The 144179-nt window shown below is 34.2% G+C and overlaps 3 protein-coding genes across 4 annotated transcripts; 2 read left to right on the top strand and 1 right to left on the bottom strand.

The window, feature by feature from the left end:
* Positions 1-2734: 2734 nt before the first annotated feature.
* Positions 2735-20091, top strand: LOC140449455 (myrosinase 1-like). Its single transcript, XM_072542630.1, has 9 exons — positions 2735-2866; positions 4750-4951; positions 5007-5166; positions 10371-10694; positions 13519-13613; positions 13685-13981; positions 15008-15145; positions 18506-18612; positions 19904-20091. Exons 1-9 carry the CDS (start codon positions 2829-2831, stop codon positions 20034-20036), a joined length of 1494 nt encoding a protein of 497 aa, XP_072398731.1. The 5' UTR covers positions 2735-2828; the 3' UTR covers positions 20037-20091.
* Positions 20092-23829: 3738 nt separating this feature from the next.
* Positions 23830-92473, bottom strand: LOC140450118 (uncharacterized). 2 transcript variants are annotated; one of them, XM_072543553.1, is made up of 24 exons: positions 92208-92473; positions 89006-89476; positions 83484-83729; positions 78238-78622; positions 75843-76180; positions 75439-75615; positions 71554-71641; positions 71367-71503; positions 69849-69965; positions 67118-67377; positions 63893-64100; positions 58933-59330; positions 57362-57694; positions 46387-46796; positions 46037-46308; positions 44058-44268; positions 41465-41788; positions 40174-40325; positions 37374-37742; positions 35313-35464; positions 35083-35255; positions 31697-31798; positions 29415-29575; positions 23830-24299 (listed from the first exon to the last, which is right to left on the bottom strand). In XM_072543553.1, exons 1-24 carry the CDS (start codon positions 92343-92345, stop codon positions 23931-23933), a joined length of 5991 nt encoding a protein of 1996 aa, XP_072399654.1. In that variant the 5' UTR covers positions 92346-92473; the 3' UTR covers positions 23830-23930. The 2 variants fall into 2 exon arrangements, with proteins under 2 accessions (XP_072399654.1, XP_072399655.1); XM_072543554.1 differs by lacking the exon at positions 31697-31798.
* Positions 92474-110257: 17784 nt separating this feature from the next.
* Positions 110258-131187, top strand: LOC140450119 (cysteine-rich protein 1-like). The gene is made up of 2 exons (XM_072543555.1): positions 110258-110424; positions 130835-131187. Exons 1-2 carry the CDS (start codon positions 110385-110387, stop codon positions 131029-131031), a joined length of 237 nt encoding a protein of 78 aa, XP_072399656.1. The 5' UTR covers positions 110258-110384; the 3' UTR covers positions 131032-131187.
* The last annotated feature ends 12992 nt before the right edge of the window (positions 131188-144179 follow it).

Consider the following 144179-nt stretch of genomic DNA (forward strand, 5'->3'; position numbering starts at 1 on the left):
GATTCTTGTTATAAACCAATGAAAATCATACTCATAAAAATGACAATATTAAAATTTTTAAAATATGGCATTACTTTTTTCTGAGAAAATATTACTTTAAAAATTCAGCTACTAAAAAAAACAAAAAACCAGGCCAAACCTTTAAAATACTCACGTCCAATAAATTCTTGGTGAATCACAAGGTCGTACCTTTTTTACAAATTGTCTCAAATCAAATATAAAACTAAAAAGTAAGTACAATCAATTAGTAACAAACCAATTCCGCCTTCTGTACAATAACGAATTAAAATATTAGTACGATACTCCTGGTGGGATGATACTATTAGTACCGCCTTTATTATCAATTACTTCTCTTATTACTAAGTTAGAAATATAGAAATGACATGAATTGATGATTTTAAACAACTAGTAATCACACTAATGATTCAACTTATTCCAAAGTTATGTATATTGTGTCTTTATTGTATGTAGTACGTGAGTCTTAATTATTTATTTTAATTTGTGTTTTTGTTTAGTTTTGTGGCTTGTCCAACCTTATCCCAGAACTTCTACTTTGTTCTCAACTCCGATCGATTGTTGCTGTTTCTGTATTACAATTTAGATGGAAAACAGCTTTTCTCACATAATATGGTTAAGTTTTTGCTTTGGTCAAATATGAAGAGATTGTCAGATCGGCCTTTAAGTGGGTGTTTTAGATTTTGTAAAACATCATTTATGGCAATTATAAATGGAGTAGGACTTGTAACAGATCACTGAGGGATCCCAATTTCTAATTCCACTTTTGACGACATGTTACCATTTACTCGAACTTGCATATACCTGTTGTGTAAGAAGTCTTTTAGAAATGCAAAACAGTGTCCATTAATTTTTAAGTCGTACAATAATTTGATTATACGGTGGTACCATGCTGTATCAAAGGCTCTTTCAATATCAAAGAATAATGCAATACATTTTTGAATATGGGAGAGGGCTTCATGTATACTGCTTTTTAGGTCTATAATATTGTCTAGAGTTGATCTATTTTGTCGGAAACCACTTTGTTCTGGAATAATATTTCGATCTTCAAGTGTCCAAAGAAGTCGACGGTTGACCATTTTTTCTAATAGTTTGCATGCAGTACATGTTAGTGCAATTGGTCTGTAAGACTGAGGCTCTGTTTTGGAATATTTTGATGTTATAATTGGTATTATAATAGATTCTCGATGATACAGCCATAGTGGCAGATAACATCGAAGATCTTCAATGCCTTTTAAATGATCTAACTCTTGCAAGTGAAGCTCGGGGTTTGAAAATAAATAAGAAGACAAAAACAATGATTATAAGTAGAAATGATTACCCCAACGCAAAGATATATGTCTCTGGAGAAGAAATCGAACAGGTCAGGCAATTTAAATACTTGGGTTGTTTGCTGAACGAGGGTTGGGACCCCGAGAACGAAATAAAGAGCAGAGTTGAACAAGCCAGAAATGCTTTTTTGAGGCTTCGTAAGTTTCTGACTGATCGCAAATTGGACTTCAACCTCCTATACAAGATGCTTAAGTGTTACGTGTGGCCTGTTCTCTTGTACGGAATGGAAGCATGGACGGTAAAGGCCAGTTCCATTAACAAACTTGAAGTGTTTGAAATGTGGTGCCTGCGTCGAATGCTTAGAATATCATGGACGGACAGGGTCAGAAATGAGGAAGTACTCAGAAGAGCGGGCTTACAGGATAGGTAACTTTTTAGTTATGTAAAAAGTAAGAAGACTGCATACTTGGGACACATATTACGAGGAGAAAGATATACTTTTCAGCAACTGATACTCGAAGGGAAGATAGAGGGTAGGAGAGGTCTGGGACGTAAAAAAATGCCATGGCTGCGCAATATTCGACAATGGACAGGAATCCACAGCTATGAAATGCTTCGCAATGCTGCTAAAAACAGAATTATTTAATACTGACTATTTAACATCTTACCTGACAAGACGATGTACGGTGGACGCATACGCAGAAATGCACGGCACCTTAAGAAGAAGAATAGATTCTCTCCATGTTGTTGGAAATTTCTGTTCTGTCCAAATAATATTAAATATATTATGTAGATGATTGTGTGCATTCTCAGGTAAATGCTTAAGAAAGACTATTGGGGTATTATCTAGACCCTCAATAGTCTCTTTAAATGTGTTTAGAGCATCTTTGTATTCATATATTTTAAATTTACAGTTTAAAGTATCTGTGTCATCTACAAAGGGTATAATTACATTGCGTTCTACTTTCTGTTTAAAATTGATAAAATTGTTATAATTACTTATATTAGATGTATTTTTATAAGTATCTGCAAATTTTTCTGCTATTTCTAGGTCATCTGTGATTTTTCTATTATCCTACCACCAATACATGTCTTTCCGAAAGTTTTCCTTGTAGTATAAGGCTAAGAAAATTGTCCCCTAATTATGTAGGAATTCATTATTTTAAGAACATCTTTATTGGAAGACGTTATTTTCTTTTTATCTTTTTACCTTCGTCTAAATATTAATAAAATATATTAAGAATATATTTGTAAATCTTCATAGTATCCTAATAACTAAACTAAAAAAATTCATAACAAAGCAGTGAAATAAAACTCTTTAAAACAGCTTATAGAAAAAATATTTCTAGTACATTGTCCCAATAACAGATTTTTCTAGGTCAATATTATAAACAGAGCCCTTCAAAATAATAATTTATTATAAACACGATAATCTCCTAAATAACCCTCTCAAGATAAAATGCTTAGTAATTTCTAATAAACAATACCAAATTTCTATATAAACTTGCAAAACTAGTGAAAAATTAAATGAGTTCACCGCAATGAAGGCGTTTATATTTGCGTTGTTAGTAGGCGTTTGGTAAGTAACATTCATGTCATTATGTATTTATTTGATTTAACAAGTAATTATGTGGTTAATTAATACATAACTTTTAAAAGGACCACCGTTTTTGAGTAATCATTGTTTACGTGTTTTTGCTGTTTTGTATCATTGTTACTATAAATTTTCTTCTTCTATTTCTTCTTTCTTGTATGTAGGCTTTAAACCCTGTTTCTTCTTTAATATTAGACTCCTACATTGTTTAAATTATCGCAACAAGTTTTTCTTGGTCTGCCAATACTTCTTCGTTCATTTTGTGACGTATCTCGTGCTATTCTTACTATCCTATCCTCTGCCATTCTCTGCCTTCGACTTGGATGCATTCGAAAGTCTTTGTCAGGTCTATAAAACGTAGATATGCTGGTTTATTGTACTTGATGGCCTTTTCTGTGATTGGACTTAGTACAAATACGGCGTCTAGGCAGGACCTTCCGGATCTGAATCCTTGTTGTTCATCTGATAAAGGTGTTAGTTTATTGATTTTGTTGGTTAGGACTTTTGTTGTAAACTTAAGTTCAGTAGATTTATACCTCTATAACTGTTGGGGTCTTCTTTATCTCCTTTCTTGAACAGTGGTATCATTATGCTGTTTCTTGCAGTGCAATACTAGTTTTTGGATAAGTTTTCAAGGGTTATACTTTCTCCTCCGCGTTTTAGAAGCTCGTTGGTTATTCCGTCTGGACCTGGTGACTTTTTATTATTTACTATAAATTTGATTTTTTTAATTATTCCTATACGTAGCAAGTAATGCGTTGAAAAATATATGCTATTGGGCTATTTTTATTCAGTTTTTAGCCATCGATCTTATTTAGAGATAGTGCAAACACTCCTGACCACGGCGCAGTAGACGAAATTTGGTTTACAATAGAACCTTTCTGCCTTTACGTGAATTTTGACTCAGCCTTCGCGCAGCTCCATGGTCAGGAGTGTTTGTACTATCTCTACTATTAGTGTGTAATCTTTTTCAAATTTTAGACAATTCAGTTATTGTATATTTGATATTAATTGTTGATTTTTTCTTTATTTCCTCAATGTATCTGTCAGGATCTGTAACTTTCTTCTTTCTCACATGAATGACTTACACATTTTGGTCGTTCCTGGAATCCCTCCATTTCTTTTTTTTTCGTTTAAATCTCTATCAGTCTCTTGTTATGTTAAAAGAACTAAGTCGTCTGAGTCTATTCTGTGTGTTTTTAATTATATGTATTTTTTCTTGTTTCTTCCATTAAAACAGCTTTGTCTTTGCCTATTTTATTTTCTATCATATATCTTGGTCTTTGTTCCAGTATCTTAGTGTAACATTTGAATCCGTGACTATTATTATTATACAATGATATTGAGCCAAAGCAGAGATTCATCACTTTCATCAGTATAATCATAAGTGGCTCGACAATCCGTTGTGGATCTTGGCCTGCTCACAAAGAAGTCGCCACTACTGTCGATTCCTGACAAATTCCTTCCATCTTTTTATCGTTAGAATCTGTAAGTCTTCTTCCACATCATCAATCCATCTCCTTCATGAACATGCTCTCGTCAGTTCCCGACCCAATTTTCCACACGGGTTAGATACCGGATCTCCAGTTGGGTCATATATTTTATATAATTTTTTTACAGGTAAAAAACAGGGTTTTTTATAATCCAGAAGTACCAAGTGAAGGCTGTTTTTTGAACTCACTTGGAAATTGTTTCACCTCTCTTCGTATAACTAGAAGAGTCTGCTTTAGTAACACTTAAATCATTCATGGAAAAACTTACATTTAGTACCTTAAAAATTCTATTTGTTATAATTTTATTTCACTTGTATACGAATACTTTTATAACATCTGCTTAAATAATATTATATAATATAATTGGTTTTCTAGCGTTGCTCAAAACGCCGACACCAACCCAAGACGTTTCCCCGCCAGTTTCAAACTTGGAGTGGCCAATGCCGCGGCTCAAATAGAAGGTGCCTGGGAAGAGGACGGCAAAGGAGAACACATTTGGGATAATTGGGCTAAGGTTCGTCCAGAGATGATTTCCGATAGGTCTACGCCTGCTGTAGCTGCTGATTCATATCACAAAGTAGGTTTGGTTAAATCCATGGTTTAAAATGAAGCATAATGTGACTTATTTTTAGTACAAAGAAGATGTACGTCTAATCAAGGAGATGGGTCTTGACGTTTATCGTTTATCCATCTCATGGGCTAGAATCTACCCAACAGGTTACCCAACTGCGGAACCTAATGCAGCTGGTGTACAATACTACAAAAACCTATTAGCCGAATGCAAGCAGAATGGTAAGGATGTCTAGCATATATAAATTATTATATTTTATGAAAAATCCTTTTTTAATTAAGCTGAGAAAAATAGTGCTGTGACCAATAGTCTTTAAGCATGTTTGCTAATCTCTTACAAATTATTTGCCTCATAAGGAACTCAAGTTACAATAAACCAGATGTTATCATTTTTTTCCAGTTGTTTTTTGTGTTAGTTACAAAATATTGGCCTCCAATTTGTATTTTTTTTTGGAGGCCAAGAGCAGACAAACGTAGTAGAGAAAGACCACCTACACGTTGGGCTGACACAAAGAGCACAAAATCGTAAAGAATGGAGGAGTTTAAGGGAGGCATATGCTAAGCAGTGAACGTGATAAATGAAGGCTGAATGATAATGATGATGACAAAATATTTCGTGACAAAAATCGCTACCTCTTCCATTTACCTATTTTGTCTGTCTTACCTGTGTCAAGCTTTATTGTTCAAGCTATATTTTAAATCTGATTCTTCAGCTAATCCTATAGTCCAAATTACATATCTTAGGCATCTTGGCATAGTTGCTGCTTTAAGTTGATAACGCTTTAACATCTTTTTATAGAATCTGAATATAGAATTCTGTTGCATTAGTACAATTTTTGGTATCTTATTGGACCTCTAACTTTGATCCTGCACTTTTTTATGGATGTATATGTTCATGACTTCAACATTCTCTATTTATCTGATAAAATTTATGCAGACTCTGTAGATAATCATTTGTTTTTTATGTGATTTATTTTACGGCTGGCGTTGCCTCTCTCGTCTTAGATTTCAGTGTCTTCTATCCACACAATATTGTTGTGTTAGGCCTCTTCTTGCCATTCCTTCATCGATATCTCATTTCCAGAAGTGTTTCGGCCTTTTTATTTTTCTTCTTTTCGGTGGCGTCCATTCACAAACTTTCTTTGGTCATCTTCCTCTGCTCATTCGCTACAAATATCCAAACTGATTTAGTCGCTTAGCCTCAATTGTCTCGATAATATCTGTATCGATCCCAATCTCTACTAAGATATCCGCATTCCTCACTCTATCCGTCACAGTTCTGATCTGTACCATTAAATGCTTTCGACAATCGTTTCGTTGTGTACTTTTTTCTTTTGTTGTTTTTAGTTATCTTATTGCTCCACAGCAGCCGTTCTCGTTCTCACTATTCCTAGGCTCAAGTTTATTTCATTATTGCTTCCCCCAGCATATCTACATTTTACTTCCAGGTATTTAAAAGTATCTGTTTCTTTTCTTATGTGTATCCTATTACTTCCTTTGTTTTCTTTTTGTGAAGTGTTTCTAGTGAAGCTCCATTTTGTTTATTGATGATTTAGTCTTCGAAGCTTATAATAAAATTACCTGGTCTTTAGGAAAGTGCAGGGTAAACAATCTCTGATCTTCAATGATAATACCCACATTACAGCACTTTTTTCACCAAAAGGTGAAAGTTTCATTGAGTTAAATTTATAACAAAGTATGAACTACGCAGCAGCCTTACTTTAGAGCCTTGTTGGTATTAATTTTTACAATGTTTATATTTGTGGGGCATTGATTTTCCACGGTCCATAGTTTACAAAGCAGAACACTATCATAAGCCTTAGTTAGGTTCTACCATTAGATGTCTTCGTCTTCTTCTTCCTTTTTATAAGCAATTCTGCTTATTCATTGGCGAATTAATACCTCTATGGAAGGTGAACCCCATTAAGAGAGAAGTGAGACAAGGAGACGTAATATCGCCAAAGCTTTTCAACCTAGACCTAGAAGACGTCTTCAAAACTACAAATTGGTCAACCTATGGCATTAACGTTAATGGCAACAAGTTAAACCACCTCAGATTCGCTGACGACATAGTAATTATAGCGAGCACATTCGAGGAACTTCAAATTATGATGGGGGAACTAGCAGCCAGCTCCCAATACGTCGGCCTAAAAATGAATATGAAAAAAAAAAAACAAAAATAATGACAAACACAGATGACCCCAGACGTATAACTATAAATGGCAGTGAGATAGAACAAATCCAGGAATATATCTACCTAGGCCAAATCCTGAGACTTGACAAAGAGAACCAAAGTGCGGAAATTACTAGAAGAGCAAGACTAGCATGGGCAGGATTTGGAACACTTAGTTGGATACTTAAGAACCGCAAAATACCCCAATACTTGAGGAGCAAAGTGTTCAACCAATGCATCCTTCCTAACATGACACATGGATGTCAAACCTGGACCTTAACCAAGGCAAACATGAATAAACTAGCTACAACAGAAAGAATAATGGAAAGAGCAATGTTAGGTATACGACTGTCACATAAAAAGAGGAACGACTGGGTAAGATCCAAAATAAAAGTCGAGGACATAGCAACAAAAATTGTCAAACTTAAATGGAGCTTCTCGGGCCACAATGCTAGACAAAAAGACCAACGTTGGAATACTACAATACAACATTGGAGACCTTACATGAGAAATACCTACCGTGAGAAATACAAGAACAACAAAAAAAGTCAAAAATTCAAAGAACAGTCAAATTTCTCATGAAAATTGGCTGGAGTCATACAATTTGCTGAGGTAGTGAGAAGGAACTTAGATTGCCAATCCAATAAACTGAGATAAACTTAAACTAACTTGGGACTCCCAACAGGATCACCTGAGATTACCTGAGACAACCGAGGACCCTAATTATATGGACAAAATAGAGTCAAACATGCAAAGAAGCAAAAAATATAAATATAACGAAACAAAAGGTATAAAAAATATCTTTCCCTTCAGCAGGAGTCTCGAAACATATTTAAAACTCTCTTACATATTTAAAAGGAAACATACCCTTACTTAGGGTTTTCTGGGTTGTCAGGATATTTTCGGTAAATTCTTTAAACGATTAGGCGAGTTGTTTTAATATTTGTAAACAAAGTGTGACGGGAAGAAATTTATCTAACTAATGTCATATTTTTTGGTAGAACCTATTAAGAGATTAGTGTCTATATTTACAGACAAAAACCAACGGAAATTTAGTCAAAACAGTGAGGTGCTTTGAGGGGATTTTTTCAACTGTTTTTTATGTGAGAAAAGCTTTTTTCCATCTAAATTGTAATATAGAAACACCAACAATCGATCGGAGTTGAGAACAAAGAAGAAGTGCTGGGATAAAGTTGGACAAGCGACAAAACTAAACAAAAACACAAATTAAAATAAATAATTAAGACTCATGTACTACATACAGTAAAGACACAATATACATAACTTTGGAATAAGCTCTGAATTATTAGTGTGATTACTATAATCATCAATTCATGTCATTTCTATATTGCTAACTTAGTAATATTAGAAGTAATCGATAATAAAGGCGGTACTAATAGTATCATCCCACCAGGAGTATCGTACTAATATTTTAATTCGTTATTGTACAGAAGGCGGAACTGTTTTGTTACTAATTGATTTTTAAGTAATTACTTTTTAGTTTTCGATTTGATTTGGCACAAGTTGTAAAAAAGGTACGACCTTGTGATTCACCAAGTATGTATTCATTGGACGTGAGCGTTTGGAAGGTTTGGTCCGTACATTTTTTGTCTTTTGTAGTAGATGCATTTTTAAAGTAAGAAATTCTCAGAAAAAAGTAACGCGATATGTTAAAATTTTTAATATTGTCATTTTTATGAGTACAGTAAGTTATACATGTAGTTATATAAGTAAATATGTGTAGGGTTTTTTTTAAATATTTCAACTCTAGTTCAATATTATAAAAACTAAATAATATTTGTAAAAATGTTCACATTTACTATTTAGATGGTGTAGATTTTTTTTCTAAAATTCATAATAACTGTCATCATCACCCAGTCATTTGCGTCCACTGCTGCACATAGGCCTCCCTCATTTTTGTCCATTGTGCTTTATCTTGAGCATTTTTCATCCAATTTTTTGATATTTTCTTGAGATCGTCAGTCCAATGAGTAGGGGGTCTTCCTCTTCTTCTTCTGTCTAACCTTGGCCTCCACTCAAGCAATCTCTTGGTCCACTTTTCATCACTGATTCGGGCAACGTGTCAGGCCCAGTTCCATTTCAGTGTTGCAATGCGGAAAATTACATCGGTTACTCCTGTTCTTCATCTTAAGTCTTCATTTATAACTCGTTCATGAAGCGATATACTCAGCATTGACCTTTCCATTTTCCTCTGAACTATTTGCAGCGTTTTAGAAGTTGTAGCTGTCAATGTCAAAGTTTCGGCACCATAGGTCATCACAGACAACACACATTGGTCAAATGTTTTACGTTTTAAAGAAATTGGTACATTAATTTAAAGATGTCTTTGAGTTTTCTATAGGCTGCCCATGCTAGGTTTAATCTTCTTCGTAGTTCGCATGTTTGGTTGTCTCTTATGAGCTTTATTTAGTGTCTAAGGTATATGTATTTTTCCACCAGCTCTACTGTATTGTCTTCAATATTGATATTTCCGCTAGGTACTAGGTTTGTCATGAATTTTGTTTTGGAGATGTTTATTCTAATACCCGCACTGGCACACACTAACTGAAGTTCATATACATATCTCCTTGCTTTTTTTTTAGTTTTTTACAAGCATATTCTAGTACTGCGGTAAACAAATTAGGCGATAAGGTATCACCCTGTCGGACTCCTCTGCCGATTGTGATATGATTCCGGGATTTTTGTAGTTTCACAGACATAGTTGTGTTTTTGTATGTATTGTAAGTTAACTTTGTATATCGGTAGTCAATGCGATATGCTTGTAGTGCTTCCAGGATTTTGTCAAATTCTACCGTGTCAAAAGTTTTATGGAAATCTACAAAAGAGAGAACGAGTGGTCGATTGCATTCGATAGTCTTTTCTATTACCGTTTTAATGCTTTGTAGGTGATCATTTGTTCCAAATCCGGTACAAAATCTCGCTTGCTCTATTTGATGGTAGAAATCAAGTTTTTTCTCATGACGATTTTTGTAAGGAGTTTGTATAGGTGACTAAGAAGACCTATAGGTCTGTAGTTTTCTAATTCATGGGGGTCTCCTTTTTGTACAGTAGAATTACCTCAGCATTGTGCCATTTGTTGGGTATATTACTGTCCAAGAGGTACATGTTAAAAAGATTTTATCTTCTTAAGTAGGCAACTACATCAGTAACTACACAATCATTTAATCATCTACAAAATGTAAATTATATAACAAATATATTTATTTATTTAACAACGAATTTATTTATTTAGGAATCCAAGTAATGGCTACCCTTTACCACTGGGACTTGCCCCAACAACTCCAGGAGGACTTCGGCGGTTGGCTCAACGAAACTGTTGTCGATCTATTCGCCGCATTCGCTGATGTTTCCTTCAAACTCTTCGGTGACGACGTCACGTGGTGGATCACCATCAACGAGCCCAAACAAGTTTGCCACGCCGGTTATGGAGACGGATACTTCGCACCCGGTGTCGTTTCCAGCGGCGTTGGAGAATACGTTTGCGCCAGGAACGTGCTCCTAGCTCACGCAAAGGCTTATCACAATTATAATGATAACTACAGAGCTTCACAAGGAGGTACGTAGTTTCTTCCTACTTCTTCCTATCTTCTTTAGTTTCTCCAAACATATCATAGGTGTGCATAAATCTACAGGAGAAGTATCTAATTATAGCTTTAGAACAGATCAAAATACTTTCTAATAATTACCAGAATAGGTACACTTTAATGCAATTAAAACAATATTTCTTCCAATATAACAAAACTACTTTATTAAGATAATAAGAAAATCATTAAAACAATTGATTAATGTAGAAATACCTCAATAAATCAAGATGGCGACCCTATCAACAAATAGTCTACTTGCATGATTTAGAAGTACAAAGTTTCAAACGTCATCTGTCAAAAATGTCAAAAGGTACATTGTAAACGTCACTAACTAGATTAGGTATTATTACATTTCCCAACTTATTGATAAAATTCACAAGGACTTACATAAAATTGACTCAAAATGAAGCACTTTTTGAAAAACTTGATTTTAATTTCATTTTATGGAGTTTTTAGATCGAGTAAATCGTTTTAAACGAAAACAAAAAAAGCATATAACAATATAACAATAAGACTATATTAGCTAAGGAGGAATTTTGCCTAACAGTTATTTTAGCGTCAATTTAAGATAGGTTTAGGTCAGGTATTAGCATAGACATACAGTGTGTAAAAGCCAAATGGAATAAATTCATTATTTAGGTTACTGTACATATTTATAAAAAATCCCGAAACACGTCAAATTTAAATTATAACTTGACATTTTTTAACGTGAAAATGCAACCCCTACCTTCAACCCCCTTAGAATGACATGTACAACCCCCAATTTTTAAAATAGGAAGTATAGGCTTGTGATATATCGTTTGAAAGGTCTTTTTATTCCCCATTCAAAAATGTTGTCGTTTTCAAGTTTATTAAGATTAATTAAGATAAAATAAATTAAAATCATGTGGTTACCGAAATTCGCTACAATACAATCAAAAACTAAAATGTAATGCAAAACGTAATAAAATGTAGAACACGAAAAAGAACTATGAATGTTAATGAAGTAGATGTTCAAAATGTTCACCGCAAACGTCTTGGCAACATCCTAATCTCAAATAAAACTGTCTTCTAACATTATTTAACATAACAGGCGTGATCGACCTAATCGCAAGCGTTATTCGTTCTTTTAAGTCATTTAAATCAAAAGGTTTAGTTTTGTACACATGGCTCTTCACATATCCCCATAAAAAGAAATCTAATAATGTAAGATCAGGTGATCGCGCTGGTCATTCAATCGATCCTCGCCTCCCTATCCACCGATTGGGAAATATTGTATCGAGGTACTGCCGGACATTAAGTTGGTAATGTGGTGAAACCACATCCTGCTGAGGATATAAATTTGCCAATGTTGGAATGACATCATTTTGAAGTAGTGCCAAATAATTGTTGTCATTCAGGTTGCCCTCAATGAAAAAGGGACCAATGTGATTGTTTCCTACAATCCCTGCCCAAACATTAACTTTTTTGAGGGTATTGAGTGTGTTCTTCTCTCATCCAATGAGGATTTTCCGTCGCCCAGTAGCGGCAATTTTGCCGATTAGCAACCGTTAAGTGAAAAAGTACACTCATCAGAAAACATAACGTCTTCTAATTGGATAATATTGTTATTCAACATGTCCATCATTTGCTCACAAAAAAAAGTTCTCCTATCAAAATCGTCTCCCATGAGCTCCTGAGTAGGTATCATCTTATAGGGATGCAATTTATTTTCTTTTAATATGTTTACTATCGATGTATGGCTAGCATTGAATGTAGTGGATGCCTGTCTACTCGATGTATGTGGATTTTCCTGAAACTCAAGCAACACATCTAATTTGAGTTCATCACTCAGTGCATTGGCAGCTGCTTTTTTTATCTGACTTACATGACCAAACTCGCGAAACTGCTTCTCTATTTTACTTATTGTTCCTTGGGATATAGGCGGTAAATTAGGAAATTTCTCATGAAATAGGCGAGTTACTTCCTGTTGTGTTCGGGTGGTATCTCCGTAACCAATCATTTGTAAAACTGTTATTTTATGCATTTCCGTTAATCTAACCATTTTTCAGAATTGAATTGAACGAACTTTTTACTTAAATTAAAATACTGACAACTTAAATAAAACAATTTACTAATGCGTGTTAAAATAACGTTGCCACGGAAATTCATTAAAGTTTTTTAATGGTTACCATCTAAAAACCACATTGCTATGGCTTTTGTTCACTTTCTCATTATCAAGACCTAAACGGGAAATAAGTTTTGAGTATATTTTAGCGAATTTCGGTAACCACATGATTTTAATTTATTTTATCTTAATTAATCTTAATAAACTTGAAAGCGACAACATTTTTGAATGGAGAATGAAAAGACCTTTCAAACGATATATCACAAGCCTATATTTCCTATTGTAAAAATTGAGGGTTGTACCTATCATTCTAAGGGGGTTGAAGGTAGGGGTTGCATTTTCACGTTAAAGAATGTCAAGTTATAATTTAAATTTGATGTGTTTCGGGATTTTTTATAAATATGTACAGTAACCTAAATAATGAATTTATTCCATTTGGCTTTTACACACTGTATAATACAAATATACTGACTGTTGCTATACAGACCCGTTCCCCCAGTGCGACAGAGAAAACTGACGCAAAGCAGTCCCTGCATCTCTTTCTAATGGACCGAGTTTTTCGACTAGGTGACCTTCCCATTGGTCATTTAAGTGCTCTGTATTGCAACAGTCAGTCTATTTGTATTATATGTATATGGGCATTAGTTAGTCCTGAGATTTGTTGAGTGAATAATTAATTTTACTTTTATATCAAATTTTATTTTTTCTAGGAAAAGTTTCTATGGTAATTGATACTCTTTGGTTCGAACCTGGCAGTGATAGTGATGCGGATAAAGATGCAGCCGAAAGATTGTTACAATTTGGGGTAAGTAGACAAAGATAAATGAATTTTCCTTGAAAGAGCATTTTTAATGGATATCTATTAATCTATTGCAGTTTGGTCTATACGGTAACCCCATCTTCAACGGAGATTGGCCCAAACTCGTCAAAGATCGTGTAGCCATGCGCAGCGAGAAGGAAGGATTCAAACAGTCCCGTCTTCCAGCTTGGACCCAAGAGGAAATCGATTACATCAAAGGCACCGGAGACTTTGTTGCTCTAAACCATTATGCCACTCACATGGCTAATGGAACCAGCGAAGCACCCATTGGAAATCCCAGCTTTGGATCCGATATTAGTGCTCTGGAATGGGCTAGACCTGAATGGCCAAAAGGCAATGGAGACTGGTTCTCGGTAAGTATATTTACATTGATAAAGAAGGGTGATACCAGTAATACTGCTTATAGTAGTCGTAGTCATGGCATGGACTGGATAATGAGACTTACAGAAGAAGGAAGAACAACTAGCATTGGACAAGTTAGACAATTTGCTGATGGTTTATAATCTCAATTAGGCAATATATTCAGAACAAAACTTCTAGATTGTATGACATGGAAAAAACAGCCGGATTAAGAAATATATAAAAAAACTAACAAGAGAAAACAAATAGAAGGGGTAGAAAAGTCTGGATACCTGGAAAGCTTGGAAAATTTAATTAGCGGCACAGAGAGCGACGTCTAAAGAAAATTAAGCATAACTTAATTTTTTTGTAATTAACTATGGAAAGTCTGCTCTTTGAATAACATGATAAGAAAAGAAAACTGGATTTCTTCCAAACCAACGTGATTTACTGTATGAAGCATACACATAGAAGTATCATAATTTGTTGTACATTAAAAAACCATTAAGAACTACTGCTAGACAGGTTCTGCATTACAAGGCCTCAGAAAAAAACAAAAATGAACGACCAATACACAAATTAAATATGAAAATAGAAAAGGACAAAAGGCTTAAAATTTAATTTAATAAAAGGGAAAAGTATTATAAGAAAAAAGAAAATATTGTTTTCTATTCTAGTAAAAAAGATCGGAAAGGATTCAATAGTTGATGCATAAAATTAGCAGCCTCGCCATCAATTTTTGCAAGTGAAACACAGCAAGGTGACTTTTCTTTCATTGTGAGCTGCATGGTGTATGATAATATTAAGAAATTTAAAAATGGTTATGATTAAAGTATACATATAGTTACAAGGATTATTGTTAGAGCGGCATCATTTTAATTTAACTTATTCGGAGACCTGAAGATGACCAGAAAATTGTATCGAAATCAGTCATTCTAAGCTAAATAAAAAAGATTGTGGGTAAGTCTAACATTTATTTCCTACAACCTTGTTAGAAATCGACTCATATGCACAACCAATTCATTATTTTTATATTTTAGGTAGTTCCATGGGGATTAAGGAAACTTCTTGTTTGGTTGAAGGATACCTACAATGACCAGGAGATTATTATTACTGAAAATGGTTTATCTGATAGTACTGGAGTTCTAGAAGATGACCATAGAGTTGACTATTTTAGAGTAAGTATTTAATTTAATCCTCCGTAAAATATCAGAGATTGCTACTTTTAATTCTGCTGTGTTGGGTTTTATAATACCAACCATACATGTAACGATACAGATTTCTAGATTTTGCTCTAAAATCTTCTATCACACGTTACTCTATATCGTGTGTTGGTCTAAGCTTGCGCAAGTATATTGTTACGTGTATAACTGATATAGGAACTGGTATATTAAGAAAGGTAGGTCATAGTAGAGAGAGAGAGCATTGTGTGAATGTTCTTCTTCGTCTAGTCCTCTGCACGTCCTGTTCATTGTAGCCAACCGTTCATCTTCATCTCTACGTTAACAATATGAGCGTGTCATTTTCTGTTTGGCTAAATATGCTGCTGCATTGGAAATTTTATACTAGTCTCGGATATTACGTAAACATGAATGTAGATTTCTTCCAGGTCCCCTCTTACCCTAAACTTTAGCTGTAAGTAATATTTGATATGAAATATTTCCAATTTTTCAACAAGTAGCCCAAATATTATAGCCCAATAAGTAGTATATTATTCTGGGTCTCCTCTTCTCGATACTTTTTCGTTGGTAAAATGCTAACTATGAAATTTTTAGCAACCAGAGTTCTGCACCATATAACAGTACGGATCAGTTTAAGGACAAGTTTTTTTGCAGCCTAAACTTGTTATATTGTTTCTTCGTTTAGCTGAAAGATATCAACCACCGTGTATCCATCATATTAATTTTTTTGTCATTTATCGTATTTAACAGTAATAAACTGTATCATTTTTGGCTCGAAAATCCTCTGTGGATCCTGGCCTGTTCTAAGATAAGTTAGACATTGTCATTCTCGTTAATTGGATAAGTTTTTCTGGTATACCAAACTCACGCATTCATTGGTATAGTACTGTTTTCTTGACACTATCGTATGCGGTTTTAAAGTCGATGAATAGGTGATGGATTTCAATGTTAAATTGTGTATATATTTTTTAAAAATTTATTCAATACATATGTTGAATATTATCGGTAATAGGTTGCAACCTGGTCGAACTCCTTTGAAGACGTCAAATGGTTCAGTCGATAGGTCGCTATTGATTTTCACCATTGACAACTGAATCCAGTTGGTATTTGGTACTTTGGAATTTTATAACTATGTGAAAGGTCTTTCTTAGACTGATTTTAGCTTGTTGAATCCATGAAAGTTGTAGTCTTCGTCTTCTTTTCGTTTTAGGATTAAGGCATTTTATTGCTTCTTTCCTGTGACGTTCCTAGATTTTTAGACATTCTTTCATTTTTTCTATGGAAAATTTCTTTGGGAATTCATTCTATCTATGCGACCAAAAAAAAAACAAAGATATTAAGCAACAGCCTAGAAAACATCACGATAGATAACACCAATATAGAAAAGGCAGGACATGCAATTAAAAACGAAAAGGAAAATCAAACCGTAGGAAATTAAAAGAAGGACACAATTGTCATGGGCTGCGTTTGGTAAGTTGAGCTTCATTTTAAAAGACAGAAAAATCCCAATACACTTAAAACGAAAAACCTATAACACTTGTATACTACCAGTTGCAACTTATGGATTGGAAACTATGGCAATAACAAGAAAAATGGCAGAACAATTAAGAGTAACTCAACGGGCCATGGAGAGGGCCATGTTAAATATAAGCTTCAGAGACAAAATTCCTAACACCAAAATACGTCGAAGAACTAAAGTAACCGACATCATGGAAAAAATAGCGACATTGAGATGGCAATGGGTAGCACATGTAGCAAGACAAGACACCAAAAGATGGTCTCATAAAGTGACATTCTGGAGATCTCGAGAAACAAAAAGAAGCGTGGGAAGACTAAAAAAGAGATGGATAGATGATATAACAGCTGTAACTGGAAAGCAGGGGATGAGAATTGCAAAAGATAGAAAAGCGTGGAAGCAATTGGAGGAGGCATATGTCCAACAATGGATAAATGAAGGCTGAAGAAGAAGATGCGACCGACCATTTTAATCTTTTAATTTTAGTAATATCATTATTTTTGGTCATCTATATATTTGCATTAATTTGTTAATGAAAAATTTGATAAAGCACCTTTGGCATCGTATTCTCTTGGGGCTGTACGTACCTGGTGTCTCTAAAAATTTGATCTGCTCGGGTCTTCGTGTTCTATGGTTTCGTCTACTGGGCTAAGTCTTGTAATTCAGTTAAATCTTTAAAGTCTCGGCGGCAAATATAAAGCTTATATTAATTACTATTTAAATGGGAATAAGCCACAATTAAAGGTTAAAGTACGTTTATAAACGTTTCAATTTCCACTTCGGAAATCGTTCTCCTGTTTGTTATATAAAGTTGATATTGTTCTGAAGCTATTTTATTGTGGCATGTTAAAGTAATTACTATTTTAATGGGAATAAGCCTCAATTGAGGCCTATTCCAATTAAAATAGTAATTACTATAAAGCTTATATTCCGCACATATGTCTGTGATATATCTTTTCGCTGACCCGTTTTGCTTCTGCTTTCTATTACTGATTTACTCCTCTATTTGCAGCAAATACTCCCTGGGATAGAAAGCTCTTAAAATATTCGCTGAAGTATGTCCACGTTTTACAATTTTTGCTGTTTCTTGTCTTGTTTGAAATATGTTTTTCTACAGCGTACAGATTCTTGGTAAATATAATGTTTTCCGTTTTTCTTACTACAAAGGGTCTTTTAAGGGGAAGGCATGATTTAGGAGTGGCAAATTTTTTTTCATCTATTTCAGGTCCCAAAATTGACATTTTCAACAAAATTCAACTTTTTGGTATGATTTTTAGAGGTTCAGTGCCATCTTCGTCTCTGATTACCATTTTTGTAAAAATTCAAGATATTCGAATATTCAAAGAGTTTATTTCTATTTATTGTATCATACTCTTCTTGGAAATCGACAAACAACTACACATGTGTTTGCATTACTTTTATTTTTGATATGTTCTTCAGTTTGTAGCGGCGTCAAAATCCTGACAATACCATCTTCAACAGTATCATCATAATCATTCTAGCTTTACAATCCTGCGTGGATCCTAGTCTCCTCAAGAGTTTCTTTCCAGTCGTCCGTATCCATCGCCTCTCTCCGCAAAGCACGTATTTCCATATTTCTCATGTCTTAATCGATGTTATCAAGGAACCTTGTTATGGGTCTTTCTCTTCTTCTCTGACCAATGGGTTTATCAACGAGCGTTTTTCTAGCTGGGTCATTTTGTTCCACCCGAATTACATGCCTTATCTTCCTCAGACGTCCTATTTTAATGTTTTATATCAGGTTCCTGGTATATTCTATAAAGTTCGTATCTCCTTCAACAATATTATATAAAAAAAATTAAACAATTAATTCCTTCTAGGATTACATCAGTAACTGTTTGGATGCTATCTATGAAGATAATGTCAATCTTAGTACTTATATTGCCTGGAGTATCATTGACGACTGGGAATGGGGAGGTGGATACACGTAAGTAGGGAATATTTTTTTTCTTTACAGTCATAACTTTTCGCGGAATTTTACAAGTTAATATACGAAAATAACGTTTGTGGGAGATTGATCGCAAAAATGTTTGCCATGAAGTAGGATCTTGATATATAACCTAAAATTATTTTATTCTTAATTGTTAAACAATCTTTATATATCTTCAGCATATCTCCAAAATCAGGGAGTTTAAAATATCTTCAAAATGTTGAACTCCTTGAACCAAATTCCCAACGTATGGGCGTCATGTTTGAAACACCCTGTATCTTTCTATCCTATTTTTCCAATTATTTAAGCACAATATTCTCAAATCTGCTTCGACTCCTGAACAATTCGACAATTCATAGTTCATGACTCATAGTTGTCTTTGAGATATCGGAAACAAAAAAAAAACATAATTATAAACAGTTCTGGAATTGAAGGAAAAAATGTGATTGGAAGAGAAAATATAGACATTGATGAATATGTTAAAATATTTCATGTAAACGAGGCTAAAATGATTTTATCAGTTGTCTTGTACTTTGAGAATACCAGAAAAGTTTGTTATAGTCAAAAGGAAACTAATTTTTAATGCCAGTACCGAGTGACTCGATGGCTTCAAAAATAAGAATAACATTTAGTTCAAAAATGTTTATAGCGAAAATGAATCCATCGCTATGGTCTTTGTTTATTCGTGATAAAACAACTGTTGAAGATTGTTAATGATAACGATGCTTAAACATTTAGCTTTATTTTTTAAATTTACTTGAAACAGCAGAAGTAACACCGCATTTCCATGTCTAGTTGCCATTTTTGACAGCTTGTCTTGAGCTTCCTTTCTCTTCAAGTAGCTACGCTCCAATGCCTTCCTGATATTTTCACTCCAGTACAATCTTAATCTTTATTTTTTATCCAGCTGGATTTATTCAGCTTACACAATCAAATGCCTTTTGGTAGTCAACGAAGCATATAATCATAGATACTTGAAATTCTGTAGACTTTTCAATGAGTTGTCTCAGGTTCAGGATTTGTTCCCGTGTACCTTTACAAACCCTGCTTGTTCCTGAGGTAGTTGGTAATATAAATAGGTTTTTAGGATAGGATAGGATAGGGTAGGATAGGATAGGCAAAGTCTATATCTAGCCGATAACTGAAAAAATAAAAATAATAATTCAATCTTGTGACAAATCGAATTGTTTTGGTCCTTTCATCTTCACATTATCCACATTGCACGTTATCATCACTTTACACTTTTTATTCTACATATTGTCAAACTAATGCCTTATTCTTTTCACAGATCATTCTTGGGAATGTACAAAGTTGATTTCAACGATCCTGAAAGGCCCAGAATCAAGAGAAAATCCGCCGACTACTTCACACAAATCGTAAAGAACCGTTGTTTGGTTGATGCAGACAAATGTGTGGACTAAATATATTTTCTGTGAAAATTGTGACGTTTATTTTATAAATAAACTTTAAAAACTATGTTTAGCGATCTTTTAAATACAATTTATCCCACAGGGGTGGTTCGTTTCTTATGGCTACAGATGACAAACGTGTCATTAATATAACCGAATTAACTTAACAGGTACTTATCTTCCGTATCCTTGATAAGTGCTGCAGGTAAGTTATTTTCAATTTCATCCTCACATTCTGGTAAATACTCACTGTCTGAATCAAGAAAATTATTAAATTCTTCATCGCTTGCTTCTAATAATCTCAACAGTTCTTCATCTGATAATTTTTTTTTCATATCTAACTTTGTTTTTTTTTTAAATTTTAGCCACTTGGTAAAATATCGTCTTCTTCTTATTCTTCCTACTTTATAAATAGGCAAAATGCCTGTTTTACTTCGGTTTTTAGCCTCAATTGACGTTGCCTGACTATCTTTTCTTCGGTCGTCCCAATGATCTTCTTCCATTTAGCGATTTGTCTCTTGCTATTCGTACTATTCTATTTTCTGTCATTCTTTCGATGCGTTAATTCCATTCCACTTTTCTTCTTTTGGTCCACGCGTTTATTTCCTCTATACCACATCTCGCTCGTATTTCCTCACTTCTTATTCTGTCTCTTAGAGTTTGATTTGTTATTTTTCGTAAGACTTTCATTTCTGTTGTTTCCAGTAGTCTTTGTGTTTTCGCCGTATCTGCTCTTGTTTCCACTGTGTATGTCATTATCGATCTTATTGTTGATTTATATATCCTGGTTTTCGTTTCCGTTGTGAGGTATTTGTTTCTCCAGATTGTGTTGTTGAGATATCCTGCTGCTCTGTTTGCCATGCTCACTTGTTTTTGTACTTCTTCTTCCACTTTTCCGTAGCTTGACAGTTTTATTCCCAAGTATTCAGTTTCCATCCCTTCTTCTATTATTTTGTTATTTACGACTAGTTTACATCTTCTCGGTTCCGCTAATATCACTATGGCTTTAGTTTTCTCTGTTGAGATCTCCATGTTGTACATGAGCGCCGTATCTTCGCATTCTTTAATTAATCTTTGTAGGTCATCTTCATTTTCGGCTGTTATTATGGCGTCGTCGGCGTAGCATATTATCCTTATTTCCTTTTCTCCCATTCTATATCCTCTTCTTTTTTTAACTTTCTTTATGATTTCATCCATTATCAGATTAAATATTAATGGGCTCAGCGAATCTCCTTGTCTAATGCCAGTTTCGTATTTGATAGGTTGCGATAGTTTTCCTTTACATCTTACCATAGCTATGTTATCTTTATATATATTCTCAATGAGTTTTACTAAATCCAGTGATATTCGCTTTTCATACAATAAATGTATCGCGTCCCGAATTCTCACTCTATCAAACGCTTTCTTCAAATCTATCAGACACATATATGCTGGTTTGTTGTATTCCAGAGACTTTTCTTTTATTTGTCTTATTACAAAAACTGCATCCGTGCATGATCTTCCTGTCCGAAATCCTTGCTGTTCCTCTTGCAGAGATATTCGTTCGTTTATTTTTGTCGCTATTATTCTTGTTGTCAATTTGAGTGTTGTATTTAATAGATTTATTGCTCGATAATTATTGGAGTCTTTCTTATCTCCCTTTTTGAAGAACATCACCATGATCGCTCTACTCCATTCATCTGGTATTCTGTTCGTGGTGATTATTTTATTAATAAGGAGTTGCATTTGTTGTACAAGATGATCACCTCCATATTTTAAGAGTTCATTTGGTATTTGATCTTCTGTTTTTTAATTCGTTTATTCCTTTCCTTCTTTCACATGGTTTTGGCAGATTTCGGTCTTTTCCTCAGTTATTTTATTTGGCGTTTCTGGTAAAGGTTCTTCGTTTTGTTTTTTAAACATTTCTGTCAGGAAGGCCACCCATGTATCCTCTTGTATGTGTTCTATTTCAACTAGTTCTTTCATTTCGCTTCTTTGTTCGTAAAATATCGTCATTTATATTATTTTTATTCATTTTTACACTTCAATATGCACACCCTTATGACATAAGTTCTTTAGAAATTTGTACGTTACATAAAAGTTCTTGACTTTCAGTTACACACCGTGAATTATTTTGAATATCTAACACAACAGAAACCCTAACACAACATGGTATAGACCATAACACTGTAGCACTTATTAAAAAACTATATTGGGATCAAATGGCGTCGATCAAAATAGACAATCATCTGACAGCAGAATTGCCAATAAAAAAAGGAGTTCGTCAGGGCTGTGTACTTTCTTCACTGTTATTCAATATATATTCAGAAAAGATCTTTCAAAATGCCATCGAAAATATTGAAGAAGAAATAAAAATCAACGGAGAATACGTAAACAACTTAAGGTACGCAGACGACACCGTCATTATTGCGGACAGTGCTGAGGGTTTACAACGATTTTTGAATGTCATAACCAGAGAGAGAGATAGCTTGGGACTAAATATAAACACAAATAAAACAAAAGTAATGGCTGTTACATGTGCACCAAATATCGACATTAAAATTTGTATCTATATCAAACATATAGAACCAGTACAAAGATTCCAGTATCTTGGCTGCTGGATAACAAACGATCTTCACCACGAGGTCGAAATACGTGCTCGTATAGAATATGCTAGGTCCGCATTTCAACGAATGAAAAAATTACTAATAAACTCTACGTTATCGTTGGATATCCGATACCAATTTGTAAAAACGTTTATTTATTCCATATTGCTATACGGAGTGGAAACATGGACTCTCGGAATTACAAGTATGAGGCGTATAGAAGCCTTTGAGATGTGGGTTTTTCGAAGGATGCTGAAGATCTCTTGGACAGAGCATGTGACCAACAACGAGGTGCTAAGAAAAAATGGTACTGAGAGAGAACTGCTAAATATTGTAAAAAACAGAAAAACGAGTTATCTAGGACATATTTACAGAGGAGAAAAATACAACTTCCTACGACTTATAATGGAAGGGAAAGTGGAAGGAAGAAGAAAATGCTCCTGGTTGAAGAATGTAAGAGACTGGATAGGCATGGACACACATTCGATACTAAGAACAGCTCAAGATAGAAAGCAAGTTGCTGTAGTTATAGCCAACTTTCAGTAATGGAGAAGGCACCTTAAGAAGAAGATCTAACAGAAAGTCTTTTATGGCATCAAAATCATTTGCATAGGAAATTGCTGCTTTAACCCATGTTCCCCATCTCGTAATTATGGGCTCTGAAGGCAAGCTTACATCTCCTAACTTTTCTTTATAGATTTGCACACGTAAAGGTGTGCAAAAATACCTCTTTAACGTTTAAATAATTTATTGACTAAATCAAATTAATTTCTAAGAACTTCTTTGTTTATGCCATGTAGAAGACAAGTGACGTGTACCATACTTGGATAAACTATTTGTCCTACCTAAAATTTTGTCCTACCTTTACCATATACGGAGCTGCATCTGATAAAAATATTACATTTTCACATTTTTTTATTACATTGGTCTTCTGCAGTTGTTTTGCAGCTAATAAATAAGGTTTTCCAGGTTTATCATCTTATAAGGCGCCGATTATAGGATACACCATATATCGACCACATGCATCTGTATGCAGTTGAAATAAGCAAAAATATGCAATATATGCATCTATTTCCTCTATTGATTATAAACGTCAGGGCAAGGCAAATAAGGAGAAGAAAAATGCCAATTCTGGTTTAGCTTGATGGATGTTTTCCATATAAGTTTGCAAAGGTAAAAGCTCTTTTTTGTTTTTACAAACTGTGAATATATTTATTAGAGTCTTATAAAAGGTTATATACAATAAATAAAGTAATAACTAACGAACACTAGCATAACGGAATATAATTATAGTTTCTAGTAATTAAACGAACAATTACATTTAGTAATATTCTTTGGTATGCTTGCCAAAAATCTGCTTTTTATCTCGCGGGAAAAATTCCAGCAAATACTCCCAATCATTAAATTTCAATTCCAGCAACTCAACTACTAAACTAGCGACTCTGTAACAAAAATGATGGTATTCTTCAAGGTTCAATCCTTGAGACACGCCAAACACATCTCTGGATTGAAGCAAGGCGTGTGTCGATTCCAAGTGGTCGGCCTGTTTTGTCAGAACGCAGATGCTACCTTTTTCTATAAAGTACATAGTTGAATTCACTTCGCCTGTTTTTACAATGTAGTCATTTTCGAAGTAGACGGTTTTCTGTAATTTGGTGCATATCTGACGTAACAGATTTTGGTCGATGTCCTAAAAATATATATTTACTTTAAAATATAAGGCATGTTATAATAATAAGGCGTTTTCAAATGCTCGCGGAGCGCATTATCTAGCTCAGTGGTTCCCAACCTTTTTCCCTTGATCGCTCCCTTAGACAGATTTCACCAGTTATGAATACTACCATCGCCCCCCCCCCCCCAATTAAATTGAAACAAATAATGAATCTATACAAAAGGTAAGTATCCATATTTATTTATTTTTATATTTCGTAAAATGATAAATGGTTATATATGTGTAAAAGAATTGTTAATGGCTTCCTTGGGCCTGGTGTCCCTCACATAATTTCTTTATGTCTGGCTCAATGTTGGTTAATAACAACCTCAACTCCCCTCTTTCTATTATGTCGAGCCTATTTCTTGGTCTGTTTTTCAATATACACACAGAACTAAAACCTTTCTCCACTAGATATGTTATGAGAAATGCCAATAATAATACAGTAGACTCCCTCTATAACGAGAACTGGAATGGCAGACTAATTACCTCGTTATAAGCGGATCTCGTTATATCCAACAACAATAATACTGTGCATACATATGAATATGTAGTTTTCTAAAACATTAACTTTCTATAGTGAAGCCATTCGGAGCAATATAAGATGCTAATAAATATTGTTTGAATGGCGTTTTTAAAACAAAGTTGTTTACTTTTATTGTCAATGAAATGCATTAAAACAAAAAAAAGTTGTTTACTTTTACTGTCAATGATATATGTTAAAACAAAAAATCTGTATTCTGTAAATATGTATAAAGCGTATAAAGTTATTTTGTCATTTTTGACTGCTTTAAATTGTCCAGTATTCTATCTATCATATTTTCTAAAGATGTGAAACAGTTTTATGCTTCTTCATTTGCGTTTTGTCCTTGGATAAAGTTTCTGACAACCTTTAAAACACGTGTGAATGGTCAACCCAATACAATGACACTTGTGAATCATAAATTTTACATTTCCGACTAAGAATCATAAATTGTAAGAAGTTTATTGCGGGCGGCCCGCAGTTAAAAAGGGTATTTATTTATAGCTACGACCGGGCCAAAACGTAAAAAACACGTTTTTCAATCTTATTTTTTTTCGTTATAAGCAAATTTACGTCGCTATAAAGGGTTATAGTTCAATAGAAATTTCACGGGACATCTAATGTACCTCGTTATAAGCGAAACCTCGTAATATCCGTGTTCGTTATAAAGGGAATATACTGTAATTTGATTGCATTCCACAAGATTGGATACACTTTTTTTATCTGCAGCCAAAATCTTTCGTACCCACACTCCCAAAAAAAACTTTCAATTTCAACTTCATGTCTTAAATCAATCAGGTTTTCTTGAAGAGGACATACCGTTTGAAACTTCCACGCTGAAAGGATTGATAAACCAAGTTGGCACTTTCAGATTAGTCAAATCTTGGAATCGTGACTGCAGATCTTCTTTCAGTATTTGAAGGTGGAGGCAGTACGTTTGAAGATCCTCAGAATCACCACAAGAAGATTTTAAGTTGGGGAATTTGGTCAGATCTCTTCTCTGCGTATTTTCTTCAAAAATAGATAGTTTGTCAATGAATGTTCCGACTACTCCCTTCGCTTTGGCCATATTTATGTTCTTCCCCTGCAGGTTCATTTCTTTTAATTTTTGAAAAATATCTGATAAGTAAGCGATATCATTTCGCTTCTCTTGTAGTTCTGTACTTAGTGTGGGGTCAGTAGTATTAAGAAATTCAATAGCAGTATCCATCAGACTGAAGAACCGCCTTAAGCAATTGCCTTTAGAAAGCTAGCGGACTTCCGTATGTAGTAGCAATGTATTAAATATCTCATCATTTTCTTCACAAAGTGTACGAAATATTCGATCATTCTTTGGTTTTGCTTTAATTTTATTTACCGCATCTATGACAAGTCGAAGAGAATCGTGCAACCTCCTACTCAAATTCTTGGCAGCCAAATGTTCTCTGTGAATGACGCAGTGAACACACAAAATTCCAGGTACTGCTTGTTTCAGATGTGCAATAAATCCCCAATGGCGCCCTGTCATTGTTGCTGCACCGTCAGTAGTACAGGCGATCATATTTAATAAGGGAATCTCTTTTGCCTCAAAAAATCTCTTAACGACCTCAAATATGGAAGATCCTTTTGTATCAGTAATCAGACTTCTAACAAATAGCATTTCTTCGGCCATTTCTCCATTGTCGTCAATAAATCGGACATATGACAGCAGCAAAGCTGTGCTGTCACGCAGGGTACTCTAGTCAAGTTGCACAGTAAACTCTCTGCTTTTCAATTTGTTGCAGAGAACATCTTCGACATTCGCTACCATTTCATCAATCCTTCTGGAGACAGTAATATTGCTGAAAGGAACTGCATCTGTTACTTGTCTGGCCTGACTGGGTTCCAAGATAGTATCAACTATCTCTTTGACAGCTGGTAGATTCTTATTTCCTGGCAAATCAATGAATCCATATTTTAAATATTCCGTTGAGTACTACCGGCACTTCTTTTTTAGGTGCTGACATTTTGAGAGCATAACAAAAGAGTAATTAATTACACCTTATTGAGAAGGCAAAGAATAAAAACACTATCTCGCAATTCTCAATAAATAATTATATTGCCACGCGTCGACGTCTCTGTCCGAATTCTAACATTGTGACTAATAATGATTCTAATATTGTGACGCCTCGTGTTCGATAAGATAAGTGGTTATGTCCGAATTGAAAGACAGATTTAACAGTTTCACAAATAAATCACAGTATCTTTATTAAAATAACAACTCCCTGAACACAATGACTGTCAGTTGAAACAAAACAACTTTATATACCACAATACAAAACTCGGGAACGAAAGACTCCGCGTTTGAAGCGACGACAACCTCGGCCGTTCGCTTTTTGTTCGAGTCAGATCGGCAGGAGCTGTACCTACTTCCCATCATTCTTATCCCACTTCTCTCTCTTTCTCTTTTGTGAGGATGATCGCACAATACGAAAGCTCGATCAACGGAAAATGAAGAATTCGTTATAATGTATAATTATAATGATAATGTATAGAATTACATTGTATTATGATTCATAGCTCTCTGTGACTAAACGAGATGTTTGTGTTATTATTACCTGCATTGGTATACGTATATTTACTTTTTATTATCCTATAGATATCCGATCGAAAGTATTGTATTTTTTTTCTCTTTTCTTATTTTTCTCAATTATCCATTTCTTGTTCTCCGGATGCTAAACGCCCCCCTTATCGCCCCCTTTTCTCTGTCAACCCCCATACCGCCCCCTTCGCTCTATCGCCCCCCTGAATATCTCAAATTGCCCCCCGGGGGCGATCGCCCCCAGGTTGGGAACCACTGTCTAGCTGATTCGGGCCGTAGGGAAATGCTCCTCAACAAACATCATGTTTGACATTCTTTTAACACTCGAAAGGAAATATTAACTAGTGCTAATTACTATTTAAATGGGAATAAGCCACAATTAAAGGTTAAAGTACGTTTATTGACGTTTCAATTTCCACTTCGGAAATCGTTCTCAGAAATTTTAAGAACGATTTCCGTGTGGCGAAGTAATTGTGGCTTATTCCCATTTAAATAGTAATTACTTTAAAATGCCACAAGAAAATAGCTTCAGAACAATATTAACTAGTGGGTTAATAAGTGGGTACTATGTTACTGTGTTACTTTGTTTGACCGATGTACATCTTGAGAGTTGTTTTGAAAAAACAATTGAATGTAATTTTGATTCTTTAACTAATTCATTGATTGTTTAACTGATTCATTCAAAGAAACATATTCACTTGTAAGAAAAATAAAAAATGATTACTAGGAAAGCTTTTCGAAAAAAATGGAACTTGATTTTTACGGTCTGCAAAAGGAAATATGGCGCTTGATAAAAGGTCAAAGAACGGAGGTAAAGGAACTAATAGAAACAAAATATCTAGAAAAGGATACGTGGATTGACTACCTAAAAAAGCTCTATCCAGAGGATGAACAAACGACGCTAGAGCCAGAAACACCGGAAATTACAACAAATGAAGAACTTAATATAAATGTAAAGGAAGTTCATACTCCATCGCCTAGTCCAGATGTTAATTTGTTCAACAGTTTTGTAACATGGTTGCTGTTTCGTCGTGATTTGTTATGACTGCGGTTCCGACGTGGTTCTTATTATCGAATGTGTGTCCATGCCTGTCCAGTCTCTTACATTCTTCAGCCAGGAGCATTTTCTTTTTCCTGGACCTCTTTTTCCTTCTACTTTTCCTTCCATTATGAGTCGTAGAAAGTTATATTTTTCTCGTCTGTGAATATGTCCTGGATAACTCGTTTTACTGTTGTTTACAATATTTAGAAGTTCCCTCTCAGTCTTCATTCTTCTCAGCACCTCGTTGATGGTCACGTGCTCTGACCACGAAATCTTCAGCATCTTTCAAAAAGCACACAGTTCAAAGGCTTCTATACGCATCATACTTGTAATTCCGAGAGTCCATGTTTCTACTCCGTAAAGCAATAAGGAATAAATGAATGTTTTTACAAATTTATATCGCATATCCAACGATGTTTACACTTACATTGAGTTATTGCATTTAAATTACTTAACTTTAGTTTATACTTATTTATCCTTGATTTGTTCTTGATTTTGTAGCCATATGATAGGTGGGTTTAAATTAATTGTCTTTAAAATACATAGTTTAAATTGACAGTCCTTGATTTTTCAGTATTTATATTTTAATAACTTTCCTTTGGTTTAATAGTCTTTTACATTCGATTTTACTGTCATAGAGTATGTGGGTTTAAATTTTTTGTTTGTTTAAGTTTAAGACCTTTTCATGTTGTACCCTTCTTTGCACCCGCAGAGTATTTGGGTTTTAATAACTTCTCATTGGTTTAATATATCGCTTAAAATAATGGTTCCCTTACATAAGGCACAAATCATATCAATCGTAAAGGTGCAAAAATCTAAATCCTATATCAAAATCACCCTCAAGACCCATGACCCTCCCTGACAAAAATTTCTGGATCCGCCACTGATTATAAATTAATTTCATTTTTAGTGCTAGTGCTAGAAAATTGTAAATAAATAAAATACTTGTTACAATAGGTTTTGAAATACCTTAAATATGTATGATTTTCGTATTTGGGTCTCATATAGAGCACTGGTTAGATCTTGTTGAATAGAGTACGGCATATGTATTAATAGCTTCGACTTTAGTAATCTATCTGAATACATCCACAAATTCTTCAAATATTTATCAGCTTTTAATAAGGGGTAATCTAAAATGCAATACAATCTTTGATATAGTATTTTATATTATAGTTAGCAGTGTAGTATTCTGGCCAGAATGCGCAAAGAATTATTTATTTTGTAGACAAATTATTACATAAATAATAATATTAAACCCTGTTCATTCTACAAATTCCCAATCGTCAATAGAACCACGTGTAAGCCAAACAGGGTCGTACTGATGTACGACCTATGTATCATATGATTTTTAAAAATATTTACTTTTGAAACTGTTAGTGAAAGAATTTCTTGAAATTTAATCATTATATCACAATTAAACTAAACTCTAAAAAATAACACGACCAGTAAATAACTTAACAATAACTATAACATAAATATAACACAATATATTAACTTAAAAATCAACACGATATAATTTGAATTTAAAATGATGGCAAGTTGGGATCTGTAACATGAGAATCTGTCTAATAAATTATATTTAATAGCCTCTTGACGAATGAAACGACGAATATCAACACGTGCTCATGTTTACTGATGGGAATTTGGTAAACGAATAAACTTTAATAAAAATTTGTTATTGATTGAATACTTTACTTTCCTTTTTCGTGTCTGGATCCAACTACAGTTTTTCTGCCCAATATCGGTCTACGTCTACACCCTTTGTATTTGCGAGCCATAAATCATCGAGGGTGCACTGTTATGGGCAAAGTCTGCATACTCTCAGGTGCTCCATATTCTGTATTTCCCCGCATTCACAAAGTGCGTCGCTGTCTGTCTTGATGCACCTGTGCGTATGCGATGGAGTGTCCGCCAGGTTCTCCAGTCCAGGTTCATTCCATTAGCTCGTTCTGGATGTAGGGGGAACAGTTCGGGTGGTTCGACGCTGACATTTCTCATAAACCTTTTCCTTGATTTAAGTCGGCTGATTCCTGGCGGTTCGTCAAACCCGTATAATTGGTACCTTTCATCGAAAGTTTGCCTGAACTTCTCCACATATTGTGAGGCGCATCTACGGTCGTCTGGTGATGCGAATCCAGCTACCCGGTACAATAGGGGTAGAGGGGTAGGCTTCATACAACCGGTAATTATTCTACATGTTTCATTTAACGCCGTGGTGACTTGTTGGGCGTGTCTAGATCTACCCCAGAGAGGACAAGCATATTCCCCTGTTGAGAAACATAAGGCCTCAGCTGTTGTGTTGCACTCCACTTGCTCCCTACAAGTTTCCGGAGACGGTTGTTTCTCGTAGAAACCTTTTGTCTTGTGCTCTGACAGTGAAATGTATACGTTAGTGACCGGTCTAGTATCACTCCAAGATATTTGGGCCTATCAGTATGTTTCAAGCGTTGTCCCTCCCAAGAAACATTCAGTTTTACATGCGCCAGTTGGTTGTTGAGATGGAATGCACATACTTGGGTTTTAGTAGGGTTTGGCTTTAATGAGTTTTGTTTGTAGTAAGTTGACATCATGTTTAAAGCTTCTTCCATCGTCGACTCTACTTGTGTAAGTGTTTTCCCCTTTACGGCTATACCAAGGTCGTCAGCGTAGACAAAAGTCTCAGTCTGAGGGTGCATTGGTTGGTCGTTAGTGTAAATGTTAAATAAGGACGGCGCCAGAACGCTTCCTTGAGGTAGGCCATTTTTTGGGTTCTCCATCTGCTCTTCTTTACATTTAGCACAACGTAGAAACGTCTATTACACAAGAGTGATCTAATGATATTTACCAGGTCATAGTTAAGAACAGTGTTATAGATCTTAGCAAGGTTCTGTGGTTTATCGTATCATAGGCCGCTGTGAAGTCTATCAAGGCTACTCCCACTATCTCTTTCTGCTCAAATCCCTCCTCTATGTATTCTGTTAGCTTCAGCACTTGACCTGTGCATGATTTACCTGGTCTGAAGCCTGCTTGTTGTGGGATTAGTTTTGCATCTAATATTTCCTGGATGCGGTTTGATTAAATAAAATGCGTGACATTATGGAAGTTATCAATCACAATTTTTTTTTAAGAACAAAACTGGTATAATTGCAGCTCAAATATAATAAAAAAATGTGTAGGCGGCAATTATCTGGCAGTATAAAAACAAGATATAATTTTTTTCACTGATTCTTTATTTAAGCTTTTTTTAAAATTGCAGGAATTAGTAATTATACCTGAGATTCCCTTAGATTGGAGATGAGTCTTCAGTGATATATATTTCATATTAAAATCCATGAGATTCTTTTCTGATAGGTATATAATTTTTAATATTGTTCCTAAAAAATGAAAACCTCATCATCCTAACAATTTTTAGGTTTATACGAAGTGAATCAAAAATAATTGTGCACTTGAGAATGCAAAGTCGGTGAAAAGCAACTTCAAAATTTTATAGCAGATAAAACAAATTTTTATTTGTATAAGAATGGCATACTTAAATCCAAATATACATATACATCAAATCAAGTAGAATTGTGTAAGGTTTTTTTTTATATTTTATTCAACAAGGACAACCTTTCTTTACTCCGATCCCTACATTTTTAACCAGTTAACGTTAACCAGTTTCTGTTTTGTTTTGTTCTGATTATTAGACTTATTAGGCAAATATGCAAGAAAGTGAAAAATATGCACTATTCTTCGTTCACAAATTGTTGAGAGCACGAAATATGCCTTAAACTCATAAAACGGTCGTAAATCATAGGCGTTCCTAAGGTGTTTATTCATTAAATAATAATATAATGTTTTAATACTGTTATATATAATATTGATAATATTTTAATACTAATATATTTAGTAGAAAAACAATTAAAACTTTCACGACTAATGTTGGTTATTATATTATATTAATAAAAATAAGAATTTAACCATTAACAATTTTGTAAATAAGAATACCTTATCTCTTTGAATATTTCAATACTAATCTTCGCGTTTAATCACTTTACTAGAAAACCTGGAATTCATATCCGAAGGTACTATTCGTTGCAAAATAATTAAGATGGAATTCCCCAGATTTTTAATAATATAATTATATTCGAAACTTAACTTGAAAGGGTGAAGTTATTAGGAACGAAAACAATTTTTTTGTTTAGTACGTTTTTGATCGCATGTAATTTACGGCTCGTCGGTGTTTCCGCGTCTACGGCAGTAATTAGCGTCTCGAATATTTCTTTTGCGAATTATATGCAGTGCGTGAGTGATTTTTTATTCCATATACCTACGAACATATACGTACCTTTCGCTCGTTCTCGTTTTGTTGGATTGTTTTTGATGGCTTCATCATCAACATCATCAAGTTTTACACCGGTACTGTTGCGTACAGTCAGTAAGTCTGTCTATTCACCAAGAGAGAAGACTATTGTCCTGAATGTTCACGATGCTCTGGTTTCTCAGAATCCCACAAACACTGTTCGCAACATAGTCGAAAGTTGTGCCAACATGACTGGCATAGGAGAGTCAACTTTATGTAGGTTCCTATCAGAAAGAAAAAAACACGGTATAGCTAACCTAAACACAAACGAACACTTAAAGAGAGACAAAAAGCCTATTGAAATTGATGAATTTGCCAAAAATGGTATTCGAAGGAAAATTCATGGATTTTTTTTCAAAAAAGAAATACCAAACCTAAACAAACTTTTACAAGAGGTTAGAGCCAACCCGGATTTGCCTCATATCGGACGAACTAAATTGTGGCAAGTTTTAAAAGAATTAAATTTCCGGTGGGAGAAATCAGACCGAAAATCACTTTTGATTGACCGGGAGGAGAAGATGATGTTGGAGAAGAAATTATCTAAGATTCATACGAAAATTCCGGGCTGAAGAAAGGCCCATCTTCTACCAGGATGAAACGTGGGTAAACTCAGGTCATACTCTAAAAAAAATTTGGTCAGAAAAAATGAATTAAGCTCCAGGCAAGCCTTTATGGAAGGTTGGTCTACTGGTATCTCCCCACCTTCTGGTAAAGGCAGTAGATTAATAATTTCTCACATTGGCAGTGAAAAAGGATTTGTTAAGCATGGTTTGTTGGAATTTCATTCCAAAAGCACAGAAGACTATCACGAGGAGATGACAGCTGATGTTTTCGAAGAGTATTTTGAGCAAATGATTGAACACATACCACCAAATTCAATTATAGTATTAGATAATGCACCTTATCATTCACGACTAGTAGAAAGACTTCTAACGAATGCGTGGAAGAAACAGGATATTCTTGACTGGCTGCGAAATAAGTATCTGCCTTACGAAGATGGAATGGTAAAAGCAAAACTTTTAAAAATTGCCCGGCAACACAAATCTAAGTTCAAGAAATACGTAGTTGACAAAATGGCGGAAAGGCGAAACATCACAGTCTTTAGACTTCCACTCTACCACTGCGAAATAAATCCAATTGAACTCATTTGAGCACAAATGAAAAGTTATGTGGTTAGAAAAAATACGTCATATAAAAGTTGTACGTGAATTGTTATAAGAGTCTTTATAACATATTACAAAACAAAACTGGAAAGATGCAGTAAGACATGTAATAGAAGAAGAACAAAAAATGTGGGATCTTGATAACATAATTGATGCGACCGTAGAGATTATTAACCTAATTATTAACCCTCAAGACGACTCGGATTCCGAAGTTGATCCTATTTATATTGAATTTAAATAGTTTTCTAATCGTAATTATATAAGGTAAGTAATAGTAGTTGTAATCGTAAGGTATTAAAGGGGAAAGGCGCAAAATGTCGCCTGTCAAAATGTTCAATGTGTTTTAAATGTATCCATTTTTTTTTTCAAATCCTGAGAAAACTAAAAAGCATTTTTGAAAAATTTAAAAGCAGAATGAAATATTTTTTAGAATAAATAAAAAGTTTCTTTTGCATGCAATATTTTCAATTAAAAATTATACTATATTTTCTCTTTTATTTTCACCCCTGTTACATAACATATTAAAATAAACACTGTAGAAGTTTTCAGGGACTTTCTGCCCTGAGTAATAATGTAATCTTTCATTCTGCGTTTAAATTTTTCAAAAATATTTATTAGTTTTCTCCGGATTCGAAAATAATGGATACATTAAAAACACATTGGAAATTTTGCCAGGCGACATTTGGCGCCTTTTTCCTTAATTAAATAAATGTATCTTTTACAAATGGCAAGAAACATTTTATTTTTGAATAAAATAAATAAGTTTTATTAAAAAATACAATTTACATAAGTACAATTTAAAAAATATATTTATTTAGTTCAAATAAATGTTTCAATCATAATACTCTACGACACTGGTCGTTCATATCTAACCATTCAAAATACCCCCGTAATAGGGTATTGTATTCTTTCAGATATAAGGTGGGTTAGTCGAAAACGTCTTAAACGGTCAGTTTTAGGTTGGTTTTTACTATTATATCGTATTACTTATCCTCTCTGTATTTCAGTTTTCTAATTAGGGTTAAACTTGTAGTGAGCTATCAACAAATTGTGAACCGGGTATAGTTTACCCAAAAATATGCATTAAATATGCATTTTTTTTTAGAAAATATGCATTAAATATGCATTATTTTAGAAAAGATAGTTTTCTTACCTATAATCATTGCAACAGCAATTTTTCCTAGAAGCATTGTGATTATGGTGAAAATAACTTCCGAATAAGTTACCGGATACGTATCGCCAATTCCTGTTATCGTTAAATTATTCAAAATGCAGTAGTAAGATAACAGAAGTTTATAAGATGTGCTGCTATCTAAAATGGCGTGTCTAGAATAAAAAAATATTGTCTTAAATTGGTAGTACTAAATTTTGTAGGCTATATACCCATAATGCTTTAGCCATGAATCGGAGGAACATTTTAAAAAAGGACAAGCCAGTATGAACCATATGCAGGATAAAATATGAATTAATGAACTGTAGCAGATAAGTAGTCTAGCTAGGTAGTACCACGTACTTTGATGCAATGTTTTTAACTTCTGAAATTAAGAAAATTACCTTGTAATAATTGTAAAAAATGGTATATCCGTTTTGCGCAGATTTTAGACAAGTTAAACAGTGTTATAGCCACATTGCGCAGTATTGAAATTTATATCTATTATAAAAATATCAAATAAATTCAAAAGACCAGAGCAGGGACTCGGCGACTGAGCAAGCACAGCAGTATGAAGATATGTCACTAAAGACAATAGCGAAACTAAGGTGCCTCATCCTGTCATTTATTATTCGATAAAGACATTAAAAATGTGAGAGTTCTTTTTTACCGGGACTCTCTTAAGACGTACATAAGACAATAATAGCCATCCACAGCACATTGTAATATTTCAAACGATGGATAGTGTTTAAAGCACACAAAACGAACGCGACCGCGTTCCTCAAAATCGAAAGAGATGTCTACTTAAAAAAAATAAAAATTTAAAATTTACCTGGGTCATAATTGTATCATGATATGTAGTTTTTCGGTTTTTAAAATCTACGTACAAATTCAGTGTTGTATATAAAAAACAATGATGATAAAACATGCAAAAAATATTACGGTATGTACCCCTTCAAAGAACACTAACACTGCACTGCACTGGGTACATATAGGAAATAAATTTAAATAATGAGATATGTTTTCTTTTCCGTATTGCCCATCAAACAGAAATATTCAGCATAGTTATTGTCTGCTCTTGTAGGATACATATAAAAAATATAAAAACTTACACTGACTTATGGACTTGTTTAACGATACTGTCACTAACAATACTGCCAAAGATAAAAATGGTTTCAAACACAAACAAAACAATCGCCAATATGGTGAAAAGTCGGTACCAACCAGCGGACAAATTCCTTTTCACGATTCTTATTGAAAACAAATACTTAAAGTATATTTTCGCATTTAAAATTTTAAATTGCAATTCTTAAAACGTAATTTGGGCCGAATGAAGTAAAAATTACTGAGATACTTACACTGTTTTTATTCGAAGATTTGTAATACGTAAATTAAAACCTTAACAGATATGTTTGTAATTTGAATTTCATCAGCGTACTGTGGGTGGTGGGAGACCTGGGAAGCATTCGGGCTCAGAGGATTCGTCACTGATTTACTCGAAACAATCATCCTCATCCCAATGAATTATATGCCCGAATATCCTTATTGCCTGCAGTTTTGTTGGTTGGATCGAGTAGCTCGACAGAACTGTTGCCGGTACCAAGCACGGATAAAGGAGGAGGAGTCTACAGCCAGGTTAGCACCCTACTGATAGACTTTAAAACCATATAGCTCATAGAAACAGGATTATGCCTCGGAACAGGAATTATTTCATTACGACGACTAACGCGAGAAAGAGGACAACGAATTTATGGAAAACGAGAAATATACTTCGCATCGGTACTTGGAATGTACTCTAAACACAAGAGAGCAGGAAATTACAAAAGGTCGATCATTCAAATATAGAACTCCACATCTTAATTTGCACAACCGTCAAATGTCCCCAAAATTTTCCATTTCCAGTAGATAATGCATGTTTACTACTTCTTCCCGCAGTTTTTTGTAGTGTCCACAAAAATTTGATTCGAGTGCCTTATTCTCAACCTGACGCTGTATCTTCTCCGTCTTTTTTTCTATCATATTCTCAATCATATTAGGCCAGCTATCTCTCCATTCCCATTCACACCTTACCTCAACACCAATTTTTTTCCCATGCTCATCTATACGAATAGCTTATAAAAAAGAAGTAGAAGAAGAAGAAGAAGAAGAATATCCTTGTGTATGCAAGTCTCTACAGATTTATCTATCTGCGCAGAATGGCTATCATATCATTTCAATATTTTGCAACCGGTTTTAATGCAGTTAATATCTGCGCAATACGGATATACTCTAAAACTCCAACCTCTCCGACTTACCTGATCAAAATATTTAATAATATAATAAAACCGTAACATATGCAATATCCTAAAACAGCTGTAGAAGAAAAACCATTCTTCTCTACGAAAAATGAAGCATAACAAGCCTACAGGTAAGTTTGGTATAAGATCCCAAAATATTTCTCCCGGATTGTTTAGATATTTCTTGCATATTATTGAGTTCACATTTATCGTGCTTCCATACGTGTTGACATACGCTTTATGTAACTTGATAAATACCCTCAAGTAAAATATTGGCTCTAAGCATAGGTAAAGGAATCCAAATGTGGAACTGTCTTGAGTGACAAATACGTAGGGTATGAAGTAAATGTTCAATAAACTTGCTAACAGTGTTATTATATCTACTACCTAAAAATATTTTATGACATGTATAATATTATTAGAGCAGGCAGAAGTATGTAGAGAAATGCAAATATACGACTATAATGCAGTCAAAGACAACATAAAAAATTTAAACAAGCCAAGAACTATAACAAAATTGTAGTATGTCCTTAACACATTTCTATTTTTAGGTCTGTCCAGTCAAACTGATTGTGGTTATACATGAAAGAAACATGCCAAATCCACCATTTTCGGGGAGGAGTATTTTGATTAAACAAGGATTATAAAAAAAATTGTTTTGGATAATGTCACACATGTGTGACACTGGTTTATAGTAATAAAAATTTGAACATAACTCAAGTGTAACAAATATGTTACATAAAAAATTTTAGCTAGGTACTACATTATAAAAAATCATTTATTTCTTTAACATTAACAAAAATAAAAATGACTTCCAATAAAAAATGAAACATAAGTTTAATTGTCTTTTCTGTGCCACTCAGCAAAACAGGGTGTAACACATAACCCAATGGGCTTTCCATCACTCCCCTTACATTTCTGACATGTACCAGGTGTCAGCCCTTTTTTTGCTTGCACTGCACTGTCGACATCTTTTCCGCTTATTTTCTTTTTTCGAGTTGTGTAACAACTTTTTCTCTGGTTGGCCGTTCTGTTTGTCCCAATAAATGTTTGATCACTTCCTCTCTAAACTGAAGGTACGACCTTCTTGTTTTCTTTTGCGTGTTTTTATTTTTATTCAACAACCAGTTGCCATTTCACAAATATCTACTAAGTAAAAGAAAACTTTTATGTATCATCTCAAAGTTTTTTGTCATCTTGTCAATTCTGTCAATTCCCGACATAAAGGAATTGTAGTCACGTATTATTACTGGCTTCAATTTTTTCTGGCCTCTACGATTTTCAACTTCAACCATTTTGGAACCATGCTTGGATGAAATCATTATTACATTTCTCTTATCTTTCCATTTTAATACTCTGATTGGACCTCTTCTTTGCCATACGACTTCTCCTTTCTTTAATTTTTTTGTAATAACACCAGAGCTAGTAATCTCATAAATTTATATTCCATCATTCCAAATATACTGACGGAATATTAACCGCCCTCTCCACAGTAAGAGGGCTTGGTCAAGACTTAAATTCTCTCCTGGATAGTAAACTTTAGAGATATTATTTATGATATGTTTTGTAACGTTTTTAATTTTGTGAAGTCGATCTTGAACATCTACGTCTTCCGGCTTGTAAAAACAAATATTTTTAAGAATAGCTTCAAACTTTGATCTGGGCATAGTTTTTCCAAATATTGAAAAGTGATATACTGGATCTGTGCTCCAGTATAAACGTAAGGAGAGAAGTTTTATATTTCCCATTAATATGAAGAGACCCAATTTTTTTTAAAGTCGTCAATATTTATATCTATCCAGCGTCTTAAAAAGGAATATTTTTTTAAATTAGGGTTCTCTTTACGTGAAGCAGCTCTGTGGTTTGTCCACTCTACGACTTTTATCAAAAGCTCTTAATTAAATAGTTATGAAAAATATTGTATAGGTGTTGCGTTAACAGGAATTTCTACTTTTATATTTTTTCTTTTTCAGTATACTGATGTATCTCAATATCTTTCTCTACATCAAGCCAGTCCGCCTCATCATTTTCTTGTACCACATTTTCATTTGCATCGTTCGCTTCGCCCTTATCATTACTAGACTCACTGCCTTCATTGTTCGACCCACCCCCATCATTGCTAGTATCCTCATTCTCTCTTCCAGAATGAGAAGGAGAATATTCACTTTCACTAGAATAAAATATTTCATCATTATGGTCCTCCTCGAATTCATATTCACTATTTTCGGTATCTCTGTACTCACTAACTTCCCTACTAGCCATCTCGGCCTCTAATTGAAGATCTCGTGTACTTAGATGTCGTTTATTAGATTATATCATCATCATTTTGGCTTTACAACCCTGTGTGGGTCCTAGCCTCCCCAAGAATTTTTCTCCAGTCGTCCCTATCCATCGCCTTCCTCCGCCAAGCACGTATTTCCATATTTCTCATGTCTTCATTATATTATATTAGATTATATTACCTACCTAAATTATACACAATAACGACACTTTTCGTATTTGACGTTTGCATACGTGCTATAAATTTATAGGATATTTCTTCTTTTTTTCAGCCATAGCGTGTGAAAGAAGGATTGTTCAGGCGGACTGTGGCCAAATTTACACCCATTGTGACAAACCGTGGTAAAATTATTTTACATTTCATCACGTAAGTTCGGTGTCACACATGTGTGTCGACAGTTCTTACGAAAACTTCACCGTCACACATGTGTGACGGTTGGTCGTGAATGTGTTAATAATTTTAATAATATATGATAACAGCATTATAAGAAAGTGGGACAGTAAAGCAAAGCTTATAAGACTGTTCTAATTCACTTACGTTAAATAATATATGGTCAGGATTAAGCGAAAATTTGAACCACTTGTTCGGCAAAAAGAAATCTGTAGCACATTTTTCTGTAATCGTTATATCACCAGTTTTAGTCGTTGATTCAGTATCTGATTCTAGATCGTCCAATTCTTTTGAAGAACCTAGAAGAAGAATTTATTATTGAGTCAAAACATACACCATCACCATACAAAGAAAATATTTATCGTTTCAGCGTTGCTTGTTTTGTTTTGTGTTACTCTGAGTGATGATGAAACAATTTTGGATTTTAATAATGATAGTAAATGGAGCACTGCTCAATAATTTGTTTTGATCTTTTTATATTTTGGTAAAGTATTGTTTCACTCAATGTTTCTCCATCTTGCCATTTGCTTTCGGTCCCTCAGGTAACTTTTGTCTAGTTAGACTAGAAGTGTATTACCAGCAAACTCAAGTTTATTAGGGCAAAATTTGATGGTCCACTTCATCAAACACCTTTGTTAAGACTTTTACACCAGATTTATTTATTTCTAGTTTTAATTTGAGTTACTAGTTTATTTAAAGTCATAATATAACTCATTTAGACTCTTCGTGGTAATTTTAGGGTCAGTTATATGAATATTAGTCTGAATTTTGTCCTTGCCAGAATGTCATTCTGTCTCCGGCTTCTGCACATAATGTAGCCTTTCTTAAATAATTTTAAAGTGTTTGTTTGTCCTTTTGTAGTGTAGTGTGATGTACATTTATATGTTTATGACATTTTGTTCTTGTCGGATAGGCCGCAATTGACGAAATGCCCCTGAAGAATGATCTAGGGATCGAAAGTACTTGGGCAAGATTAAATTAAACTGTGCTCGATATATGCCTTTTATCTGATCAAAGTTCATTTATTCGAGCATTCAACCTTATATTTATTTAAACTTTTATAAGTTTATAATAAATAGTTATGGTAGGACCGATGATGTACGAAAGTTGCTATAATTATTGACCTTTACCGCGCGTATTCTGGATTTTATAATCTATTATGTAGGTCATTATTATATAAACATTTTCTGTGTAGTTATTGTAGTTATTTGTATTTTAGGTTCTAATAAATGGCTAATAAAAAGCTTGTGTAGAGAAACTAAAATCAACATAATTTTTTATGATAAAGGGACTTGTTTAAAAACTACTTCTAGTCCTCTTATAAGGAAAATGGTTGCATCCCTTACAGTGCGAAAATTTTTTAATGAAAAACTTAACTCCCATATGTTATCTATAACATCTGAACACCACACCACACTTTGTTGGAATCGATACTCACCAAAAAAATCAAACTGGCTAGTACTTTTAGCAACCAAATAATTGGGATGTTCCTTAAAATGTCGCTCCAGGTCTTTTAACACAATAGGATAGTAACTAACAGTATTGAAAAACGTTTCTGTATCTAGAGCCCATATTTCTACGTTTCTTCGCGCTTTCACACAGAGCGTACTGGAACTGTTGGCGGTTTTTCTAATATTACCAAATACTCCAGCGGGACCTAAAGTGTACATGTGTTCTCCGTTTTTGTTACATATGTCTACTTGGCCAGAAACTACTATGTATATATCGGAAATTACGTCTTTATATCTGATGATGGAATCTTCTAAAATATAGTTAACGTAAAATGAATGATTAAAAAATTAAAAATACTTTAAATATATTATATCCGATATTAAGAACCGAGAGAAACGTATTATACTACAATATATAGTGCAATTAATATCGGTTCATCTGAATTCGTACTCACGAGGACCATAATATACAATATTTGCGACGAAAATAATTATTTTTGGACTGCTATCGGCAAAAAATATTTTTTCATCTGAGTGCCAGAGAAGACTATGGTTATAATTATATTATATAGACTATATCATCATCATCAGTGGCATTACAGCTCGTTATGAGCTAAAGCCTTCTTCAGAACAATCTTCCATTCGCCCCTGTCTCTGGCAACTCTTCTCCATGCTTTAACTCCGATGGATTTTAGATCATCCTCTATGTTATCTTGATACCTAAGTTTTGGTCTTCCTCTGGCTCGTCTTCCCACTGGTCCTCTTCGGTCGAAAATTTTTCTGATCGTTGCATCTTCAGCTCGCCTAATTACATGTCCTATCCATCGAAGGCGTGCTAATTTGATACATTTTACAACGTCAGGTTCCCCAAAACTTCTATATAACTCAAAGTTGTAGCGCCTACGCCATAAACCCTGTTCTTGGATTCCTCCATATATTTTCCTTAGAATTTTTCTCTCGAAACGTTTAAGCAATTCTTGGTCGTTCTGTGTAAGTGACCACGTTTTAGACCCGTATTTTAACACTGGCCTTATTAGTGTTTTATATATGGTAACTTTAATGTGTCCTCAAGCCATAATAGCACTTATTGGCAAGCACTATTCTTCTTTTAATTTCTTCTGAGGTAGACGAAGGTGTCCACACTTTCCAGTTCCAGATCATCAATTAATAGTCTAGGTATCTTGGTCTAGGTATCTATCATATACTTGGTTTTCTGTGCGTTTATTTTTAATCCCATTCTAAGTGCAGACGCCTTTAGTGATCGAAATGCTTCGATCAGAGATTCTGTGGACCTAGCAATAATGTCTATATCATCTGCATATCCAACCACTTGTACAGATTTATTAAAGATGGTGCCATTCGTATTAATATGGCACTCTCGAATTACTTTTTCTAGTGCAAGGTTAAATAAGAGACACGACAGTCCATCTCCCTGTCTCAGTCCATTTTTACAATGGAAGGGTCTGGAAAAGTCGTTTTGGATTCTGACTACACTCTCTACGCCTGTGAGTGTAAGTTCTGTTAGTTGAACAAAATGAAGCGGCATTTGAAATTCCACCATAGCCTGTAGAAGTTTTTGTCTGTTGACTGAGTCGAATGCGGCTTTGAAATCCACGAATATGTTGTGGGTGTCAACTCTGAACTCAAGCGTTTTCTTAAGAATCTGCCTGACTGTGAAGATTTGATCCGTTGTTGATTTATTGGATCGGAAACCGCACTGGTAGTTCCCAACTATTTGTTCAGCATAGGGGATCAATCTTCTGTACAATAAGTTGGACAATACTTTATATGCCACGTTAAGTAGGATGATGCCACTATAATTATCACACACCATCATATCTCCCTTTTTGTGAAGAGGGTGCATTACACCTAATTTCCAGTCCGCGGGCGATTCCTTTCGTTGCCAGATTTTGGTTACTAATTTATACATGTGTTTAAAAAGGATGTCACCACCACTTAAAGAGTTCGGCAGGAAGATTGTCCAAACCGGGAGCTTTGTTATTTTTCAGTTTTAAAATGGCTTCTCTAATTTCTTCTTTGGTGGGGGGCGGCTCTTGAGCGTTTTCATCCATTTCAGGCAAAGTAATTTCTATTTGGTCCTCTTCACGACTATTGCTAAGCAGTTCTTCAAAATGATTCGCCCACCTGTTTAGTATCTGTTCTTTGTCACTAATTATGGAACCATCTCTGTCTTTACATGCTGTTATTCTGGGTTTGAATTCTTTTCTGCAGCTGTTTATCTTCTGGTAGAATTTTCGCGAGTCTTTTTTATTGTGACGGTTAACAATCTCGTTTAGAGTCTATATACGAACTATATAGACTATATACGAATAAAATATTAGTTATTTTTTCTCCGCACATTTTTGACAGTTACAGTTTTCCTAGTTACAGAATCAGAACTGAATATTTTCGCGATCGTCACTCATCGAACAGTAATTATTTTTACCTTAAACTTGAATTGCAATAATAATTTTCGTGAACAGACAATCAGAACTGATTTTGTTGGTCGTAAGCCATTCTTTTTCGCGTGTAGTATGGGAAATTATAGTCTTCGATTAGTGTAAAAACTGTAAATAATACCTTTTTGGAAAAACAAAATTTTCATCTTGCTGAGCAAAATGTTTAAATAATTCGCATCTAGGTTGGGGAATAAAGGAATTGTTTTTAAAAGCATTTCGTTTCTGTGCATCAAAAATTCGGCATTAAAGTAACTGCCGGAAGAAAGATGTTCGTGTGATTTAATGTTGAAGCCTTGAGAACGTGTCCATATTAGCTCAAGATGGTTTAAGACCTAAAAAAAGTTTTAATAATCACGACATGGCTTCTATTGGTGGTATAAAAGAAGAGATAAAGCTACTAGAAATAAATAAATAACTGTTTTGGATTGCTTAATCTATTCACCTACCTTAGCTCGTTCTACTAAAGCGAGAATACAACCAGCTAAAGCTGCTTGCTTATAAGCAAGGACTTAAATTAAATTTCTCTTAAATTACGTCTAGTTAAATGCTACATTTTTCCAACCTTATTATATGGTGAGAAGGCCTGTATGTTGACAGAGACCGACGTATTCTTCGTATAAAGTAGTCCACAGAATCAAAAAAGATAAAGAAATCATGATAAGTACCGTATACTCAAATTGATTACCCAGGAAAAATCTCCACGTGGTAGAAGAAGTATGAGCCGATCTCGCAAGAAGAGGAGTGACAATCGAGGTCACAACCCGCCAATGGACAAGCAAAATTTCTTATATAAAAAAAGAAAAAGAAAAGGGGGAAAACAGATAGCAGACGGCGGAGAGGCAGAAGACACTCGTAGCTCGTAGCTCAAAGATCTGCGGAAGTGTTTCGGGCTCACGTCGGTCGAACTATTTAGAAGTGACGTAAACTATATCAGAATTGTCATGTTAATAGCCAACGTTAGCAGCGGACAGGGCACTTGAAGAAGAAGAAGATTCAGCCACCATAAATTAATATATCGTACACCATATAAAAAAAACGGGTGTGGCAGTCCAGTGGGACTCCCGGTAGAAGTTATACTTCTATACACGCGTTCGCTGTTAAAAATGTATATAAGTCACTCTGCACAATCATTACATATGTAATGCTATAGGTAAGAGAGAGCAGAAAGACAAGAAGAATTAGTTATATAGGTATAATGCAAAAAAAAAATTTACACATACTCTTCAGTAAAATTCATTGTTTATTTTGTTATTAATATAAAAAATACAATACAATAAATACACTGCAACATAATTCAATAATAATACAATATAAATTAAAATGTAATATTCATAAGTATTTAAAACTGCCAATATACATAAACTTACTTTACAAAGATAAAAATAAAAAACCAACAGCTCGGATTATGTTGTAAATTTTCATTTTATTTTAAAATTTATGTTTTTTGCGTATATTACATATATATTTAATAAGAGTACCGTGAGGTTTTTAAATATTTCAAAAATAAAAAAGGAAATTCATAATTGGGATTCGAAACCAAACACGTAAAGGATTTGCCAATTAGACATAACACTAACGGATTTCAAAATTGACAGTTCTCGGTAAAACAGTGATTATTTTGAAATACAAAAGGCTAAAATAATTATAAACGTTTAATTTTAAATAATACAAAACATATCACATAAATAATAATATTAATAAATATTATAATATATTATATTATATACGTATATATACTATATATAATATTAAATATATATACAAAAGGAACATTTTTATTCTCGAGAGAGGAAGAGAGAGAACATATATTTTCTGTCTCTCTCTTACTCATTATCTTAAATATGTAATGGTTTCACAGATTCACTCTCATGCAAATTTCCAACGCCGACCGTGCGTATAGAAGTATAACTTCAAAAATTTAATAAAAAGTTTTTTATAAGAGGTATATTTATTAAAAAAACCTTTCAACGGAACCTTTTGGCAATAAATATTAGTAGCAAGTGAATTATAAATAAAATTTGGAACGTGTGGATAATGAAAAATTTGGCCTAACCTTTCAAATTTTGACTAAAATTTATAGAGGCAAAAATAACATCGTACCTGTTTCCTTAGTGTAGGAGGTATTTGGTTCCTCTTTAAGAATTTTAACATCTCAATGGAATTTTGTCGAAATTCGAACGATTCTTCAGCTTCTGCCAGCATTATAGAACATACAGTCACAGTCAGCATCGCAAAAATAAAATATCCTACTATAATTATTAATACTGTCGCAATTTTCGTAGTAGTTGTCATTGCGATGATGTCACCAATGCCAGTATTGGTTAACAAGCTTAAGATGATATACATACCTGCCGTATAGATTTCATTCATATCTACAATGCAAAAAAATGCACAACATTTTAGTGAAAATATATAGGAAGATATTTGAATAAAATTTAATAAAATCATACCTGGAAATTTTGGCATCCAAGTGTCTAGAAAAAATGCATCTTTACAACGTATTAGATTAATTCTCCTTTCAGCAGCATCATGAACTGACAAATTGTTGGTAAAATTACTTACTGTAACGAATTGACAAAAATAGTTAACCGCAAGACCCGTCAAAAAGTTTGCTATAACAATAATAAACAAAAAACTTTTCAAAATCCTTATAGATACAAATGACTCGAAGGTGCGGTTTTGAAAATAGGAGAGACACTTGTATACTTTTATAAACTGTACAAGTTTCAACAGATTCCAAAAGCAGTGGGTGGAATGGAAAAATATTTTATCGACGTCTTCATCTTCAGCGTGAAACATGAATAAGGGCCACGAAATTGCTGCGATCAAGTCCAGTAAAAATCCATGAGTGAAATAGTACCTAAAATAGAATTAAAATATTTGATAATACTTTGTAAAGTTGCAGTGAAACAAAGCACGCACAGCAAACAAACAAGGCAAGAGAGTGGGCGTGCATGATTTGGACGCTAAATTTAAAATTCGACACTGAAAAATAAAATTACCTATTTCTGCATACATGATTTGGACGCTGGGTGTAAGTAAAATGTAAATGGAAAGTCAGGTAATAAAATTTTAGAGATTAACCTTCGGAGTACCAAGACTGGATCAAGCGTGACCCGAAATTCACTTATTTCTTAATATTTCCTGAAATAATTTTTTTACAAATCCTATTGATCGTAAGTGCTCCTTATCTGTTTCAATCTATTTTTTCGTGTATCATTCGTGAACATGCAAATTACAGTTTTTCCTCTACGTAAAATCTATGATACCGGGTCAGTCCTGACCCGTTCTTGGGATTTCGAAGGATTTTTCAATATGTTTGCAGGTACACGTAAAACGCAGCCGTCTCTGTTTACCAGTGAACGTATTCAAGGCCAAATGATTAGGTTTGTAGAAATATTAGTCGATAGAAGTTAACCTTGGGAGTAAATGTAGTGTCTAATAGGCATATTCTACAAGAAAGTCCGAGACGAGAGGTCCAACTTTGGTGTAAAGCGGTATTTCACGTTTGTTTATAAATTTAAATCAAGCATCGATCTTGAAGTGTGCAGTATTATATTATCAAAATGTGGAAAAAGAATAAACCTTTGAGTGAAGCTGAGTTGTATGCCTTACTCCTATCAGATAGTAAAGAAGATGGCCTTGCAGAGCTTTATGAAAGCAATAGTGAAGCGAGTGATAATGACGGTTGTGAGCCAGAAGCACATGAAGGTAATTTATCAATTACTGAACTCGAGAACGAGGAAGTTTTAGCGACAACTTCTGAAAATATAGATAGTGAAAGATCTAACGTATCTGATGTTTTGTGCGAAGGACGAACATGGCGTTATTTAGCTCCAAAAAAGGGTAAGACATTGGCATGTAATTTATTACAGAAAAACGTAGGTCTAACTAAGAAAAGTCAAAATATTGAGACATGCATGGATGCCTTTAATTTATTTTTTTCTGATAGTATTATGTCAATGATTCTCGAGTATACCAATAAGAGAGTTATTGAGTTCATAGCTGCGTATAACAGTAAGAACGAGGAAAACATGAAGGATTGGATTGAAGTTGATCTAGTCGAACTGCGTGCTTTCTTTGGTATACTTATATTATGTGGAAGGTTCAGAGAGTCCCATGAGAAAGTGCAGAATTTATGGTCCAATACAAATATTGCATTTACGCGTCCTATTTATAAAGCATCTCTAAGCCGGAATAGATTTTTAAGTATTTTGAAGTATATTCGCTTTGATAATTTGGATACGAGAGCAGAAAGAAGAGAACGAGATAAATTAGTTCCTATTCGAGAAATCGCTGATCTATTTGCCCAAAATTGTAGGGAATCATATGAACCATCTGTTTTTGGTACTATCGACGAGCAGCTTATTGATTTTAGGGGACGTTGTCCATTTCGGATTTATATACCAAGTAAACCGAAGAAATATGGTATAAAGGCTTGGACCCTATGTGACGCTGAAAATTTTTATTGCTGTAACTTTGAGAGGCCCAAGAGTTGTCAAAACACTTGCAGAACATTGGTATAGGTCTGGTCGAAATATTACAACTGATAATTTTTTTACCGACATTGCTTTATCTGAAGAACTCTTATCCAAAAATTTAACTCTTTTGGGTACTATCAGAAAAATTAGGAAGAGTTTACCCAAATCATTGCTTGAAATGACAGATCGCTCACTGTATTCTTCAAAATTTTTGTTCACTAAAAACATTACCTTAGTTTCATATGTAACCAAGCCTAACAAGTTTGTTGTATTGTTATCGACCTTACACAATGAACATGAAATTTCTGATGAAAACCAAAAGTTTAAACCAAGGATTATTTTGGATTACAACAAAACCAAAAGTGGAGTCGATATTTTAGATAAATTGATTCGAGAGTACACATGTAAAAGAGCAACAAGAAGATGGCCCTTACGTATATTTTTCAACTTTTTGGATATTGCGTGCTACAATGCTTTCGTTGTATGGAATACGAAAAATCCTGAATGGAATAAGCAAGTAAATATAAAACATCGCAGAAAACTATTTCTGGAGGAGCTTGGAAAACAATTAACCTCACCCAATATAAAACGAAGAGCGGAAGCAATACAAGAAGAACCCACCGGATACCATAAATCCGTAATCGCTGCAATAGAGACCACCGGTGTTAGTGTAAAAAAGCAAATAGAAGTGCCGCAATCTGCAACAAAACGAGGTCGTTGTTATTCTTGTAGGGGTAGTGACAATAAATATTCAAAACGGTGTGACATGTGTAAAAGATTTATTTGTAATACTCATTCAAAACCCGAAAAAGTACATATTGTCAAAATTAAATGCAACTACTGCCAAAAAGACCAGGATGGTGAACCATCTTAAAAATTTAAATACAAAAATTTAGTATTATAATTATTTTGTTTCTTTGTTTTTTGTTAAATTAAAGATACTGTATAACAATACTGACTATTTAAAACATCCTTATAAATAAAATGAGAATGGGTCACGCTTGACCCATCATGGTAATCTAAGTAAGTCAAATAATCTTGGTACTCCGAAGGTTAAGCTTGATAAGGTTTATTTGTCACTTGAAATAAATACGACATACATTTTACGAAATGGAATCGATCGATACAGTTAGTTTGATACTCATGTATCCTATTTCTAACGAACATAATTTTTTTTCTACTCTTTGGATCTGTAAGTCTATTACTTTCACTATTACAGACACTATTAATTTTCAGTTTCAGATATTTCACTGTCTGCCAATTTATATTCCCGAATTAAGCCACAACCACCGATATTACGATACCAAGCTTGCATAAGATGAAAACGGCACCCTTTAATGTGCACATTTTGAAATTCAAAACGCGCAGCATTGTGGATAGCAATTTCAAAATCGGAGAAAATGATTTTTGGATTGAATTTTAGACCAATTACTTCACATTTGCGTTTCAAAACATTAAATAGTTTTATATAGGTTTGTTCCGATTTGTCGGGAAGTAAACAATAACACAATGGTATATAATGTCCATTGATAAGTACATGTGTGGTAAAAAATTGCTTGAAATATTGAGCACAGTAACTAAATGTACCGTCCATATAAATCGTTTCACTGCCGCACAGAAAACGCATGTTAGTGTTACACGAGAAGATGATAATGTTAGAACTTAGTTCAACCGCAAATATAAAATTCTCGTCTTTAAGTGTTTTGATATTCATAATATTTACCGCAGCAATAGTTTCTTCTTTACTTTTGGGAGGTTTCGTATTAAATTAACGTCTTTAACAGACATGTGGCTCAAGCAATCTACATTTTCTTTCAACGCACTATGTATGATTTTGGACGGCCTTTCGGTCAAATTATCCTTAGCCTTCCTTTTGGCACTGCTACGCACAATCTGTCTATTAAGCGTCTTAATATCACACTCGTGATTATGTTCTAGATTACTTCGGATCACTAACTTTTCTGGCCCTTTCGTGAATATCTTCGCTTTACACGACCGTTTTACGCACCTCCAATACGTTTCTGCCGATTTTAGTACTTTATCTTGAGAAAAAGTAAAACTGTTCACTTTGAGCAAAATTTTACCACGATTACTTACTAACGTTGAAATTTCCATGTTCACTTTTCACTATTCTCTGACAAACTAATAACTAGTAACTAAGTAAATTTCAATGACCATCATTAAACCCTAATTATATCTAATATCTGGTACCTGCGATAATCCTTCCGGCAGCGTCCAAAACAAGGGTACTTTTAAGACCCTCAGGTACTTCAGCGTCGAAAACATGCCCGCCCAAGAGAGTACAGGCAAGGAAATTCAAGGCTGATCATTAATGCATTTTGTATTTTACCGCAGAGTAAAATATATACTGAGGCCATCATATATTACAGACGATATTGCATTAATTACAAGATCAAAAGTACTGAACAAAACGTTTAGAAAAACAAAATCAAGTGCCAAACAATTTTTAAATTTACATATATGATGATAGAGGGTATTTCAAATCCATTGGCGAGCATTTCCACTAAATAGTTTATCGCGCAAACAATCTATGATAAGAGCCATGCAGTGGCTTTGCAATATTAAACAATTTGAGAAGATTGTTTTGTGTTTACACTAATTTTACTATATTTACAATAATTTGCACTAATTACAAAATTATTACTCACTTAAATAATAAATTTAATGTAGTTTGATTTTACAGATTGTTTTATTGATATCAAACTTTTTATAGTTTATTCGTCTTCCGGGTTTGGACCGTGTCATTTGTGAGTGACCCAAAAGTGGGTTCATCTCGACGTTTCGCTACAATTGTATGTAGCTTCTTCAGGAGAACAAAAAAGAAAAAGAAAACAAAAGACAGGAAGATGGGTAGTTAGCAACGGTAACTCAGTTACTCAACGCAACCAGAGGCGAATACTAACTACCAAGATGGGCTTTTGGTCACAGTAACTTAACTACTTAACGCAGCCAGAGGTGAAAACCAAATGCCAGGACAGGGATTCACGTCCAACAACTCAGAACACTAACGCGTCGAGAGGCGGGGAGTGAATCCGACGATTACTCCGCTACCGCTCTATTTATAGTCGCGGTGACCTGTCGTGTCGGGACGTATCGGCACACTCCGTGGCGCGAACGTCAAGAAGCGCGCGCTGGCCAATCATGTGGCTGCATCGTGGTAGCGGGACCGGACGGCGGCTCTAGACTGAGATTCCAGATGGGAGACAAGTAGTATCCTTCCTCTCGATTGATATTATGTGGATTTTTTCGGATCTCTAGAGATTCGCGGATTTTCCTGGAATAAAAGAAGGGGCTCTTGACGGAAGGACCGGTTTCTTGGCAGTGTTCTGCAACTGCAGAATGGGAGAAAAGACCTAATCTAATGCATCTTTGATGCTCTTGAATCCGAGTTTTGACGGAACGACCAGTTTCGCCAATATACACTTGTCCACATGAACAAGGAATAGAATAATCATATCTCCCATACATGACTCTCTCCAATGGGTTCTCCCCTTTCCCCTGTCATTGCTGACATTTTCATGGAAGCCTTTGAGTCTTTAGCCCTAGAATCTTACCCCTTAAAACCAAAAGTCTGGTTCCGCTACGTTGATGATACATTTATCATCTGGCCCCATGGTCAACATACCCTTTCTCCCTTCCTAGATCATCTTAACTCACAACATCCGAGTATAAAATTCACAATGGAAGTAGAAAATAATCGGTCCCTTCCCTTTCTCGATGTGTTAGTCACCTCCAAGCCCAATGGCCGATTGGGTCACTCTGTTTATAGAAAAAAGACTCACACGAATCGTTACCTACATGCTTCATCACACCACCATCCTGCCCAAAAGAATTCTGTGATCAACTCTCTCATCCATCGGGCCATTTCGATTTCTGAACCTGACAACCTTAGAGAAGAACTTGGCCATCTGCAAAAAACCCTTGTCGCCAACGGTTACTCCAAGTCCACAATTCAAAATATTACACACCGACATCTACATCCCCCTTTATACCCTAGGACGACAAATTCAGAATCTTCGGGTAATACTCCTGTGGCTTTTCTTCCGTATATTCGAAGTGTCACTGATAGGATTGGCAAAATTCTTCGCAAAGAAGGTATCAGGACTACTTTTCGACCACCCAAGAAAATCTCACAATATCTACCCTCTCCTAAGGACCCATTACGCCCCTATCTTCCTGTGGTGTCTATTTTATTCCTTGTTCATGTGGACAAGTGTATATTGGCGAAACTGGTCGTTCCGTCAAAACTCGGATTCAAGAGCATCAAAGATGCATTCGATCAGGTCTTTTCTCCCCATTCTGCAGTTGCAGAACACTGCCAAGAAACCGGTCATTCCATATTGTTCGAAAAAACTCATATTATTTCTAAGAGCCCCTTCTTTTATTCCAGGAAAATCCGCGAATCTCTAGAGATCCGAAAAAATCCACATAATATCAATCGAGAGGAAGGATACTACTTGTCTCCCATCTGGAATCTCATTCGATCAGGTCTTTTCTCCCATTCTGCAGTTGCAGAACACTGCCAAGAAACCGGTCATTCCATATTGTTCGAAAAAACCCATATTATTTCTAAGAGCCCCTTCTTTTATTCCAGGAAAATCCGCGAATCTCTAGAGATCCGAAAAAATCCACATAATATCAATCGAGAGGAAGGATACTACTTGTCTCCCATCTGGAATCTCAGTCTAGAGCCGCCGTCCGGTCCCGCTACCACGATGCAGCTACATGATTGGCCAGCGCGCGCGTCTTGACGTTTGCGCCACGGAGTGTGCCGCGAGGTTAGGTCACCGCGACTATAAATAGAGCGGTAGCGGAGTAATCGTCGGATTCACTCCCCGCCTCTCGACGCGTTAGTGTTCTGAGCTGTTGGACGTGAATCCCTGTCCTGGCATTTGGTTTTCACCTCTGGCTGCGTTAAGTAGTTGAGTTACTGTGACCAAAAGCCCATCTTGGTAGTTAGTATTCGCCTCTGGTTGCGTTGAGTAACTGAGTTACCGTTGCTAACTACCCATCTTCCTGTCTTTTGTTTTCTTTTTCTTTTTTGTTCTCCTGAAGAAGCTACATACAATTGTAGCGAAAAGTCGAGATGAACCCACTTTTGGGTCACTCACAAATGACACGGTCCAAACCCGGAAGACGAATAAACTATAATTCTGACTCTGGCCGTGGAAGCCTACGATTTCATCAAACTTTTTAGTCAAATCAGCAACTTAGCAAAAATGTTCAGTAGTGACAGTGTTGAAATATGAATATTTGCGATCGTTTTTGTCAAAATTTTCTACGGCAGATGGGCTTAAAGTTTTACCAGAAGGTTATAGTACCTTCTTTAGTTGATACTCTATGAAGTTTGGTAAAAGTTACTAAATTTTTAATTTAGTATCGGTTACCTTAAAACCGTAATTATCAAGTCATTATTAATGACTCCTTAACGACTCGTTTAGGACATACAAAGAACTGATAAGAATTCAAAATTCCGAGAATTAATAGTCACTGTATTTAAAATGAATTAGTAATTTAGTCTCATTATGTTGTCGAGTCTCAAAAAGAAAGGTTCTAACACGCGTATTAGAATTATTTTGTAGAATGGGGATGTTTAAGTGTAGTAAGAGTAAACAGACCAGATCGACACCAGAATCCAAAAGAATAGTTTACAATGTATTTAAATATATACAAATGCTATTACCTGAAGATAATCGAACCAATATTAAACAACCTGTGAGCAAAGCTACTGGAGTATCTTTACATAGAGTAGAAAGGATCATTCAACAAGCTAATATGTTATCAATGACAGAGTCAGATAATTTACTAAAATTTCCAGCTACAAAGCTTGCTAAAACGAAAGCAACAGTGACAGACTTGGGGGAGTATGCCAAACAGTTCATTAAAACATTATTGCTAATTCTCATTGCATATCTTACCTTTTTTATTATCGTATTGACCATAGAATATTCCGTTAGCTATTTTTATCTTATAGGGTAGGAAAGGCGATTTAAGTCCCACAGAACTTAGGCCACAATTAACCCATTGTGCATCCTTCCAAGGAACTGTCGTCCTTAGCTCATTGCCATGTCAACCAAAAAGATTCCCAGTTCCTAAGAGTCTTAGGCCTGCCACCTTCCTAGCTAATTGGTCAGCAATGCAGTTGCCTTTATTCCTATTGTGCCTTTTAACCCAACTCAGGATGATTTTATTTCCTTTCAAAATTGGGTTAGTGACTCGTGACACTTCAATACTAATCCTGATGTGATACGTGGTCTACTCAAGGTTAGTAGCAGTTGTCTGCTATCTATGCAGATTATTATAGTTTTCCCGGCTATACCTTTTTGGTTTATTTCTTTTGCGACTATGGAGATACTATTTTGTCTGAACTAGGCTGGCATTTTTTCCCATATCCCACTTTATTCTTAGGTTCAGTGATCTGAAGTATATATCATGAGCCCTTTTTCCATTTTGGAGCCACCGGTGTACATGCAATACGCATTTGCCACATTTGACTCCCTATAATGTCTAGTTTCGATTTTGTAGGGTTTGTCAAAAACAAACTTTGGTTTAATTGTACTATCAAGGCTTGCACCCGCTGAGCGCAGCCACATCATTGTCACCAGTGCCACCTCTTTGATACATATATTTAGAGAAGTGATGCGAATGAATAACTCCATTGCTGCACTTGGTGTTGTTTTCATGGAACCTTGTTATATTTAGGCAAGCCAAATGGCTTACTTTGTTAACGGCTGTTGCCTGTAGCACTTTTGCTACCCAAGTAATAGCTCCATACGTTAGCATTGGCCTAATGACAGCAGTGTAGATCCAGGCAATCTCCCTTGGCGAAAGGCCCCAGGTCCTTTCGACAGTTCGTCCACACTGCTCATAGGTAATATTATGCTCTTTTAGCTCTACCATCTAAGTGTTCCACTTTCCATGTTAACTTCCTGTCAAGAGTAACACCAAGGTATTTCATCTTGTCAGAAAAGTTTAGACTGCAATTTAGAATCCTTGGAAGTATTAAGCCCGTGAGTCTTCTTTTTCTTATAAAGAGAGCTATCTATGTCTTCTTAGGATTTATATATAGTGAGTGTTCCTTCTGTCCTTCTGTCTACTTAGGGTATTGTGTAGAAACCGTTGCTGCTGAGTTAATCAACCAGGCTATCTAGAACTATGTTCCAGAGGAGTGGTGATAACGCCTCTTCCTGTGGACACCCTCACGTAACCATGCCTCTAACAGAAACGTCTTCTACATTTATGCTTATTGATCTATTAGAGAGCATACATACTGAATATCCATTCGCTCACGGCCAGAGGAACGTTCCTGACATTGAGCTATTGGGTGATGGTTGGGAATGTGATTTTATCAAACGCTTCTTTAATATTTATGAATATACCTAGGGTGGATTCTTTTTTATCCAGCGATCTTTCAATTCTTCCCACTACTTGATGCAGTGCAGAATCGGCAGATCTTTCCAAAATATATGCATGCTGATTTGGGTGAAGTAGGTTATGAATCAGAACTTCAGCCCTCTTGCATATCCTTTCCATCGTTTTCAAGGGAAACGATGTTAGGCTAATTGGTCGAAAAGTCTGTGATAGGGTGTAGTACGTCCTACCTGGTTTTGGTATGAAGATTAGACGTACGTCTCTCCACTTTCTAGAAATATATCTCAGAGCCAAGGGGGCTCTGAATATTCTCACAAGGTGCGGCAGAAGAATATCCATTCCTAACCGTAGTAGTGCTGAATATATGTCGCCAGGCCTGGTGACTTGAAAGGGGTGAAGCACAATATGGGCCGCCTTACCTTTCCACTCTCACTTACCTGGCCACTCTCACTAATCATTGTTCTGGCAGGATGTCAGTCGTTTAGTGAGGGTATGATTGTATTTTCCATCCAGTTTGGTGCTTTTGATGCGCTAGAACCGAGGAAGTATGTTTTTATCAGGATCTCAGAACTTTCGCAAAGATTAGAAGTTTTACTTCAATCTTTCTTCGTTAATATGCCAATATGCCGATGTGGGTCCTTTGAGAATTTTAGCATGGAAGCGTACGAAAAATCTTCGATTTCCTCACAGTAAACTCTCCAAGCAGCTCTTCGTCTGTAAACTTTCTTAAACTCTCTGAGGTAGGTTTGATTGATAAGAATCCCAATTCTCTTTGAGTTTGGTGCGTTTTGCTCTATTAAATGCTGTTCTTGCTGTCTTCCTAAGATGTTCCAGTTTAGTGCATCACCAAGAGCTGGTTTTGTGACTTTCCATTCTTACCATTCTTACTATTCCCTTGGTTAATTGTAGCTTTGTTTAATTATCCTCAACTTTAAATAAATATTTTGTTGTAGTATCGGTCATATCGCATATTTTAATTTTGTAGAAATTAATAACTCAGATTTAAATGTATATGTTATGTCTTCTTCTTTTATTTCAAATACAATCTACTTGCTTATTTCTTTTACATATAATAGAGTCGAAGGAGATTCTAGACTTACAGTAAATACCCAGATTCTCTTTCTAATGCCCTCATATGTTATATAGAAACTATCGCGTGTGCAGAAAGCAAACATTGCAACAGAAGACAAAGACGGCTAAACTAATATCTAGAAAAAGATATGAATATGCAGGACGTGAAAAATTGACAAAAATATTTGCAACTTAGCACAACTAGAAATAAAACAAATGAAAAATTAGTAAGCATATACGGCCACTTAAGTGTAATCAACGAGATAAAAGCTCACACACTTAGGTTGGCAGAATATGAGCAGAAAGCTTAGGACAAATGACTTATTCCAAACATTATGGAACATCAAACTTAAAGGAATTTTATAGCAAATAAAACTATTGATATAACAATAGAGTAACTGATGAAAGAAACATATTCAGAGCATTTAAAAAAATTATTGTTGACAAAAATGTAGTAATCAACATTATATTTTATACTTACCATGCTGTATAAACAGGATGTACTCTTAGCATGCCTTTACCGTCATAATATCCGATATGAAGACCTAAATACATATCCAGGTACAACGTCAGCTGACAAGTGAAGTCAAGCCAACTCATCTCGGTAGCAAAAGGGGGCAACATGATTAATAATATTAACACTATTCCTTGGATCGTGATTAAAAAGGCTCTTAAGACGCACCACACCCTTATAAATAGCCCTTCCGGGTGTATTGTGGCTGGCAAAAATAGGAAACTGATAAACCAGAATGGGCCGAGTTTAGTCTTATATAGTTTGAAATAGTCTGTTTTGTTTATGTTAACGAAAGCTTCCCTAAAAATCGATTTGTTAAGTTAATTGTAACATAATTACTGTATAAAGTTTTGTAATATTGATATAGAGAAAAGACAGTGAATATTTGATTTCAGTATTGTGCTTCCACTATTCGCTTTTATGTATTTCGTCCTATTAGGACTACTCAGAGCGATTATGTAGAAGCACTAAACGTGAAATATTATTTTTATAATTACTTGTTTTGAACAAGAAACAACAAAGAAAACAACACTTTTTGCAACATTTTTTTAAGTTTACGCAATTATAAATTAGTGATAAATAAATAATCCATAAAAAATGTGTCTAAATATTAATTAAATATCTAGTTGGAAATGAGATTTCAGTGTTCCTGCTTATTGCTTTTACTGGAGATTATAAAATAAGGATATTATACTTCCGAACAATATTTAACAATTGAATGGCCACCCCGAATAAGGTTTTTTATTGTCCTTTCACTCACTAAGCCTGATTTTTCTTTTTCGAGACTTATTTATTTGTTTTTCTATGGCCACACTCACATTAACACGTGCTTCATCCGCCATGTCTAATATTTCTAATGATGTTACAACCTTCTTCGCCGCGGCTCGACTTGAATGCTCTCATAAACATGAAATTTAGATGATTTTCTGCGACCAATTGTATAACAGAAATTATGATTAGTAGATAAACAGAGTGACTTCTGGACCGGAAGTGACGTCACCTCCCTGGTGACGTAGGAACGTCCCCCGTGTCTCAAGGCCACGCCCTCGGCAAATGGTGACGTAGGTACGACTCTCGTGTCTCTAGGCCACGTCCCTCAGCCAATGGTGTCATAGGAACGCCTCCAAGTAAACGCCTGACCAATGGTGACATAGGAACGTCCCCACTCGTGACGTTAGAAGATATCCTCGACCAATGGTGGCATAGGAACTTCCCCTCGTGACGTTATAACATATCGCCGATCAATGGTGATACAGAAACGCCCCACTCGTGACGTTAGAACATATCCTCGACCAATGGTGGCACAGAAACGGCCCACTCGTGACGTTAGAACATATCCTCGACCAATGGTGACGTTAGAACATATCGTATACCAATGGTGACGCAAAAACGCCCATATTCACCATGATTACAACGTCCCATTCACCATGTTTACAACCTTATTCCGCTAACAACACCGATTCACAAATATTGAGGGTTACAACCTTATTCGGGGCGGACATTCAATTATAAACGGTAAAAAATATATTTTAACATACTCGTCCTGTGTTATAACGTGGCTAATAACTGGTAATTCACGCTCTACCCTTTCAAATTTACGAATTTCCGCCACGAGCTCATCACGATATTTTGTTTTCTCTAGAAAATCCAGTTCTTTGGGAAACAATTTAAAAATTTTCTCCATTACGGCATATTCTAGGCAAATCAATCTGCAGTCGGTGGTAGACACGACTGTGTGCTTTTTAGGAATGCAGTAGATGGCCTCCAAGTAGCCTAAATATGATCCTGGGCCGACGGATTTTTCCGGGTTGTTCTCTGAGTTGTATAATTTACAGAAGCCTTCGCTTATTATGTACATGATTCTCGTAGGATCACCTCGGATATATAGAGTTTCGTTTTTGGGTAATAACCACATCTTTGCATCTTTTTCTATTAACTGTAAATAAAGGTAGAATTATTAAAATTATTATACAAAAAATAGATTTATTTAAAACATAAATTATATTATATCCTCCTAAGACCTGCCTTGATCTTTTTTGGTTTTTTTATCAAATAATAGAATTCGTATGTTTTTTGTATAGAAACACATGTAAGTTTTCCTAAATTTTTATTATTTTGCTAAATGTGAAAAAAACATGTCCATTCAAAAGGACATCAAAATCGCATCAATACAAAATTATTGTTAATGAAATTGTTTAAAGCAATAATTGTTATTTCCCCTTAAACATAAAAATATGTCGGATCAGTCACAATTAACTTTTGTTTTGCCCTTACAACCTGGAAGCTTAGATCGAACAGAATTTTAATTCGGATGACATTGCAGGAATGTGTTATATCTTTCTCTTAGTAGACGTTTGAAGTAATGTTCTGGGTTTGTAACTGTTTCTAGTTATAGTGAAGTCGTTTTACCCTGTTGTATTTCAGATTAACGCCCGAAAAATAATTTATGACTCTAGTTACAGCCACTCTGTTATGCTTTCCCTTTTCTACCTGCTTTGTGGTACCGAACCTCCTACTGGTCGGCTGTAGTACTTGAAGATAAATCAGCGCTACCAAAACAATTTTTTGTGGAATTGTGGCGAATTGTGTTTGTTGAAAGTGGAAAATTATTTTACCTTAGAAAAAATCAACATGGGACCAATTACATCAGTACTGGCAGTTCAAAAAAGGACAAGTGCAGCTTGTGGAATTTCAGAACGGACCTTGCAAAGAGTTCGCCAAATGAGTGAGGAGGAATTAAGTAAGGAAAATAAAAGGATTCGTTTGCATCCGAAAACCCTCGACTTGCCACAAGGTATTAAAATCTCAATCAGAAATATCATTTATGACATGTACAAAGCAAAAGAACATGTTACAAGAAAGACTTTTATTCAAAAAATAAAGGACAGAGAACTTTGTGATATGGGTTTGACCAGTTTATCAAAAGTATTAAAAGCTATGGGTTTTAGATACAAAAAAACCAATAATCGTAAAGTGTTGTGCGAGCTGTCCAATGTTGTTGGAAAAAGGTGGAAATTTATAAGAAACTATTTAAAAAACAAGAATTCCGAATTTGCCAGACAATTTGTGTTTCTTGTGAAAGGAAATAATACCAAATCATCCTGGCAAGATGATTCTACCAAATGCTATTCGAGTACTAGTGCGAGTAATGGCAAAAGATATATTATATTGCATGCAGGAAATACGGAAGGTTTTATACCCAATGCTAGTCTTATATTTTCTTCGACAAAAAAAACTGATGATTACCACGGAAATATGGACGCCGATATTTTTAAACATTGGTTTGAGGAAAAATTATTAAAAAATCTGGAAAATCCGTCATTAATAGTCTTAAGACAATGCTTCGTATTACACCAGAGAGGAGGAAAAGTTTCCCACAAGCAGCTGGAAAAAAGAAGACTTAAGAAAGTGGCTGTCGGAGAAAAATATAGAACACGAACATCTAGTTTTCAAAGCTGAATTATTAAATAAGTGCAAAGAACACATTACTGAGAAAAAATTTGTCGTTGACCAAATGGCACTAAAATATGGTCATGAGGTCCTAAGACTACCACCATATCACTGCCAGTACAATCCAATTGAATTGGTGTGGAGCATCACTAAAAACTACTATGATAAACATGCATGTAAGACCACCGACGAAGCCAGCGTTTTACAACTCTGGCAAGATGCACTAAACCAAGTCAATGAGGAACAATGGGGAAATGTATTGAGCATACTGAAAAAAAAATTTTAGAGTCATATGAAATAGAACAAGTTATTGATGAAGTAAGACCTTTAATTATTCGTAATGATGAAGATTCAGATGAATCGGATAGCGAGTCAGATAGTGATAATACCTGTCCATAGATTAAGACGTAGATAGAAAAATTAACACAAAAGGGTACCAACCACCAAAAAAAAACAAAAAAAAATATAACAATAACCGCATGCAGGAGAGAGCCGGAGGCATGCCGCACGACGCTCTTGAATGCAAGCACCAAAAAAATAAGATTAGCAAGTAAGGTAGATTAAGAACATGACTGGACGAATGACTGGGTATTCGACGACGGATGAAAGGATTCGATGCTTGCTCGCTCTCGGCTGCACTTGGTGCAGAAAAGGGAAAGCAAGTATCGGCATACACAACCATCATTAGATCGCCGAACAATTGCTTTGACCGGTAGTGATAAAGTCAAATGGGCTAACCTACCACTTAAATGTAAATACACGGAAATCTCCCATTGCCTGACGGGGGATACCGCGAAATAGTCGAGACCTGGCTCCAAAGACCAGGGGGTGGAGGAAAGCCGGGGCTGGTTGTATCGCAGGAGGACAACCTACCTCGGTGAGTTTGGGAAGGTGTGTGTGGGAAGTAGGAATAAGTCTTTGTTTTATATAGATATATATTTTTATAGATATATTTATAAAATATATAACAATAAAAATATAATACAAAATTTTGAACACCCAGTATTAACATTGGCAAATTTTTTTATACTTGAATAAAAATAGAGTTTATTACACGCTGAAAAAGAATTTTTGTTTTTTTAGCATAAATATTAACCACAATATTAATTTTTGAAGTTGCATGTGTAATATGAAAAATTTTTCAAAAACTTTAAATATCTCACAAAGGCTATTTTTTCGAGAATGGTATCCCAATAAAAATCGATCTAGAATTTTACGTAGATTCAAAAAAAATAACAGAAAGCACAGTTTCTATTTAAAATACGAAACTTAATGGCGACTTCCGGTACAACCGGAAGTGCTAGAAGAATGCAAATATTTAAAAAATGAAGAATGCTTTGCATAACCCATTATTCCAAGTTTGCAGAAACCAGTGACGACCAGAACTTTGAAAACTTTTAACCAACATGTTGCGTGAATGACCCTGTATATTTCATACTCAATGTTTATCAATTTACATTATGATATTCAATTATTATAAAACATAATACAAAGTTATTTTATTAAAAAAATCCCTAATGTCGTATTATCAAATTGAGAAAACCGTACATTTTTAATTTGAGAACCGCTGACTACCTGAGGCAAATCTGAACAGACACTTTTATTACTTATGCGACAGGCTAAAACGATCCTACTTTACCAGTATTGAAATGTTCCCAAAATCAGAATTTCAGAAATGTTATCTTTAAGGAGCAACTCAAAAACAGCTATTTTAAACTCCAGGAACTTCATAACGGTTTTATTAGCATCACCAAGGCCTCCCGTGGACTGCATTGACAATTCCAGTAAAGTCTACATGCTGAGCGACAAAACACCCATTTTGTTCCATGTATTTCGGTTCTCAAGCCTTTTTTTTTCGTTCATTGAGTGGCACTAGAGTTATCTAATTCATCTTCGGATAGTATTTCTGTGCCTTGTTGATCATCTGTATATTAATCCAAATCTGATTGCTGAGGCTGATACAATTCTTCATTTGAATCAAAGCCGTCATCAGAGTTTTCAGAATCTGAAACGTCTATATCCGGATTTTCCAGACATTCAAGAAGTCTTTCATGGTCAACTTCGAGTCTTAAATATTTTTTATTACCAAAGACAGCTGAAACAAAAAAGTCTAATATAATTTTTAAATGTAATTTACTGTTTTATTTGAGAATTAAAGCTAGAATTGTAGTTTTAAATTAATTTATTGACGTTTCATGCATAATAATACATAATATTTTATGTATGCCTAAGGAACTTATGTCCATAAAAATGTACATCCCTGTTTTAGATAAAAACAAACTCAAAATGGTTTGCAAAGACAACTACATCACATAAATATATTTATAATATTGTATGTTATTAGATTAAGCAACATTTAGGTTAAAAATCTAATAAAATTAGTTACTTACCATCAATTATTTTTCTACAACTGCCCACCATGTTTGTCACTTGCAATTAACAAGTTAACTAAGTTTAAATGTACTCTCAGCAATGTGGCGCGCTGTTGTCAGGTTCACTAGTATGTACATTACAATGGACCGAGGAACTAGGCGCTGTAAATTTAGTTCTTGCCAAAAAAATATATATTACGTAAATGTCCATTTAATTGGACATCAGGTCTCAGGAGGATATAAGAACCCATAAAGCGTTTTTTAATACCCGAAACAATTGGGTATTGACGATCACAAATATCTAGTCAAATTTACATATTATTAAAGAACGAATGGGATTATTAAGAACAAATGTCCTGCATCCTAAATGTTTTTTAATTGAATTGAACCGTAGAAAGATAATCAATTATGTTTATATGTGGAGGCTTAAGCAATCTTTAGACTATGGAAAATAAAAAAATCTCGAAGAACATGTTATATAGTTTGTTAGCAGTGATGTGAACAGATGTAAAACATGTTAGTAACAGTGGGTGTGGATCGATATGTTTAGAGTAGTACAGTGCAGCTGAGTACTACCAATAACTGTTCCGAACATGAAATAATATTGAAGGCGTTGTATAGACACTTTCATTCTTTCCCACATGAACAAAATATCTAAACACAAAGATATACTCACGGCAAGGAAATAGCTATCTACGTGTTTAAATAACGGTCCTTCATCTATGTTCTTTGTCCTCGATATGTGAATCAACGTATCTACGCTAGCAGGAGCATGTTTGCGAATGAACAATGAGCTGGTTTCTTGCAGAAAATTAGGATTTATCTTCAAATAATTAATAATCTTCCTTTTAAACGGTTTTGAGATACGGTAAAACTCTGAAAAACTATTAAAAAGTATATACGATAAACGTTACTAAGACAAGATATAAATTAGATAAAAATTGATTCCTTTAGTTTGCTTTTATTGATGAAGATTGGAGATGAGTATATAAACACGCAGAATGGAACTCTACAAAACAAAGAAGAAAGTCGAAAACCTTTGGATAAGTCAAGAAATACTGGAAATCGTGGAACAAACCAAAAAAATATGGAAACAACAACCCAGATAAATACAGAAAAAAAAACATAAATTAATAAGGGACAAAATAAAAGAAACTAAGGAAAAGTGGACGATAGAAACATGCATTGAAATCTCAACTCAACATCTGGTAGAGCCCCTGTGCCAGATAAAGTTCACATCGAGCTGATCAAACTTACAGATGAAGGCAATTTAAGCGCAATAACTATCCTCTTTAACAACACATACAAAACGGAACAAAAAACGTTTTTTTATAATTACTTTGTTAACCCTTTATAATTAAACCATTTTATTAGTTTGAGCATATCTAATTTAATTTAATTCTTTAAATATTGTCTATATATACACCGGTATTTTAGGCGGTACGCCCTTCCGGTAGGGATCTATGGAGAAGTATCACCGAGCCGCAAGCCCTTATCTCTTGCCGTACTGCTCCACCATAGGCCGATCAGACACCAGCATATTCTAGTCTAAGCCGCAGATTCATTTAGAATTTTAAACTGCTGAGTTAGCCTTTTTGTTTTCTGTACACCGAGCTGGGGATCGAACTCACATCCACTGAACCACTCGCAGTGAAGCGAATGAGAACCGGCCGCCCAGCTGTGCCTTGGCTATCTGACCGACCTAATTGTCTGCGCTATATAAAATTGCAGTGTCATCGGCAAAACTTACTATCTTTCCCTGAGTATTGAGATGATATAGATCGTTAACGTAAATATTGGATAGTAGTGGTCCTAATACTGTACCTTGGGGCACACCGCATCTTAAGTGAAGTTTATTACTGTTAATATTATTTATCCTAAGAATTTGTTGTCTATTGTCCAAGTAAGACATCAGTAGATTATGAGCAGTGCCGCGTATTTCACCATTTTCTAGTGCTTCTAGTAGTTTTGGATGGCCTACAGTATCGAATGCTTTTGCCAGGACTAGAAACACACAAGCAGTAGGTTGGCTATTGTCAATTCAATTGTATATTTCATTGGTGAGTTCTAATATTGCGTCATTTGTCGATAAACCTTCATGGAATCCAAACTGCGAAGACGATATGTTGTATTTATCAAGGAAAGATCTGATTTTAAAACATTTTTCAAATATTTTTGTTAAATTGGTAATTAGTGAGATTGGTCTGTAGTTTGACAAACTTAGTTTATCTCTATAACTATATAGGAATTACAACTATTTCCTTAAATTTGTCTGGATATTGACTAGTTTTAAATATTAAATTTATTAGTTCCACCAACGGTTTGATGATTTGTTTATCTATAATTCTTATTGTTTCTGCTCTAATGTTGTCAATACCTGGTGATTTTTTCTTCTTAAGTGGTTTAATAATTCCCTCAATTTCACTTTCAGAGACCGGTCTCAAATCATGCAAAGAATGCATCACGCTGTTATATTGTGGGAAATACGATGTCGGTGGTGTTATATTCTTGACATAAGTTTCTCCAATTTCTGTAAAATAATGCAAAAGAATTGAAGATAGTTTCACCATCGATTGCAGAAGTTCCTTCTGGTGTAACTATTTCTATAATATGTCTTTCGGTTGCTTTACCTGTCAAATTTTTAACAATATTCCACAGGTTTTTGGAAACATTCTTGTTTTTCACAATTCCATTTCTAAAGTAATCTTTCTCAGCATTTTTTATTAATATATTTAGATATTTTTTATAATTGAAATATTCATTTTTTTTATTAACATTGTCAGGATCTTTGACATGTTTGCGATACAAAAGATTTTTTGTATTTATGGATTTAACCAATTCTGCAGTTATCCAATTTTGGCGCTTCTTCTCGTGTGTTTTTTTATATAATTGTTTTTTACTGTAAGTTTGTTAAGAATTTCACATAATAAATTGCATTTAACATTGACATTTTTAGAGGCATTATATTCACACCAGTCACGCTATTATTAGGTTCACGCTAGCCAGAATTAAATATTTCTCACACTCAAATTTTGTACATTGAGTGTGAGGAACGCTGGTGCTAGGTAGATGGAGTAGCTTAATAATCATGTTACCGGATCAAAATTCAAATAAAGGAGTATTCTCAGCTGAAGCTAGAAAAAAAAGACCTCATAAATTGTCTCGAAAATGGATTAATTGAAAGACGACAAAACGTACAAAGAAAAGAACTACAAGTTTGAAATAGAGACATCCAGGCAATGTAACATGGAATATAAAATATCTTAACAAAATTGAAAACAAGAAACAATCGAACAACTGTGGCACAGTAGTAATGAAATATGCATACTACAGTCGACAAGAAAGAAAGGAAAACAGTCAAAAAGTCTAGTATAATTATATTTTAATCTACAATAACGCTGTTAAAGAAAAAGAGCTAAAGCAATGGCGAGTACACTTCATTCGGAACTTCCCTGTAGATATATATTTGATTTTCTTAGCCTTATTATACAAATACTTGTCACATTGCTTATTTCTTTTCAGTTACTGCATTTTTACATTCACATTACATTTTTTAATGAAAATGTAATGTGAGAAAAAAATGAAAACGATATCAACAGATGAAAGAATTATAGATCAAAATGAAATATTAATAACATCAATGCTACAAATTTTTAGAGTTGCTCCTTTACCAAGTTAGCTGCACCTACTTTTACTTGATTGCGCCGTATTGATGGTTGCCTTTAATCTTTTTTCGAGCTATGCCTATACTTCTTTTATCTTAGTTTTAAATCAAACACTTGTCCAAAGACCTGAAGAGATAGCAAAAGAATGAAAATAAAAATAAGAAATGTGACTACACCTAAATTCCGTGTATTATAAAGATTACGGGTAAGAAGAAGTAGAGAAAGAAGAATCTTACCTTTTCAAATAGTATCTTGTATTTAACGAACCGCTACACAATTCATTTAAGAATATAAGAGATATAATTTGTCCCGATAAATAGGTTTTCAAAATTAAGAATATCACCAAAATTACTGTCACTAACAAAAAGTCTGTTGAGTTCTTGGGTAAAAAGTCCCCGATGCCGGTATGAAACACAGAGCTTACTGTAAAATAAACCGAGTTTAACAGTGCGTTTTTAGGGTTTTGGTTATCTGGATAGGTTTCTTTGGATGACAACTGAAAAATAAAAATGATAATTGTGAAAAATATAAATCCCAATAAAATTGAATTACATGTAGTTGACACTTACAGATAAAACATTTACCGCTCATATAAAGAAGCTATGTGTCCATTAGAATCAGAGAACTTCCTACCGTTTACACCTGTAGAAATGCCAATGAATTAACAACACAGCCAAGGAAACTACACCGATGGCATACCCCCGGAAGTCTTAATCCAATGTTGGAAATTTGGTTGTCTAAATTTAATACAGATATACCTAAGCATGTAACCTATTAAACCTCTTTAAACCAAATCGAAATCCTTTTCCCTTAAACAGGATAGCTATCCCTTAAACAGGATAGTCAGCAGAAAAGTCAAAGAGTTGCTGTCCATCGCCTTGCTTAGATCAGTCTACAAACTTTTCGAAAGAGTAATCTTTAAGAGAATTGGTCGAAAGCTACTTTAAGAAGTACTAATTTTACAAGAATTATGAAAGCGAAATAAAATCCATTTAATTGGGTAACAAACATCAACAGAATAGAATTCAAGGCTACTGCAAGACAATGCAAAAGTCAGAATGGCGACCTGTTAACAACAAGCAAAGATGTATTAAATAGATGGGTGGAATACTTTAACCAGGCACTTAATATAGAGGAAGAAGAAGAAAACCTGGAAGACGAAATAGATAAGGTAAGGAGCACAGACGAGAGGGAAGAGGATCCATCAACGATTCTTGAAGTTGAAGATGCAGTAGCCAGAAACAAATCACCCGGAATAGATAATCTCCCAGCTGAACTATATAAAGAAGGTGGAGATATCTTTGAATGCTCTAACCACATCTAAATTCAGCGTATAAAATATTTTCCACAGTAAAGAAGGAATTTTTTGGCTCATGCGAGATTAGACCTAATTATACTTAAGGAGAGAGGACTGATTAGGATAAAAGGGACTGTCTCGTCGTTTTTTATTAAACTAGACCTACGGAGAAGGTTTTAAAAAACGAGAAAATTATATCTGTTCTTAGACTGACAAAACACACAAGCTATACACTTGTTTCTGAGAAGGGAAAGATCGTAGGAGAACCAGGACTTGCCCTTGATATGCTAATTAGAAAGCATGTAACCCTTTTAAGGATTTGTTAGCCATAGGCGTAGCTAAAAGATATTTCTGAGAGAAAAGACACAATTATGATCCCAAATACCGAAGCGTCACTCTGGATAAAACACTCTCGTTTCTGGAGAATACCACAGTTACAATGATATATAAGCTCTAGAAAAATGTTCTAGACAGTTTCATCATTTCCACCATGTCCCATATCGTTCTTTTGGCTGTATTTCTTTCTATGACAAAAAAAGTTTCTGGGCCTATAAATGTCTCTTTTGCTCCTCCCTTGGCAAGTAGTTTCGCTTTTTCATTCCCTCCAATACCAATGTGTCCGGGTATCCAGAGTAAACTTATTTTGTTATCTTTTTTATCCGAATCAGATTCTGCAGACAGTTGCAAACTGAATTGGAGTCAATTCGATTCGATTTTAGTGTCTTCAGATCTGTTCCTACAGGTACTCTTTATTAGTTCCTGCAAGCACAACACTATAGCATAAATTTAGGATTGGAAGATAATAAAGTGATTATCTAGGCTTTCACTAAGTCTTTCCTTATACTCCAGCTTCTACTCTTTCATCAGTATTACCATTCGGATAACAAGATTGAACCGCCATTCATCATCATCATTGGTGCTACAGCCCTATAAAAGAGCCTCGACCTTCCCAAGTCTATTACGCCAGTCAGTTCTATCCATTGCCAACTGTTGCCAGTTTGCTGCGCCTATTTGTCTACCATCCTCATCTACACCATCCCTCCATCTGAGTTTTGGTCTACCCCTACTTCTACTTCCCACAGGTTGTGACATAAGGATTCTTCTAGGAGGGTTGTTCTGCTGTGATCTTGCCAGATGTCCTGCCCATCTTAGTCTTCCTATTTTTATAAAGGATACTACGTCTTTACCACCAAATATATGTTTATATCTGTGATATATCTCGTAGTTGTACCTCCTTCTCCAAACACCATTTTCACAGATGCCACCAAATATTCTTCTCAGGATCCTTCGTTCAAATATAAGCAGGAGATTTTCATCTGCCTTGGAAATGCCATTATGAGATTCATTTTATAAGACTCCTATTGCTACATGCCTTAGTCAAATAGTTCCAAAAAATACGTAACAAATTCGCAATTAACAATGAACAATACCTAGAGCTAGATATGCCATAAACCTGTGGTCCAAAAATTTCCAAATGTACACTCCGAGAACCGACAGACCGAGTCCAATATTGAGGGACATATGCATCAAAAATTGAGCAGACCCTTCAGAGATAAAAAATGAGTGCGACTGTGAACAAAAAGATGATTTTTTTCTTTTAAATCATATTAAATATCTTTTACAGCTTAATTTTATTTTTCAGAATAATATATAATAGGATAAGTACTTACGAAATACCATCCAGTGTCCTTACATAAAATATAAAAGCATGAGGTGATATACAATAAACAGCTTACAAAGTATATTGCCAAAATCATCAACAATGATGTAACTGAGATTTGATATACCTGAAAATTAAGAGTTGTTAATAGTACTGTATTCTCCTGGTTAAATAATTTGAGAGCTTGGTTTAACTGTACTTCTGCTGACCTCTTTAGAGCAGCGGTGTCGAAAGTGCAAACTGCCATGATGGTTGCCAACCTTCTTAGAGGAGATGGCACACGAAGAAGAAGAAGAATAGTACGAAGAATAGTACAGAAGAGTAGTATAGTCAAGGATTTCCACAGTTTTCACTGTATTCCTTCGTTCAACAATTCCCTCCAGCTTTTTTTATCTTGTCAATTTTCATCTTGCAGGTTTCTTCTTTCAATTGTCTCATCTACTTCATTTTTAAACAATTTTGGAGTCTTCTTCCCTTTATACTCTTAGCGGACTCCATGCTGCTTGAGTCCGCTCTTCTGAATGTCCGTAGAGTCTGGTCTTTCTTCAAATCGGTCAAGTAATTTGCTACAAGGAAGTGCATAGGGGTTTAATAGTATTACCAACGATTTCCATATTTTTCACTTCCTTTAACAGTTTTCTCCAGCTCGTTTTATCTTGTCAATCTCCATCTTGTAGTTTTCTTCTTTCCATTCTCTTATCTACTTTTAAATGATCTTGGAGTCTTCTTTATACTTTTATCGGGCTCCATGCTGACTCTTCTGAATGTCCATACCAAGCTAGTATTTCTTCATATTTGTCATGTAGTTCGCTACAAGCGAGTCAAGGCATTTTGTATTTAAACCATTTTTTATAGCATTATTAAAAATAATCAAGGCAGAATTTTGGAGACCAAACTCAATTTGTCTTCTTCTTCCTTCTTGTATGTAGGCTTTAACGCCTGTTTCATCTTCAATATTAGCCTCCTCAATAGTTTAAATTATTGCACCATCTTTTTCTTGGTCTGCTAATATTTATTCGTCCATCTGGTGACTTATCTCGTGCTAGTCGTACTATCCTATCCTCTGCCATTCTACTAATTTGTTCTTTCCACTCCTGTTTCCGTTTTATCACCCATCCATTTATGTCTTCTATATTGCATGCTCTTCTTATGTTCTCGCTTCTCTCCCTATCCAACAGACTTTTCCCGAAATTCCCTATTCCCTATTCATCACAGATATCTAAACCTTGCTTCCTGCTTTATTATTTTCCCATCAATTTCGATTTTACATCATAGTGGGTATTTAGATGTTGTCATCATCATCATTATCATCAGTCTTTTGATTTCTTTGTTTCCCATTCTGTAACCAGGACCTTTACGTACTGCTTGTATTATTTCGTCCATTATTATACTAAAGAGAAGTGTGCTTAACGAGTCACCCTGTGACTCTTTGTCTTCCAACTTCTTAATAATCAGATTATAAGGCTTTTTGGAGCTTAAATCCGATTTTAAGTTTTGCAAAACAAGTGATAGTTGAGGTAAAACTTACCAGATTTGGATAATTTGAGCCCATCACAATGTATACTACGTCAGTTACTCTATATAATCTCAGTAAACGATTAACTTTCAATAAAGCATAAAATCTGTTTGATGCTGCAATATTTTCAAAAGTATATGCCCAAATTTCTACAAATAATAAATTTCTGCTACACATTCTTACAACAGAAGCAACTTACCCATGGGTAGTAGAGACAATACGTCGAAATAAAATTTCCAGTTGCTTAATTTTGCATCCAAAATTGTTGATGTGCTTATCGATTTTTTCTAAAATAGAAATGTCGTATAATATGGATGAAACATCAACTAAAATGTGGGAAGAAAGCGTTATGGAATAAATTTTGTACCTGTTGAATATTGAAGTCAGAAAAAGGTTTAGCCCCTTACAGCATAGTGGGTCATATATGGCACAATACTTAGTTTTATACCCAACCATAGAGATCGAATTTTATGTTAAAGTATTCATGCATGACATGTCCATATAGAGCGCATGTTTTATATAACCGGTAATAAAGCGCTATCTCAATGCAGCAAAGTGAACTTTTATGAAAATTTGCAAATGGTCGCGGTCTGACAGTTGTTCATAAGAATTGTGCAATTTGATATTCAATTAACGAAGTTTCTACTGAATATTTTTGTACAAAAAAATAGCGACATCAAGGATAGACCTACAAGAAAGAATTTCTGTAAGTATTTTCACGTACAGTGAACAATGGGAAATGTGTAAAAATTACATTAAAGACGCAGCAAATAACATTCTAGGGCCGCAAAGACCACCACCACGTAATGAGTGGTTCGATGCTGAGTGCGAGGACATTACAAGAAGAAAGAACAATGCATATAAACTGATGCAGCAAAGAAGAACCCGAGAGAAAAAGAACAAAAATATAAAGATCTCAGAAGAGAAGAGAAGTACATCCATCGGAGAAAAAAGCGAACTTATGAAAATAGAATTTGGAAGAACTTGAGGCATTAAAAAAATTAAAATCAAACAAGAAAATTCTATAAAAATCTAAATAAAGCAAGAAAAGAATTTAAACCAAGGATCGGACTATGTAAGGATAAGGAGGGGCATATACTCAATACAAAAGAAGAGGTATTGAAAAGGTGGGTGGAACACTATAAAGAACTGCTTACTATCGAAGTAGAAGATCCAAATCAACCACCCCCAGGAGCAAACAACAATACACCATTGGAGCCTCCATCAATTCAGGAAGTACGGGATGCAATAAAACACCTAAAAAATAATAAATCTCCAGGAAGTGATGGTATACCCGCGGAACTTATTAAATGTGGAGGTGCTACTCTGACTAATCATATATATAAAATCATACTGAGAGCCTGGAATGAGGAACAAATCCCAGAAGAGTGGTGTATTGGGATCGTTTGCCCGCTACACAAAAAGGGCGATGAATTAGAATGTAGAAACTATAGGGGAATAACCCTCCTTAATACAGCATACAAAATATTTTCGAGTATTTTATATGGTCGCCTGAGTGAATATTCAGAGGAGCTTCTTGGAGAATATCAAAGTCGTTTTAGGCCTGGTCGATCAACAACAGACCAGATCTTTGTGCTAAGGTAAATACTGGAAAAAACCAATGAATTTAATATCGACACATACCATCTTTTCGTAGATTTTAAATCGGCCTATGATAGTGCCCTAAGAAATAAATTGTATGAAGCCATGGATGAATTCCACATCCCCGATAAACTGATAAGATTGGTTAAGGCTACAATGCGTAAAGTTGTTTGCAAAGTCCAAATACAGGGCGAACAATCACAGGAATTTGAAACGCATGTTGGGCTGCGACAGGGAGATGCGCTAGCGTGTCTCCTTTTCAACATAGCTTTGGAAAAGGCGGTCAGGGATGCCCAAATAGACAGCAGAGGAAACATTTTTAATAAATCATCCCAAATTTTGGCATATGCAGATGATGTTGATCTAGTTGCCCGCACAACACGCAAGCTAGAAGAAATGTATACCACCTTGTCACACGCCTCAAAAAATATGGGCCTGCAAGTAAATGAAAATAAAACTAAGATAATGGCATCAACACCCAACAATAGAGCCAGAAACATTGGCCACCAATTCACGGTTGATAATTCTACCTTTGAAGTGGTGGACAAATTCACATACTTAGGCTCCCTGATCACCAAGGAGAACGTCATGACGGAAGAAATCAAGCGAAGAATAATCCTAGCAAACAAATGCTATTTTGGACTGAGTACACATATGAGAAGCAGAAACTTAAGCCAAAAAACAAAAATAACCATATACAAAACCCTTATACAACCAGTGTTGACATATGGGTCGGAGGCATAGACCATTTCCAAGACAGATGAAAATCTTCTGCTTATATTTGAACGAAGGATCCTGAGAAGAATATTTGGTGGCATCTGTGAAAATGGTGTTTGGAGAAGGAGGTACAACTACGAGATATATCACAGATATAAACATATATTTGGTGGTAAAGACGTAGTATCCTTTAAGGAAGGAAGACTAAGATGGGCAGGACATCTGGCAAGATCACAGTAAAACAACCCTCCTAGAAGAATCCTTATGTCACAACCTGTGGGAAGTAGAAAAAGGGGTAGACCAAAACTCAGATGGAGGGATGGTGTAGATGAGGATGGTAGACAAATAGGCGCAGCAAACTGGCAACAGTTGGCAATGGATAGAACTGACTGGCGTAATAGACTTGGGAAGGTCGAGGCTCTTTTATAGGGCTGTAGCACCAATGATGATGATGATGATGATTTTCACGTATTTCTTTATATTTTGGTATTTTTTTATCAAAAATATGCTTGTGCCATATATGCCGCAATATGCACTGTCGAGCAAAACTCTAATAATAATTTCTAATATTTCATCATCCATCCATAGTTTTTTGCCTGTTGGTATGTGTTTTTTAGATTGTCTTATTATTGTCAAATTATTGTTTTTAATTCAGAGCACAACTTGTCAGAATCTTCTCTGTCCCACCAATGTCCATATTTTTATTCTTAAGTTCTTAATAATTAAGTTTTTATTTTTATTAAATTGTCAGTAAAATTATCAGTCCGTTTTTCTGGATGTAATGGTTCCGCAACATACATTTGAGGATTATCTTGACTCCAGATAGAGCAGTTTTGTTTGTTCTCCCCATGTGAAGGCGGGCCGCTCAAGTAGAATACCTTTACGGCTTCTCCTGTTTGTCATAAAAGGCGACTAAATGGAGCAGCTGTCCGCTCTCCACTATCCAAATTCCTAACCAGTCCCTGTGTGATACAAAAACTCCCAACTATCATACGACACTCACCCCTTACCCATCATACACGTCCTGATACCCAAACCTATACCCGAGGAGAAAACCTCTCCACTAATACAAAAACCAGTGGAAAAAACCACTGAGAACAATAATTTAGCTCTGGCAGATTTCAAAATGGTAGTAGCAAAGTGTTTGTACACAGTTAATAAAGCTGGTTTTACTACAAAAATGGGCCGTCCGTGTGGAGCTATGGAAAATTTACAAAACAAGAAAAGAAAGAGGTCCAGCAACCGATATTGCAATACAAGATGTACGAACAGACGGATATGGTCATCTTGCATTATGCTGTAGTGAAAGGCAAAGATGCAAATATTCCTGTGGTTCAAAAAGCTTCGTAAAATGCGAGAAGTTTAATGTTTTTCTTTGATTAAACAAAGATAGAAATTGTTTTCACAACTTTCAGACTGAATAATTATTATAATAAGAACGTAATAAACGTTTTTTTATTAATTTTAATTGTTGAATCTTGTTATAATGCATAGTGTGCCATATATGACACAAAAAAATAAAAAAATACAAAAAACTAACCAAGTAGGATTTTTTTAATATTTTTACCGTAATCTTGAAGTTAAGTTTGTAATCGTAGATTTTTTTTTATAAAAAAATCATGCTGTAAGGTGTTAAGGGAAAGATTTTCAGATTAAGTGTTTAAATTGTATGGTTAGTTACCTACTTAGGGAAACTGTTGTTAATAAATGTAAAAAAGGGTATACTGGAATTTTGCCTTTTTATTAGTTAATTACAATATGTTACCTGAGATTTTTTATAAGAATGACACTGCAAAATCAGATCCAGAACACATGCTATCGCTGCAAATATTTCAAGGGTATATACATAATATGGTATTTGTGTTACAAAAGCCGCATAATAAAAATGTAGGATGCAAAAAACTATCTGCGCCAAGCCATTCATAAGCTTCCAAATCTTTATCTAAAAATAGATAAGAAGTTAGCATAATTATTGGTTTCTTTTAATACCACAGACTCCATAATACACAATCATAATATCAGAACTCGTTTGGTGGTACTTTAATTGTAATGTAAATCATAAAAAAACAGTAATCAGGAATAAAGTGTTACTTTATAGTTACTGGTTATTCTCAAAGATATATCTCATCAAAAAACATTCTATACATAAAAATAACTATAATACCTTACCCAATTATATTCGTCGAAAGTATTATCTCTCAAATCTTGGTCGACTAATTTGTACAATTCATAAAAATTCGTATCTTTGACCCCGTCATCATCAATTGGTCCAAAACCTAAGAGATTCTTCATTTTTCTTAAATTCTGGACTCGCGTTTTGGAACTGTTTTGTCTAGTACTCGCCTTATTAAGGCGAATTTTAAGCGCCGTGTGCAGATATTTTAACTGCTGAGGAAAGTGTAACATTACTTTTAAAAAATCTTTTTTCTCCAGGATCCTCAGTTCGGTTCGTTTGGTCGCTCTAACGGTCACTTTAGAGGGAATATTCAGGAATAATGAAATTTCTCCTAAAAATTTAAGTGTGTAGTTAAATATTTATAGTGTGTAATCTAAAAGGATACTCGCTTTACAACAAAAGTCAATGCCATATGGACTGATTTTGACGAATGAGTAAGAGATTCTAGAATTAGAATCCAGTTCAGACACCAATCTTACTCTCATACTTTCCCAAAGAATCCTGGGCTCTTCATTATCTGCATTATTAGTTTAAACTACGAAGATTAAACTTACGAGTTTGCTATGTCTTATACGATAATGCGTAGTGACTGTCCCAAGTGGGCACGTGATATAGTTGCTAATGATTATCCCTCCTGGAGACGAAAGAGTGTTTATTGTCAGACTTCTGATTGAAAATTTTAAAATATTCTCCTAACTAAGGACGGGAGGGAATAGCACACCTGCCCACGCGAGCTCGTGGATTTCCCCAGCCTCCCATCACCGAGGAAACCATGTGAAAAACCAAAGCATTCCCATCTTCACCCTTTCCTCCTCCCATTTCCAAACCAACTCGCCAACACGCACTAGTCATGCGTGGCGTTTTAATGGCTAAAAACCCCAAAAGTTATTTTCCATGAAAGACGAAACTACTGAACGGCCCTCAGTCTACGGCAGCTCCAACACCCCCAACCAAGGTAGCGGTTGGAACAGGTTTGGAGCAGAAGAGCTGAAAAACATAAAATGGGACATCATCGGCCTCGGTGAAATAAGACGAAGAGGAGAAGCCCAAATTACTCTTAAATCAGGACACGTATTTCATTTTTAGATTTTTCACCATTTCTTCAAATGGTGGAGTAGGATTCATTATACATAGAAAGCACACACAAAATGAGGAAAATGTATTCATGATGAACTCTTTTTTCGATAAAAAGCTTCAGCGTAAATGGACGTAGATCAGCCCAGATGGCAATGTCAAAAATGAAATAGATTATATCATAATAAGCAGAAAAGAAATAATCAAAGACATCAAAGTACTCAACAAATTTTCAATAGGAAGCGACCACAGAGTAATTCGAGCTAAGATGCTATTAAACGTCAAATTGAAAAGAACAAAGATGATCCTAAAAATAAGAAAAAAGATATGGGTTGCCCCAGAAAACAACGACCTGTATGAAGATACACTAACCAGACATATACAAGACTTGCAAGACGAAATACAAGATGTAAAGCAAGCAAATGATGGCATAATGGAGGCTCTAAAAGAAACGGAAAGGGAGTGCTGCCCGACCGTTCTGACCCATAAAGAAAAACTAAGCCAAAATACCAAAGAGCTAATAGGTAAAAGAAGACAGCTGACGAAAAAATACGACTCTAACCACACAATAATGAAGAAATTAAATAAACATATCCTCCGGTCAATCCAAAAAGTAGTTAAGAGAAAACAATACAAGAGAAATAACTAAAATAATTCAAGAAAACAAAAGTTTAAGAAGAAAAGTGATATTTTACTCAATGTGATGTGTCAGCTCTGATCACTGTTTTTTGTTGTATGCCCTATCTCATATGAGAGATTTGTAAAATGGCGTTTTACAACAATTTTGAAGTATAACCACGATGGTTCCAGTTTGTAAGAAACCGTTTCCAGGTTATTTTAACAATATTTTTGATTTACTTCTAGTTTGTACATTTAAACAATAAAACGTCTTATTACAGTCTACAATTAAGGAACATTTTAGTAAAAATAGAACTATAAAAAATACAGGTGGGTGATTTATGGCCTACCTTTATGTATTTAAAAACAGTTAAGATATTTTACGACCAGCTACGCAGATGTCGGATCATATTACAACTTCGGGTTTTGGGTAAATAAAAAAACTGATATCCCGGTGTAAATTGAAAACATTTTGAAAAATTTGTAAGATATTCAACGAAATCTCGATTTTTATTTGTAGTAAATATACATTAAAAAAGAAATATATTGCATAGAACTACGATACAGAGGCGTACTCTCTTTTAATCATAAAGAAATATATTAGGGCCGTATTAAGAGAGAAATATGTTTTGGCGATATTTAAAAAAAACTGTAACATCCATAAAAATACAATATAACATTTGTAAAGATACTCACCGAAGATTGTTCCCGTTCCAAAGTAAATAACCGGACTTTCTTCATCGTCGTCATGTAAAATTTCAAGCGCGCCATCCTCTATGCACACCATACCACTCTTGACCACGTACTGAAAATAGATACTTTCGCCAGCCGGTAGGATAACCGTCTTCATTTCTGACGAAATGTTTCTTAAGATATATTTCGGAAGACTATTCAGCAACAACGACCTGTGCAGAAGTCCACAATTCAGGTCGTAGGCAATATCTTGCTTGAGACATCGTGGTAGCGCGTCAAGCAGAGATTGATCTTTGAATTGTTTGTGTTCTTTCATGGAAAAATAATTGTCTGCTGTTTGTTTTATGAGCGGATGTGAGCCATTTAGATATTTCTTTACATTTTTTATCTAAAATATTGTATAAGACTATTAAAAACTTATAACACATCTCAGAGAATGACAGGGAAACCTCTAGCATATCTCCGTCTTAATATAGTAATAAGAAGTACATAGTTACAGTCCTTCCGCTGGATCTTTGCACAAGTATAACATTATTCACGAATTATTTTTTATATTACGTTCTTTTCCTACTCACAGAAACTAAAAAGTCTGTCCATACACAACAGCAAATATCAAACAGAGATTGCCATAAGACGATGGTCGGTGATTGATTTATCATCATCATCATCATCGTCAATCTGTATGCGTTCACTGCTGGGCATAGGTCTACCTCAGCTCTTTCCATCTGTCTCTGTCTTGTGTGACTTGAATCATCCATACGATCGACTAAAAAGACGATGTCATCTGCAAATCTAAGATGACTGAGCTTCTTTCCATTTATGTTGCCGTATGTCTCCTTGCCGTATTCCTCGCTGTATAAAAAATATATTTGTTTCTTGTTCAGATAGTCTTACGCTAGCTGTGGCATTTTGGTAGATATATTTTATTATGTTATTGTAGCAATAGTTCTTTCGGCATTCTGTCAATGCTTTTAACAAATATCAGTGCCAATGATTTGTTGTATTTTACAGACTTCTCTATCAGGTTCTTTATCACTAGTAAGTGGTCGTTAGTGCTGTATCCCGATCTAAATCCAGCTGATAGAAGTCTAATTTAGCGTCCAGTCTTTTTTTGATAATTTTTGTGAAAAGTTTATATATGTGCGAAAGAAAACTGATGAGACGGTAGTTATTTAGATCTGTTATGTCTCCTTGCTTGTGTAATAAAATAGTGACTGCATTGTTCCATTGAAAAGGAGTTTTTCATTGGTAGATGCATTCGGTGAAAAGCTTAGCCAAAGCCTGGATAATTTTATTTCCACCTAGTTTGATCGCTTCGTTCACTACTCCTTCACCGTCAGGGGATTTGTTATTTTTCATTTCTAAAAGTGCCGTTTTGATTTTGTATGGAGTTATTTCTGGCAATAATTCTGATCTCTGGTTTGTGATTTTGGACAGGGACTGATCTTGCTTTTCGTCGGTGTTCTCATAGATTTCGCGATAAAAGGATTCAACAACCTCAATGACTTTGATTATATCAGTGGTAATGTTTCCATCTTTGTTTTTTATTTTGTACATATTTTTCTTGCCTGTGATTGATTCACCTACTGGCAATTGTAAGTTTTGTTTTGACAGAGTTTGTAGTGAATTATTTTCGCGTCATTTAAATAATAAAATCTTTTTCGTACTTTGAATATACATATTTTTTAATTCCATTTAGTTGTTCTCCATTCTCCAATCTCCATTCTGTGATTTTCTTAGTCCACCTTTGTTATCTGTGTCTCCAGGGGTACTCTATGAAACATTAGTGCAATGGTTCCCCGCCTTATGCATCCTTATGCCGATTTCTCAGTTCAAGACATAACAGTATTGTACCCTTCAGTTTGTTAGTACTTAGTTTACTAATTTACTCTTTCTTTGTCCGGAGCTGCTAACCATAGCCAGAGCGTGCTGGGAGGTATTGCTTATACCCGCAACCATTTGGTGGATATTTCACCAATCACCAGAGAGAAAACAAAACACTGGAGAGAAAAATAAAGAAACCAACAGAGGATAGTTCGTAGCTCTAAATAGTCGACAAACACTGCAAATCGCCTTTTTCGCCACTGCAAATCGCCAAACAGGACCTTTTCTATAGACATCCTACAAAAAACACTAACAAAAACATAAAAAATGGCAACAAAAAAATTAACAAAACACTAATAAAATTCGGCGAAAGCCAACAAAAAACAAAAAACAAAAAACCCTAGCACGTAGGTCTTTGCTTGCTTGCTTGGATATTTCACCATAATATCTGGATGTGCTGTACGATTTACTACATATAGTGATGATTAGACTTCGGCAAATATGCAAATAAAAATGTAGAAAATATGCGCATAAATATGCACGTGTTTACCCGAAAATATGCAAATATTTTACAAAATATGTATACAAATAAATAAAAAAATCGTAAAATAGTAACAATTTTATTTAAAAAAAAAAGTGTACATAACTAAATATTTCCTACTATTCATTAAGATTTACATTTATTTTAAGTAACTACATCATTTTTAAGTATAAATAAACTTATTTAGAATTATGGTAACAATAAATGACCAAGTGTTGTTCAAAATTTTCTAACAAAAACTTGTGGCTTCTGTCTGAGTACATATATTTATATATGGAAAAACTTCGTTCAACATCAACTGATGTAACGGGAGCATTTTTCAAACTAACCAAAACATTTGGTTCTAAATTAATTGTTTCCGAAATATTTCCAGCTAGAACACTGACTACTTCAGAAAGAATATGGTAACCTTTATTTTTTTCCATAGTAGCTTCAAATTTTTTTAAAATATCTTTTCCAATATTACCTCTAACGTTCCGACAACATGACGCAAATTCTTTTATTAATGCTGTACTTTCGAACAATGACAGTTTTGGTGATTCTAACTGAGTAATTGTTTTTTGAACAAAACTAAAATTTGATTTTATAAATGAAAGTTCTTGTTGAAGCAAGTTACTCTGAAAAGTTTGTTTAGAATCCAAAAGAGATTGGGAACTTTCATCTGTTAACGTATCAATTATGTTCTTTATTTTAACAAAATGATCTGCATAAAAATTAGCTGCTTCTAACCATGTTCTCCATCGCGTTAAAATAGGTTGTGGTGGAAGAGGAATGTTAGGTAGCATTTCTTTATAAAGTTGAATTCTTATAGGAGATTTAAGAAATACTTTTTTGACACTGGATATCATGGTATTTACAAGAGGAAACTTTTTTCGTATTTCCTCTGCAACTCTGTTTAATCCATGCGCTACACAAGTAACATGTATTAAATCTGGGAAAAATATTTTTAAATTTTGTCCTGCTTTCACCATATAAGGAGCAGCATCCGATAAAATAAGCAGTAATTTATTAGAAGGAATAGTTGTCGGAAGAAAAAAAGTTGCTAATGTTTCTTGTATAAAACGCGAAATTGTTAAAGCATTTGTTTTCTCAAGTTGCTGGCATGAAATAAGATAAGATTTTGGTAAGGTATCTTCTTTAAGAACACCAATCAATAAATGAGCAATACACTTTCCTGAGGAATCAGTGGTTTCGTCTACAGATATGTAAAAATAATTATCTGCAATTTCTTCCTTAATATTAATTAACACCGACGAGTATAGCCCGTTCACATTATTTCTTCTTAGAGACCGATCACTTGGAACATTAAGTTTGCAATATTTTTTTAGAAACGAACTAAAATTTACATTTGCTAATTTTGAAAGCGGTATGTTTGCAGACAATAATGCGCGACACAAGTCTTTATTAAAAGTTTCTTGCTCATCTAATTTTTTTGAAGTAGATTGGAAACATTTAGCCATTGAAGTTTGATGTTTTCCTCCTATTTTTCCTTTTTTTGCAATGTGTGAAGCAGTTCTCACATGTTGGTCTATCTGAAATTTCTTCTCACATGCTATCTATAAATAAAAATAAAAACCTTTATTTTAACCCAACCTTTAAAATATAAAAATATACAAGGTGTTTTTGGTTAATCAAATAACTGGTTTGGAAAAAAAAACACTCGCTAAGTGTTTTAAATGCAGTATTAATCCACAAATTAGTTTTTGTTACTAACCATTAGTACATCATATAACTTATTTTAAAATTCAACAAAAGTTTTTTTTTGTTAATTCAATTACAATAAAAATAATTGTGTTTTAGAATAGCTGACTTCATAAAAAAAAGTAAAGGTGAAAAATTTTTCTAAATACACACCATTGTATTGTACCATGGACAATTTTTTCTCACTAAAGGAAGCAATTTTTCATTTAAAAACAACCTACGAGTACTAAATTTCAAGTAAATACGTTTATTGGTTTTAAAGCTATTGTTGTTATTAACTAAAAGAATTTAATTTTTTTTAATTTTAACACCCTGTATCTCGAAAAGTAAATAAGTTTGACCCCTCATTAACTATATCGTTTTGTTCAATTTTTCGAGAAGTATCTACAGTCAAACGTTGTAAGTGTCATTTGGAAACACCCTGTATGTATGAAATATTAGATATTTAATAGAAAATATTAGATACTTACAATTTTGCCACAGACTGAACAGTAGATTTTTCCCATATCCATAGACAGCTCTTTATAAGGTTTAATCCAAGTTGAAGCACTGGTTGTTTTAGGCATTATAAAATCACAATCTTCCTTTTTGTTACGCACAACGAGTGTTTACGCTTTGAATATCAAAACAAAAATGATTTACAAATCTGAGCATCAAATTAGAAATGTTTAGGTACCTAATTCAACAAACTGAGAGATTTTGGAAAATCCCTAAATTAGGAACAAAACTATTAGCCGTTTACCTGCTGTTAAGATACAATAAATTGTAGAAGGATTTGGGGATTAGATCATAAAATGCAAATGAGCGAACCCTTATCGATTATCCAATAACTGAATGCCTCAGTGACCGAGACTTTCTAAGAATGTTGAGGGCTACTTAAATTGATCTTCTTTGAAATTGTAAATGTTTTGTACCTGTAGAGATTACGTACTTAGATCATTTCTTGATTAAAATGACTACAAAATGTTATACAAGAATTGAAATAAATTGGTATGTTTAAAAATTTTCAAATACAGTATAAAAATCTGAACTTTTATGCACTTTATGCAAACTTTTATACCAATATGCCAAAATATGAAATATTTGCATAAAATATGCACAATATGCAAAATATGCAATATGCATATTTGCCGAAGTCTAGTGATGATATTCTGGGTTATCCTGAAAAATTAAATACATTTACCTGATAATAAATGCTAAGCTTGTAATAATTCCGATTTATGATAATCCAACTAACGACACAGATGAAGTAAACTGTTAAAGCTTGTCCAATTAAGAAAATAATGGAGAAAAAGTATATTTCATTGATATTTTTTGGATACACATCTCCAAATCCTACATTCATTAATAATTGGATGACAGCGTAAATGTGATAAAAATACCAATGTGAATTGCTTGATGAGACTTCTCCTGATTTAAATTCGGGTAGCTAAAAGATATCGTAGTACGTTAATTGATAAAAGAAATGTTTGAAATTTGACAACTAATACATATGTCGTTATTCAATTCTACGTGTTTCTGTTTTTCTACATATACAGCTAACGACATTGTTTTGTTGACCATAGGAATTAAGATTTATTGCAATCCCATCTCTAGAGTATATTTTTATTATAATGTTCTAAATTTTTTGGTTATTTTTTAGCTTTAATAGCAATACAAATAAATAAGTAAGTAAATAAGTAATATGCTTTATTGTTATTGAAAATTGTATAAATTTTATGGACAAAGCTTATAAGACAAGAAAGAAGAGAAAAAAAATTAGAATAAGAATCGTTTGTACTTTTAAATAAAAAACAATAAAATTCTTCCAAACTTAAACATAAAAAATACTACTTAATTAAGAACCTACAACTTAAAATGTAACTAACAAAAAATAAAAATTGGGAAAGCAGATTAATGAATTAAGAGCTCAAATATTCCACCTCCTTGTGCTAAACAGTAACCAAATCTGTCATACAGATTTCTCCTCATATTTTGGAGTAGGGCTGGTGTAATGCTTGCAGAGAAATGAAGTATTTTTGCCCTTAATTTGACCAGGTTTGTGGCCCTTTCAAACTGATGCCTATAAATGTTTTCTTTGACAAAACCCCAAAAAAAGAAATCGTTAGGCGCTAAGTCACAGGATCTAGCGGGCCATTTAATTGTACCACGTACCAGCCGAACACCCATCCTGTAGGAAATAAACCTCCTGAAAATTAACGGGAAGGCGTCGAAGTGCCGGAATGATCTCATTCTGTAAAAGTTGTAAATCTTTGGCCCCATTTAGGTTTCTATCGATAAAAAATGGACCGACAATATGGTCGCTTAATATCCCAGTCCAAACATTCAACTTTTGCGGATGCTGCGTTCGCACTGCAACACTGAGGTGCTTATTTTTTCGAGAATAATACCTTGCAATGGATGGACTGTGTTTTTCATGTAATAAAAATGAAGATTCGTCAGAAAATAAAATATTTTTTAAAAAGTGTACATTTTCATTCTGTTTATCTAACATAAATTCACAAAACTCCATCAGCCTAAAGTTATCTTCCGGAAACAGTTCTTGTGTTGGTTGTATCTTAAAACAGTGATACCCATTCCTTTTATACTCGCTGGATAGTTCGAGCATACACGTTAACTTCTCTAGCAATTTGTACACTATTGCAGGGTTTACTAGCTTCCACAAAAGTACAATTATCAATATCCCTGTTTTGAGGCTCCTCATCGACAGGTCTAACACGTGGTTCATTACCTTCATGACACTTTATACAACTGTTTACATATCCCGAAGTTTGAAAATGTGTAATGGTATTTTAACTGTTGTAACACTTGGTAAGGGTCTATTTTCGAAGGCAACAATAAATAAATCAATTGCTTCGCGTATCGAATGACCCTGAAAGTACCATGTTACAAGTTGCACTTTTTCTTGGACGGTATACAACATAATAGGTATTTTATTAATTATTTGTTTATTCAAATCATGAATGTGTTGCTTGTGTGAGTCCATTTTAAAAAGAGGTAAAAAGAAATAAATTGGACTTACTCACAATCAATTTAATTTTAATACCCAAGACGACCGGTTTGCATCATCAGGTCAGTGGTACAAAGTAAATTAAATGATTCGGGTACAAGAGTTTTTATATAGTGATTGTTGATACATAGTTCAAACTATCCCGTATTACTGATAATGAGTGATCTTCGGTCAATGTTGTAACTGTGTGACAACTTAGGACGAAGTTTCTTGAGAGGAATCATTTAATTTATTTTGTACTACTGACCTGATGATGCTTTGCAAATTTTAGAAAGCGAAACCGGTCGTCGAAAAAATAATTCGAGAGTCGCAGATTACTACGAATGGTACTATCTTTAACAAATCAGTACAAATTGTCGGATACGCAGATGACATAGACATCATAGGTAGGTCCACAGAATCTCTGACTGAAGCATTTCGGTCGTTAAGAGCATCTGCACACAGAATGGGACTAAATATAAATGTTCAAAAGACCAAATATATGTGTTGCGCTAGGTCAAGCAACCCGACACCTACACGAATAATAATTGATGACCTAGAATTGGAAGGTGTTGACACCTTCATATACTTAGGGTCGCTGCTAACCAAAGATAACAACGTCAGTGAAGAAATCAAAAGAAGAATAGTGCTCGCCAATAAGTGTTACTATGGCTTAAGAAGACAGATGGCCTGAAAAATGCCTAGAAAAATTAAAATCACTGTATACAAAACACTAATAAGACCAGTGCTAACATATGGTTCAGAAACTTGGACACTAACACAGAATGGCCATGAATTGCTCAAACGTTTTGAGCGAAAAATACTAAGACGAATATTATTAATAGTCTCCCGTTTTATACCGCTGTCGCGGCTTTGGGAGTATAGCAGGGTAGTCTGCTATATCTAGGGCCTACGGTATACAAGGAAGGTAACATGGCCAGTGCTACGCTTCAACCGTCTATTATTACCCCTGGTTTTACCCAAGGTACTCATTTTTATTCAGGCTGAGTCGACCTGGGGCCTATAGACATTTTTAAAATGTCTAGATGTTCTTGCCGGCGGTGGGATTCGAACCCCGGACCACCGGCTTGCGAGTCAAGCATCCTACCGCTTGCGCTACGCAGGCCCTGACGCAGGCAAGACGAATATATGGAGGCATAAAAAAACAAGGTTTGTGATGCAGTTGTTACAATTTTGAGTTGTATAGAAGATTTGGAGAACCTGACGTTGTAAAATTCATTAAGGTAGCACGCCTCAGATGGATAGGTCATGTAATCAGACGAGAGGAAGATGCCATAGTCAGAAAAGTTTTTGACCAAAGAGGGCCGATCGGACAACGAAGAAAAGGAAGACCGAGACTTAGGTACCAAGACAACCTAGAAAATGATTTGAAGTCTATCGGAATTAGAGCATGGAGAAGAGTTGCCAGAGACAGGGGCGAATGGAGGATTGTTCTGAAGAAGGCTTTGGCTCATAAAGAGCTGTAAAGCCACTGATGATGATGATGATGATGATGATGATGATGAAACCGGTCGTCTTGGGTAGTAAAATTAAATTGATTGTAAGTCTAATTTATTTCTTTTTACCTCTTTTTATTTGTTTATTCTTTCAGAACTTCGTTTGAAATTTTAATGTCAATGTGACAATGACGACAATTCTTTCCCTCCTGTGAAATGAATATAGAGGTGGAAACGTGTAACATGTCACAGCGATTGCCATTGTGTTGTATGGTCAATAAAACAATATCGTGATCTGTATTATAATAGTGGTATAAAAGTATAAAAGTGGCCCCTTGCCACTCGTTGTTTTTAACACCTGTTAGTGATACTGAAGTTAGGAATACATTATACAGCTTGAAAAACTCAAAATGCACTGATTTTTACTTCTTAAACAAACAATTAGTGATAGAAACTCTGGATATTATTATTGATAAACTGGTCATACTTTATAATCTTTGCCTTATCGAAGGAATTTTTCCCGATGTATTAAAAGTAACAAAAGTGTTACCGCTACTCAAAAAAGGATCTCCAGAAGAAATTGAAAATTATCGCCCTATTTCTATTATTCCCATTCTTGGTAAAATTTTTGAAAGTATTTTGAATAACCGCTTAATAGAGTACATAGAAAAGTACAAAATACTTCATTGTAATCAATATGGTTTCAGAAAAAAATGCAGCACTACTCAAGCAATTCAGGAAATTGTAAGGGAAGTAGTTGATGGCCTAGAGAGAGGTCACTTCGTGTCTTTAACATTGTATGACTTATCTAAGGCTTTTGATTGTGTCTCACACACTTTACTTTTAGACAAAATGCACAAATATGGCATAAGGGGAAATGCTCTTAATTTATTTCGATCGTATTTAATAAACAGAAAACAGGCCGTTTTTTTAAATAATAACTACTCCAATTTTCACAATGTTGAACATGGAGTTCCCCAAGGGTCTATATTAGGACCTACATTTTTTCTTCTATATCTCAACGATATATTTCATTATACCCACCCCTTAAGGTGTATATGTTTTGCAGATGATACAACCGTTATTAGTACCGACCAGGATCAATATAATTTAAATAACAAAATAGGAAACGATGTGCTTAAAATTAAAAACTGGTTTACACATAATAAACTAAAACTAAACGAGGATAAAAATCAAAATATAGTTTTCAGTTCAGATCGAAGACACATTTTTGGATATAGCATCAAATTATTAGGGATTTTTATGGATGACAACTTAGATTGGGGCATCCATATAGACAACTTAAGTTCTAAACTCGCCAGTACAATATTTGTAATGCGTAACCTGGTTTATTTGGTACCTAAAAGTACCCTTAAAATGTGTTACTTTTCATTGTTTCATAGTCATATACAATATGGAATAGCTGTTTGGGGCAACTCTGGTCATGCCGACAGAATATTTAAATTACAAAAGAAGGTGGTGAGGATACTTGCTGGAGCGGATTTAAGGGATCATTGTAAACCATTATTTTTGAACATGGGTATTATGCCTCTACCTTCGCTTTATATGTATGCAACACTGTTGGAAATTCACGATAATAAAAATATGTTTACTATAAACTCCCAATTACATGATCATCTAACAAGATCGAGGGATTTAATTAGGTCACAACGATTCAGACTATCAAAGAGCACAAAGAATTCAATTGATATTCACTTGTATAACTATCTGCCTAACGAAATAAAAATTCTGTCTCCACCACTGTTTAAAAATAGGATCAGAAAGCATTTTTTAACATATTGTTTTTACTCAAAGACAGAATACCTCAATACACCTTTATAACGTGTACCCAGTTTGGTCAGAATACTGTCGATTTACTATCTACATATCACATTGTATTATTGCTATTAAAATGTACTAAGTTTTATGTATTAGTTTATTTAGTCATCGATTCGGGAATATTCTTAATTATTTGCACATTTTTGTTACTTCCATATTTCAAAGATTTTTTATGTGACAGTTTAGGTTTGTTTTTTTTTGGTTAGAGATTTTTTTATCTAAATTTTTAATTTTAATTCTTCTGCTAATACTTACATATGTATATTACTTTAGCCAATATGGTTAAGTTAATTTTAAGTGTACATTATTATATCTTTTATTGTATTTTTTATACGGACTTCAAACTTTATGTAAAGTGGTCAATAAACGTTCTATCTATCTATCTATCTATCTAATAAATATAAAATATCAAAAACTCACCTTGTCATAAAAATTGTCTTCAGACCTGATTAAAAACCATAAATAAATTGCAGTATGTATAATAATAACAACAGTGGTAATATATTGTCCCAAAAACCATAGTACTCGATATTCTGTCAACCTTCGAAGAACTTTATTGAAAACTAACAAATGCCTGAGTCTAACGAAGGTTATAACTCTAAAAATAAGAACTAAAAAACTGTTTTGGGCGGTAAAAAATGGTATTATTAGCATCACTTGAGACGCCAAAGATACGAAATCGACAACAAAAATAATAAACATGGTTTTTTCAGTGTAAAACACATTGGGTATATCAAATATTTTTTGGGCCAGGAGAAGCAGAAAATTAAATAGATATATGGCGTCAAAAATTACGTAAAACGGAAAAAATTCCACTACTTCGGTTGGGAGGAACGAAAGGTTTGTGGTGACCAGTATGTAGTTCAGGACAGTTGTAGCTAAAATAAACATCTGAAACAAAAATTAACATTAGTAAAATCAGCAAATATTTAATATTTTATAATAAATGTCAAATAAAACAATAGTTTCCCTGAAAAAGCAAGTTTTGTTGCTTGGTAAGTTAGATTAGATTAGATTATGTGAGGTCGTTAAGGCCATGCGGCCTCACCGCACTTCGACCTATAGAGATCTTTTGTGCATACCTTAATCTAGTTGAATAGCTTCCTAGGTGGCTTGTTTCCTATGTCAGAGGACGCCAGACTGACCTCTGCTAGGAATTTTAGTCTTTTGCAGAACAGTGTTACGCAGTTGCATAGTATATGTTCTTCCATTTCTTTTTCATTGTGACGGAAACGACAGTTCTCACTATCTGATTTGCCCATCTTCTTGAGATGATATCTCAGAGGGCAGTGACCAGTGAGAAGGCCAGTGACCATTTTGATATCCTTTTTACTCATTTCGAGAAGGCGGTTTGTTGCAGTAGGCGACACTTTTATGAGCCTTTTTGCTTGCCTTTGTCCTGGTGTGTTAGACCAATATGATCTTAGTTGATTGAGTTCCCAGGTACGGAGTTCCTCTCTGATGTGGCTTTTCGATAGTCCACAGAAGGGTTCCGGACCCTAGAATGGGGTATTAGCTCCTTCTTTTGCGAGGCTGTCAGCTTCCTCATTTCCTGCAATTCCCTTGTGACCTGGCACCCACATCACAGTTACATTGTTGCGTTCCGCCAGCTTCTTGAGAGATTGTTTCCAGTCCCAAACCAACTTTAACTCACATGTAAATGACTTTAGAGCCTTTAAGGCGGCTTGGCTGTCTGATAAAATAAAGACTTTTGCCCTACGGGTGTCTCGGTTGAGACATTCTCTGCTTGGTAAGTTTGATCAACAAGATTATTTTTCTTCTAGGTTAAAATCTTTCAATCTGAAAACACCAAATTACCCCTGTAACATTTCTTGACAGGTAAATGTTATGACAGTTAGAGAATTATATCCTCCATTTATATTCTTGCCAAATGTATATTCTTCTTCATTTTCTTCCCTCTTGTATGTAGGCTATAAAGCCTGTTTCTTCTTCAATATTTGCCTCCTAAATTATCGCACCATCTTTTTCTTGGTCTTCCAATACTTCTTCGTCCATTTGGTGACATCTTGTGCTATTCGTACTATTCTATCCTCTGCCATTCTACTAATGTGTTCGTTCCACTTCTGTTTCCGTTTTGTCACCCATCCATTTATGTCTTCTATGCATGCTCTGTTTTCGCTTCTTTCCCTATCCAAAAGACTTTTCCCTAATATTCGTTGAAGTATTTTCATCTCTGTTGTTTCTAGTAGTCGTCTCGTTTTAGATGTAAGGTCTTGTCTAATAATTGCTGCTTTATAGATTCTTGTTTTTTGGTCTTGTCTTAGGTGTTTGTTCTTCCAGATTGTGTCATAAGAGATCTCGCCACTGTACTTACTTTTAAGCTTTGTTGTCGTACTTCTTCTTCAACATCTCGGTAACTAGTTATATCTATTCCCAGATATCTAAACCTTGCTTCCTGCTTTATTTATGTCATACATTGCTTCCTGCTTCCTGTCATAAATTTAGTTTTTTCTGCTGATATTATCATATTTTATTTCTTGGCTGTTGTATTGAAGATGTGTGTTAATCTTTGGAGCTCGTCTTCTATCTCGGCGATTAATACTTCGTCGTCTGCATAACAGAATATTTGGATTTTGTGTATTCTTTCTGTTTTTTTAGTGACCTAAATTCTAAATATGGTTCTCGTTTTTCTTTGAATTTTCATTTCGCTTCCTGTTTGAACCATAGTTTTTTTATTGTGTCTTTTTACTATTCGTTTTCTTAACATTGCCTCGGCTGCAATATTAACAACTTTCGCCATTTTTACTTGATAAAATTGATGACAGTGTTTTGTGCTTTAATGACTTGAGTCATATGTAAAAACAAAGATCGATACCACAACAATAGTTGTTGGGAAGTGCAACTGATGAGATGAATTACTCGCTGTGTGAAGATTGAAATTGAAGAAAATTGACCTATGATAAAGAATTTTCAATATACGTTTCTAGAGCGTTTTCCTGCATCGTAATGCAACTTTTGTATGTTTGCTACAAGTATGTTCTGTTGTGATTAGATCTAGATTATGTGCTGGAGAGATAGGCGGGATAACAAGATTTGTGTTATGTGAGAAAAGAATTACATGTATAGTGAAAAAACATCACTATAAGATCGCTATAACAACTAATATATAGCGCAAAAGTCAGATTGTTTAAATGGAAGAATGGAACTACAAAAAAGGATAAAATTAAGAATATATTTATTAGGATAAGTCTAGGTGTAACACAAACTGATGTCAAGATAAGAGAGAATAGATTAAGATGTAGAAGAATATCAGAGAAAGACAAATAAAAGTATGGTAGAAGACACTTTAAAATATATGCGTCTAAAAGGGATTAATATTGATATGACCCAACATAGAAACTTATAGATACGTGCAATGAAAGCTCACCCTGCATAAGGATAAAGCAAAAAATAATGATTATGACTTTTGGTATTTTTTTTTACTGAACAAGACTCAGTAAAGTCAAGGTCATCAACTATAGTAGAGGCTAACAAACTGATATTAATACGTATTTTAAGCGAATATATTTAAGAGAAAAAAACTACATAATAGAATTAGATACTGTTTCTCCAATATACTAACAGAATTCATCAGATATGTGTTATAAAAAAAATGACTTACGTTCCAAGACATATAATTTGGCATTGCAGATAAAACTATCAAGAATTTCCATTTGATCTCTTTTGAAATGTTTAATACAGTTGCACCCAAATCGCTAGATTTATTTTCTTGAGGAATAGTTTCAGTAGTTGTGCTCATTCTTTTAATATTTTGACAACTTTTAATATACTGTCAATGTCTATAAGACTTAATGATATATAACTATAACTCTTACGATATAATAATCATATCGTCGGAACTTTTGTGTGTCAATGTTAACAAAATAATTTAATAGCTAAAACATTTATATGTATTTATTTTTGTTCAGTTTTAACTTTAATAAACAAAATAGTCTTAATTTAATAATGCGTTCTAAATTAACTTCATCTGAAGTATTTGATAACTGCGCCGTTGCCTGGTCCCAACTCCAGCTATTCCTTCTTGTAAAAAAATAAGCAATTATGAAAACCAAACACGTGCATCGAAGATAAGGACGGATGTTTTAAAACGACAATGCACAATGAATATAGGAACCTAGAAAGTAGTGAAACTATATCGGCTGGGAGCTTTAGCTCAAAGAGAAGTCAAAAACTTTAATCTAGAAACATGGACATAACTGCCTTACAAGAGATTAGATGGACTGGAGAAGTCATACTAAAATCTAATAAATCTGTAGTATTTTTCAGTGGAAGTGAATTCGGCACTGACTTCATAGTCAAGGAAAGTCTTGTGGAGTCAGTCATAAGTCATAACCTTCAAACAGGGTAACTAAAGGCTCTTTTATATCAGACTAAAAGGACAACTGCATAACTGTTCCCTTATTACTGCCCCTGCACCGACAGAGGAAAAGGAGGAGCAAGTAAAAAACAACTTCTTTAAAAAAACTAAAGGAACTGACAAATAATCCTCCCAAACAGGACATGCATATTATATTGGGAGATTTCAATGCAAAGATTGGGAAGGAAGCAACATACAAACCAACAGTAGGGAACCATAGTCTCCATGAGGTCAGTAACGATAATAGAACAAGGTAATAGACTTTGCAACATCCCGCAACTTATTAATAAAATCAACAATGTTGATTTTGTTGATGTTGAACACAAGAAAATACACAAAGAAACATGGGTCTCCTACGACTGCGTCACAAGAAATCAATCAATCTGACAAATTTCTCTTTGTCTTCAGCTGTTCAAAATTTACCCCTGTCCATTATCTGGTATTTCTTAGCCACGATCTTTCCCTTCCTAGTCCTTTAATTTCCCTGATCATTCCTTTCACTTTGCTACTTACTATTTCTCTATGGCTATCTGGCCTAGGTGTAATGTTTTTTAACTTTCATTGTGTTGAAAAGTTCTGGTTCCTTGTCTATTCTATGCAATAGTTTTTCGTTTAAAGTATGCAATGTCAAGCATTCGAAGGCCTTCAATTTATTTACAGTTAATGTTTTAAGGATCCACGTTCCAATTGCGTAAAAAAGAGTTTACCAAACGAGTTTCGAGTTTGATTCGGGAATCATGATTTTCTTTAAAGATTCTTTTATCGATCATATTTCTAGATCAGGATTTATATTAATCCAACATGCCAGGTACATGAAGTGTTAACCTGTTCCAACACGTCCTTTCTATACTCCACTAATGATCATAGATTGTTGCGTGTTGTTTGTTAGCCACTGAGATTTATTTTGAGCCAACCAAAAAGGTACATGAAACCAGAATTTGAGGAAACTAAAGTTAGTAAATCTGCAGGATTATCCTTAGTATTTACATAATACCATGAAGTGACATTTGAAAGTTGCTGAATGTTTGCAGCTCTGTTGGCGACAAAGATCTTTAATATATGTGGGGATTATTTGATCCACGGTAGGCATATTGTGGAATCAATCCAGTAGTAAATGTTTTGGAAGTCAAAATCACAAGAAGAAGTTACTTTGTTAATAAGTTGTGCCAGTAAAACAGCGTCAGAAAGCTCCAAACGTTGAATAGTTAAAGTTTTGAGGAGAGCGACGCTTGTTTTGGTACAGTACAAGTTTCAAGTAAAATTTCCCACTGTATCACAGCAACGTATATATTTTGATGCATCGTAGGCATGCTGCAAAGCATCGCAGAACCTGTGCAGTTGTACTGAGGTTAGGTTTGGACAAGACCCTTGTGGTATTTTAATAGAGTTGAGTAATTGTAATTGAGAATAATATTTAGCCTAAGTAGTGTATAAGTTAGCAGGTACAGTTTCATCCAATGGTATTTTGAGCTTCCAAATGTGCAAAGGGGTTTGGTTGAAATTGGATAATGAGGCTAGATTATTTGAGATCCATGGGAATCTGTAATTTAAAAAGAGACTCGTGATTTGTTCTTTAATTTGTATAATTTCATTTACAGTTTCTGTCCCTGTTAGGAGCTCATTAACATAAAAACAGTGTAAAATGATATTAGAAATTTTAGAAAATCTATTTATGTTTCTATGAGCGACCTTGAAGTGATCTAATGGCAAGAGAGAAGGCAGAAGCCAATTCGTATGTCACAGTGTTTAGTGTGTACACTAGAATGTTGAATCGTCATAGGATCTTTTCCAGTTGCGTTGAGATTCATGTACCAGTACCTGACTGTACATTTTTGCTACGTCTGTTCTCAAGACGTCGTTGTGTTTTCTAAAGAGCAGTAATATGTAGAATAAGTTGTCTTGAACGTTTGGACTGACCAACATAAGGTCGTTAAGACAAACACTGCTCGAGCTTTTAGCTGAACCATCAAAAACGACACGAAGTTTTGTAGTGGTGGATTCAGCCTTAGCACACATTGATGTGGAAATAAGAAACTATTTCTGTCATTTTGATCTTCAGCCAAAAACATGTATCCAAGATCAATGTGTTCCTTGATAAATTGATGACGTTGTAATCACACATCGTTGTTTTTAAGTAATTTATGCTCCAATGTGAAAAATCTGTTAGTTGCTGTAGTTCTGGTGTCTCCCAGCTCAGAAATTGATTTTTTGAGTGGAATTGTGACGATAAAACTTCCATTTGCGACTTGAGTTAAATTTTCTTTGAAATATTGCTCACAGTAATTTTCTTCATCAGAAAAAAATTCAGTTTTTGGATACTCTTCTATTTTCCAAAATTTGGAAAGTTTTTTGTTGCAGGACAGTGTAAACTTGTATACGTATTGTTTTTGGTGTGTCTAGGTCCAGATATTAACTAACGTAACTTGGTTTTTTGTAACATGGGTAGATTATGACCCAGTTTAATTTGCCCTATGCTTATTAGATTCCATAATATATATACACCTATCAATAAGTCAATAAGAGCAGGTTTATTAAACTCTTAAAGGATATTTTTTGGAATGTTTAGTTTGTCAGTACTAGTTGGCGAGGATGGCAAGTTCTCAGTAATGTGAGTTAAGAAAACACAAGTTATATGTCTTTGAAAATTGTTGATGTTGGATTTGAAAAGTAAAGAAATGGAGTATGTAACCTTGGTTTGGAATCGATTTATTCCGGATATGAAACTATTAATTTGAATTTTAGGCAATCGTAGAATATTAGTAAGTTTGATGTGGATTGTCGAAGCTGTCAAATAATGTAATACAAGCAGTTGAAAGGAGTGTCTGAGGTGGTGCGGACGTACTACTTGTCAAGCTGACAATTTCATTAGAAGTTCTGGGGATAGATCCAGTATCGTTTTTTGAAATGCTCTGTGTAGCTTGGATTTGCTGCCTTTCAATATTTTCAAAATGAAGCAAAGTGTGATGTATTTTCCCACATTTTTTGCAACCAGAAGATTTACAGTTTCGTGTTACATGGTTAGTGTCTAGGCAGTTGATACATTATCTCAAACTTTTCGCAGTATTTAATTTTTCAACACGTGTTAGTTTCAAAATGTGTCACAAGTGTACAAACTGTGACTAGAATTCTACAGGGTGCGATTAGTTGCAGTGGTAGAAACAAATGAAGAGCTTTTTTACAAAACTGCATAAATCCATTTCCGGCTAAAATACATTTTTTGTTGAATTTCGAGAGTTTGATCTGCCTTAGATCTTGTGTATAAGTCTCATGTGTTAAAAGTTAATATTTCCCATTTAAAAGGAGCCTCAAAATCACGTTTCTTCCACAAAACTTAATTAATCCACTCAAAAACCTTTACCCCATGTTCACTCTTTTTTTATACAAAACTTAACATCTCCTTCTTTAGCCAACCATTAAAATTAATTTTTATTTTACAAAACTGCATAAATCCTCCGGCCTGCAGATCTATCCCTCTACTATTTTTGTTTGGATTTAAAAGCATCCTCTAGAATTAGATGTTGATTCGTGAAACAAAATATAATATTCGTTAGTTCTAAAACTACCCACGGGTCGCACTGACAGTGTGTAGCGTAGCCAGGCCATGCCACGCGTGGCCACGCTGTATGAGATTATCAGTACTTTTCCGTTCGATGAGACGGGATGTTGTGAATTCGTTGTATGTCAACGTTGTTTTCTGTGTTTTGCGTGTTATTTTGAGATGGATACTGTTACTAATTTATCGGTGGGATCTAAAAAAAGACGATCCATCAAAACAAGTGAGAGAGGGCGTTCAAAAATTATGAAGTACAACGATAGTGATCCTCATTTAGTGTTTCTAAAACAGAAGACCAGACCATGTGCCCATAATTCGAAAAATCTTCGTTGTGCTACGGTATCCTACGATGATATAAAACTTAATCGACAAGCAGTCTACATGGCAGAGGGTAAAGAGAAACAAGATCTTGTTTTGATGAAATATATCTCTGCTTTCGAGCCCCAAAGAAGAAGGGGAAGTGGTACGCCTGTCTCTGCAACTCACACAAGAACGGTTTCTGTGAAATTTTTTCTCAATAGTCAGAAACAGAAACGCATGATTCCTGTGTGTAAAAAGTTTTTTGCTTTTTCAATGAGTGTACCTGCCTCTCGACTACTGCGGATTGGAAAGGTCGTCAATCAAGGTCTGCTGCCCAAAGAAAATAGAGGTGGTTATCGACGAGAAGCTTTTTTCAGAGCCAAAAAGGAAGCAGTCCATCAATTTCTTGGTAAACTAAATTGTGTCGAATCTCATTATGGAAGAGGAAAAAGTAAAAGAGTTTACCTTTCAGCAGAGTTAAGTGTAAATAAGTTATATAAAATGTTTAAGGATGCTTACACTGCCGATTTTCACGTGAGTTATTCATGTTTTCACCGTATTTTTGTAACCGATTTTAACATTGGATTTTCCTCTCCAGCTACAGACGCATGCGCTACGTGCACTCGTCTTAAATTTCTTATTCAACAAAACGCTCGCGGTTCAGTTGAAAGAATTAGTCCAATGACTGAACTTCGTATTCACAAGCTGAGAGCGGATGCGTTTTACAAACTAATGAAGGAAGTTCCCAGTGATACTTATAGTTTTGTTTTTGATTTGCAACAAGTGCATCCACTCCCTAAAACTCCAATCGGCGATGCCTTTTATCGCCGACAAATTGCATTCTATGCATTTTGCTGTGTGCCTATTGACTCAAAGGCACCAACATTTTATACGTGGAATGAAACGCAGGGAAGCAGAGGAGCAAATGAAATCGGATCTGCACTCATCCATCACTTAAGAAGGCAAGATCTTTCGTCTTTTTCTGCAGTATCGTTGTTTTGTGATGGTTGCGCTGGCCAAAATAAAAATGCGCATATTGTTCATCTTTTGTGCCATTGGCTTAAAAATGAGGCTCCAGAGAATGTACAGAAAATTCATGTCACCTTTCCGACTCGTGGCCACAGTTTTCTTCCAGCTGATCGAGCTTTTGGCCGTGTGGAGAAGCGCTTGAAAAAAACTGATACCATCATCTCGAGCGAAGAGTATGCTTCTATTTACGAGGAGTTTGGTTCTGTACAGAAACTGGGACAAGACTGGGTGATATACGATATCAAAAGCCTTGAAATGATTTATCAAAAAATAAAAGGAATCAGCCAAACCAAACGCCTCATTATTAAGAAAATCAAAACAAGGGACCGGCATACTTCAACCAAAATAAAATGCTGCGCCAACTATAGGTTCGATAGTGGAACAGAACCTTTTAGAAGCATTGTAAAAAAAAATAAAAATGATTTTCTTCAGGCTCTTCCCCAAATCCCACTATCTCATTCCGTGACTGAAGAGAAAAAAAAAGATGTCCTTCACTTATTGCAAACCCACTTTGGACAAAATTGGAAAGAGATCCCTGATCTTCATTGGTATATTAATGCTCTTCAACACAAAGTTACTAGTGATCCAAATCCAGAAACCCACAACTACCATGATGGCGAGTGTGATTGCTTGGAAGATGAGCCAAAAAATGTTCACATCTAAATTGTTTGTACTCCTCATTTTTTTTTGTTTTAGTGGGTGCCGTTTAATATTTTGTATTTCTAAGATATTGTTAATTTGACAAAAGTTAATATCTCCCATCTTTTTTTACAAAACGCGATATCTCCAACAGACACATGGCTATATTTTGTTAATGCAAATAAATAAAAATAATGTTAATTAACGTTTTATTTCTCTAAGTCTAACCTCAATTTGATTATGTTCTCTGAAATTTCGAAAATTTTAGTACAACAGCTGCAGCACGTTTTTACGTCTCCTGAAAATTTTTGAAAAGTGGATTTATGCAGTTTTGTAAAAAAGCTCCTCAAATGATCTTGTGTGCCTATATGATTGTTTTGATGCAGTGTGTTTGTGATCCTCCTGATGCTGAGTTAATAATTATAAGATACGATAGCGTTCTTCCAAGAAAGTCAGTAAATTTTGCAAAGTTTTGAATGTTCTTTGCATCAGTACGCGATTCCCAAGCTCGTTTTGTTGTGTTATCGAATTTGTTAGTAACAAGGTATACCATTAAATCATCCCAATGTTCTATAGGCCGTTGTAGGCCGAAGTTAAGATTCTTTTGTTAGTGTGGGTTAATAAAAAAAAACCTTAATGTGATTGTCAATAAGAATCTGTTTGTCTTCAAAACGATCTTTAAGTACCTTCCAAGCAATGCCATAATTTGCTTCCCACAATTGTAAGATTTGACTTTGTATATTGCTTTTTCTTGTAGTGAAAGTATTTTCTTCCAGCCACGTTAATCCACTTCTCCTGCGACTTTTACATGACAAATTCACCCTATAGATTATAGGATTGGATGATAGGACGGATCCTTGTTCAATTTTACTTTCTATTTTAAAACGACTTAAATTCTGCTAGTCTTAAATCATTAAGGAATTCGATGCACGAAAAGAAAGGATTTTAAAAAATGTGATGCTAGATATACGACATCCAAAGCAATAAATCTTATCATATTAGCATAGTAAACATAACACTTTATATTGTCACTTCATATTAAATATAATATTTAAAAATTTCAAATTGGTCTACCCAAATCAATCATAGATAAAGTCGAATCCCTTTTAATCTTTCATGTTGTAATTATTTTATATAAGTACATTTTTTGGTTAAAGGTTTGTGTAATGTTTGCCGTACTTCTATTAAAGATCATATTTATTTTAAAAATATGATGTGATGGTTTATAATAGCCATTAATCGAATTAAGTCAATAATAAATTAATATTGTTTTAAGAAATATATATATATATATATATATATATATATATATATATATATATATATATATATTATTGTGATATTTAAAGTCTTGGTGCGCCAAGCAATAATTAGCTAATTAATTTTTTTGATTAATTAAAATTATCTAGATGATATGATTATGACTCTATCACAATTTTTAATTCTTTTATCTCAGGGTTAAATTCGTGCTTCAATATCTATGCTATTACATGTGAAAGGTAAGGTCCAGAGAATACCGGAATAATAAAAAACACATATGATCTAACACTATATATTGAAATAAAAATAATGAAATAATTCACACTCAAAAGTTTTCAATAAACAAATCTCATATAATGATTCTCAAAAATTTTGTTCTACGTACGTGAACAAACAAAATTAATGGTACCAACAATATTAATTGAAATCTCAAAATTCCGAACTATTCTAACTCTCCTAATCAAAATATTTATATCCTTTCTAAATTAAGTGTAAAAATTGTGTTATCAATAAAAGAAAAAAACTGCAGAAAACAAAATATCTATCTCTGATGATGAGTGGTCCAAATCCTTGTTCCTTGTAGACTATATTATCTCCTCTCAACCGCTCCCTATGTAATCAGCAATCTTACAACAGATTGTTGCAAGTATATCGTCCTTAATGATCTCCTTCAAAAGCAACAATCATTCAAATTATGATAGCCTTTCTCCTCTCGATAAACTGAATCTCTCGTTGGCCCGAGTGAAAAATGACTCTTGGAATATCTTCTCTTTACGATAAACTGAATCTCTCGTTGGCCTGAACAGTGACTCTTGGAATATAAGTAGGAAAATATGACTTACAATATTTTGCTGCTCCAGCTTCTGTCAGATACACTAACTCCACAAAAACTCACTAACATTCAACACTACTGCTTGCTACTTCTCAGGAACTGCCAGAGAACAATCACCGTTCCTCTCACAGACTTGGAAACCAACTGATTATATCTTTTCTCTCTCCCCAATCTCGCTAAACTCCCTCCTACATACTTATCCCACCTTTTTCAATCTCCGCCAATCAAAACTCGTCACAATTCCCCCATTTTTTCATTTCGATAACAAACAAATTTTTACCTATAATTATAAATTTCCTAAAACTTATTTACAAATAATATTTTCTATAATTCTTAAAAACTAACAAAAACCTCTATCTAAAATCTCTTCTATTTGTCCCTAATCACTGCATTAATGTATTTTGGAAAACCCCGTTCAATTGTCTTTTTGTTTTCACTTAAAATTATGCGGGTCACTCAAGTATAACAAAGAAATAATTTATGCAAAGCTTACTTTTTGTTTGGTACAGGTAATTCAAGAAATTAATAACTCTCCTTCTTCGAAATGTTTGTTGGATATTATCCTACTTATCTGAATTATTTTAATGTTATTGAATTTTGAAATATTTTTAAACAAACCAATATTTTTCTCGATTTTACATATCATAACAAATCCCCGCCATTTGATCTGCCGAAAACTCTTTGTTAAATTTTAAAAATGACAAAAGTTTTCTAGGATCAAATTATTTCACTATGTTATTAAAATCTATTCATGATATTGATAGATGTCGTGAATGTTAAAATACCCCGTATATTGCCTGTCTTTATACGGGATTGGATATATTTTCGTTTTAAATTTTTCCAAGTATTTTCCCTTAAAAGAAAGTTCATAATTTTTAACCACTTGATTTACTTTATTAACAAAATCTCCATGGTTTCCTAAAATCTTCTCTATTTCCTTCTCCATGTTTTTTTCCACAATTTATTTTTCTTTCATCCACCTTTTGTTCACATGTGTTCACTGTCCATAATACTTCTTCACAAAATTCTGGATTCTCGTCCATCAGTGCCATTTTTTCTTCTGTTTTCTTTTTATCCTCTAATTCCCTTTGGTATTCCGAGCACCATGTTTCTATTCCTTTCACTTCTCTGATGATACCTTCTTTTTCTTCCTGCTTCCATTCTGTTTTATCGTCGGTTGCCAACAATTCTTCTGTACCTTCTATTTCCTGTTTTTCTCTGGTCTCCATCTTATTTTCCTGCTTTCTTTTCGAACTCTTCTTCTTTTTCTTCCTTCTCTTTTTCTTTTCTGTTAGATCTTGTTCTTGTACTTTCGGTTTATCCTCTACAGTCATATCGATTTCTTTGCGTTTTTCCTGTGCATTGATCCTTCCAGAATTTGTTTTCCTATCTGTTTGCTTTTCTTCTCCTGTGTTGTCTGGTTCTGCTCTGATTTCCAGTTTATTTTCCGAAAAATTTATGGTGATATCTTTTTTCCTCAATTCATCAATTCCCGCTATCATATCATGATTTACTTCTTCAATCTTCAATCACCACACATTTCATAATATGGAATTTGTTTCCCACTCTTATCTGTACTTGGGAGTACTCACTGAGTAATCACTGCATTAATGTATTTTGGAAAACCCCGTTCAATTGTCTTTTTGTTTTCACTTAAAATTATGCGGGTCACTCAAGTATAACAAAGAAATAATTTATGCAAAGCTTACTTTTTGTTTGGTACAGGTAATTCAAGAAATTAATAACTCTCCTTCTTCGAAATGTTTGTTGGATATTATCCTACTTATCTGAATTATTTTAATGTTATTGAATTTTGAAATATTTTTAAACAAACCAATATTTTTCTCGATTTTACATATCATAACAAAATATATATATATATATATATATATATATATATATATATATATATATATATATATAACGAGTTTATTACAGCTGCCGCCGTTTCTCGCAACCTAGCTTCCAACGCTTGCGATCGTTCCAGTCATCTACTTGTAGACCCCTATCTTCCATTGCACCTTTTACTTCTTGTCTCCACGATCTTCTTGGTCTTCCCTTTTTCCTGCGGTTGGTGGGGATCCACTGTAACATTCTCTTTGGCCATCGTTGATCATTCATCCTTTCTACATGGCCATACCATTTCAGCCTTTTGCATTCTATAGTTTCCAGGACGTCAATGTCTATGCCCATACGCTCTCTGATTTCAGTATTCCTTACTCTATCTCTTCTAGTGAGTTGGCAACATCTTCTCCAATAATTCATTTCCATTGCTTTTATTTTGGATGCGTCATTTTTATTTATTACCCAAAGCTCTGAACCATATATAGGCTTTCTATGATACTTTTGTATATCCTAATTTTTGTGTTTCGGGTGATGTGGTTATTCCAAAGTATACTATTCAGTTGACGTATTGCTGAATTTCCTTGACCAATTCTAGTAGCTATTTCTTTTGTATTCCGACCATTGTTTGTAATGTTTACGCCGAGATATTTAGTTCTAAATCTAAGCTTCCTAGTTCTAAGTGCTTTCCTTCACCTCCCACTACTACGTACTCTGTTTTTGATGGATTAATTGATAAGCCCCACTTAGTATATTCTTCATCTATTTTTCGTAACATGTAGTGGATATCATCTTGATCTTCTGCAAGTATTACTTGGTCATCGGCAAAATGCAAGCTGTACAGTGTACGGTCTCCAATTTAAACATCCACAGGTTCACATTTTCTTTTCCAAATATACAAAACCCCCTCCAAATAAATCTTAAAGAGTGTAGGTGCAATGCAGCAGCCTTGGCGAAGTCCTTTGGTCACTTTTATCTTTTTTGTCACTTTTTGTCCAATCTTTATTACACTCGTCATATCATCGTACAACTCCCTTACAGCATTAATGTAAATCGGTGGAATATTCTTGTCTTCTAGCACCTGCCATAGCTTGGCTAATAGGACACCGTCATACGCTTTTTGAAGATCAATAAATACCATGTGTGTCTCCATATTATGTTCCAAACGCTTTTCTATTGTTTGTTTTAGGCAGAACACATTGTCTATACAAGAACAACCAGTACGAAAGCCACTCTGATCTTCAGCGTCTTCCCAGCAATCTTCAATTCGGCTTTTAATTATCTTCCCGTAGACTCTACAGATTGAGTTAGTTACACTAAGCCCTAGGTAGTTCTTACAATCTTTTCTGTCGCCTTTATTTTTGTATAGATTGCTGATATATGCAGTTTTCCATTCTGGGGGTAGCTCTTCTCCTCTCAAGAATAAATTAAAAGTATAAGCCAATAGCTGAAATAGTTTGTCAGGGCCATAATTAATCAGTTCAATGGGTACTCTCCCCGGTCCTGGAGCCTTTCCATTTTTTATAGCGTTGGCGTGTTTTTTAATTTCTTCTGGTGTTATTTCAGTTTCTTCGCGGTAGGAAATATCATATTTTTGTTAGCCAATATCTTGGAATTCTGTTCGATCTTCTGTCAACATTTGTTCATAATATTCGACCCATAATTCTGGGGCTATTAGAGTTAACCTACTGCATTCTTTTCTATCTGTTCTACTAGCTCTAATTGTTTTCCAGGTTTCTTTACTTCTTGCTGTACCCATAAAATTTTCTACTTTATCGCAGGCTTTATTACACATCTAATTTTTGGTTTTATTTATCTCTTTTTTTTTAATTCTTTGTTTAAGCTGTTATACTGTTGTCGATAGTAAGGGTCCTTTGTTGCTAGCCATTTGTTATACATATTCTTCTTCTTCTGTTTTAAGAAATTCGGTTGATATAAGTAGAACTTCTTTTTTATGGATCAGAATGTGTCCGAGCTTAGTAGTAATATTCTGCAATATTCTTCAATTTCTGTTTTGCATAGCAGTACGATATTGCCAATAACTTTTAACCTTCCTCTACATCGTCTTTCCATTTTCTTCTCTGCATTTTTTTCTATTTGGGTCCACTTTGTATTTATTTTGGTTAGTTCTAATGATAATTCATTCAAACAGTTTTATGTAATTTTTCCAGTCAATTTTGTTATTTCTATGTTTTTTCTTTCATCTTTTTTTATTTTTATTCTTAATTTAAGCCTGTTTTTAGCCAATCTAGACAAATCGTAGGAGCCATTTTCGATTAAGGGATCAGTATGTTCCCTATTAATTAAAAATCCATTATCTTCGATATTATATTGTTTAATTTCAAGTTTATTTAACTCTTTTTTGGATATTTGGAGCATCTCTTCATAGCTTGGCTTTTTGAAATTCTATTCCATTGTGTCTACAATATCTCGATCTGTTAGTTGTCATTGCTTGTACTTAGGCTCTCCTGAAGGTATTCCTTCAATCTACGGATAATTTTTTGTTCGTCCGTCAATTGAATGCCATGCTGAAACAACGTTGTAAACGCCAAATCACATTTTGTCGACAACTTGAAAAAAACACCTTATAATTGATTATTTTGAAAAAAAAAAAATTATGAGCGTAATATGATAGATTATAGGATGCATAAGATTAGAAACAAGGAGACGCGCTGTCACCTCTCCTCTTTAATATCATCCTGGAGAAAGTAGTAAGAGCAGCACACCTTAAAACAGAATTATTGACAGTAAATGGACCAAAATTACTACTAGCATACGCAGATGACATTGACATTGTGGGAAACACTGTCACCAATGTGAAGGAAACTTTTAATAAATTGGAGGTAGAGGCAAAGAAAACTGGTTTAAGGGTAAACGAAGAGAAAACCAAATACATGTGCATCAACAGACAAAAGGGACGAGATATAATAGAGCAAAATGTTACAATAGACCCATATAACTTTGAAAGAGTGGAGAGTTTTAAATATCTCGGAGCAACAATCACTGCAGATAACGATATCGCGGAAGAGATTAAAGGAAGAATTCAGGCAGCAAACAGATGTATGTACAGCCTCCACAATACTATTAAATCTAAAAGCCTAACACGAACATCAAAGATTAGAATATATAAAACAGTGATTAGGTGCTCATGAATGGGTGTGAAACGTGGACCCTGACCAAAGAAACTGAAAGAAAACTTAGATGTTTTGAGAGGAAAATCCTCAGAAGAATCTTTGGGCCTTATCACGACATTAATAGCAACCAATACCGAATGAGAACAAATGCTGAGGTCAAGCAGATGTATAGAGCCAGCGATATAGTCCAAGAGATTAAATCCCAACGTCTTAGATGGGCTGGCCATGTCCATAGACTCCCTAATAACCTCCTTAAGTTAATATGGGAGGAAGCCCCACAGGGAGAAGGCCCTTAGGACGTCCACGAATGCGATGGAGAAACAATATATGGTCAAATCTAAGAACAATGGGGCTACCCACTGACCCAACTATTATGGACGACCGTTCAAGATGGAAGCAAGTTGTGCAGTCAGCCAAAACCCACCCCGGGTTGTAGTGCTACGAGAAGAAGAAGAAGAAGATTAATATCAACAAAAATAACCTTAGGTAATACAAAACAATCCTTTATGAACATATATGCTATATTTTAATAAAACAATGCAAGCGGCACGCAAGTACACGTGATATTAAGAAACTTACATATTATTAAAAAATTATTTCTTCTTCTTAGAGTGCCGTCTCTCTACGGAGGTTGGCAATCATAATGGCTATTTTTATTTTTGAACTTGCTGCTCTAAACAAATAAATCGATCTGCATTGATACCAATCACGTAAATTCTTCAACCATGAGTTCTGCCTTCTCCCAGAATTCAGATATTCTTCCTTGAATCTTTCCCTGTATTATGAGTCTCAAAATGTCTGTTTTTTTTTTCGCTAGCTAAAGAAAGTTTGATAAAGAGCTTGTCACAATATGAACAAGTATCTGATCTGGGAAGTCCAAAACGCAAGTTGAATTTAGTTTTAAAAGTCTCGTGGTAGGTTCGTAGAGATTTAAATCAGATCAGGGTACATTTTAAAAAATAATCTGTACATGTTTGAGATGCTTAAATCAGCTGGAAGGCAACTTTTAGAAGAAGCATTTTTGCTATAACGATTTTCTTGCCGCGGAAATGACCTAATATGTTCGCATATTTTCTCTGCATCTGTTATCAAGAGTTTTTTGGGACTATTAGTATGCTTGCCACGTTAATCATTTAAATTTACTCCTCATTTAAGTCTCATAATATTCTCCACAGTCAGCAGTACATTATTTCGCACATAGAACGTTGTTTCATGGAAAACCCACATATGAAAGTATTGGCGGTTACAACGTTGTTAAAACATAGCATTCAATTTTCTATTTGGCTTCTCCAGGGCCTCTTTTTCTTTTTTCTGTATGTTCTATTATTCTTTTCTGATTCAAAATTCCTGCAATATTTTTTTGTATTTTTTGTAATTATTTAACTTTATTTTGTTTCTTCTCTTCAGCTACTTTCCTACATTACTGATCATATAATCCCACGTTTCTTCCTCTATTAATTTCTCGTATAGTTTTTTACATAGTTTCTCTTAAAAGGAGGATTAAAAGGGGATTTACCAAAAAAAAACATAAAAATCAATACGATAAAAGTACTGCAAAGCAATGCTTTATGTTATTATATTAATTAAGGCAGTGACGTAGATCTGTCACTGAAAACTCAATACCTTTATTAATTAATCACAAATTATAACTACTAAAACAAACAGTTATCATTTTGTATGATTCTGGTAAACATATGGGCAAACATTGAAATCATATATGTATATAAGTATTTCCGATAACAAATTCAAGCATAACCGATGAGCACTGGTTATAAATAAACATTACACACTCGGTTTAACAATCAGTTATAAAAAAGAGATAGGCTAATGCTTAAAATGAAATAATGCACTACACGGTGTATCAAGGTTTAATTTTTGGTAATGAAATTTTTTATATTCCTACAAAATTCCAATTTCCACAAAATGGGTTTTTGATATAAGATACTAATTTTTACATTATTTTCAACAAAGATCAGGAGATATTATTATATCGTAAGTAGAAATAGGTATATTTTTCTTGTCTTTAGTAGTGAGTGTATATTCAGCTTATCGGTTCAATCTATATTTTTCAGCCCTTCTTCACGGATCCCTTTTTTCTCAATATTTGCCTCCATTATGAAAGGTATTGTTTCTAAATATGTGATGGATTCGATCGAAGTTCATTTTATCAAGCAATAAAACACTCAAAACTCTGTCTGTTTGTCTCAAGTTGGTCATTCAGAGTTATATTTGTATTTTTTAAATTGTTTAATTTCCATAAATTCTAATAACGAGAGCTAAAGGCCTTTATTTTTGTAACCGTTTCAAAAGTTTCAAAAAATTTATTATTATAATTCCTAGTAAATATTTAAATCAATGACCGTCACCTCCAAATCAGAGAGTTCGTTAACTCAGCGAAATTTATTTCCCTGGCGCTCTTTTTTTCTTTGAACGTCCAACAGCCAGGACGAAAATTTTGTTTGAGTGGTCTCTTGACGAGGCAAGCCGAAAAATTACTTTTCTTTTATATATTTTCAAATAAATATTTATTTTAGACCCTTACCGGCAGCCCTAATAGTTGCTAGAACTATGTTTATTGGCCCGGGGTTATCTAAATAGCTATGGATTTATGGTATGTGTTCTGAAACCATCAATTCTTTTGAAAAATATCCCGTTTGCTTAGCTGCACAATCCTATATATTTTTATGGTGGATAGTACGTTCCTGCTTGATAGATCCGACGTTTCTGTCAGCCGAGTACCTAGAGGGTAAAAAAAATGATGAAATCTTTTTTTTTACCCTCCAGAAATGGATATTTCAGATTGTATCCATTTTTTTTATTGAACGGTGAAGATTATCTATGAACTAAATAACAGTAAAGTGGTTTATTATTGATCTTTTAATTACAATGGATATACACTCTAACTAATAAACGAATGTATTTTTTATGTGAACGAATTTCGAAATTTGGGATAAAATGTTTGTTTTCTTACGCTACGATTTTAATTTTAGTTTCCTATTAGCACTTCTCATATGTAACTAAATACCGTAAACAAAAATTGTTTATTTCTTTTCTGGGATGACGTAAATTTTTAACATAGAATCTTTTAATAACTTTTTTTCGTTACAAAATAATAAAGGTTAACTTTTGTTTTAAATTTTTCATTTTATTTCTTTTCTGAGCTCATTTCCTTACGAGGATAAACTAATAGGGAATGACACCCATACAGCTTCCATATGATTTATGACAGAACGGCACACAAACTCCCAGACACGAGCCGAAGGGAATAGAATAGAATAGGATAGAATAGAATAGAATAGAATAGAATAGAATAGAATAGAATAGAATAGAATAGAATAGAATAGAATAGAATAGAATAGAATAGAATAGAATAGAATAGAATAGAATAGAATAGAATAGAATAGAATAGAATAGAATAGAATAGAATAGAATAGAATAGAATAGAATAGAATAGAATAGAATAGAATAGAATAGAATAGAATAGAATAGAATAGAATAGAATAGAATAGAATAGAATAGAATAGAATAGAATAGAATAGAATAGAATAGAATAGAATAGAATAGAATAGAATAGAATAGAATAGAATAGAATAGAATAGAATAGAATAGAATAGAATAGAATAGAATAGAATAGAATAGAATAGAATAGAATAGAATAGAATAGAATAGAATAGAATAGAATAGAATAGAATAGAATAGAATAGAATAGAATAGAATAGAATAGAATAGAATAGAATAGAAAAATATAAAATTGAATAACTAAACAGCAGAATTAAAAAAAAATAAAATATTATACAAATAAACAAAGATCTGACAGAAAAGTATCAAAAAGAAATTAAACCAGTGTTTTTGCTCCTAGTTTTTTGGGCAATGGTACGAACCCCGATTTGAGCCACTCTACTGTTATTTTTCCTGCCTTATATATCTCATTAAATATTTCAGCTATTATTTTTATTTGTTCTGCATCTAATAGCTTCATCAGTTCTGCAGAAATTTCATTAAATTCCGGTGCCTTTCCATCCTTTATTTGTCTGAAGGCTGCCGTTTTTTTCTGGTAGGATTTCGGGACCTGAATTATCTTCAATGGGGGCTTCTTGTACTGTTCTAAGCTCATGGAAAAGTTTCTCCAAGTATTCTTCCCATACTTTATTTTTATCTTATTTGGTTATGGCAAGATTGCCTTCATCATCTGTTATTTTCCGCTGTTGCGTTTTCGGAACTTTCCAGCTATTTTCTTTACCTTTCGATGGACATTGAAATTATCATATCGACTCTGATACTCCTCTATTTCTTGACATTGTTCTGTTTTTTGTTTCTCTTTGACTTCTCTTATCTTCCTCCTGACGATGGTATGTATTCTCTTATATTCTTGGAGATTTTCTTTGTTATTTTCTCTGATCTATAAGTTCAAGTATTTCTAGTAGAACTACTATTATTAGAAAGTACTTGAAGACAAAGTAGTGCCGAATTGATGATCATTTATGTTTTGAAAGAAATCACAAGAAAGGAAGTGGTACGAGTTCTTAAGACAATCAAAAACTAAAACCAACTGAAATAAAGATGGTAAACTTTGTCAGCGTTACTTTCCTACTAATCGTAACACCCTGTAGAATGTAAGAATCGTTATATTATACATTTATCGCATTTACCTTGCCGTATAACCGTCAACAGTCGTAATCATCAGTCGGGTACTTTCGACAAAATTAAATAATAACCGGCAGTGAGACTGTTTCTGTGTTTTCGTTTCTGCTCCGCTTGTGGCGACGCTTTAGTTTAGAACTAGTAGTTTCGTGAGTACCTTTACCTAGCAGGAGCTGCAGGAATATTTCAAAATGCCCAACTGTCCAAAGTGTGAGAAACCGGTTTACTTCGGTGAGTACTATATATGGTTCGGTGATTGTTTACAAACGATTTATGTCTAGTTTTGTAATAAAAATATACAATTTATATCATGTACCTTATCTTACATGATACCTTATAAAATCTGTAATGACATCAATACAATATATATAATATATACATATCAATAATTTTGTTATTCGTGTTCTTGGCTTGATAATTTTTGTCACACCTATATTAGAACTTCCCATCGGGCTTGCCAAGTTTTCTTTGCAATATGGTCACACGTTTTTGTATTAAGCTTAGTGGATGAATTGTTTAATTGTCTAAGGTCTAATGCTACTCACAAAAAATTTTTCAGTTTTTGAGTGCAAACTGAAATCTCCGTATCTTCCTATTCTCGACCCTTGTCACCATCTCTCGTCTCGTCTTTTCATTGTCTCTACTTCATCCTTTCACGACCCCTGAATGTACCCGTCTTCTCCTTTCTATGGGACTCCAATTTGTTTCAATATCTACATCTTTCTATCTGTTCTTTTGACGTGCCATACCAATTTATTCTTTTTTTATATAATATACTCCAGCACATTCTTAATTTCTTAGTTACCCCCATTCTTTTTTTAATTTCCTCGTATCTGAGTTTATCCATTTTTGTAACTCTGCAACCCCTCCAAAATTCCTTTTCGGTGACCAAAACTTTATTTCATATTTTTGTTTAATATCCAGATATCTGCCCCATAGCTCACAATGATATGGTTTAGGTCGCATTGCTCCGGATTTGCTGTTTGATCCATGTTCTTGTTTGGCCCAGTCAACTTTTTATTTCTTCTTCTATTGATCTGTTCTTTGAAACTATAAATCCTAATGATTTAATTTTGTTTGTGCGCTTTATTTGTCTATCTTCTCCTTCTTGAGTGGCTTAACAACTTGGGGTGGATCTTTGCCGCATCCACTATTATAGCCCACTATAGCCGTGTGTATATGTCTATCTTCGTCTACTTCAATATTTTTTAGTGCTTCTTCTGTTACCGCTAGATACTCTGAAATACTTCTGAAAATTTATTTCTAGGCCATTCTTCGAGTACTCTGTTTCCAATTTTTTGACCATAAAACTGAAGCTTTCCTCATCTTGTGCCATGACCACCTGATCATATGCAAAGTTTTATTTGTATAAATTGTCATCTCTTACTGCAACTCCCATTCCTTCACATTCTATATGTTCTAAAAATATTTTAACAAGTGTTAGCGATGTAGAGCATTGTTGCAGTAATTCCTTTGTTATATTAAAGCTGTTATAAAATTTCATTCCTATCTTTTTTCTTACTATATTTCTTCTATACATGTTTTTCACTGCTGTTATTAACTGTTGAAGTATATCTGAATCTTCCATGGCGTTCCACAACTTGGCTCTTGGTACTGCTTGTATTTTGCTCTATTTTTTCAATTTTATTTTTGATAACTTGTTGGACCGTGTATATTTGGTCGATACAAGACCGTACTGCAGTAAATCCTGCTTAGTTTTCACCAATTTTACCAATGATCTATTCTTCTAGTTTGCTTTTAACAACTTTGCCATACAATCTACTCATTGATGAGATTATGCTGATTCCCTTATTAGTAATTTTCACATTTTTTCTTCTTCATCCTTATAAGCAATTCTGCTTGTTCATTGGAGGATTAATACCTCTATGGAAGGCAGTGGCGCGCCCAGGGGGGGTTTGGGGGTTAAAACCCTCCCCAGGACCCTATTCCGACACTGTTATTCACACATTTTAAGGACTCAAAATGGAGGTAACATCATAAAAAAATTTCGGTGACCAACCAAACCCCCCCCCCCCCAGAGGCAAATTCTAGGTGGGCTACTGATGGAAGGTTGTAACTCCATCTTCTTCTCAGTACTCTCATCTCTGCCGTTTCCAGTAGCCTTTGAGTTGTGGCTGTGTCGGGTCTTGTTTCAGAGGCATATGTCATTATTGGTCTTACACTGACTTTATAAATTCTTGACTTTATCTAAGTGTTTTATCTGTTTCGCCATATAGTATTATTAAGGCACCCTGCCAGTCGATTTGCAGAAAGTAAATCGATCATGTACTGATCCAGTCAAAATAACAATGATGACTTCATGATGTTATAAGCCTATGAGGAGGAAATGTGGGATATGACCAAAAAACAAAAAAAAATATACTGGGCTGATGAAATAACAAACGCAGAACTATGGAGAAAAGCAAAACCGAAGAAAATAACAATCACGATTAAAAGAAGGAAATCGCAATGGATTGGACATACACTAAGGAAAGACCAAAATAGTATAACCAGAGAGGCACTTAAATACTAACCAGATAGAAGAAGCAGAAGAGGAAGACCGGATAATAGCTGGAGAAGAATTGTAGGTCATAAAAGAATTGGTTGCTTGAGATGGAGAGAGGTCAGAGAGCGAGAAATAGAGAGGAACGGAAAAGGCCTGTAGAGGAAATTTCGAAGGAATAAAACCGAAGAGGATGCACTGATCCAGCCAATCAAACATCTTTGGCTGTTGTCTAAGAAACGCGTGAGTGCCGAATACTCCATAAAGATGGATGGCAGTTGAGAGACAATATATGTTTAATCCAGATAAATCTTCTCAGTTTTCGAATTTCTCTTAAATATCGCTTAATCTAACGAATGATTCCTTCTTTTTGTTTTCCAGTGTTTGTGTTTTTCCCAAAAAAAATCTACTTCGTTCAAAATTTGCCGTAATATGTCTTGGTCTTCTTCTTCCTCTTGTTTCGCCATATAGTGTTATTAATTCATCCTGCTGGTCTATTTGCTTTTTGTACTTGATCTCTCACTTCTTTTTTAAGGTCTCCATAGCTAAACAGCGTAATTACCAGGTATTTTATTTCCATTATTTGTTCAGTACTGATGCCATCAATTTCTATTTTACATCTGGTTGGTTATTTGCTGACTACTATTGTTTTAGTTTTCTAAAATGAGATTGTCATATTAAATTCTTTTGCTCTTATGTTAAATCTGTGGACCAGTCTTTGCAAACTTTTTTCATCTTGGTCTATCAATATTACGTCGTCTGCATAACAGAGTTTTTTTATTTCTTTGTTTCCCATTCTGTATCCTCTTCCTTTGTTAACGCTTTTGATGCTTTTATCCATGATCAAATTGAAGAGCATGGGGCTCAATGAATCTCCTTGTTTTATTCCGCTGCGTATTTCTATAGTTTCTGTAATTTGTCCATCTATTCTCACTTCCATTTTGTTGTTTTGGCAGATGTTTTCGATAGTTTTTATAATATTTAGGGGAGCTTCTCTATTATGCAGTAGATGGATTACATCTTTGAGTCTTACTCTGTCAAACGCTTTCTTTAGGTCAATCAGACAGAAATGCGAGTCTATTTTACTCTAGTGATTTCTCAGTAATTTGCTTTATAACGAATATTGCATTTGTAAACGATCTTCCACTACAAAAACCCTGTTGTTCATCTGCTAAACTTCTCCTCTGATATATTAGCACTCGTAAAATTTTTACACATTTTTTCGGGCTTCTTTTTTAAATATTGATGTAATGTAAGCAGTTGTCCATTTTTCAAGTAGTTCTTGAAGCTCGCTGAGAGCTTCAGTGATATTTAATCACTGCTACATTTTCTTTCTTCACTTTCTTATTTTTGAGGTTTCTTAATAGCTCTTCTGACAGATCTAGATAGCTTCTTTTATGAGCAAAGCCATTTGTCTTTGGCTCTGATGATCTAGTCTTTCTGTATTTTCTATGAAATTGGGTCGGTTTTTTATAAGTAGCTCCTTGTAATATTTCTCCCATTGTTTCTCAGTTTAATAATGTATGCAAGCTTTTTCTGTTATTATTTCCTATTGATTTAAGTACTTTCCAAGATTCAGAGCTCTTTGTTCCTCCAAGATATTGTTCGATGTTTCGGCATGTGTTTTCCAATCTCTCATTCTTTTCTTTTACTGTTGTTGGTTTAATTTTCCTATTTTTCTCTTTGTATTTCTCTAAATCTTCTCCTTTTTTGGTGCTTAAATAGATATTTTTACCAGTTTACCAGTGCCTGTTCTAACGTTATCACAATATCAAATTGACATAATTTTGCCTAACTATTCTTACCAAGTTGTTCAGCAAATGCTCTAAGGGGGTAAGGTCTGTACTTCTAGGAGACCAGGTTAGTACCGGAATACCAACATCTGTAAACTATTTCATTGTTTGCTGGCTATATATGCGGCCGAGTATTATTCTACATTAGGAAAAAACTTTTACCTGCAATTTGCATATGAGGTACCACATATTCTGCAGTGTACCTATCTGCAGACCACCTCGCCCTATCATAACAAAATCTGTATGTGCCCAAAACATTCCTCCACATATCTTTATATCTGAGAGAAAAGCAACATTGAGCATAGCATTCTCCAGTTCTTCTCCACACTCTTTGACGACCATCAAGTAAATATCTTATCTTCTATATCTTAGTGTGCATGGGCACCAGAGTATTCGAAGCGTTGTCTTCAATGAGCTGCGCCCAATAAAAGGCCTGTAGCAGGTACATAAGATGATAAATTTTGTTCGGTTAATCTTCTGCTTAAACCACGGTATCAGGTAAAACTATGGTACCATGAAGATCTACCAGTTCCCTAGTCCTAACTGTAGCAGTAACTATCCGTTCTGGATGTACTTGAAGTCTAAGAAACCGATCTTTCACGGCGTTTGTGGCCCTTGGTCTTCCCTATTCAGGTGTCTGGGTAATTTTGCGTACAGTGTATAATCAAAGTGTTAAATATATGAGTTATATATAGTTTTTATTCACGATATATTTGCGTATTATCACAATTACCAACTTCCTCATTTGAGAAAGTTTTCTATGTCCTTGTATTGCCGCGAAATGTGGGCAATCATATTATTCCTGATAAAAAAGTTGATAAACAATTTTTATTGGTTATATATAACGATTAGTATTAGGAATTTATTTATATAAATATAAAGATAAATTAAATGGTTTTCATATTATTTTATGATAACAGTATTATCTTCTCGAGTGTAACGTACATGTAAAATATTCTAAAAAATAATTGTTTGTAGAATTAATTATGATAAAACAAACGATCTAGGAAACTGATTAATTGTACAATGAATTTAAGTCGATTTATTGCCATCTGGCGAACGTGATACAAATTATTATTATATTTAGATTAAATTTCTCTATAATTATGATATGCTCTCCTTCTAGACCTGGGTGGATCTGTTTTGAGGTGGATGTAAGAGGTCTAACCTTTTCTGCAAAAATTCGAATGCTATCTCTCACATCTAAATTTAGTCATTTCTTCACAAATCCGCCCTGATCTATTCGTCTGTCTCCAATTGTCATATATTCTTGCTTTTTCTCAAGTATTTTCGTCCTTTTCCTCAATGTTCTATGATCGATGTGCCTGTCCATTCTGAACGTTGGCGATCATTCTGACTATGATGACTTTGTTGGTTGCTATATTCACTCCGACCAAGTGCAGATACCCCTTATTTTTTTCATGTTTTCTTCATTTTTTCAAATGGGGCCCAAATAGATTTAAAGTCATACCTCATTTAAAAGAGCTGGTAAATTTGTATTCAATCATATTGTTTTGCCTTTGATAACAACTTTTATTGTTAATACATAGTTGTTTAAAATTGTCTAATATGTCATGTGTTTAAAGAAACTTTCATTATAAAATCTATTTTCAAATTCCTGTCGTACTTTTTGAAATGATTCTCCGTTTATATCTCTGCAAACTTGAATAATGCGCTATCTTAAATCATCAAGAGATATTGATTGTGTTAGGTAGAACTTTAAATATCTCCACAAAAAAACTCGAGTGTTGTTAATGCTGGAGATCTAGGTAGTTACTCTATGGCACCTCTTCGACCAATCCACTTTCCGAGATAATTTTGGTTTAACCAATCTCTCATAACGTCAAAATGTGGCGGAGTCCCCGTTCTGTCTTGCTGAAATATAAGTTATTATCATCAATCAAAAATTTCCTTGGTCAACTAGTTGGTTTTCCACACTCTCGACAATTAAAGATTCGATAGCGTTATCTAAAAGTTCCAAATATATATTTTTCATCCGTCAAATTTCCTTCAATGAATACTGGCATAATTACAGTATTTCCAAAATTCCTTCTCAAGGAAAACATTTTTTGAGGTATTTGGGAATTATTTTCACGAGAAATATGTACATTTATATCATCTCAATAGCGAGATTTGTGAATATGAAGAAAGTTATGTGCGGAAGCTACGGAAAGATCTGTTAAAGCTGCTACTTTCCTGATGGATGTTGTTGGTACCATACCAATTACTTCTATCTGTGCCTTTTTGTCTAAAAATATTTTCCCTTCTTCGTTTCTTACTTATTCTATAGGTTAGAAGTTGGAATTAAAATTTAAAATGTTAAGCAATTGTTAACACTTTATTTGACTCTTTAATAACAAGTATGGGGATGTCGAATTTGTCCTATTTTTAATGCAGGCATAATTAATGAATGTTTTGATCAAAAATCACTTGCACCACTGACCTCAATTGGGTTAACTGGTATTTCCTTTTTAGGATTAAATTGTTAAACTCATTCATCTGCAATGCCAAGCCTTTCTCTAATTACGTAATTTTTTATTCAAGCTATTGATTCAGTCATTAAATTCACTGTCAATAGTGAATCATCATTTTTTGTGGCGAATGGTATTTACATTTAATATAAAAAAAAGTAAATGTATTCCGCCCACGTGAGCAATAATATTAAATACAATGTTATTTATGTACATTGCAAACGAGATAACAATAGATAACTATGGCTGGTATTATTAGAAAAATTAATAATATCAAATTTAATCAAGTAAATTAAAGAATGTAATCAGAAGCACACATTGTACTTTGAGTAAGATTTCTAAGATGTCGTTACGTCAAAAATTTTTTAGTTTTTAGTCATTTTTTAGTTCAGTTTAGTCATAAGATACAGTAGTTTCAACTATCCCCTTCAATATGTAAAGAAAGGTATCAAGCTGCCAAACTATATACGATCGGAAGACTGTATGATAGATGTGACCTGGGCTTAAGACTCTGTTCCTTTATAACTCCTATTATGTTTGGTTGGTGACATTCTTCTTCATCTTGATGTGCCTATCCGTTATGAATGTTGGCGATCATTATGGCAATCTTTATTTTATCTGCAGCAGCGCGGAAAAGCTGCACAGATGTTGTATTGAACCAGATTCTGAGGTTCTTGAACCGAGATGTTCATCTTCTTCCTGGACCTCGTTTTCCAAATATTTTTCCTTGCAGGATGGCTTGAAGGAGAACATATCTGAATTCATTTCGCATAATATGTCCGAAGAACTGTAACTTTCGAGATTTAATGGTGGTCAGTACCTCTCGGTTCTTATTTATTCTTCTGAGGACCTCCTCATTTGTGACTTGGTCAGTCCACGAGATCTTAAGTATTCTCCGATATATCCACATCTCAAATGCTTCCAGTTTTCTGCACATATCTTCGTTCAAGGTCCACGATTCAACGCCATAAAAAGGACAGAGAAGACGTAGCATCGCAGCATTCTTACTTTTGTAACAAGAGAGAGGTTGTGACTCTTGAAGAAGACCCCCATCCGATTGAAGGTGGATCTAGCTTTTCCGATGCGTGCTCTAATCTCCTGGTTGTTGGTCCATTCTTCATTTATTATGGTGCCGAGGTAGTTGTAGTGCGTCACTATTTCTACAGGGGATTGGTTGACGTAGAGTTGACCTTCTGTTATCCTTTTCTTGCTAATTATCATAAGCTTTGTTTTCTTAACGTTTATATTGGGTCCATATTGTTGACTGTAATACGTGATTTTGTTCATAAGAACTTGTAGGTCTTCTAAGTTGTCCGCAAATACTATGGTGTCATCTGCATATCTGACGTTGTTTAGCCGGTAACCATTTAGTAAAATACCTTTTTCTGTTTCGTGCAAAGCTTCGATAAATATTCTTTCAGAGTACAGATTGAAGATTAGAGGAGACAAAATACAGCCTTGCCCCACTTCACGCATGATTTTCACATAGTCAGTGTGTTCACCTTCAACTCTAAGATTTGCTGTCTGATTCCAGTAAAGATTTCTAATTATTTTCAGATCTTGGTTGTTAATTCCTGCTTCTTTTAGTATTTGCATCATCTTGGCGTTCTGTACTCGATCAAACGCTTTCTCGTAATCAACCAGACATGCGTATACGTCGCAGTTGACGTCTCTGCATCTCTGGAATAAGACTTGTACTGAGAACAAAGGCTCTCTAGTACCAACAGCATTTGTGAACCCGAACTGGTTGGGGGAAATTTGACTTTCACACAGCTTATGAATAGCTATAATCTTATGAATTATCTTTAGGAACAATTTTAGGAGATGACTCATGAGGCTTATAGTACGGTAATCTTTGGTCTTCAAATAGTTTTTCTAGATATTCTTTCCACGTTCTTATTTAACTCTGTTTGTCCAAGATGATGTTTCCTAAAAATCAGTTATATTTCCTTTCTGCCTTCGTCTTAGTTCCCCTGTGAGTTCTTTAACTCTCCTATGTACATTGTGACTATCGTACTTTGACTGCAGAGTCTCAATTTCTTCGCATCTGTCCCTTGCTTCTTTTTCTTTCGCTTCTCTGATTTTCGTTCTTATTAATATATTTATGGTTTTATATTTGTCTGGGTCATTTTTGGCTTCTCTTCTCTCGTCCATTAGTTTCAGGATCTCATCTGCCATCCATGATTTTTTCTTCATTAATCTATCTGTCTTGTGTTTATCCTTTATATTTTGCACTATTTCTGTAATATGTTTGATCGTTTGTTCTTCGTTCAATTCGTCTCTAATTGGAGTCACTTGCTCGTTTAACGTGGCTTGGACTCTCATCCTCGTATCAAGGTCTTTCAGCATACGTAGGTCGTATGATTGGGCTTTCCTTTTCTGCACTGTTTTGAGTTTGACTCGAAATACTCCCACCAGTGGAACGTGGTCTGTTCCAGGATAAGTCTTGACAGATGTAAAGCTGTTTCGGAATCTTTTATTTACTAAAATGTAGTCTATTTAATTCCTGATAATTCTCCCAGGTCTGTCTTAAGGGGATTTCCACGTATACAGCTTGCGTCTGTTATTATTCTCACATATACTGTCTCAGAACTTTCCTTTCCCAGATCTCTCGAAAACGAAAAAACCAAACTCAAACATCTTGAGACATAGACAAAACGTATGCTACTGGAAAAATACAATAAACCATATTATATTTCTAAGAATTTAAAATGTGGCATCATTTTATCGACGTAAACTTCCTGTGTTTGGATATCTTTTAGCAATCTAACGTTTTTATATACCGTGTCTTCATTAATATGCAAAAGAAAGAATAGATGGGCGTGAGGCTATGTTTAAAAATTAGAGGAAATGATGTAATCATTATAAAATATTTTCTTACCTGGTATGTTAGAAAATCTAAAGTCGTAACTTAAAAAAAAATGTTCGAAACAATTTAGTGGATTGTGTTTATTAATGTGAACGAAACAACGGTGTCATATTTCTTCAAACTATAATAATAGCATTATGTATATTAATATTTTAAAAGCGGGAAATAAAATGCGTAATAATTTTGATGACCAAAGATGTGTAAATATGAGAGCAGAGAGACTTCCAAATGATCTAACACAAACAATATACTTATATACAAAACTACAGATATTTATATAATGCTGTAATGAAATGGGAATTACTGAGAGTATTTAAACTCTTCGAGGAGAAAACAAAGCGATATGGACTGCTTATTAATGAATAGGAACACCCAGAATCAGATACAAGCCTAAAGTAACTTTCCATGTGGAGAGTTGAAAAACATATTGGACCCATCAACTAGACCTGTACAAGCTGTATAGCTGCATATCGTCCGTCCAACTCCGCCTTGAGATGACATTACTCTTATATTCTATGGGCAATAATAGAATTATTCATCTATAATTGTCCACCGCAAACAATTTTTCTTCTACGTTTCACTTCTTTTTTTGACGTGGTTCACATAATTATGCCACTGCTTTTAAGATACGCGTTGGTAAACTTCTTTTATCAACCGTTTTACCCTTTTTTCTTTAAAATCGACGTTGTTTCAAGCCACATATCCCAGTAAAAGACCAGGATGTGTCTTTTACCATATTTAAAACCCATGTCATTTAGTAGCCTACAAAATGTGGTTTTTGAAAAAGCTTGTAGGTCCTCATCATCCTTCACTCTGTTCATTATACTGTCAACGGTTGATGGTATGTTTTAAAAAAAAATATGAAACAAATCAGCATCAGCAATCATGTTGTATAAATGGGTGACAAAATACTACCCTGAGGCATCCCTTCCTGAATGTCTTGTATCCTGGATATTTTTTGATCAGACGATTTCTTTCTATTTTATAAATAGGCAAAATGCCTGTTTTACTTCGGTTTTTAGCATCAATTGACGTTGTCTGACCATCTTTTCCTCGGTCGTCCCAATGATCTTCTTCCATTTGGCGATTTGTCTCTTGCTATTCGTACTTTGTTATTTTCTGTCATTCTTTCGATGTGTTGATTCCATTCCACTTTTCTTCTTTTGGTCCACGCGTTTATTTCCTCTATACCACATCTCGCTCGTATTTCCTCACTTCTTACTCTGTCTCTTAGAGTTTGGTTTGTTATTTTTCGTAAGACTTTCATTTCTGTTGTTTCCAGTAGTCTTTGTGTTTTCGCCGTATCTGCTCTTGTTTCCGCTGTGTACGTCATTATCGGTCTTATTGTTGATTTATATATCCTGGTTTTCGTTTCCTTGTTAGGTATTTGTTTCTCCAGATTGTGTTGTTGAGACATCCTGCTGCTCTGTTTGCCATGTTTACTTGTTTTTGTACTTCTTGTACAGACGAAACTTAAAATATGCTATTAGTCAAATCTGCATCATACATCTTGACCAAATAATGAGACAATCTAGATCTGTCCATCTGATAAACAAGGTCTTTTTTGAAGACTGTATCATTTCAAGACTCTTTTGTTCGTAAATTCCTTTGAAAAGTTGTTTTCCATTGTTTGTTAAATTTTCCTCATTATTTCTTCTATTTTCCTTCCCATTTCCATGTAGATTTGGTTTCCATACAGTTGGAAGACTCTGGGCATTATCTCTTGTATTCAAATTTGTTGGATGTACTCATTACACTATTTTGTCCTATTTTCAATGTTAGCTAGATCATTGTTTTATTCAAGTTAATATTATATCCTGTACTTATGACATCTTGTGATAGGGATGACGTTTCTTTTTTTATTTCGAGGGTTTTCGATTTTCTTCTGGCCTTATCTATATTCTTTGATTGATCGATTGAGATCTTGTATATTCTTTGATTTTCTAAACAAAAATTGTATTGGATTTTAATGTTTTCATTCGTTCTATCATAAATGTTACTTCTTCTTCTTCAGCCTTAAGTAATCCAACTTTGGACATAGGCCTCCCCCAAATCAATCCAGTGTCTTCTATTTTGCGCCACTTGCTTCCAGTTGTGTCCTCCGATCTTCTTAATGTCATCATCCCATCTCATTTGTGGTCTTCCTCTGCTTCTCTTTCCTAACCATGGCCTCCACTGTTGTATTTCGTGGTTCCATCTCTTATCCTTCAGTCGGGCATTGTGTCCTGCGAAGCTCCATTTTAATTTGGCAGCATGTTCTCCTGCGTCTTTTACTTTGGTTTTGCTTCTAATCCATTTGTTTGTTTTTTTGTCTATAAGTCTCACCCCGAGCATTGATCTTTCCATCGCTCTTTGTGCTTTTACTATTTTATCCATATTGGACTTGGTGAGTGTCCACGTCTGTGAACCATACGTGAGTGTAGGGAGGATACACTGATCGTAAATTCTGGTTTTCAAATACTGTTCTATTTTAGTGCTTTTCAAGATCCAACTCAGTTTTCCAAATCCTGCCCACGCTAACCTTATTCTTCTGGTAATTTCGGCAGTTTGATTTTCTTTGTTAATTTTCATTATCTGTCCCAGGTAGATGTATTCGCTTACTGTTTCTAAATTTTTGTCGTTCAATGTTATTTCTGGAATGTTCGGTGTATTTGTCATTATTTTTGTTTTTTCCAAGTTCATCTTAAGACCTACTTTTTCAGAAGCTTGAAATAGTTGCGTCATCATGGTCTGTAGTTCTTCGAAACTTGTAGCGAATATTACAATGTCATCAGCGTATCTTAAATGACTCAGTTTTCTTCCATTAACATTTACTCCCTTATCTGCCCAGTTAATGTCTTTGAACGCGTCTTCAAGTCCAAGTGTGAATAGCTTTGATGAGATAACATCTCCCTGGCGAACTCCTCTGTTGATTGGTATAGCTTTGGTTTTCTCATCAATTTGTATTTTCATTGTAGCTTTCTTGTAAATATTGTGTATGAGCATTCTGTATCGAGAGTCTATCCTGCAGTTGTTCATAACAACAACTGCAGGAACAACTGCAGCATAAATGTTACAATAAATAAAAATGAACAGCACAAAATTTGGTTATTTGGGAATAATTTTTTCCACTCTTATATGTAATAAATTTATTTTCTGCTTTTTATAAGAATGTGTTACAATTGTCATGTCTACTGCTATTGCTTGTTCCAAGGTATCATCTCCAGCATCATTTCTAGCTCCAAAGCCTGTATTTGTTTTAACGAGTCTTGTAATTATAAATATAAATTTAAACATAAATTTAAATATTAGTATCCAATTCCTATAAATAACTTTTATTGTTAAAATTAAGAACATAATTAAGAGTTCAAGGTCGGTTAACAAAGTAATGAGTTTTTAAGGTTTTCCTGCCGAACATAAGTTAATGATTTATGAGGTCATATTTTCAGATGTGTTGAGATAAATGTGTGAACAAAAAATATCCTAGGCATTAAAAATCTTTTGATGACAAATTTACCAAAATGCGCAGATTAAATATGTCGAAAAGAAGATTTAAATGAATTTAAAGAATGATTTTGAGTGCGTGGGGTTTAATTGTCCTTTATTATTTTAAAGCTGCTCTTTGCCATTACTTTAAACATTTGGAATAAAAGATACATGACTGTTCTTTGGTACACCAAAATTTAGTTATAGATTCATTTAATCTGTAAAATATTTTCTTTTCTTCCATTATTTGGTTTATTAGAATATGAAGGGTATTAACGATGATCTTTTTTCCATTTTTTAGCATTTCGTTTTCATGTCATGCTGTTTTTCGTTTTATCTTTCAACGTCCTTTTTATCTCAGATATAACAAAGTTTGGTTGAATCTCATATTCGATGTTTTCACGAGTCACTTGAAATTCATAGTTTGTTGACAAATATATAGACAAACAAACAAGAATCGATACAATGATCAAACAAAGACTGTGAGTACAAAAAACAAATCTTTCAAACATTTCATTTATTTCTGGTATACAGAATGCTTCTAGTTCATTTATTACTGTTTCAAAATTACCCTTTTGGACATCTGGAAGCTTTAAAGTGTTTATAACCTCAACTCCTTCTTCACCTATTAAATTTAAAAGAATAGCAACTTTCATTGTATCTGGCTTTGTGCCATTTTAGAGGCAATCAAATAATTTTCCAAGTTTTACTTAAATTTTCACCTCTATATTGGATTTTTAATTATAGATTTGACTTCAACTTTAGGAAAACTTTGTAACACAACAAATTTGATTTTATTTTCTATTTGACTGCGCCATGTTGTATTATTATTTAATAGAGGTAGGTTTTTTTATATCTTAATAACTCTTATTTGAGAATATTACACTTAGGAACAGTTTATCTATTACATATCGACGGCTGAAAGGCAAAAATGACCAAGCGAGATTTGGCGAACTTTATAGTAGAGCATTTCAAAAACTCTAGATATTGTTTGTAAAAAAACGGGTGTGGCAGTCCAGTGGGACTGCCTGTAGAAGTTATACTTCTATACACGCGTTCGCCGTTACAAATTTTTATGGGAGTCAATCTGCACAATCATTACATATGTAATGCTATAAGTAAGAGAGAGCAGAAAGAGAAACAGAATTAGGTATACAGCTATATGGTGCATAGTTTGCTGTATATAGACAATATTTGACTTGTTATAGGAGGACAAAATGTATATTTTTATTTTCATATATGTATGAAAGGAGTTGAATACAAAAAAAAATTTTTACACATACTCTGCAGTAAAATTCAGTGTTTATTTTGTTATTAATATAAAAATACAATACAATACACTGCAACATAATTCAATATAATAATACAATACAAATTAAAATGCAATAGTCATAAGTGTTTAAAAATGACAATATACATAACTTACTTACGCATATGTTTAATATACGCATATAACTTGCATAAAAACTGAGCAATGAATCGCTGTTGTAAAATTTTTATTCTAAACTCCATTAAAAATTTGTAAAATCGTTATTTTTATATAGATAAACAAAAGTATCATTTTTAATCCTACCCTATTATCGAATTTTTCGTTTCCAACAATAATTTTTTCAAAACAATTTTTTTTTGGAACGGGTTAGAGTATTTTTTATATACACCTGTTTGTAAAAATTTGTTCAAAATACATTTTATTGTTTTAAACACAGTAATTAATATTTTTAAATATTTTTTAACAAAAAAAAACAAAAAAATTGCCTCACCGTGACATGTTAGCACATTGCCGTGACCAAAATTTGAACCTGGGTTACCACGGCCACAACGTGGGATCCGAACAACTAGTCCACTAGACGATCACGGCTAATTAGGCGATGTGTATTACGATTATAGTTCGAATATTTTAAAGCTCTAACCTAAGATTCCATTAAAACAAATTTAGGTCAGTTGTTTACAAAAGAAACAATGTACTTAATATTAATTTAATATACCATTTTATATAAATAAGTACGCTAATAATTAAAAATACAGTAATTAATCAGTGGAAATAATAACAAATAAATGTTTCCGATTCTAAAAATGCTAAGATATTAAATAAATAATATTCATCAGTATTTAAAAATGACAATATACGTAACTTACTTACGCATATGTTTAATTTACCATGATAACAATATTAATAAAAAAAATATTGTTTGGTGATACAACTGTCAATTTATCTGACATTGATAAATACAATATTTAATTGTTGTTTGTTGTGTATATAAGTACATATTTGAACTTTCTTTAGATATTTACAAGTTTTAATTTATGATTTAACATGCCTAACGAGGCTTGTTACTCCCGTGCAAATTTCCGATTCACTCCCGTGCAAATTTCCAAAGTCGAATGCGCGTATAAAAAGATAGAAGGATAACTTCAAAAACCAACAACTCAGATTATGTTGTAAATTTTCATTTTATTTTAAAATTTAGCATTTTTGCGTATATTACATATATTTAATAAGATTAACGTGAGGTTTTTAAATATTTCAAAAATAAAAAAGGAAATTCATAATTGGGATTCGAACTCACAACCACCAGCGTATGAACCAAACACGTAAAGGATTTGCCAATTAGACATCACACTAACGGATTTCAAAATTGACAGTTCTCGGTAAAACAGTGATTATTTTGAAATACAAAAGCCTAAAATAATTATAAACGTTTAATTTTAAATAATACAAAACATATCACATAAATAATAATATTAGTACATATTATAGGTATACATATTATATAAGTATATATATATATATATATATATATATATATATATATATATATATATAATATATACATATATATATATATATATATATATATATATATATATATATATATATATATATATATATATTAATATAATATTAAATACAAAAGGAACATTTTTATTCTCGAGAGAGGAAGAGAGAGAAAATATATCTTCTGTCTCTCTCTTATTCATTATCTTACATATGTAATGGTTTCACAGATTCACTCTCATGCAAATTTCCAACGCCGACCGTGCGTATAGAAGTATAACTTCAAAAACAGTTTTTTGGTACTGGATGGGCATACAACGCACTCTAAGAATCTTGAAGCAATTTTACGTGCTAGAAAATAATGCTACAATTGCCTAGGCATACGACCCGTCGCGTACAGCCTTTGGATAGATCATTCTTTAAGCCTTTCAAAGGCTATTACACTCAATCAGTTGAAAAGTGGCTTCGTTCTAATCCCGGATAATGTGTTACACAACTACACGTAGCTGGCTTGATTTCTAAAGCTTATGGGAGAGCAGCAATCATTGAAATTGCAGTCAATGGTTTCCGAACTAGTGTAGTATGGCCTGTTCATCGCATGGTCTTCAAAGATCATGATTTTTGTGACCACGAAGGCAGTGAAACTCGGGAAGATGGTGAAAATGAAGAGTCTAATGAGGCAAACAAGGAACCACTTAGGTCAACAACAGAAGCTAATGTAGAGTACGAAATAATCTGGCCTGAACTACCTAGTCTTAAAGAGAGTTTAGCTACGACTGCTACATCCACTAGGCCTACTAAAATAACTCAAGAAGCAAGTCCAAAACTTAACATTTCAACTGATTCAATTTACCCGATAGCGAAGCCTTATCCAAAATCCAAAAAGGGAACAGCACAAAAGGCAATGGTTTTGACGGGAAGTCCCTATAAAAATTATTTAGAATTAGCTAACAGGTACAGTTAGCGCACGAACAGATAAAACAAATAAAAATGAAATTGGGGAAGGTTAAACCGAAATAGTCCAAGAAACTTGTAAGTACTCCAAAAATAAAACTCGAATGCACATCTCAAATGCTTCAAGTCGATCGCTCACCTCTTTCTTTAAGGTCCAGGCCTCCATCCCATACAGCAGCACCGAAAACACATATGAACATAATATTCTTATTTTGAGTTGCAAACTAAGGTCTCTACTGCATAATACTTTTCTCATCTTATTAAATGTTGCTCTAGCTTGTCCAATTCTGATTTTTATTTCTTCTGTATACTCGTTATTTTCATTAATAATTGTACCAAGATATCTGTATTTTTTTACTTTTTCTATTGGAACCCCTCTTATGTTTAAAATGTCTTGTTGTTGTATTTTGGAAATTGTCATAAATTTTGTTTTATTAGCATTAAGCGTTAGTCCGCTTTCCTCACTAGCATTTACAACATTATCTAAAAGTGTCTGTAGATCTCGTATAGAAGTATAACTTCAAAAATCACTACTCGCCCAAACATTTAAAATACAATCTAACAAAAATTTACTAACCGTAAAGGATTAAAATGGAATAGGTACCAAATGAAAGTTGTTCTTAAATTTACAAAATTCTAGTCGCTTGGTCGCCGAAAATTGTTAAAAATGTCAATTTGGCGTTTGGTAACTTTTGCCTTTCAACCGTTGATATACTGTTTTATATTATATTATACTTAATTCGATTTTGTCTATACTTAATATTATTTCCACTGCTATTTCCAGTACTAATCTATTTCGCATTTCGCAAATATTCATTATTCTTGGTGACACGAAAATACCTACTTTCCAAAGGCAACGAATAATAGATGTATACAACGTATCTCTTTTGTTTCCGCCGTAAACACGTCTCGAAAAAAAAACACAAATGACAAACGCATCTGAAAAAGAGAAAGAAACAATAGAGTAAAGGAGGCGTATAGTAATTACCGCCTAATCTCCTAATGCACCATATCAAACGCATGACGTGTTTTGTCGCTAATTACAAATGTCGATGTCAGGAGAAATAAAACCATGCCAAGATTTTGTCAGATTTCTTATCACGCTTTTTACCGTTCCTAGAAGGTAATAAATGTGTTTAAATACTACCTTGTTATCATTTAACTTTCTTGAAAACTGACGTAAGCACCTAAATATAACACATTAGTTACAGGTAGTCCTATACTTTCATTTTAATAAAATTTTTGGACCTCACATTTATTTATTTACAAGCTATACATTTCTAAAGAAATTGTAGTTGTCCTGACGAACTTTTCGTCATCCATCCGTGTGTTGTGGTGTGGTGCCAGCTTAATATGATTCTGAAACCATTTTCTTATATTTCTATGTTATCTGCTATATTTAATTAGAATAAGCTGTAATTTTAATTGAAAATACGTTATATTTTGAGGTAGCAATCGAAACTTCAAATATGGCGAATTTTTCAAATTGATGTAAAATTGTGGCTAACACGCATTAATTACAATAGATCATAAGAATTCTATTTAAGTGACTAAAAAATGATAATAATTTAAATATTTTATTTGAAAAGCTGCATATCCTTCAAAAATGAAAACCCACACGAAAAATGTAAATATATTAGTAAAAATACTTAAACATGATGAATCATTGTGACAATCTGGTAATAAATTTAGTAAAAAAACAGTTATATACCAATCAATGATGAACTCATATGAATACTCCTTTGACTAATACTTATTAGCATATTTTAATAAAAAAAATTGACGTTAAAAAATTAAATATTATAATACAAGGCTATCAGTGTATTTTGTCAACCAGATTTATTGCAAATACTGCAACGGAAATGTAAATGGTGACTTGTATAAAGACAATGGTGTTATCGAAGAATGTGGAAAATATCTTGGACACAACAGATAACAAAATAAAGAAATACTCCACACTATAAAGAAAAGAAAAATGATATACTTTAGTCACATGCTAAGAAACGAGAAATACGAATTGATGCGGCTGGTCATACAAGGGAAGGTGGAAGGCAAAAGAGGACCGGGGAGAAGACGCACGTCCTGGCTGAAGAATCTGAGACAATGGAGTCGGAGAACGTCAATAGAACTTTTCAGAACGGCTGCAGATAGAGTCAAATGGGCCATGATGATCGCCAATATCCTTAGGGATGGGGCACGTTAAGAAGAAGAAGATAAAGACATCATCAATTTTGTAGCAAATCGCTAACCCAATTAGGCTCCGAATAGCTCTTATGTATCATTAAGTATATCGATAAACTCTTAATAATATTGCATGGTCATGATGCCAAACACGATACATTTAATATGCATAAAAGGTAAATCAAGCAGCTGGTCTTCAAAAATCCAACCCAGCTAGCAAACTGCAAGATCAACAGGGGAACATTTATCTACACTAAACCCTCATTCCACAGCTTCTTCTATGTAGAGGTTAAGGTCCTTGTTGTAATACCTAGCCAGGCCTGCTCAATAATTGTTAGGCATATTGCTATGTTAAAGTGGTCCTTCCAGAACTCTCGAAGGGTAAGGTTTGAGTTCTCTGAGGTCTGAGTAAATCTGTCTTTCATAGGTTTGTGACCTGGCATCATCTTCTCTTCTGCCGTTATGTAAGTCGTGTTCGGCATCCTTTTCCAGAAATGCCCTGTTTCGTCATAGTTGAAGACTTGCTGGGGAATGTATCCTTTGGCTGTTATCGGTTCGGAAAACGTTTTGATGTAAACCTCAGCTGCTTTCACATCCGAACTTGCTGCCTCACCATGCCTGACGACGGAGTGAATGCCGCTCCTTTTTCTAAAGTTGTCAAACCAGCCCCGACTGGCTTTAAACGAGTTTTCCGATTCATCATTTGTGGAAGTGTGTGGGATGTGCTTCAGCAAATCTTCGTAAATCGCTCGTGCCTTCTCACATATGATGCTTTGGGTTAAGGTTCCTCCTTGAAGCTGCTTCTCTGTCACCTACACCATTAGTAGTTTCTCCATATTTTCATGGAGAGAAGTCCGGTGCTTAGAATTTATTGTAACGCCCTTAGCTAGCATTATACTATTTATTACCTCCTTCCGTTTAAGTACAGTACATATCATTGATGTGGTACTCTCGTACATCCTCGCCAAGTCAGTTACTCGCACACCTTGCTCATGTTTTTCAATTATTTCACGTTTTAGTTCAATAGACATCATCTTCTTCTTCGAACCCATGGTTGTAAAAATAAATGTAATATTGTAATGTAAAAAAAAGCACAAAACGCGAACCCAACTTATCAACAATACTTCGAAAATAGCAACGAGCAAAGCAGACAGATTGAGGTCTATAGTAAATATTTACACAGTGTAAATTACACCGACATCGAGAGTGCAATATGGTTAGTATTAGAATCCGAATTTTTGTCGGATTTAACTTCCAATGACCATTTAATTTGTCGGTCCAAGTAATATTCACGTTAAGACCCGTAAAACGATCTTTATGGCGAGGCCGTAAAGATCTATTACCAGTAAAACTACCTTTTATTTACAAAGGAAATTAGAAGTTGTCAAATAAGAGATATGAATTTGAATAAAAACTGATTCCTCGTATCTCAAATCTTGCTCTCATCTCAAAGCAAAATATCGCTCGCTCCGCTGCTCGTATCTCAAAACATTCGTATATTAGAGCGCTCGTCGAGCGCTATGGAGGTAACACTTGTATTTGATTTTTTTGAGTGCGGAAAGACTTTTTTGCACAATTTTTTCGATGATCGCCAATAATCTTTAATTTATGTTTTCTTGTTTTTTTTAGCTGAACGTAAAACATCCCTTGGTAAAGATTGGCATTCAGCGTGCCTTCGCTGCGAAAAATGTAACAAGACCTTAACACCCGGTAACCACGCAGAGCACGAAGGAAAGCCTTATTGCAACAACCCCTGCTACTCAGCCATGTTCGGGCCCGGAGGTTTCGGACGTGGAGGCGCTGAAAGTTATGTCTACAAGAAGTAAATCGAGAGCTATAGATTTTAAGAACATTTTTATAATAAAAGTATTATATTTTTTTCATCTATAAATTTCTGAATGGGTACAATATGTTGTCTAAGCATTCCATGTTTTTGAGTATGTATTCTTGTTTTCGGGAATAAAATTTTATTTTAGTTTTAATTCTTGTTTTTTCTTGTGCTTTATTAAGTAAATTAAACACTATGGCGAAAGACTATAAATCAGATGGGCAAATATAAGAGCAGGATATAAGATTGGGTAGGAATACAACATAATTTATTTATTTATCACAGGCACAATCATTTAAAAGTTCATATATAAAAAAAATAACAAAAAAAACAAAATAATTACAATTATTACGAAGAGAAAAAACTGCAGACATTCGAATGTTTCGAACGGCTACCATGATGGCAATGTATATCTTGCAAACTGCTGCTCTGAAAAGGTTTGTGGTTGTTGTGTTGAACCACGTACATAGATTTTTCAGCCAGGAAATCCTTCGCGTTCCTGGCCCTTTCTAAACATCCTTGTTTTCCTAATGTTTTCATTAATTTTTGTTAGAGTCCAGGTCTCTGAACCATATGTTAGGACTGGGCGTATTATTGTTTTGTAGAGTTTTATTTTTGTATTTCTCGATATATTTGTGGATTTAAGGAGGAGATTGAGTCCAAAATAGCATCTGTTGGCCGTGCTAATTCTGCGGTTTATCTCTGCGGTAGTATTATTTTCAGTTTTAGGGAACGCTACCAAGTATACAAATTCGTTCACTGCTCCGATGACGTCATTTTCTATAACAAGTGGTCACAGGATTTGTGGTGCGTGCTTATTTTCATATACTTCGTTTTCTTGGTGTTTATTATTATTGCAGCTGAGCCATTTTTGTAGCTGATTCTTTTAATGCTACATACGCTTCTCGTACAGCGTTTTCCATTCTCCCAACAATATTTATACCATCAGCATATGCCAGGATTTGCACTGATTTATTATATATTAAACCAGTGGTTGTGATTTGTGATATGTATATTACTTTTTCCAAAGCCAGATTGAACAGTATACAGGAAAGAGGGTCTCCTGGCGCAGTCCGTTATTTGTGTTAAAAGGTTCAGAATGTTCCACCTGAATTCGTACTCTACATTTAACTTTTTCAAGAGTTAGTTTTGTTAAATTTACGTAGGCTGCTTTGTAGTCTATAAATATCTGATGAGTATAAATGCTATATTCCAGTGTTTTTTTCAAAATTTGTTTCAGGGTTGCAATCTGATGAATTGTCGATTTACCACTCGTCTTCCAGGTTTTCTTCTTCCTCTATATTAAGTACCTGGTTAAAGTATTCCACCCAGTACATCTTACAAAACTGGAATACCTTGATCATATTATTAAAGGTGAGAAATGAAATACTAAGACTTTTATAATGCCTATGATCATGTAAAGAAAGATCAAAGATAGGTCGAAGGAGGATTTCCTGGCGAGAAACCAGTTGATCGCTTCAGAGCAGCTGCAAATAAAGTACGGATAGCAATGATGATAACCAAACTTCGATAGGAGTAGAAACCACAAGAAGAGTATACGAGACAAAAATTCACAAATTCTTACATCACACATTCACACAACTCAAGCGTTATTATTACAGTTTAAGACTTGACTCAGAAAAGTCTTATACGAAGGGAGAAAGTAAATCTCACAAAAGTATGAAGACCATAATTGCTATGGAGAGATCTCTTTTTTATGAATTAAGAGTAACTAGTTATATATTAAGTTACAACCTCAGAAAGAATCAGTATAGATATTAAGGATATTTAGGCTACCCTTAGCCTATTTGTAGGGAACGTGTTTGGACATTATAAAATGTTGGCCGGATTCTAGAAGCATATTCTAGGCACTAAGAAGAATAGAAAACAGCAAGGAGATACTGGATTCCATCAAAATAAGAAAACTACAATATCTGGGTCATATATCACGTGGTGACAGATATGAATTCGTAAAACTATAATGCAGAGAAAGATTCAAGGAAAGCGCAGTATAGGTAGAAGAGCATAGGAAATGGCACGTAAAGAAGAAGATTCCAGGTGAGAACGAACACGAGAACAATAATCTTCAGTGGTTTTTTAGTAAAACCCAGCATTCGAAAGCCTTATTGATAGCATTATTCAAGTACTATGAATACTGGAGTTACACTTCCATCCTTGACGAGACAAATGTTTTTGAGAGGGCAGAAATTGATTATACACTGAAAATTATTTCGACTTTTGGATTTGAAAAAGTTCATGACATCAGCAAAGAGCAGATATTAACTGTCAGTGGAACTTTGGAGGGAAATGGTTTAAGGTGAGACCCTTGTTGTACACTAAAGACATAGGAGTGAAGATTGTCGATTTTAATAATCTCTTTACGCCATGTTAAGTAACTCTTAAAGCAACAGAGCAAGGGATTCACCAATTTCAATCCTCTAGAGCTTATGAAGTATCATATAACACAATCTGTCAAATGTCTTGAAAAAACAGTCCAGATAGTATTAACTATCAACCTGCCGCCACCTCCTCTCCAGTGCATGTGATAGCAAGTCTGTAAGTATTAGTAGATTAGTATTATTAACTCGGTAAATCTTTGAGGCCTTGGTCCAAATTGGGGGCCAATTAAAAGAAGCTCAAGCAGTGAAGATCGGTAGTCGAGAAGCAAACTCCCATAAACCTTAGGGATTGAATTTGAGTCACCGAAGACTTACTAGCTTACTGTTTTAAAAAGCTTTCTTTTATAGAAGCAAGCACAACAAATGTGTAATCTTGTACAAAATAATAATTTAAAAGTCATTCAGTTATAAACACTGAAACACACTGTACAAATAAAAGTTACGTCAAAATACCAGATCTTAAATAATCTGCATTAATAATTAAACAAAAACAAAAGAGTAGATATAAGTAGAAGTATCTCAGTGATACCAGCCATAAGCTATAATTATCTAGAGTAATAATATCAGCCACATAATTGACAGCTAAGCATAACAACAAAAAAAGTAGAAATATGTTCTTTAAACATGTTCTTTAAACTTTGATGAACAATGATTCTAAGGGTAAGGAACTACTTGAGCCATAAGAGCAAACACAGCAACATACCTTAGTATTGAACAACCCATCTATTGCTCATGTGATCCAAAAAATAATACTAAGAAAAAGGCAAAATTTGTTTCAGCTAATTTTTGTAGATTCACTTTATCACCATATCTACCTTCTGTTTAGATGTTTATAGAAAAAGCTGAAAGCAGGTTGATCTGGTAATAATTATTAACGAGAAGAAATGACATTAATATTTTACTCTCTTACTACTAACTGAACTTTTGAAGCCTTTTATTTCTTTGTCACGGGGGGTGATGCTGGAGCAGAGATTTATGGGATTATACTAAATGCATTAAACTCGAATACACTCGCAAAACAACTGTAAGTACCTAGTTGTAGAAAAAAGAAATGAGATTTTTCATTAGAAGGTCCTACATGTTATATATCTAAAAATACTAAAATTATTTATTAACTCATATTCATAATGTAATTATAATTTGAGTTAATACAAAAACATTTTGGCCATTTTTAGTTTAGTTGTTCTACTTGTAGATAGGCAACCAGTCATACAATTCGTAGTGTAGATTGCATATGCTTTTCACTTTATAGGTAGAAAAATCTTTTTATGAGATTATCAGAAAATGTAAATGATGGATTTACAGATTTTAACTGAATGAACTCAATTATTAACTTAACTTTATAGTGAAATATTTGGAAGATGTTAAAATATTCCCATTTCTCAAAAAATGTTTGCATTTTTCATGCTCTGTAACATTTTTTACAGGTGGAAACTAAAAATTATTCAGTTGTTAAAGAGATTTAAGTTAAAGTGATGCCAAAGGAGTAAAAACTTCAATTGAACCAAAGTTGTCTTTAACAATTGATGATAGTAACAATTGTATTAGAGATAAATTTTCTTATCAAAGTCTAATTGGTAGTTTTACTTATAAAGTTACGTTATAAAGCGAATTCCCCTAAATATTAAAAAAACTATAGAAAACATCTACCAAAACAACAAAATGGAAGTCAGAATAGATGGACAACTTACAGAACCTATAGAAATAGGCAGCGGAATAAGACAAGGGGATTCATTGAGCCCCATACTCTTTAATTTGATCATGGATGAAGTCATCAAAAGCGTTAACAAAGGAAAAGGATACAGAATGGGAAACAAAGAAATAAAAATACTTTGTTGCGCAGACGACGCAATATTGATGGGCCAAGATGAAGATAGTCTGCAAAGACTGGTCCACAGATTTAACATAAGAACAAAAGAATTTAATATTACAAACTCATCTCAGAAAACTAAAACAATAGTAGTCAGCAAAGAACCAACCAGAGCATCAGTATTGAACAAGTAATGGAAATAAAATACCTAGAAATTACACTGTCTAGCTATGGAGACCTGGACAGAGAAGTCAAAGATCCAGTACAAAAAGCAAATAGACTGGCAAGATGCCTTAATAACACTATATGGCGAAACAGACACATGAACACTGAGATGAAGTCAAGAATTTATAAAGCCAATAATGACATATACCTCAAAAACAAGATTTGGCACAGCCACAACGCAAAGGCTACTTACTGGAAACGGCAGAGATGAGAGTATTGAGAAGAATTGCAGGAAATACGCTGAGAGATCGAAAGAGTTGTGAAGACATTAGAAGAAAACATAACGTACAGTGTATAAATGAATGGATACAAAATAAAAAAAAGAATGGAATAACCACATAAGCAGCAGAATGGAGGAGACCCGTGTCGTCAAAATAGCAAGAGATAAGTCACCAATCGGCAGAAATATCAACAGTGACAACGTTCCATAGAAGTATTAATCCGCCAATGAACAAGCAGAATTGCTTATAAAAAGGAAGAAGAAGAATATGTATTAATCTGTTTTAACCAGACCAGATATATCATTTACAGTCAGAAGGTTCTCGTCGTCTAGAGATGCAACCGTTATACGGGATACGTCGAATGCATGTTCGTAACAATATCAACTAAACAAAATTTAAATATTAGCGCCACTGGTCATTTACATTATACACTCTAGAGTACACAGAAAACTGGAAATGGACATCAATAATACCCAGTTTGGATTCCTAAATGGACTTGGAACAAGAGAGGCGTTGTTTGCACTGAACGTTATGTCTCAAAGATGTCTTGACATAAATCAAGATGTATTCATGTGTTTCATAGATTACAACAAGGCCTTTGATAAAGTGCAGCATGATCACCTAATCAGACTCCTGACAGAAAAGAATTTAGATAAACGAGACATCCGACTAATAGCAAATATGTACTACAATCAGAAAGCAGTAGTGAGAGTAGAGAATAATACCACTGAAGAAATTGAAATAAAGCGAGGTGTGAGACAAGTGTGTATACTGTCACCAACCCTGTTTAATCTCTATTCCGAAGACGTAATAAATAGAACACTCTCTGAGCAATCCGGAGGTATTAAAATAAATGGTGTTAGATTAAACAATCTGAGATTTGCCGACGACACCGTTCTAATCGCAGAAACACTTGAAGAGCTACAGACATTGGTGAATAAGATAGCAGACTGCAGCGAAGAATATGGACTATCTTTGAACATAAAGAAGAAAACTAAATTTATATTTACACAATGAAATTATCGATCGAGTTAGCAAATACAAATATTTAGGCACTTTTATAAATGAAGACAACGATAGCTCAGCAGAAATCAAAATAAGAATAGAAAAAGCCCGATCCATATTCACTAAAATGAAGAGAGTGTTCTGCGGAAGAGATTTGAGCCTTGAAATGAAACTTCGCCTGATGAGATGTTACGTACTTTCTGTGCTGTTCTACGGAATGGAGTCATGGACGTTGAAAAATATTGATACCAAAAAATTAGAGGCATTTGAACTGTGGATGTATCGTAGAATCCTGAGAATATCATGGACCGAGAGAGTCACAAATGTCGAGGTCTTGAGAAGAATGAATAAAGAAAAGGAAGTCATATTTACGATCAAAAAACGAAAACTGCAATACTTGGGACATATTACAAGAGGCGAAAGATATGAACTGCTTCGAATAATTATGCAAGGGAAAATAGCAGGAAAAAGGTCCATAGGAAGAAGACGAAACTCCTGGCTAAAGAATCTACGGGAATGGTATAGCTGTAGCAGCAACGAATTGTTTCGGTCAGCAGTTTCGAAAATACGTATAGCCCTGATGATCGCCAACCTTCGGAACGAAGATGGCACTTGAAGAAGAAGAAGAAGGTCATTTACAGGAAGTTAAGATTGGTACAATGTAAACTGTCAATTGTATTTACTTTTCAGGACAAGAAGTGTTTAATACACAAAACTACAAAAGCTACGTCATATTGCATTACATCCGTACTATCACCCGTTAAAACAAGCAATTAGTAGTTTCTAATAATTTCAAATATATCCTTTTACAAAAATTCCTACTTATTCATTAATCTAGACAAATTCCTTGCTACTTGTCATGTCGTCTCCTACCTCCCCTGACGAAATTGTAATTTCTTCTGTGCCTGTCTGTAATAATTTGTTTGCGAGCTACACCCCTGCCAAACATATAATAACAACCCTCAGTCTAAACGAGGGTGGACTTTCCGAGAAGGAAACTGCAAGATACTCCCTACGGTCACTCGATAACCACCCGCCAACAGGTTGTTTGGACAGGGCGGTGCTAGCTTATACTGCTGGAAAATTAAAAAAATAAGTAGTTGTATAATTTATACACAAGATGCAGAAATGCATAAGAATTCTGGCGGAAAGCAAGAAGAATTTTAGTTTATTCTTTTATATTTTTAATATTTTAATAGTGGAGTAAAATATGATAATAAAAGTATCGGAAACTTTTTAATAGCAAATTTGTTTTAATTAATTGTATCAACTATCAAGACTATTAGCAGGATTAATATTTTTGTGTAAACACACACTACACAATGCCTTGATATTAGCTAAAATTAATTTTCTTTATAGTCATATCTTCTTCTTCTTCAAGTGCCCTCTCCGCTACGGAGTTTGGCAATCATCATTGCTATTCGTATCTTTGAAGCTGTTGCTCTAAATAATTGGTTAGATGTGCACTGGAACCAGTCTCTTAAATTGCGCAGCCAAGATATACGTCGTCTCCCCACGCTTCGTTTGCCCTGAATCTTTCCTTGGATAATTAACTGCAGCAATCGGTACTTTTTCCCTCTCATCACATGACCAAGATATTCCAACTTTCTTCTCTTGATGGTGATCAACAGCTCGTTCTTTGTTCATTCTTCGAAGAACTACACTATTGTTATGTTACTTTATGTATGCTTTATAGACTACAACAAGGCATTCGATAAGGTAAAACATGACCGACTTATAGAAGTACTCAAAACCAAGAATCTGGATGTGAGGGATGTAACATTGATATCAAATTTATACTACAGCCAACGATCAAATGTGAAAATTGGAAGAGAAGTGTCAGAAGAAGTGGAGATAAGGAGAGGGGTCCGGCAAGATTGTATACTGTCGCCGTTATTGTTTACTGCTTATTCTGAAGAAATCATACAAGAAGCTTTGGTAAACGAGACAGTCGGCATAAAAGTGAACGGAAGTTTAATTAACAACATTAGGTTTGCCGACGATACAGTCATAATAGCCGACAATTTGGAAAATTTAGAAAGAATAATGAACAAAATATTAAGATATAGTGCAGAATACGGACTCTCTCTTAACATCAAATAAACCAAATTCATGAAAATTAGCAAGAACAACAATACAAACGAAATATTAACGGTAGGCGGCCAGCAGATTGAGAGAGTAAAAAGATATACTTACTTAGGAACGATAATAACAGAAAATAACGATTATACTGCAGAAATAAGAGTCAGAATTAAAAAAGCACGTGCCAACTTCGTAAAAATGAAAAAGATTTTATGCAACAAAGATCTGACATTGGCCCTCAGAATAAGGCTAATTAAATGCTATGTACACAGTGTACTCTACTATGGAGCTGAATCATGGACATTAAACCGGAATACAATAAATCGACTTAACGCGTTTGAAATTTGGACATTTAGAAGATTGTTAAGGATTCCATGGGTAGATAGAGTCGCGAATACAGTAGTGTTAAGGAAAATAGGCAGAGAGAGGGAAATGGAAAATACAATAAAAGAAAGGAAATTGCAATATCTCGGACATGTGATAAGAGGCGAAAGATACATCTTGAGACTCATAATTCAAGGAAAAGTAGAGGGTAGGAGAAGCGTAGGAAGAAGACGCGTTTCCTGGTTGAAGAACCTGAGATAGTGGTTTGTTTGCAGCTCAAGGCAATTGTTCAGAGCAGCTCCCTCGAAGGACAGAATAGCCATGATGATTGCCAACCTGCCAAAGAAGAAGAATATATGAGATACCAAATATTATCGCGGTTTGAGTGTAAATAGTACAATAAGTAAAGTGTTCAGTACAGTCACTAATAATAGCATTAGATGGAACTTTAGAAGGAGGACATATGGAAAAACGGGCTAAAAGATTAAGAAAGCATTTACAAATTTAATCAAACAAGGCCAGGAACGATCCATGTACTATAAATAGGAACTAACTAGCATAAGATATTTTATTATAGAATGAGCATAATTTTACTGAGTACATATATCATCTCTTCATCTTCCAATTGCTTCTGTACTTCCTTATCCTAGTATTCATCTAAATGTTTCTTATGGCTATAATTGGCTCTTTTAAAATGTTCTTTCCTTAATATGTCAATTAGCCTCAAAATTTCAGTCATTAATTCTTGATCGATGTAACTCGGTCTTAATTTCTGAATACATTATGACAATGAGTCTAAAAAAACCATTAAAACCTGACTTTTAGGTTCAGTTAAATAGCTTTAAGTAGTTAGGGAGTAACTAAGAAGGCAAGAGATTTATTTGTTACAAATTCCAAGAGGTATGATAAAGAGTCTCCAGTAGAATTTTTAACGCCATCGTGGAAATAGAATTTGTGCATTGGTACCTTAAGTTTGACGACAAACAAGCATACTACAGGCAGCGGATTTTTTCTGTTCTAAGAAACAAATTGAATCGTAATCACATACTCTTTGAATATAACTCTGTGGGCTAAAACAAAAATTTAGTTACTGTTGAGCTACTGTTCATATTAAACACCACAGGATAAATCTCTGAAATTATTCCAGGAAGAGGTTGATCATTCTTCATAGATCGTTTTGCTCTCTTTATACAGTTTAAATCCCATTGTTTGTGGTATTTCGACACATTTCTTCCATTTTTCTTCTCTCTACAATGTACCAACTACTCTTCAGTTATTTCTTCTATTAGAAATCCATTTTTATGTTTCCACTGTTCATTCATCGTGAAAGTGGTCAATCGACGCTTCTCTTATCTCTCTTAATATATAACAATATTACAAATAAAAAAGTAGACAAAAAGCAGCACCAATCTTCACAATAAAACAATATTTTTAAATTTCATAAAAAGGTTTTTTTCAGTACTTTTCAGTACAAGTTGTACTAAATTTATTCCTGTGGTCTTTATTACGGGGGTTCATAAAATTATGCTTGATTTTCTAGAGTCCGCGGACTGAAATAGATTAAGAAACGAAACGCTGCTCTAGAGATATAAGGCCATTAATCTTGTTTGTTACAATCTTTATCGTAAGTTTTAATGTTGTTTTTAGTTAAGTTTATTCTTCTATAATTCGAAGGAGGGTGTTTATGTCCCTTTTTATACATAAGTATGGTTGTGCTAGTTTGGTTTTGTGGCGACTGAAATATTATATAGAATTATTTTATGTGATCGGATAATACGGTTAACTGCCTCTTGAATTATGTCTTCATGGGCCTCTGAGTCATGCATTTGTGAGAAATTATTTTAATTTTTCTAATTTGTCATCATTAGTATATTGCAAATCACTTTTATATTTTTGTTACTAATTCGGGATTCGGGTGATCCTACTAGCATATTAGCCTTGTAAACCATTATAGGAGACATGTACCAACTTTTTACAGTTAAAACATTTTATCGTTTGCGAATTGTTGGTAGATTTTTTACAGTTCATACGTAAAAACATTTTCGTTTAAATTCCTTGACGTCAACGAAAAGAAATATAGTAAACTGTTTTGGAGTCCGGTAGTCATAAATTTATTACACCAGCTTTTTTCCTTAAGTTGACTTAATACCTATTGTAGACTGCAGGATATTAGACACTGTGTGCAAATTTCGCGAAAATAGGATTAGTATTTCGTACACAAACCAATGATTTTACATGAGCAAACATGTCACAGCAACTACTGTTAATGTTTAATAATTAATACTTTCTTTCTTGTTCGCTCCTAATGATTTAAATATCTTTCAAAATAGTTTCATCCTTTTTGCAATCAGGACTTTACCATATCCATTCATGACCGTAATTACACCAATTTAGTAAAAGAGCCGCTGAAAAGATGAACCGTAGGTGCGGAATAAAAAACCCTCCATTGTGTACTGTGAGAATCCAAGAATAGTAAGAATAAACTTCCCTCTTTATTTATTTAAGTAATTTCAACATGTGACCGTGTATCTATCTAAAAATAGTTGCTACCTTCCCGTGTTCGGGAGGAAAAGGTATCATTAGCACATCTCTTCTTTGTTTTTCTGAAAAAACAAACAAGCATTGCCCCAGGCGGTCGAGTCTGGCGCTAAAGAGAAGCTATTTTGACCTACCTACTGTTTTTTCTGTTTAAACTAAAACAACAATCGAAATACCGTGTGGAAATTACTTACATTTTTTCGTTAATTGATCAGATATAAAAGCATCGCATAAACAAAGGTTTTTTAATAAATATCAATAAATTGCTTATAAAAATTACAATCTGAAGAGTCAATATGATCAATAAGCAACTTATTCTCCTTTCATAAATTGTTGAGAGCACGAAATGTGTCTCAAACTCATAAAACGGTCGTAAACCATAGGCGTTCCTGAGGTGTTTATTCATTAAATAATAATATAATATGTATTTTTTAATACTGTTATATATATAATATTAATAATATTTTAATACTAATATATTTAGCAAAAAAACAATTAAAACTTTCACGGCTAATGTTATGTAATTATATTATATTAATAAAAATAAGAATTTAACCATTAACAATTTTGTAAATAAGAATACCTTATCTCTTTGGATATTTCAATACTAATCTTCGCGTTTAATCACTTTACTAGAAAACCTGGAATTCATATTCGAAGGTACTATTCGTTGCAAGATAATTAGGATGGAATTCCCCAGATTTTTAATAATATAATGGGTATGCTTTGGCCACGTGCCTCGTTTGTTCAGTTTATATTCGAAACTTAACTTAAAAGGGTGAAGTTATTACGAACGAAAACAATTTTTTTGTTTAGTACGTTTTTGATCACATGTAATTTACGGCTCGTCGGTGTGTCCGCGTCTACGGCAGTAATTAGCGTCTCGAATATTTCTTTTGCGAATTATATGCAGTGCGTGAGTGATTTTTTATTCCATATACCTACGAACATACGTACCTTTCGCTCGTGCTCGTTTTGTTGGATTGTTTGTGATGGCTTCATCATCAACATCATCAAGTTTTACACCGGTACTGTTGCGTACAGTTAGTAAGTCTGTCTATTCACCAAGAGAGAAGACTATTGTCCTGAATGTTCACGATGCTCTGGTTTCTCAGAATCCCACAAACACTGTTCGCAACATAGTCGAAAGTTGTGCCAACATGACTGGCGTAGGAGAGTCAACTATATATAGGTTCCTACCAGAAAGAAAAAAACACGGTTTAGCTAACCCAAACACAAACGAACACTTAAAGAGAGGGAAAAAGCCTATTGAAATTGATGAATTTGCCAAAAATGGTATTCGAAGGAAAATTCATGTATTTTTTTTTCAAAAAAGAAATACCAAACCTAAACAAAATTTTATAAGAAGTTAGAGACGACCCGGATTTGCCTCATATCGGACGAACTAAATTGTGGCAAGTTTTAAAAGAATTAAATTTCCGGTGGGAGAAATCAGACCGAAAATCACTTTTGATTGACCGGGAGGAGATAATATGTTGGAGAAGAAATTATCTAAGATCCATACGAAAATTCCGGGCTGAAGGAAGGTCCATCTTCTACCAGGATGAAACGTGGGTAAACTCAGGTCATACTCTAAAAAAAATTTGGTCAGATAAAAATATATTAAGCTCCAGGCAAGCCTTTATGGAAGGTTGGTCTACTGGTATCTCCCCACCTTCTGGTAAAAGCAGTAGATTAATAATTTCTCACATTGGCAGTGAAAAAGGATTTGTTAAGCATGGTTTGTTGAAATTCCAGTCCAAAAGCACAAAAGACTATCACGAGGAGATGACAGCTGATGTTTTCGAAGAGTTATTTGAGCAGATGATTGAACACATACCACCAAATTCAATTATAGTATTAGATAATGCACCTTATCATTCACGACTAGTAGAAAGACTTCCAACGACTGCGTGGAAGAAACAGGATATTCTTGACTGGCTGCGGCATAAGTATCTGCCTTACGAAGATGGAATGGTAAAAGCAGAACTTCTAAAAATTGCCCGGCAACACAAATCTAAGTTCAAGGAATACGTAGTTGACAAAATGGCGGAAAGGCGAAACATTACAGTCCTTAGACTTTCACCCTACCACTGCGAAATAAATCCAATTGAACTCATTTGGGCACAAATGAAAAGTTATGTGGCTAGAAAAAATACGTTATATAAAATACAAGCTGTACGTGAATTGTTATACGAGTCTTTACAACATATTACAGAACAAAACTGGAAAGATGCAGTAAGGCGTGTAATAGAAGAAGAACAAAAAAATATGGGATCTTGATAACATAATTGATGCGACCGTAGAGACACAACCGCTAATTATTAACCCTCAAGATGACTCGGATTCCGATGTTGATCCTATTTATTTTGAATTTGAATAGTTTTCTAATCGTAATTATATAAGGTAAGTAATAATAGTTGTAATCGTAATGTATTAAAGGGGAAAGGCGCAAAATGTCGCCTGTCAAAATGTTCAATGTGTTTTAAATGTATCTATTTTTTTTCAAATCCTGAGAAAACTAAAAAGCATTTTTGAAAAA

This window comes from Diabrotica undecimpunctata, chromosome 9, assembly GCF_040954645.1.
Source record: "Diabrotica undecimpunctata isolate CICGRU chromosome 9, icDiaUnde3, whole genome shotgun sequence".
Lineage (NCBI taxonomy): Eukaryota > Metazoa > Arthropoda > Insecta > Coleoptera > Chrysomelidae > Diabrotica > Diabrotica undecimpunctata.

Excerpts from the sequence above, each read along its gene's own strand:
- LOC140449455 (XM_072542630.1), top strand. The coding sequence starts at position 2,829 with ATGAAGGCGTTTATATTTGCGTTGTTAGTAGGCGTTTG. Across the intron at positions 5,167-10,370 it reads AGCCGAATGCAAGCAGAATG|GAATCCAAGTAATGGCTACC; the intron begins GTAAGGATGTCT and ends TTATTTATTTAG. Across the intron at positions 18,613-19,903 it reads GAATGGGGAGGTGGATACAC|ATCATTCTTGGGAATGTACA; the intron begins GTAAGTAGGGAA and ends TTCTTTTCACAG.
- LOC140450118 (XM_072543553.1), bottom strand. The coding sequence starts at position 92,345 with ATGAGCACAACTACTGAAACTATTCCTCAAGAAAATAAATCTAGCGAT. Across the intron at positions 75,616-75,842 it reads CTTTCGACGAATATAATTGG|ATAAAGATTTGGAAGCTTAT; the intron begins GTAAGGTATTAT and ends ATCTATTTTTAG. Across the intron at positions 31,799-35,082 it reads TGCTGTTGCAATGATTATAG|GAACAATATTAAAAATTATA; the intron begins GTAAGAAAACTA and ends TTCATTTTTTAG.
- LOC140450119 (XM_072543555.1), top strand. The coding sequence starts at position 110,385 with ATGCCCAACTGTCCAAAGTGTGAGAAACCGGTTTACTTCG. Across the intron at positions 110,425-130,834 it reads TGAGAAACCGGTTTACTTCG|CTGAACGTAAAACATCCCTT; the intron begins GTGAGTACTATA and ends TGTTTTTTTTAG.